Source organism: Oncorhynchus tshawytscha, linkage group LG16 (genome assembly GCF_018296145.1).
Source record: "Oncorhynchus tshawytscha isolate Ot180627B linkage group LG16, Otsh_v2.0, whole genome shotgun sequence".
NCBI classification, from domain to species: domain Eukaryota; kingdom Metazoa; phylum Chordata; class Actinopteri; order Salmoniformes; family Salmonidae; genus Oncorhynchus; species Oncorhynchus tshawytscha.
The window spans coordinates 38,526,190-38,670,368 of record NC_056444.1 but is presented as its reverse complement, the minus strand read 5'-3'; the positions used below and the strand labels follow the sequence as shown (position 1 = coordinate 38,670,368).

Genomic DNA, 144,179 nt, shown 5'->3' with positions numbered 1-144,179 from the left:
GACAGGGTCGTTGTCCTGTTGGAAGGTGGACCTTCAGCCCATTCTGAAGTCCTGAGCACTCTGGAGCAGGCTTTCGTCAAAGATCTCTCTGTACTTTGCTTCGTTCATCTTTCATCGTTCATCTAGTCTCCCAGTCTCTAAAGGTGAAAAACATCCCTATAGCACGATGCTACCACCACCATGCTTCACCGTAGCAATGATGCCAGGTTTCCTCAAGACGTGACGCTTGGTATTCAGGCCAAAGAGTTCAATCTTGGTTTCATCAGACCAGAGAATCTTGTTTCTCATGGTCTGAGAGTCCTTTATGCTGCCTTTTGGCAAACTCCAAGTGGTCGGCCACTGAGGAGTGGCTTCCGTCTGGCCACTCTACCATAAAGGCCTGATTGGTGGAGTGCTGCAGAGACGGTTGTCTTTCTGGAAGGTTCTCCCATCTCCACAGAGGAACTCTGGAGCTCTGTCAGAGGGACTATCGGGTTCTTCTCTCCCAATTGCTCAGTTTGGCCAGATCTAACAAGTCTTGGTGGTTCCAAACATCTTCCATTTAAGAATGATGGAGGGCACTGTGTTCTTGGGGACCTTCAATGCCCCAGAAATGTTTTGGTACCCTTCCCCAGATCTGTGCCTTGACACAATCTTGTCTCGGAGCTCTACTGACAATTCCTTCAACCTCATGGCTTGGTTTTTGATTATATGGACAGGTGTGTGCCTTTCCAAATCCTATCCAATCAATTGAATTTACCACAGGTGGACTCCAATCAAGTTGTAGAAACATCTCAAGAATGATCAATGGAAACAGGATGCACCTGAGCTCAATTTCGAAGTCTCATAGCAAAGGGTCTGAATACTTATGTAAAAAAAGGTATTTCTGTTTTTAATTTGTAAAACAAATTTAAAACCTGTTTTCACTTTGTCATTATGGGGTATTGTGTCTAGATTGATGAGGAATCAAATTAATTGAATACATTTTAGAATAAGGCTTTAATGTAACAAAATGTGGAAAAAGTCAAGCGGTCTGAATAGTTTCCAAATGCACTGTACATTTGGTCATGTAGTGAAGGTGCAGTGAAATGTGTTGTTTTACAGGGTCAAACATAGTAGTACGGCGCACCTGGAGCAAAATAGGGTTAAGTGCCTTGCTCAAGGGCACATTGACAGATGTTTCACCTTGTTGGCTTGAGTAGAGTTAGGCTGATGAGCTATGTCCAGATTTTTTTAGATGAGTTCCACGTTTGGTTACACAGATGGCCGGAGATACTGTATATAATGAAGAGATGCTTGTGTCTCCGCCCGAACAATGGGTGGAACAGACCGGAACAGCGGGCTGTCAATTTGCTCCCGCCTATTCCTCTTTGGATTGGTGGATACCAGTGGAGGCTGCAGAGGGGAGGGTGGCTCATAAAAATGGCTGGAAGAGAGCGAATGGAATGGCATTTGAAACCATGTATTTGAAACCATTCCACTTACCCCACTTCAACCATCACCACCAGCGTCCTCCCATATTAAGGTGCTTATGGTGGAAATATCTTGTAATTTGAATACATTTTTGAATATTCGATGAGGGGTGTTGACATCAACCTTCTGTACTCAATGGAGAGTGAGATGAAATTCTAGCCTCATGAATATGCATAGACCGTCTCCAATTTCAACAGGGACAACTCCAATATAAAAAGAAATGCACAAAGTTTCCAGGATTCATGTACATCACACTTATATCAGTACACTCGTAAAAACCTAAGCATTACAAAACTTCTGTTCGATCAAATAAGCCTCACATATCAAAATAGCAATACATTTTTATCTTGACTAAATTCAACACTCTCTTATTGACCCCCGTACAAACTCTGCACTTTCTTAATAATTCATGATCTGCTTAACATGGACAGATTTTGGGCGGAGTAAACCCTCTCACTTTGCCTCTCCCACTCTGAGTTGGGTCCTGGCAACTGCGTGTCTCTTTAGAATGACGCCATCTGATGCGAGACAACGCACACAACCATAAACAGTTAGCTGTGAAAAGGAAGCTTACGTACTTGGTCTTCTTGAAAGTCACAGTTGTGGTGGTGAGAATAAAATAATTGCCTTGAAATGGCAAGACTTAATCCCAGGGAAACTGACCCGCGCCCTACACACGAAAAGCCTGGGAGAAATGTAGGTCAAAAGCTAATTATGTGGTCTGGCAGTGGGGCTTATATATCAGGATATTTCACAAGGACTACTAAGAGCTCCACGTGCACACTCTCACTCAAAACATCGGTCATGCGATTGGTGGTGTTTATACCTCTTGTTTGGGTATGAAATGTCACACCTGAACCCTGTGAACTAAGTGTGCTACTAAAGAAAAAAAGCCTTCAAGTCTCTTGATTTAAAGACAGCAACAGCATCATATATGTTGATTGGACAGTGAGATAATTGGTCAATTGGTCCTCCGGTCTACTCTTCCTGAACCCTAAAATACTGGTCTCACAATGGGACGACAGGTAGCCTAGTGGTTAGCGTGTTGGGCCAGTAAACGAAAAGTTGCTGGATCAAATTCCTGACAAGGCTGACAAGGTAAAAAATCTGTCATTCCATACATTAAGGGAAAGGGGGATACCTAGTCAGTTGTACAACTTAATGCATTCAACTGAAATGTGTCTTCCACATTTAACCCAACCCCTCTGAATCAGAGAGTTGTGGAGGCGTTGCCATAATCAACATCCATGTCTTCGGCACCCAGGTAACAGTGGGTTAACTGCCTTGTTCAGGGGCAAAATGACAGATATTTACCTTGTCAGCTCGGGGATTCGAGCCAGCAACTTTTCGGTTACTGGCCCAACGCGCTAACCACTAGGCTACCTGCCGCTCCATCGTGAAACCAGTATCTTAGGGTTCAGGAAGAGTTGACCAGAAGACCACTACCCATAATGCTTCTTCAGACTCACGCTACATCCCAATTATCTCTCCTTCCTCAGAAAGTGTAAATTGATTTGAAAGGAAATTACCGATGGAAAGTCCCACTAGCCCATGCCTCCACCAATCCAATGCTTTTAGATGTATAATGTAGTAGGGATGGGGCATTTGAAATATTTTCACTATTTGAATAATATCATGATTTTTGGGGGGAAATCTGGATAGTCGAAGTGTTTTTTTTTTCTCAACAGCACCTGTTTGCTGAGTGACTCAGGAGAGCCACAGCAGGTCGGGGAAGGACAGGGCCTGGTGATGGGAGGTAGAGAGAAAGTAGTCATTCTCGTGCTCATTAGACAAACTTTTTGCTGCCATATGTTATCTGTTGTACCATCTGGTAGTGCCTGTATTGACTGCTTCAAATTGAGGTAAAGACGCTAGCTGCACTAGGTTAGTCAACTAGCTAGCTTTCCAGGCTAATTGTCTACAACAACTCCATTCAGGTTAAACAACAACCTACCTGTTGGTTGCTCATAGTCTACTCCTTCTCATTAAGATAACTTAATTGTGTACTTTTTATTCCATTTTGCATTGACTAGCAATATCCTACTCCGCATGCTAGGCTACATATGGCTGTAGTGCCACTTTGATTGCCCGACAACAACAAGCTACACGTGTGAAACGTGAAACATTTTATTTCATTCAGACAAATGCCTTTTCATGGTTAAAATAGGCCTGTAACTGTCTTCTAAAAGAAGCAAGAAGTCATCGAATACTGACATCCTTTTGGATTTTCCAGTAATCGATTAACCGTGCGCACATCCCTAGAATGTGGTCAGTATAAAAGCTGGCCTTCTCAGAATGTTTATGTCACTGTTATAATGTTTTACCAGACAATTGTTTCTGCCGAAGCTATGCATAAGAGTGTTGGATCTCCTAATCACAGCATAGTATGGCGATAGAGTTCTGTCAAAATTCACATTGTTACTCATTCGTCAAATCAAAATCAAATCAAATGTTAATGGTCACATGCGCACGGTTAGCAGATGTTATTGCAAGTGTAGCGAAATGATTGTGCTTCTAGTTCCGACAGTGCAGTATCTAACATCTAATCTAACAATTCAACAACAAATACCTGATACACACAAATCTAAGTAAAGGAATGGAATAAGAATATATACATATAACTATATGAGGAGCAATAACAGAGCAGCCTAGACAAGATGCAACGGATGGTATAAAATACAGTATATACATATGAGATGAGTGATGCAAGATCGGTAAACATTATTAAAGTGACTATTGATCCATTTATTAAAGTGGCCAATGATTTCAAGCCTGTATGTAGGCAGCAGCCTCTCTGTGTTAGTGATGGCTGTTTAACAGTCTGATGGCCTTGAGATAGAAGCCGTTTTTCAGTCTCTCGGTCCCAGCTTTGATGCACCTGCACTGACCTCGCCTTCTGGATGGTAAGCGGAATGAACAGGCAGTGGCTCGGGTGGTTGTTGTCCTTGATGATCTTTCTGGACTTCCTGTGACATCGGGTGGTGTAGGTGTCCTGGAGGGCAGGTAGTTTGCCCCCGGTGATGCGTTGCGCAGACCGCACCACCCTCTGGAGAGCTTTCCGGTTCCGACAGGATGCTCTCAATTGTGCATCTATAAATGTTTGTGAGGGTTTTACAACATTTTGACAAAAATCTATCTCTATAGCTTTGGAGCAGACTATTGGTTTGTCAGCTGAAAACTACGACAAACATGTATGTAGACTATGTAGTCCTACCTTTTTATTTTAATTTTATATTACCTTTATTAAAGTCAGTTAAGTCAGTTAAGAACAAATTATTTTTGTCAATGACAGCCTAGGAACAGTGGGTTAACTGCCTTGTTCAGGGGCAGAACAGCAGATTTTCACCTTGTCAGCTCAGGGGATTCAATCTAGCAACCTTTCAGTTACTAGTCCAACGCTTTAACCGCGAGGCTACCTGCCGCCCCCAGTCACGTTCCCAGTCACGTTCCTCGGTTAACACCATTCTCCTGAGTGCTCAGCAGATCCATCCAGTCTCAATAACACTGTAACACCAATGGGTTATTATGAGCTCAGTTGAATGCCATTCCCACAGTGAAAAAAAATGTATATTTCATCAGAATGTTAGCTCGGAAAAAAATGCCAAATATCTGTCCTGGCCTAAGACAGTATTGTTCTTGGGCTGTCCCTATCACCAAACCCTTTTAGACTTGCCTACATAACAAAGGATTTTATGGGGTTTTAAAATGATTGATGCATAGGTGTGGGCTTGGTTCCTTAGAACAGCATGTCAGTGGAAAGGTTTTTCTGTGGCACAGTGTAAATGATTAAGCTGTGTTTGTCATGGTAAATATACAAAGAAATGACTGCCAATAGACTCTTTATCATTTTGATTCCTATACCACTATTGACTTTTTTTTCACAAGTTCCTCCTTCAGATAAGACATTTCACACAACAACAGTCAACAGGTTGCTTGTTCAAAACAATGCAGTTGAAAGTTAGTAATTAGAGGTACCAAACGGATGTATTCTCTAACATAGATTTTCATCCTTTGAAGAACTCCAATGACAGAACACTATCCGTTATAGGAGAGCAAATGAGCTCTAACCATGACAGGGAAGTCCACGTGCTCTTCTTGATAAAGTCGAGGCTAGATGTGACACTTTTCCCAAGGGATGAGAGGAATTGATTTATTCACAGTTTGTGTGTGAAGGAACTCCCACATCTAGAGATGAGAAACCATTCATAAAAGGATTGCATGGTTCAGACACTTCCTAAACAACTATTATGTTCGATGAGTGAGCACACCCCAGCCCTTTCTGAGACCAGCGAAGAGCACTTAGCACTCCACGATTTAAGCGCGCTAACTAGATGTCAGTAGCACAATCAAACTATTTCAAAGGAAAGCATGTTCCCCAAGAGAGAACTGATGCATCACCCTCTGACCTCAGAAGTCAAAATAGTACAACATTATCTGGGAAAATAATGTCAAGATTGGTCATGATGATCCCATTTGGCCTGCTCTCAGGCCACCTCATAATTATTTGAAGGGGCTATAACTGAAATAGAAGCGGATCACAAAAATGCAATCTGCGTATTCGGGAAAAACGTACGAGTTAGTCACAATAAGAACACCACCCAAGCAAATATTATTTCTAATGTAGTGTATATTTTATCCATATCCAGCATGGAAATGTGTCAAAACGGACTTCGATTAGATCTGACAGCAAACTGGTGTTTTCAGCAATACAACGTGTTCGCAAAGCGCCCCGAAGAGGAATTCATCTTTTATTTATCAAATCTTATTAACCCATAAAAATACTGACAAATACAGACTGTGTTTCAAAAGTATGTCTCCTTATACAGTGGGTATGCAGACAGTCAAATACATGCGTCTGTGATTCAGTGGTTGTCAAGTGGAAAAAGAAACTTAATCAAAGATGATTTGCCCTTGTGCAACCCTTATCGGTTTTACGTAATCTACTTATGCATCTAATTGGATATTATTATTATTTTTATCACAGTACTTATAGTCAAGCTTTTGAGGTTAATGCCATTAAAAGACCAACTCTACTGAATAATTGAATTCCTTTATTTAACCAAGGTAGCACTCCCAACAGGGAGAGTGTTTCTATAAAAGAACAAGCGAGTAGTGAAGCTGGACTGAACTGAAGCAGGGAATGCAACACAACTTCTTTCAATAGAACATCTGTAGCCAAATATACTTCAAATCTGTCTCTCCAGAGAGGCAAAATACATTGTTAAAGACAATGACCCCTCAACAATTTGTCATAGACTTTTCCTTCTCTTTTAACCAGTTGCTTAAAATACCTACGGACAAACTTTTTTTCCCCATGCTGTAATTGCATAATTGCAGGAAGAATAGCAAAGTATTGTAGGTGAACAAAAAAAAATTCTGAAGGTCAAGCCAATATAATTTCTGCTGACTTTCCATTTCAACTCTCCATTCTACCAAACTGCTCACTTATAGTAATAGGGATGTCAGTTAAGGGGGGGGGGGGAAATCTATGAAGATATTTCTGAGCCACTGCAACCTCTTACAGGCAGAAATTCTCCACAAGGTACCATTTTCTTCAATCAGGAGATTCGCCTGGGCCCTTGTCAAATACGGCTATTGCTATAGCAACCGCTGTCTGAACCTCTGCATTGAGATATGAACAATGCGGCAGGGCAAATGGAAAAGGGCTGGCAGAGGAGTACGGGGAGAGATAGAAAACTTCAGCTATAATGAAGATGCATTGGGCCTGGCTTAAAGGGCAAATCCGCAGTTGGAACAATAACAAAGCCGACATCCCGCCTCTGTTTTGCAACAAAAACAATACAGTGTTGAGACTACACCATGTTATTTTACATTGACAATGTTTAAATTAGGTTTACAAACATTGGAGTAAAACAAACGTATATTTTGGGGTTCTGACTGGGGTCTCACTGGGCACAGACATAAATTCAAAGTCTATTCCATGTTGGTTCAATGCAATTTCATTGAAATGACATGGAAACGACGCCGATTTAACCCGTGCCCAGTGGGGTGTGACAGTTGAACTAAGCTAATGAGACATTTACGGGTCACATAGTATATGTCATTAATGTATGCGTCCAAAAATGGATGTAGCAACTGCAGATTGGCCGTTTAGCGACGCACATCCTTTTGTGTCGTCGTCTGTTGATAGCCTAGAGGGCATGCATGTAGTCTGGAAGCAAAAGGTACCACGGTGGATGATTTCCATAGGCATGTGGTGTTCCTTCATACTTAATATGCATTGGAGTTGGAAAAAAAAGGATAAATGAATTGCATAAGATCTGTGCATGGAGTAATTTGCCCTGTGTGGCACGCTTTAGTTCCGAGGGCACTTGGAATTACGCAATCTGTTATAAACGAGATATATAAATGCCTGGGCAACGGGTCGATAGAAAGGCTGACACGACGAGGAGAATGCTTGCCATACTGCACACTGTACCGGTGCGAGGGACACATGAGTGCCAAACCCAGCCAATGCTGAATATGTAATCCAGATGTGGCATCATTCTCCTAAGGAAACCCCTTTTCCCTCTTGGTGGAATGAGTCAGGAAAATTCCTGAGGATCCGGATGGAACGCTGTGAATATCACAGTGAACACACAAAAAAACAAATACTGTGAATTAGAATCAAAAATATGTACCTTCTGATTGGTTATGTGATATACATGCCCTGTAACAGAGAGGGGTCAATCTACCAGGTTAGGCAGAACTCACCGTTCTCGTAATGCAACAAAGATGATTTTATGCATCTCAAATCTTGTGGATGACGATGCCGAGGATTCAGATATGCTTATAGGAGTAAGAATTATACCGAAATGTCTGCACACCGAAAGCTGAACAATCAAAAGCTTTCAGATCCTAATGCCTCACCTGCAGACATCTAAGTTATAAAAACCAAAGGGGGTCAAATGAAATCTCAGAGAAAACTTCCGTTTCCCAGAGGTGCAGGTGAGAGAGAGAGGATTCACTTTGTACTTTTAATCTGACACAGAATACCCTGAGGCAGTGTATGTCTACTCTGCCACAGATAAATAGCACAGTCAGTCTGATACAATATGTACTGTCTGTATGAGAAGCCAAGAGATTTCATGATGCAGAGGTCAGCAACACACCCTTAGAAGTAATATGGCAGTAGTAATAACAACCCCGAAAAGTTATAGTAAAACTATATTAGCGCAAGGATCATGATAACTGTGCATCCTCTCAAAATATTTAATCAGAACATATTTTTTTCGGGGCGGGAGAATGAAAGGAGAGGAAACACCCTGTAGGTGACAACATAGTTAATTATGGACAGACAGCATAGTATAGTGGTCTAAATCCAATTTAAAAAAGAAGGCCCGGCCGAACAGATCTCGCTCCAACACCACAGCCCTGATTGGATGACCAAGATAAAAAGGGGGCTTTGAGAAGAAAAAAAATATACAACTTTTCAATAACTCAGACTAATGTTGTCGCCTTAGCCCAGACCGGCTGTTGCCCAGGGTGCGTGTGAAATGCTTGGTGTGGACAAAGTAAACCTCTGCCGGTGCCCATACACCATTGTCCCCAAAGCCTCCTAAAGAGCACTCTTCACAGGTCCAGCAAACACACTCTCCAGACTCTTGGCATATCTCTGAAGATCCTCCCTTTGTGTGTGGAAACACATTACTCTCTCAAGGAGAGGAACGGGGGAAACAAGGCAACACTAGTGAAAAGGCTTAAGTAGCCCCCCCACCCCACCCCGGTCAGACCCCCTTTCCTCGTTGCCAGATGATAATTGGTATTGAAACACTTTTTTTGGTTTAGGCCTAATTCAGTGAGTAAATTGCAACATGGGAAAAACATGAATGGGGCCCAATCCTCTGTAGTGACTCAGCCATAGAGATGCAGAGGGCTTCTCTTTGTAGATGGCTACAATAAGATGGGGGAAATGTGTTCTTCTAATCAGCATTTGTTCTATGAGCTGGCCTCTTGCTTTCCCAGATATTAATTAACGGAAATATTTACTGATGGAGAACGATAACAAATAAGATTGGTGAGTGGGATGGAGTCATGAGGGATCTCGGGAAGAGCATAATCAACGGTCAAGGGAAAACCCGGTGTCAAGCCTTGTATGCATCTCTCATTGGAGGGGAACAGACACGCAAGAGTGTGTGTGTGTCTGTGTGTGTGTGTGTGTGTGTGTGTGTGTGTGTGTGTGTGTGTGTGTGTGTGTGTGTGTGTGTGTGTGTGTGCGTGCGCGTGTGTGAGCACACACTAATCTATGTGTGTGAGACAGAGAGCGCAGAGAAGGGGAGAGAGTCTCTTTCTGCACAGTGTGTACAACATGTTGGTCAGTTCGGCTTTAAATCCCAAGAACTGGCATGGAAAACAAACCACAGAGCTGACCTGAACAGCTTATGCTGCATTGTTTCCCTTATGTCCATGAAAAAAAGCAAAGCAGATTCAAATGTTGTAAGGAATGTAAAATATGCCACACTGCAAGGATAAACAGTGGTCCAAAGTATGCAATTGCTTGACGCTTGTTTATCTCACAACATTGGCCATATTGCAGAGGTGAATGTTATTCTCTGCAATTCCAGAGAGAGAAAGTGAGAGAGAGCTCCAGGACAACAACACAATTAGACCCAACCAAATCATGAAAAAACGAAAATATAATTACTTGACACATTGGAAAGAATTCACAAAAAAAAACAGAGCAAACTAGAATGCTATTTGGCCCTAAACAGAGAGTACACAGTGGCAGAATACCTGACCACTGTGACTGACCCAAACTTACGGAAATCGTTGACTACTCAGTGAGCATAGCCTTGCTATTGAGAAAGGCCACCGTAGGCAGACATGGCTCTCAAGAGAAGACAGGCTATGTGCACGCTGCCCACAAAATGAGGTGGAAACTGAGCTGCACTTCCTAACCTCCTGCCAAATATTTGACCATAGAGACACACATTTCCCTCAGATTACACAGACCCACAAAGAATTTGAAAACAAATCCATTTTTGATAAACTCCCCTATCTATTGGGTGAAATACCCCAGTGTCCAATCACAGCAGCAAGCTGTTGCCACAAGAAAAGGGCAACCAGTAAAGAACAAATACCATTGTAAATAAAAACCTATATTTATGTTTATTTATTTTCCCTTTTGTACTATTTGCACATCATTAAAACACTGTATATAGACATAATATAACATTTTAAATGTCTTTATTCTTTTGGAACTTTTGGGAGTGTAATGTTTACTGTTAATTTTTTATTGTTTATTTCACTTTTGTTTATTATCTACTTCACTTGCTTTGACAATGTAAACATATGCCAATAAAGCCCCTTAAATTGAATTGAGAGAAAGAGAGAGAGAGAGAGAGAGAGAGAGAGAGAGAAAACGAGAGAGAAAAAGAGACAGACAGAGAGAGAGAGAGAGAGAGAGAGAGAGAGAGACAGAGAGAGAGGAGAGAGAGAGACAGAGAGAGAGAGAGAGAGAGAGAGAGAGAGAGAGAGAGAGAGAGAGAGAGAGAGAGTGAGGACTCCAAGAATCACTGTAGAAGCATGATGTAAAGTAGATCATCAGAATGATTGTTTGGAAAAGAATAGTCACACACAAGTGAAACAAGCAATTCCAAGTTCAAATCATTTAATGTACTGGGAAGAAAGATAAGAGACTGATTCGCAAATAAGAACAATACTGCAAGGCTAATACTACAATCAGGTAAAACAATGATACATTTTTGTGCAAAGCTGGGCATGAAAAAGCCAATGGTTCAAAAATATCTTTGAACATCTAGAAAACGAATTTGCTCAAACAGTGTGCAAAAGCCTATATGTATTTCTCTATAAATGTTTCATATATAATGTAAAATTCAGAAAGGTCAGCTACCCCGGCACCGATGGAAACTTTCAGAACACACACAGATGGGAGAAATCAAGCACCACAGACACGAGTGCATTTAACTGTATTTTCGAATGAGAATGTATATCTTCAAAGATAGTGGTGTGGTGGAATCGAGACTGTGAAGTAGAAGTGTATCCAGAGCACTAAAGGCCCTGGATACGCAGCTCTAGTTGTAAATATAGTGTCAGCTCAACACTGGCTGGAGGAAGAGAATGACTAACTCCAAGAACCATCATTTTGGAGTCAGATGTTACTGTACGGCAAAAGAAAAGACAGCAAATGGAACTTGTCTGGATTGTGAGAAGGCATCAGAATGACCATGGTACATACAGAAGGGCAACTCTAAATGTAGGGCCCAATGCTATGTGGCGTATGGATTTTTAGCATACTGTATATTTTGATTTTATTGTAAAAAAATATATTTTGTCTTTATTCCAACAAAAAAATGTAGACTTTATTATTTTTTTAAATGTAAAACTTAAATCTAAAAATATTCTTCATTCTCAAAATATTTAGACTTGATTCTGAAATATCGGAACTTTATACCTGAAACATGATTTTGACCTGAATCTTGAAATACTTTTCATGTTTTGAATTATAATGCTTATAATTCTTCCAGAAAATGTATTTTACCTCAAAGTTGCTTTTTGTTTGTGCCTTAGAGAAACAATTTTCTGCTCTGAAATGCAACGATTTAAAATGTCGCCATTTAAAGGAAAGCTATTTCTGTTAAGAATGAACCATGGGAAGCTTCTGTTCAGTTAAATGTCGTGTTTGTTCATTGAGCATCAGAGTACACGGCTGTGAATATTCATGAAAACCAGAAAAAGAGAGACACGTGTGAATTTCCTTCTAGAGCTCCGTTGTCGTAAAATGCCCCCTAAAACAGAGAGAAATACTGCAACTGGCAAAGCAAACATGATTCTTAAAGCTGCGTAACTCACCAACCACGTGGCATTTTTTACTCAGCAATCTGAAGCATGTCTCACCACCACTCTATGTTGAGTCTCGTCAGATGTGTATCAGGAGACAGGAAATGTTTGTTAAGATGACTTATTAAGGAAAGCATCTGGAGATAGGAAGTCATTCATTGGAGAACAGAAAATGGTAAAACCATTCATGGACACCTGTGATACACAGAAGCAATTATGAAAAACTATCATTCCACTATTAATGTAGATATAATAAGGACATTTTCTGAAATGACAACGCAAAACTATTACACATAGCTCTATTGTGTATTAAATATTATACTGTACCAAAACATAACTCTAAGATCCACTAATTAATCATCATTCTCAGGTAGAAACATTTGTCTTCTCAAGTAAAAAAATTTTTTTTTTAAGTAAAAAATTACATTCTTATAGCTACATTCTGCATTACGCATTTATGTTTTTGAGTTTTGAGGTCAGAGTGAATTCCACAGTGACATTATCCTTACCACAGTTTCAGAGGCATGGAAGAAAGGTAAGAAAATAAAACCTAAGATAGAATTAGTCAAAGCCAATTGGCTGGCATTTACTGTAACTCATGGCACCTTGCTAAATGGCCATTATTCAACAGAGAAGATTCAATAGAGAAGACAGGTCTGTCTATACAAAACCACTCATTACATCAAAATAATAATAAGGGATCAACATAACTATTTATAACTATTAATCACTGGATAAGTAAGTGCAGACTCAGACATTGTTTTCGATGACAGCACAGATCTAACTCTCCAGGGTTAGATGTCATCAATGCAGGACATTATCACCTCATCAACGAGTCGTCTTGCATCCATCCCCAAACCCAGAATATCACTGAGTACTCCACGTGAATTCAACACAATAACAGAACTTCAGCAATTTGTACCTGCAATCTACTATTACAAGTCTTTAACTGGAAATTATAATTGCTGCACAATGATTCTTGCTATCATTTCTCATTTCATTTGTTGTGGAGGGCAAAAAAAACACACACGAAGGAGTGCAGAACTAATCAAAATGCACTCTCACCTCATAGTCATAAAGTTACAGGAAACAGGTTGAAGATATGAACAAGAAAGTACAAAACTATAGCTTTGGGCTGTCTAAAGCAATAATTTTCAAAATTGCTAGTCTTTTCTTTCCCTGTCTCACCGTAGAAGTTCAAATCCCTCACCCAGACAGGTCTCTTATTACAACTTACTGAATCTAACTTGAGTGCTAGAATGCTATTTTCAAGTAGAAGCGACTTAATCAAGCCACACTAGCGGTTCACTGAGTGTGCAACTGCGAGATGCTCAGTGACACTGTCATTCTAGGTGAGCGAATTCAATGAAATCTAGAGTGATGGGAATCTTTCACGAGGTATCACACAAATTAATCTAGGCATGTCTGTATTTTTGTTATATTGTTATATTATTGTTATAAAGTATATTTTCTAGTTGTCAAAGACCTGTGAAAGACTATTTAACTCGTGAAAGATTCCCATCACTCCAGATTTAATTGAATTCGCTCACCTATTGACGTTGAAAGCTTCAGTGAAACGTAATTAAAATGAACAGACCGACCGACAGAGACAAAATAGATCATCTCCCTGGAATTCCAAGGGACCTTTTCTTGTTTTCGAGGCAAGGAGCGTCGGACAGTGGGGTTGAGGTCAACGGGACCAGTTTGCTGAGGACCAGCTGTCGGCCTGCTCTGTATATGCACCATCCCTGAAGTGAAAGCAAGCGCCTCAAGAGCTGTCCTGTTCTCATAACACTACACCACATCATAATGGAGGAGGAGAGAGAGTCCTCATGCTCTGATCCCAGCAGCCTACCGACCAGGGCTGCACTCATTCAACACCTAGCAGGGCTATAACAAGGTATGGATTAAAGATAGAAGTCTCAGACGCCATTTCCTTATTCATGCTATGTCTTGCTTTGAATACAGAATTGTGCGTATCTTATTGTTAAAACAATATTTTGAAGGCGAGCTGAAGGCGAGACATCACGATTCTACTATACACGTTCTAACCTGGAGGCTACCAGGCCTAAAATAAGTATTTCCTAAATGGTATTTTGACTCAACAGTGTGTAGTTTCATTCACAAAATCTATGATTACACATTTTAATGATATGATTCCAGGCCATGACAGAAACCATAGCGGGTGTACTTATTTTTTGTATTTTTTTTTAACTGAATATTAAAAGGTAATATTTTAAATGAGATAGTTTTCCTAACGATTTGAAATGTTGATACTGTATTTAAAGCAAATGGTGCCTGCACTTGTGAAAAAATTACAGTGCTCACTATGTATTTAAGTCAAGCTGAATACAGTAAGAGAGCAATATGAGAATCCCCCATGACCACATTAAACAGCAGAATATTGACTGACTTCAAAGGGGCAAAGCCAGGGCACCAGGAGCGAGCACCGAGAGCAAAAACAATAATTTAATACATCATTATAAATATTAGGTGAAATTCTAATTGATCTCATAATCTTTAAAGTGGGATTTTATTATGTTTACTCTGTGTAATAAGAGGTTATAGGATAATTAAGGTGTCAGTTGAGAGAGACCCATCTTGTGGGCTATATTTGATGAAATGACTCACTTTTCACCTGTACACTTAACAGATTTTGAACTCTATGTGGTTACATAAAGTGGCTAGCTTACACTTTTCCCGATTAATGTTGGGGTTGATCGAACTTTGTAACACTACGGTGTTTTGATGTGATTGAATACACCAAATGTTTGTTTAAACAGTTTTGAGTGATTGTTGAGGTTTATATCACACACTGTAAACCCCAGGGCGAGATTAACTAAAATACTTCTAGTAAGTTGAACTGAAAGTCAATGAAAAGTAATTATTTCTTAAAATGTTTACGTGGTACTGACTCAAAACTAATTGAGGAGTCACATCACCTCTATTTTTGTAAATTATGATAACAAATCAACTTTTTCCCCAGCATGCTCTAATGCGAGTTTATTTGTTTTTGATATCTGTATTTTTGCATGTACAGTTGAAGTTGGAAGTTTACATACACTTAGGTTGGAGTCATTAAAACTCGTTTTTCAACCACTCCACAAATTTCTTGTTAACAATCTATAGTTTTGGAAAGTCGGTTATGACATCTACTTTGTGCATGACACAAGTTATTTTTCCAACAATTCTTTACAGACAGATTATTTCACTGTATCACAATTCCAGTGGGTCAGAAGTTTACATACACTAAGTTGACTGTGCCTGTAAACAGATTGGAAAATTAATGGCTTTAGAAGCTTCTGTTAGGCTAATTGACATCATTTGAGTCAATTGGAGTTGTACCTGCGGATGTATTTCAAGGCCTACCTTCAAACTCAGTGCCTCTTTGCTTGACATCATGGGAAAATCAAAAGAAATCAGCCAAGACCTCAGGAAAAAGATTGTAGACCTCCACGAGTCTGGCACTTTCTCAATGCCTGAAGGTACCACGTTCATCTGAACAAACAATAGGACGCACGTATAAACACCATGGGACCATGCAGCCGTCATACCGCACAGGAAGGAGACGCGTTCTGTCTCCTAGAGATGAACGTACTTTGGTGCGAAAAATGGAAATCAATCCCAGAACAACAGCAAATTACCTTCAGAAGATGCTGGAGGAAACAAGTACAAAAATATCTATATCCACGAGTCCTATATCGACATAACCTGAAAGGCCGCTCAGCAAGGAAGAAGCCACTGCTCCAAAACCGAAATAAAATAGCCAGACTACGGTTTGCAACTGCACATGGGGCCAAAGATCGTACTTTTTGGAGAAATGTCCTCTGGTCTGATGAAACAAAAATAGAACTGTTTGGCCATAACGACCATCGTTATGTTTGGAGGAAAAAGGGGGAGGGCCTGCAAGCCGAAGAACACCATCCCAACCATGAAGCACGGGGGTGGCAGCATCATGTTGTGGGGGTGCTTTGCTGCAGGAGGGACTGGTTAACTTCACAAAATAGATGGCATCATGAGGTAGGAAAATTATGTGGATATATTGAAGCAACATCTTAAGACAACAGTCAGGAAGTTTGGTCGCAAATGGATCTTCCAAATGGACAATGACCCCTAGAATACTTCCAAAGTTGAAGCAAAATTGCTTAAGGACAACAAAGTCAAGGTATTGGAGTGGCCATTACAAAGCCCTGACCTCAATCCCATAGAAATGTTGTGGGCAGAACTGAAAAGCGTGTGCGAGCAAGGAGGCCTACAAACCTGACTCAGTTACACCAGCTCTGTCAGAAGGAATGGGCCAAAATTCACCCAACTTATTGTGGGAAGCTTGTAGAAGGCTACGTAAACTTGTACGTAGGTGTACGTAAACTTCCGACTTCAACTGCACATTAAATGATTGATGAATCTCATACTACACAAAGATACATAACATACATTTTTCTAAACTAATCCAATCATTTCGTTTTTTTGTACCCATTACTGAAATGGTTCTTCCAGTTTGTTCCTAAACCCGACAGTCATTATGAATGCAGGTGAATAATAATTTCAACTGTTGAATATCCGAACTCTGGCTGGATTCCAATAGGAATTACACATTACTTTGCAAGCCAGCATAGGATGGCAAAATTATGGTAAATTGCCCAGGATGTCCAGAAATCCTAGTTGGAAGATTCCTGGATATCCTTAAACAAGGATTTTTGATAAATATGGACAATTTTGAAAAGTTACCGGACTTTTGCAGCCCTATTTGTAGGCCTGATGTCACCTGTAAACCCCAAGTTTCAGGCTGCTGTATTAGAGTAAAGCTAGCCCTCAAAATAAGGCCTCATAAGACATTTAATTTATTGTCATATGGTGTTAATTTCTAATAACATTTGCCTAGGAACTCACTTGGTGAAGGCCACAGGACTGAAAAGGAATGAACTCAACAACCATGTCTCTGTCACTAACAAATACAGTCATGGGTGGTTACTCTACATTTCTACCTGAAAAGGCAAGGCACACTGGGAAATTATATTGGAGGCTTGGCTTAGTGGGGGGGTGTTACTCAGAATATGATTATTTGTCAAACGGCAGTCAAGCATCGATCATCATGTCACCAGACTAAGCCCCTCGATATTTTTTGAAAAGGAGCATCAAGCTCATCCCCGTGCACTTTCACCATCCTGTGAAGTACATCATCATTTATTTAATCTGTAGCCTAATGCCATGTTCAAGAAAACTAGGAACTCTCCGACTGAGATTTTCTTTTTTAACAGTCATCCAACTCGGAATTCCAACTCAGACTTTCTGACCTGAAGATCACTGACATCATGATTTGACCTCGTTTCTTTCCGAGGTCCCAGTTGTCTTGAAAGCACCATCATCGCATGGTTTTCTAAATCGTAGTGGGAGGTCCACACACCATATCATCGTGTGACTCTAAGTTTAGTTCGATATGTTGGTTATTATATCAATATTTGTGCATAAAGGCATTTTTCTACCACCAGTTCTTGCATTATTAATTTTACTGACACAAAAAGATCCCACTACGTCGAACAAACAAATGATTTCTCTGCATTTATACAATTCTACAGAAACTTCCTGTTTCCATCACAGCTGTCTTGATTTTTTTATTTATACTATGACTTTACACGCATAAAAACTGTGGATGGAAATGTGGTTAATGAGGCTGAGTCTTCAGAGATAACCTCTCTGGCTGAGTTGTGTAAACCAGGGAAATTCCTATTGTTGGCAGATGTACCAGCAGGCCTCAGACGTCCTTAGGCATTTAATGTGCAAGTCTTGGCTACACAAGACACTGCCTGGGGAGCTCAGACAGAATATACAGACCCCAAATACAAAAAAATAAGGGAAAAAACTTGAAAATATAAACTGTCATTCCATCTGGCTCCAAAAGGGCATAGTAGTGTAAATTGTTAAACGCTGTCACCTCTACCCGTATCATCTATCATGTACTTTTGAAACAGTCACAGACTGTGTGAACGTAAACAATGTAAAAGTAATAAAAGCAAAGGACGTGAAACATCTTCTTAAAAATGAAGACTAGCTTTGTGTACATGGCAGACGAACTGAGCAAGTTCAAGCTTGTGCTCATGAACTGTTTAATAAATCTTACATTTTGAAGGATGAAAACACTTAACAGACTGATTAACCGCTGACAGTTTTATGGCAAAATGACTATTGTTGCACTTTGAGCACTCATCATTAGTTAAATCAATGATAAGGTACAATCATTTATACTTTTACCACACTTCTTGTGTCTGTTGCTTCCTTTTGATTTGCACCCACTCCATCACCATGCCACTGCAGTGCAACAAGCAGAAACTCATAATCGCCCCAAATATCCTATGACAAAAACTATATCATATCTCAGCAATGCACAGTATGGGAAATCTGAAGGTCCCAAACACAAAGGGGGGAAATTACACAATCACAAGGAAGCCTAGGAGCATTGAAAACAATATATTTTGCCAAAATTATTTTAAATCATTTACGTTTTTCGCCAACCAAGTATGATCCAACTCACCTGTGTTGGCCGTGATCTTATCCCAGGCAGCATACAGTACGTCTACTCCAGCTCGGTTGGAACTACAGCATCGTAAACTGGTAAGAAACCGTTTTTTCAGCTATCATTAACATAATAGGCATATTCCAATTGTGTTTTGACCAAGGATATTAGATATTTGGAACACCCTCTCTTTATAAATTGTCGTAATTAACTCTGTGGCGCGATTAAATAATTAGCCTACCTGTAGGAAACAGCCGACATAAAACAGTCTTTTAGGTCGCAAAAGATGAATATGCCCATAGGCTACCTCTAGCCTACACAGTAGTCTACACACTAAAATACGTAGCAAAACAACCTTCAAGGTGAGAACAGTCTTCATTCATTTGTGGTGTCTAATGACAATGACGCCATGTAGAGATTCATTTATTTTCTTTTTTTTTATCCAGTGAAATATCTAAGAAATGCAAGGAATGTCTTTTGTTTGGCTTCCTATATTGATCAGCCTACTCAAGAGGCCACTTGATGTTCTCTCTTTGTGGGTCTTTGGCCGGACACTAAAGCCTGATCCCATAGATGGGTCTCGACCCTCCACTTCTGTTGAGAAAGGGGTGACAGAATACCCCAGCTTGCTCAGATAATCCTCTCTGGACATGCGGCTGCAGAGAGGGGCTTTGACCATTGCAGAGTCTGTATCCAGGCTTGCAAGGTAGATGTTCTATGAGCTGGCAGTGATTACCTCCCTCACTCCCATCCTCCCTCCCTCCCTCCCTCCCTCCCCCCTCCCTCCCTCCCTCCCTCCCTCCCTCCCTCCCTCCCTCCCTCCCTCCCTCCCTCCCTCCCTCCCTCCCTCCCTCCCTCCCATCTTCCCTTCTTCCCTCCCTCCCTCCCTCCCTCCCTCCCTCCTTCCCTCCCTCCCTCCCTCCCATCTTCCCTTCTTCCCTCCCTACCTCCCATCTTCCCATCCCTCCCTCCCTCCCTCCCTCATTCAAACCTTACACAGCAACTCTCCAAGGTTGACAGACATACAGTCATAGAATTAGGAACTTGGAATAACAATAATTTAATAGGATCTACAGTATATGCATACAGTCCACCTATCTCCTTGGAAAATGTATGTCATCAAAGTATCATGTATCCTATCCTTCTAGGAAAGCAAATCAAGCGTATTTATTTTAAATTAGGCAAACTGGTGGATAAAAAGTGGGAAAACAATAGAAAATTGTTGCCTGCATCACACTCGGTTGGCTAAATCAGCTTTAAGCAAGAAACATTCACCACCAACAGTGTAATAACACGCTGACTGGAGAGTGGCTTAAACCATGCCGAAACACTGCAACAACTCAAACAATGGTCGAATGTCCTCATTCTTTGTGTGCCATGGCATGACAGCACAAGCTTTTAGTTCTATCAGGTTTAGACATCTCTTTAGCATTAAGATGTTGAAATAGTTTACTTGAACATTTGTTTTAAATTAATGCCAATAATCTTGATGTAAAGAAAGCAATCTTTCATGGTGAACGTTTTGTGATGTTAAGGTGTCCAGGTTTGTCCAGGTATTTGTAGTTACCGTGGTGATTCCCTCATTGTTTTTGATGCTGATCATTTACTTCAGGTCAGGTGAGAGTGTTTTCAGTGATCAATAACAAAGCCCATTCTCAAACGTCAGGTACAAAGTTGGCACCTCTATGGATGTGTAAGACATGAGAAAGGACACCTTCATTGAGGACAAAGAAGTTCTTATCAGGTGACACAGTCATTATAACCCTGAAGAGAACCTATAGGGAAGTGTGTGTGTGTGTGTGTGTGTGTGTGTGTGTGTGTGTGTGTGTGTGTGTGTGTGTGTGTGTGTGTGTGTGTGTGTGTGTGTGCGTGCGTGCGCAGACCTGGGTTCAGACCTGGGTTTGAGTACCTTTAAAATACTTTTTCTGTGTAATTGAGCATTTTCAAATACACAGCCCAAAACAAGTACTTTTATTTGAGCATTTGAATGGTTATTTGTAAAAACCAAATAGTCTGCCAATTTGTATTTGACAGTATGTTCAAATACTTATTTCAAATGCTATTTTCAAAAACCTGGGTTAAATGCTTGGGAGTGTATTTGAGTCAGTGTATTTGAATTTTTCAAATACTTTCCAAGTGCATTTGCAAAAACATTAACATATTCAACTACTTGTCTTTTCAAATAAAATATATCTGAATACTTACTTTGAATGTATGTGAACGTACATGAGATATTTAAAATAGTATTTGAACCCAGGTCTGGTGTGCACCTTTACTTGTATGTACATGTGCACATGTGCATGTAGAGCTATGCCAGCTGAACCTTCTAAATTCACTCCACACGTTAGCCTTTCAAAGGGCAATCTAATATGACCTCAGCCTCGGGTCACCCACTTCTTCCTTATGTTATTTCAGCAACACAGGCCGATCTAAAGCAGTTAGTAACTTCATCTCTGGACATATTCTTCCACAAAAGGTGTGTTTGTTTACAAAACCCTGCAAACGTGACACCTACCCAGTCGGCGGGTACAAAGCCCCAGTCGTGTGAGTCGAGTGATCGCGGCACAGGGACTGAAAGATGAAAGCTGGACTGAGGCTAGGGCTCTGCGCACATGTCGGGATGATGCTCTCACCGGCCTCATCGGCCTTCAATTAGACAGGTGGAAGAGTCAGCTGTAGAGAGGTCTGGGGAGGGGGGGAGGGGGGGGGGAGGGGGAATAAACCCAGACCGGTGTTGGTCTAAACGTATTTTTAGGGGTTGGATGCACTTTGATATGTACACTCCACATGAGCAGCCCAGACTGTGAGTGGTGCAGGGCGATGAGCAGGGACTTGTCGGAAGCTTTATGGGATGCAGCGTTTGTTTATTAATCACTGGGTTCTGTGATGTGTCTCTCATCACTCCAACAGGTATAATTAAGCTTTAAAGGGCATGGGAGGCTTGATGTGTCTGAGATACATTTTGTTTTATCTCCATGTCTCTTTTGAAGTCAGTGGTGCAGCGTGAGGGCGTTGTGTGTAGTGTGTAGTGTGTGTGTGTGTGTGTGTGTGTGTGTGTGTGTGTGTGTGTGTGTGTGTGTGTGTGTGTGTGTGTGTGTGTGTGTGTGTGTGTGTGTGTGTGTGTGTGTGTGTGTGTGTGTGTGTGGAGGGGAGACTACTCAGCCGGGGTTGCCATGTTACATGTTCTTCAAAATGTATGCATCAAGCTTTTTAAAACAGCTTGTGAAGCCTTACGTAACTTACTTAGCCTCAGTTCATTCATTGACTTGAAAAGATTGACCGTTCAAAACCGTCAGTTCATCCAATGGCCAGAATGGGGAATAATTGTTCCCATGACATCCTTGATTTCCATCAGACAGCTGTGACAGACTGTTTCCCAGGCAAAGCTTCTGACAAACGTTGCCAAACGTTGCACCTCATCATCAGAACCTGTGCAGGTTGACTGTCGTAGCCCAATTGACCCAATCGAAAGGTCAAGTGAATTGGAAGATACATCACAGGACATGTTTGAATTTCATAAGTTCCTCGTCACTTCATCTCATCTAATATTGATTTATGGCGTCAAGCGGGAGATGTTGAGTGGGACATCAGAGAAGAATGTAAACACACTGCACGTCACGGCCTTGATCTTCCATTTCACCTTAAGGACCGGTCCTCTGCCGGACTGAAGGATGACATATCTTTTTCTCTAATATATATTTTTCAGATTTAGGATAGCTTCATAGATAGAGGAGAGAGAGAACGTGAGTGGCGAAGCAGGGGATCAAACCAATGTCTAAAGGGGTTCGAAGGTGGCAGCACTACCATTCGACCAGCCCCCAGCACGATTCTCTTTTTCTTTTTTAGAATACACTTCAAACAGAAGTTATTATCTTTGTCAGAGGACACCAGAAAAAAGTCCAATCTGGTTAAGTGCTAGAGCTACATATAGCCTGGCTAGCTAGTGTTTCAGGACGCAGAACCAATGGGGGAGCGAATGGTGGCTGGCTACGCCAGCTAAAATTAATTCTACAAGTTACTGGGGTACGTTATATAAAATGAGTGAATGTTTCATGTGTGAAACCAGGTAACTTTAAATAGTAAAAAAGGTAAATTTGCTTAATTTTGGTTGTGTTCCATGTGCTTGATCAAGCTGTCATAGAGCTGGAGCTGGGGAGGTGTGAAGAGATGAGAAGCTCACCTGTTTACTTTGGCAAAGGAAGATAGAGCAGGCAAACAGCCAATGAGCTGTCACCTCTCCAATTCGATCACATGGTAATGTCCCTTCACATGTGAGTGAGTGAGCGAACACAAACCTTACAGAAAATGCTATCTGACACTGCACATAATAACAGTATAGTGGGCATTCAGAGTCTGAACGTAGTCTGAACATAGTCTGAACGTTTCAGGAACAATCGAGTTCGAGGATGTCAATGTATCTATGTCAATGAGGCGAAAGGCTAATCCAATTGAACATTTCGTAAGCCTAGAATGGACCCCAGCCATGTTCTCAAACATACAGTTGCTTTATTAATTCATACATTTAGCCTTTAGCGCCATAGTGGCATATTAGCGTGACATCTTCTTGAATTTTTAGTGAGGAAGCTTTGTTGATGCTAGGGGCACATCCTAACACCTGACCAGTAATCAGAATGACATTAAGAAGTCTATTGACTTCTTATTAATACTTATTAATACTGTAGATGGACAGTTACATGACTGAAATACTCACTAAGTTGGAACACAAGTACAGATTGCAACAAGTCCTGCTGAGATTGAAAGAAGTCTGCCCTATTATGAACACCGTTAAGGAGGAACAAATTGCAGAGAGTATACATTGTAGATCAAAGACATATAATGACATACTGTATGTGCAACTGACTGGAGATCGAACTCAAGTTTTGGATTTGACTAATGATCATGTTAGCCTACTGAGCTAAAGCCTAGGCATTAGCTTAGGGAGCTAGCACAAGTTCTCGGGTGTCTTTACTCATTCATGTGACCATAACTGACCAATGAACTTCAACCTTCTTTGACCTCCTAAACATAACACACATGTGACCAAAGAGGTATAAACCAGGTTTGCGAGAATAAAACAAGACTCAATTATCATTATATTGCCAACTCATGTCCTGTTCACAAACTGAATTCAAAGTGGTTCACTACATATTAGAATGAGTGTATTAAGGACACCTTCCAAATATTGAGTTGCACCCCCCAGTCCCTTCCCCTTTTTTTCCTTCAGAAAAAGCCTCAATTCGTCAGGGCCTGGACTCTACAAGGTGCCCAAAGCGTTCCACAGGGATGTGGATCCATGTTAACTCCAATGCTTCCCACAGGTGTGTCAAGTTGGCTGGTGGACCATTCTTGATTGTGTAATGACGGGGAAGGATCTAGACCAGGGTTGTCTAAACCCAGTTCCTGGAGAGCTACCCTCCTGTGGGTTTCCGCTCCAACCCCAGCTGTAACGAACCTGATTCAGCTTATCAACTAATTAGCTAATTATTAGAATCAGGTGCGCTAGATTAGGGTTGGAGCGAAAAGGATGGTAGCTCTGCAAGAACAGGTTTGGAGAGCCCTGCTCTACACATCCTTTTTTGAAAACGTAACTGATCTCTAGACAAGTCATTACATCTCGGCCTCACTACACCACAAACCTAGGTTGAGGTTCATAGATAATCAGTAATCACATGATAGAAGGGAGGGGTGGGGGGGGACGTGTGATCAGACAGATAACGGAAACGCGAAAACAACGCGATGTACCTTTGGCGCATTGAAAAATAAGTAAATAGGTGTTGCTACTTTACCTTTCATCGCTGTTTTAAATTACAACATGAGGCCAAAAGACTGCTTGCATTTGGCACAACCTCGACATGCTTTGAAGTATTAAAGCTGTGGTGAAGGACTTGCCTCATGAATGGTTAAGCAACATGTGTCATTTAGACTTTGGGGGTTTTATGTTGTTGTTTTTTATGATGGGCTTTTGTCAATCAAACCATTTTGATTTTTTGAGTGAGGGAAACGTTTGGGAGAGGTTAATCCTGTGTGCTGTATTGGCACGAAAGTGTAACCAATGCCAAAAGATATTGTCATGTATAATGGGAAATGTGGTAGCATTGAGTTCACTTGTGGTGGCACTGGCAACAAAGGTACACCTGCCACAAAAACACCTTTACCTAAAGACATTTGCGTTTTCCGGAGTAAGCACAGTAACACAGAAGACCAGAAAACACAAAACATTCAAGTCACGTGCCATGATCTGTCAGTCTACTTGAAAATGTACATCTAACGACAAACCTCAAGTACCTTCTTAAAAAGTGCACCATTGTTGTTGTTGTTGTTTTGAGCAGAAACCCTGTGTTTTGTTGTTGAATTATTTTTGACTGGCACAAGAACATCTCTACCATGTTGTAAGCTCTCATCACCTGAACATGTATTCATACAAGCACGGTAGAGGAGACAGTGGGGTCCTGTACTGCAGACGCGGAAAGTCCTCAGTTATGTGGTAATTCTAGAGAGTGGTTGGGATATTTATTCTTATTGCCCAAAGAACTTGGCATTTACGAGACTCACCACAAAACACATTCCACCAAGCACAGCACAGGCAAACTTGAGGCTCCCTCCCTCCCTCACTCACTCACTCACTCACTCAGATGAAATAGCTACTGATTTATGGTGTATTTTGAAGGAAGTCTCCAGGCTTAGTTTTTAATTCTGGAGCTTTTTAAAATTAAATCAGTTAATTACCTTTTCTTTGAGGAGTGGTTGGCAATATTAACGAGTATGCAAATAAACTACAACAAACAACCTGCAGTATTTTCACCTCACACCTCAACCATTCAATATGCCCCCCCCACCCCCCCACCTTAGGTAGGGTGTGAAAACCATAGAAGTACATATAGATAATAGGATCTCTATGGTGAAAACATTGCTGTAAATTACATGATCCCTAAATGGTCATTTACTTTTACGTAAGACATTATATACATATGTCATGTTTATTCCAAATGTTATAACGCTTATTTCCAAAGTCACTCCATAACTAAGAACAGGGGAAGTCCTGTTCACTGTCCTCACAATGTTTTTTTAGGATTGGACCAATGGACCTCAGTGCTAAAGGTATAATTTGAATCATTTCTATGTGCCATGTATGTAATCAGCATGCAGTCAAGGATAAGTACAAAACCCCCGTATGGAAGTTTCAATGCCTTTCAGACACAGCAGGGTTGGTCAGATTTTCTCGAATAATTCCATCCTAAAGCACCATTTAAGGCCATTATGTGAGTCTATTTTTGGCCACAGTGATGGATTCTGCTCAATTATTGTCCATTATGGAGAGAGATGGCCTAACATGCGTGACAGGAATTACTGGTGACGGCTGTGACATCCACTGTGAAATCCACTTTGCACATTTAGCTCAGCTCATCAACAAGTTTGTATTTCGAATTCACTTATTTGTGCAATGGCTGGCGGTTGCTTTCATGTTGTCTTCTTCCATTGTCATATTAGGTATCTTTACAGATGTGGGATCTTAATTTGACCAGTTTCGTCTCAGGATTAAAATAATCCTGCAGCAGGAGGATTGGACTATAAAAAAAGGTGCTCATTTTTAACGGGAAATGTGTTTTGATAGACTAAAGTAGACTATAGTTTTTGGCATGAGATCTAGTGAGAGAAAGAGAGCTGCAGGTTTTCAATTAATTTATGTAAATGTATGTCATTTTTTTTCTGCGACAACAGATACAACACCTGTAGTTTATCAATTCATTGGTAAATGCTCCACATACTCAACATAATTGTACCTATGATAAATAGGTACCCATCACGCATAGCCTACCAACTCTCCATATAGCCCAGGGTTATGTGAAAATAGCATAAAAGCATGAAACTTGGTACAGTTTGGGGCATATATAATGCTATTTGCATAACCTGCAGTGGTAGTTGTCTTATCCAGACTAATAGAACAGAAACAGGCCACAGAGGTTGAGTTAGTTCCTATAACTCTTCTCCTGGCACTAGGGCACTGCAGTGGATGTCGTCTTGCCAGGGGTCAGTCACAGCAGTCAGCACAAACTGAAGCTAATTGAGAAAGAAAAGTGGAAACAAGTTCTACCAGAGGGCCTGAGAACAACCCCGAGAGCCACCAAGGCCCCCGCCAGAGATGAATCAAAATGGTCGATCAATAACTTCTCAAGTGCTAATAAGCGCTGGCACATTTGGTGATATGTGAGCCTGTTCGTCATTTCAACTGCGCAAAGAGTTATGGGAAATCCATTGTTAGGTCCAAAGTATGACGTAATGTAGCACTTAGTAAATGAAGGAAAACCAAAAGCCCTCTGTGATTTGTATTTCATTTACAAAGGACAAGTCTAATCATTAGGAGCTCCATCTCTTCGAAACACATAGGAAATGCTATAATGATGGCCATGTTTTTTTTTTATAGCCAACTTAGTCAGCAATGAGCCAACGACACAGGAGATTACAGCAAATAGTATAGCCTTTCTGTCTTCTATCTTTGATTGGTTCCTTCTCAGATAACCAGGGGATGGATTCCTATTCACCATAAGGTGATTAAAGTCATATTAGGAAACCGTTATAGGGGAGTCGTAAAATGATTTGATTTCTGTCCTCTCCACTGTCCCCTATCAAAGTGATTGGTCTACTAGGTCATCTGCAGTGTTTGACATAATTGTTAATTAGCCATTATGGCCTGGCCTCTCTCCCCCGGAAATGTAATCTCTGACCAATTATTCATTTGAAAACAATGCCTTATATCACAGTGTGATGTATGGATCCAGAACAGTTTTATTACCACAGACTGACACAGTGGCCTGAAATGGTGATATATTACACCAGTCTAGACATTACATTACATATTGATTGCAATATGAACATTAAATCATCATATGGCAAAAACTGCAAGTCATTCTCTGTATTCCTTCACTCATGCTGCCAAACATACCATCGTAAAACTGACCATCCTATCGATCCTTGACTTTGGCGATGTCATTTACAAAATAGCCCCCAACACTCTACTCAGCAAACTGGATGTCGTCTATCACAGTGCCATCCGTTTTGTCACCAAAGCCCCATATACTACCCACCACTGCGACCTGTATGCTCTCGTTGGCTGGCCCTCACTACATATCCGTCGCAAAACCCACTGGCTCCAGGTCCTCTATGAGTCTTTGCTAGGTAAAGCTCCACCTTATCTCAGCTCACTGGTCACCATAGCAAAGCCAATTCCTCCTTTGGCCGCCTTTCCTTCCAGTCCCCTGCTGCCAATGACTCGAACGAATTGCAAAATCTTTGAAGCTGGAGTCTTGTAACTCCCTCTCTAACTTTAAGCATCAGCTGTCAGAGCAGTTTACCGATCACTGTACCTGTACACAGCCAATCTGTAAATAGCACACCCATCTACCACATCCACATATTATTACTTACCCTCTTGCACCCCAGTATCTCTACCTGCACATCATCTGCACATCTATCACTCCAGTATTAATGCTAAATTGTAATTATTTCGCATCTATGGCATATTTATTTCTTACCTCCCTACTTTTCTACATTAGCACACACTGTACATCGATTTTTCTATTGTGTCATTGACTGTACATTTGTTTATGTGTAACTCCGTTTTGTTGTTTTTGTCCCACTGCTTTGCTTTATCTTGGCCAGGTCGCAGTTGTAAATGAGAACTTGTTCTCAACTGGCCTACCTGGTTAAATACAGTATTTTATAAAGAAATATATTTCAACTGTCAACTTTCAATTTCCCTGCTTATCAAATAGTTCGGTCCAGCTATACTCATCAGATATAGTACTATATCACTGTTCAATGCGTTGTCCATCCAAGTAAGCACAAGGCTTATGTTTTATTAAAGAGAGACCCCGTTTATAGAGAGGAAAATGGAGGTTGGTAAAAGGCTGTGTGACCATGTGGATACATACCAGTGAAAGGGGTCAAGTCCAAGGTCAAAATATGTGAAAAGGAGAAGACTGCTTCCTTTAGAGAGGCAATTCGGATTGACAAGACTAAAATGAAAAGTTGATATCAAAATCATGGGTCACCTGACTTTAATCAACAACGATGTAAAACAAATTGTATCAAACTGATTATTTAACAGTGGTATATGAGAGAATAGCTGTGTAAAGCAGATTTTTGTCATCTTTCAGTGAATATTCTTAAATATTATTTTATTTACCCTTATAATTGTATATCAGTGATTGAATAAACATGTGATATCATATCAAGCATTATAACATATTTTGTTTGTGTTCCTGGCATCTGGGCATGTTACTAATCAAATCATGTTGATACCCTGCATGTCTTTTTCAGCATAGATAAATTGTGGGATTATTTCTTTATCATATTCAAGTTGTCGTTGGCTCACACAGTTTGCAAAGGGGTACAGCAAAGGGCTCTCTTTCAACCCTTTACCACTACAGACCACCTTTTTTTCAGTCGTCAGCTTTTTGCACGACAAGGTGAGTTTTTCTTTTCAAAATACCACAGATCAGGTAAAGAGGTTGGGAGGGAAGAAAGTTAAATAAAAGGCTCTTTAACATGGTATTTATAAAGAAAAAGATAAACAGTGTCCCTGTTGAAAATAAAAGTTCTGAAATGTTCGGAAATCCATTCTGATGACAGTTGGAAGAATGCAGAGCTTTATGAAGGGCTTGAGCCCCATCTTCGCCATATCTTTTAACCATGATTATTTACTTAAAAACACAAGCAAGGGCCCTAGTCTGGCATTTTGGACGGCAGTCTTTTGATAGGGGCTCTAGGCTTGAATTCTTAACTAATAATTTGTTCCACGCCTTTGTCTGAGGCATTAACGGCAGTGGTCTGCGTTTTTCTTTCTCTAATCTCAAGAATGTGCCAGCCTCTTGAGAAGCGCAGGGCTTCCCTCCTCTCACTGAGCGGGCTCCTGGTTGTGTTTTCTTAGAGGGCTCCCCAGATTGACAAGCCTCATCGTTGGGCCCTCTCCTCAGCCATCTGTTTTCACTGATTCTGTCCCAGCACATCAAAGTCAATCAGAGTCACAAAGCATTTTAAAAGACACATACCAACCCCACAGTGTGTGAGAAATAAGGCTAACTTTCATCAACCCTACAGAAAAAGATTGTTAGGAACTCATTTATGTTTGTGTGTACAATTTTCCATGTTGGGGGACCTGAGAGGGATTCCTTAGCTCACAGCATAGGTATGAGCAGCTAAGCTTTGTTCATCTCCAGCTCTGACGACAGCTCGGGGAGTAAATCCGTCCCAACATATACCATAGACTTAGATAGACATCGCATCAATATATCTGTCCATTATGCTGTCTTTGAGGCCATTTCCATTTTGAAGTAGTCCATCTTCTTATTCTACTAACTGAAAGGGGGCATACAAACAAACTGAAAAGGTGCATGCTGCCACCTAGAGTGTGTTGTTTGAACAGGTATAAACCCTCCTGGTGACCTGGATGGAATGATGTGATCCTTCCTTAACCCATAGGAGATCCCACCCAGTTGACTACTTAAAAATTGTGAAAATCATCAATGGCGCTGCACATGCTAAAACAGGCTTTTTGGCATTAGAGTCCACTATTTATCTCTATGACATAGACTGATCTTTTTGGTAATGTATTCAGTGACATCTCTTGACAATATTGTCAGACTCGACAGCCTTGGTTTTTCAAATGATTGCCTCGCCTGGTTTACCAACTACTTCTCTGATAGAGTTCAGTGTGTCAAATCGGAAGGCCTGTTATCTGGACCTCTGACAGTCTCTATGGGTGTGCCACAGGGTTCAATTCTCGGGCCGACTCTCTTTTCTGTATACATCAATGATGTTGCTCTTGCTGCTGGTGATTCTCTGATCCACCTCTACGCAGACGACACCATTCTGTATACTTCTGGCCCCTCCTTGGACACTGTGTTAACTAACCTCCAGACGAGCTTCAATGCCACACAACTCTCCATCCGTGGCCTCCAACTGCTCTTAAATGCAAGTAAAACTAAATGCTTTTCAATCAATCGCTGCCCGCACCTGCTCGCCCGTCCAGCATCACTACTCTGGACGGCTCTGACTTAGAATACGTGGACAACTACAAATACCTGGGTGTCTGGTTAGACTGTAAACTCTCCTTCCAGACTCACATTAAGCATCTCCAATCCAAAATTAAATCTAGAATTGGCTTCCTATATCGCAACAAAGCATCCTTCACTCATGCTGCCAAACATACCCTCGGAAAACTGACCATCCTACCGATCCTCGACTTCGGTGATGTCATCTATAAAATAGCCTCCAACACTCTACTCAACAAACTGGATGCAGTCTATCACAGTGCCATCCGTTTTGTCACCAAAGCCTCATACACTACCCACCATTGCGACCTGTACGCTCTCGTTGGTTGGCCCTCGCTTCATACTCGTCGCCAAACCCACTGGCTACAGGTTGTCTACAAGTCTCTGCTAGGTAAAGCCCCGCCTTATCTCAGCTCACTGGTCACCATAGCAGCACCCACTCGTAGCACGCGCTCCAGCAGGTATATCTCACTGGTCACCCCCAAAGCCAATTCCTCCTTTGGTCGTCTTTCCTACCAGTTCTCTGCTGCCCATGACTGGAACGAATTGCAAAAATCTCTGAAGCTGGAGACTCACATCTCCCTCACTAGCTTTAAGCACCAGCTGTCAGAGCAGTTTACAGATCACTGCACCTGTACTTAGCCTATCTGTAAACAGCCCATCTACCTACCTCATCCCCATACTGGTATTTATTTATTTATTTTGCTCCTTTGCACCCCAGTATCTCTACCTGCACATTCATCTTCTGCCGATCTACCATTCCAGTGTTTAATTGCTATATTGTAATTACTTTGCCACCATGGCCTATTTATTTCCTTAATAACTTACCTCATTTGCACTCACTGTATATAGACTTTTTGTTTTCTTTTGTTCTACTGTATTATTGACTATGTTTTGTTTATTCCATGTGTAACTGTGTTGTTGTATGTGTCGAATTGCTACGCTTTATCTTGGCCAGGTCGCAGTTGCAAATGAGAACTTGTTCTCAACCAGCCTACCTGGTTAAATAAAGGTGAAATAAAATTAAAATTAAATAAAATGAAGGAATCACCTGTAGTGAAGACAGAAGTCAGTTCAATTACGTTTTTGTAGGAAAATCATATTTTTATTTAGGTCAAAAGAAAACATGGCTATATATAGTGACATGAAAGATGACTAATGGGACTGGCTGGGGGTATTGTACCACAATACTTTATTATCCCACTGTGCGAAAGCCTAGGAATTAGCACGGGGAGCTAATTCAAGTCTTCAAGTTTCAGACAAGATTGCTCAGGTGAGCGTAGTTCACCGAACCACGTCTGTGTGAACCAGTGTTTTTTACGGTCTCTAGTGTGAACCCATTAAGTATCATAGCAGAAATATTAGATTCGGTTGATACAATACATCAATTGATCTTTCTTCATGGAATAAACAGCATTTTATGATGTGTGAATGTGATGATTGGAAAACAGATGTTCTATTCAAGTTCAAACCCTAAAGGTAGCTAGACAGTTAGGGCTCAACAACAACAAAACCCAAACATTACTATTATTATCATGCTATTACAGCCCTAATATTTTTTTTAAAATTAAAAGCATGAACATTTTAGGTAGTCAAAATCTGGGTAGCCTGGTTCAGACACGTAAAACATCCTCAATTTCCATCCAGTAACCTAGAAGACAGCAGAAATGCCATTAAACCATTACAAAGTATATTCTTGTGTTTTCTAGCAGGTTAACAGCACAAGGCAAATAGACTGATTCTCAGCCCAATCGGGGATTCACTTGGCCAAGGAACTTGTTGGGGGTGGATGGGGAGGAGGATGTGATGGGGGACTATTATTCAATTATTCAAGTATTCTAATTCCTAATTCTACGGGGCAGATCATGATGAAGGTTTGGATTTTACTCTTTGTATCGGTCTTGTTTTCGATTCCTGTCGATCATGAAATCCTTTTTGCAACAATCGTAGCGACTGTTCTTTCCGGACAATCTTTCAGACGCATGCATAGGTAGACAGTCCTTTAGCTAGCTATTTCGACCTGTAAAATGTAACAACGTTACAATGCAGCGAAGCAGCTAGCTTGCTGACTGACAAGTCTCAGTTGGGCATCTTTCAGCTAGCTGAGTGACATGTTCTGACTGAGAAACATATGTTTGAACATAATTAAGTGCATTTGTCATAGGCAATGTTTTAATGTAAGTTTTGGGGTCCAACTATGAGAGGCATTTATTTGTCTATCATAAAGCAACAAACCAGATGCATGTCCCATTTTGCTAAACACCTTTTCTACGTGTGCACATTTCCACATCAAATGTCAGATTTTAAAAGTCTTTATATGAATGCAAAGATAATAAATTAGGCTATGTGAATACAGGTTCTTTAAAAAACAAACTCTGTCCAATTTATTAATTCTAAAATAGATGCATACTTCACTATCACAGTTCAAGAGGGGGTTCTCTCATTAAACAGGGCTTGAACTCAAAAGCAACCAGCGGCAAGTTGGCTATCACCACAGTTGCTCTTCAAGACCATATCATATAAAACTTACCGTTTCGGAATTTGTCACTGTTGTGACCCTGTGAAGGCAAGATGGTGCAGAATAGCCTCCACAGACACCCACTGCAAAAGAAACCATGTGAAAGGAACTGTGAATCAGAAAGGTTCTCGTCGTCCCCAGTCACACAATGGACCAGAGGAGAAACAGTATGTGCTAGGTAGCCCCCCCAAAAAATCTAGCAATCAATTACATTTACTTTACAGTAGTCAGTTGGGAACTGGGGAACTTGTCCAACAACACTTCTGAACTAGGAAGTCTCATTGTGAAATCAAATCTGCATTTCGGTGCTTAGGCTACTACAGAGCTATTTGAATGTTTCACTTGCTGTTTGATATTGTGCCGTTGTCTGCCTCTCCAGACCAGATATTTGTAGTTTGGTGGAATCCCCGGCCAGGAGACTGATGGTGGATGAATGGAGTTGGGTCAAGTCGAGGTCTATTCACAAGGGAGACTCCAAGCAGCCCTGTGTGATCTGCAGGGAGGAGTTTCGCCTATAGACTCAGGGATTCCTCCATACACAATACCTGGTGTTAATTCTCAGTCAGAGTCAGTTAGAGGACCCTTTTTGAACATTTTCAACGTTCCTCACCCTCCCCTAGGGCAGCCCCCCCCCCCCGACTCCCCAACACCCTCTCTACCCCTCCCTCTGGTTCTTGTATTTTCTAATCTGTGTAGACAACTGTACAAATTTCCCATACTGCCTTGGAACTCAACTGTGACACGATGATGTAGCAATCAGTGTGTTACTGTGAGGGGCATTCAGTCTTACATCGTTCTGATCCCCTTTTAAGATGCCAATCTCAAGAATGCGGGCTAGAGTAGACTGCCTCACAAAGCACAGTTGCCATACATGCCTGTGTAAATATTAGTTTGACTGGAGGGAACATTTTTAATTAGAGCCTGGTAAGTGACAAAAGTGAATCTTTGTTGACTTGTTGATGTGTTTGACAAAAACATGTTAAATGGGTTTGTTATTAGTGAAACAGTGCAATTATTTGAAATGGTCTTATTTCCTGTATTCTAAAATGCTTCCTTATTTCATACAATATAAATTATTGCAGATTATGCTTTCAGCTATTTAACACTGTACTAACACCAAATACAGACCATACCATGTATATATAGATATAGACTGAGCACTGCAGTGAGCCCTTTCACTGGTGATATAGTATGTTGGTCAGGCCAAAAACAATGGGAAATCAATATGGCTCCCCTGCCCTCTAGAGCTCGGAGTACACTGTTGTGTGTGTCCCAAGCCCCTTAGCTGGAGCTACTGACTCCTCAATCTCCTTGTGAGAGCAGACGACAAAAGAGTCTGTGGCAGGTGGAGCAGAGGAGAGGAGACTGCAGTCCCAGGTCCCAGCCCTCCCAGCAGGGGCTCGCTGACTCCCACTGCCCCCTGAGAAGTAGCACACACACTCACACACATACACACACACACACACACACACACACACACACACACACACACACACACACACACACACACACACACACACACACACACACACACACACACACACACACACACACACACACACACACACACACACACACACACACACACACACACACACACACACACATGCATACATCTCTCACAGGGCTCACCAGAAACACTTAGAGAGATGTGAAAACTATACATATGCTCCAGCATCCCCAGGAGACTCTGCATGCCACAATTATTTCAAAAGTCATTCAATCGGTAAAATGCAGAGGGTATTTCAGTTGGATAAGACCAAACAAACAAACAAACCAAAAATCTAATCTAATTATAAGGCTGAAGATGATTAATTTAAATATAACTATATATATATATATATATATATATATATATATATATATATATATATATATATATATATATATATATATACACGTGTGTATAATATTCAACAATCAGCACTAATGATATTCATATTGTGTCTAGGTTTGGACGTCCAGTTCCCATGTGTTTCACAGAGCCAGTATGCCAGAATTTGAGAGGTTTTCAGGTAGGACGTTCAGTCCTCTTTACAGGAAGGAGCAGTATGAGACCAGAAATTCACGATGGAGCTCGCCTCTTCAAAGAGAGGTGTGCCATCAGGTTAACTTCTCCAGAGATTGGACTGCATGTTTCCCTCTATTTATTGGGTTGTTACACCAATTTGGTGCCCATTCTTAAGTGTAACTTAATAAAACATTTTTTTAAAGATCACATGTTCAAATTCATTAAAAACACATTTTCCCATCTCAAGAGGTTAAATAAAAAATCTACTATAATAGGTGCCTATTAAGTGTCAAATAAAGTCATTGTTGGGTTGACCTTAACAGGGTTGAAGGTTTTTGTCACATATTACCTGGGTATTTTAACAAAGCAAATTTGAGAACAGTGCTACCTAAATTCTATCAGCATATTGACTGTAGCACTGGCGCTGGTAAAACACTGGATCACTGCTACTCTAACTTCCACAATGTATACAAGGCCCTCCCCCACCCTCCTTTTGGCAAATCTGACCATGACTCCATTTTGCTCCTCCTTCCTATAGGTAGAAACTCAAACAGGATGTACCCGTGCTAAGGACTATTCAACGCTGATCTGACCAATCGGAATCCACGCTTCAAGATTGTTTTTGACACGGACTTGGACATGTTCTGACTAGCCTCAGAGAATAATATTGACGTATACTCTGATTCGGTGAGTGAGTTTATAAGGAAGTGTATAAGAGATGTTGTACCTACTGTGACTATTAGAACCTACCCTAACCAGAAACAGTGGATAGATGGCTGCATTCGCGCAAAACTGAAAGCACGAACCACCGCATTTAACCATGGAAAGGTGACTGGGAATATGGTTGAATACAAGAGTGTGCAAAGGCAAAGGGTGGCTACTTTGAAGAATCTAAAAGATGATGTGTATTTTGATTTGTTTAACACTTTTTTGGTTACTACATGATTCCATATGTGTTATTTCATAGTTTTGATGTCTTCTAAATGATTGGATGTCTTCTAAAATGTAAAAAATAGTACAAATAAAGAAAAACCCTTGAATGAGTAGATGAGTAGAGTTTTGACTGGTACTGTGTATTAAAAAGCAGATTTATTGAGTTCTCCATGAGGTCTTTATTAAAGGGCACTTCATTTAATATAACAGGCTTTTAAAATGCAATACTGGTGCACAATGTCAACTTAAAATTATCAAAGTTACACAAAAGGCAATCATTTCGTTGAACGACCCTACTATATCCTGAACAATGCCATGACGGCTCAAAACACTTATCTGGTGAGTCTGTCAACTGGTGACCACCAGGTCACATTGCTGAGGCTTTTCCCTACTCCTATAAGTATGTGTCGCAAATGGCACCCTATTCCCTATGTAGTGCACTGCTTTTGATCAGAGCTCTATGGGTCCTGGTCAAAAGTAGTGCCCTATAAAGGTAATAGGGTGCCATTTGGGATGCGCCCTAAGTCAGCATTCTTCCTGAAACTCACCCGCCAGACATTCCTCACCTATTTAGCAGTGGTGGACTTTAGGTTGCTGTGATTGATGGACAGACAGCCGATCTGATCACAGGTCAGTGTGGAGTGGACATGGGCCTCAGTGGAGGTGGAGGGCCGAGTAAGGGGGAACTGAACTCTCTAAGCAGCTCCAGAGGGCCTTTGATGCCGTGTGAATCATACACTGTTTGTAAACTGATTATGGAGAGTGTGTGTTTTGGTCAAACAGTCTGGACATTCCAGGGTCAATACAAAAGCAAGTGTTTGTCTGTGTGTTTTGGCCCCAATGCACATCGGGGGCAGGTTCCCTGGTTGTCATTTGCATTGGCTTTTTTCACTGTCCCACTTTAAGAAGGAAAATATTCCATTGGATTTCACTTTGATCTGAGGAAAGAATACACATTTTAAAGGGTTAGTCCTTTCAGCTTTGGCTGGCTGGTTGCGGGATCTAGCAACTGGAAGGGGGCCTACCGACATTAAGGCCACTCTGCCTTCTCTAGTCTGTGGCTCCCTGGAAAAGGGAAGATTGCCACCTAGTGAGACTGAAATCTCTCCTCCATTTTACTTACTTACCTCTGACTGGAGTGCAGCTTTGCAGAGGTTTGCAGAGACAAGGCTGAATAGAAAACACTGACCACGGCTACTTTTGAGCTTTTCACTACATTTGGTTCTACCTTTACCGGTCGGCACAGTTGTTCACTAGCTATGCCATTTCTCCATCAAACAGACAAGTTAAAACTTGAGTAGCACATATACTGAGGTAGGCCGTCATTGTAAAAAATAATTTGTTCTTAATTAACTGACTTGCCTAGTTAAATAAAGGTTAAAAAATATATATAATAAAAATAAAATAGGGCTCTGGTCAAAAGTAGTACACTAAATAGGGAATAGGGTGCCTCTGTGGGATGTAGGATGTCCTACTCTATCCTAGAATCCTCTAGGAGCCACCAATCACTTCTCTCTCTAGGGCTCTATGTAATCAATCAGCGTGCCTCTATGGATTCGGAGAGACCCGTTGATTACGCCCAACTTGTAATGCACTCGGAGAGGTCCATCACCTATAAACCCTGCCTTAGAATGTCACTTAAACACCGAGCAGACATTATATTGGTCTCATTAACTCTGTTGGAACTCATTAGCCCCGTCCAGGGTCCCATCCTGGTGCCAGTGACGGCCACGTCAAGGATGCGGATTGGCGGCTCCTAGAAGATTCTGAGATAGAGTAGGGCATCCTCCATCACACAGTGACAGGTTGAGTCCCAAATGGCACCCTATTCCCTATTTAGTGCACTACTTTTGACCAGAGCCCTATAGGCCCAGTTGCTCCAAGGCAGCAAAGCCGTTAAGACGTTCTACCAGTTTTCACATTCTTATCAGCCGACTGCGATGACCAGCTTTCCATTTGTACATTTTTGACGTCCGACCCTAAGTCAACACATTAAGGAGGATAACTGGAGACATCAAAAATGGATTGCAGTGAGATAACGCGGCATCCTCTAGCCCCTTTCTCTCCCCCCCCCCCCAATCCCTTTTCCTGTCCTCTGTGGTGAGACAAGGCAAAGTTCACCAGGGTCCATGTTTTTTGGATTCGCTGTAGAAAAGTCAGCTCATAAAACCTCATCTGAATGGTTAACAGTTGTTTATCTCGTACTAAAAGCCCAGCAATAAAGCACTTGTGATGTCACTGTGACATGAGCGAGCTCGGTGGGGCAGCCTGAGGGATGGCTTGTGTGTGTGCGCACGCGCGTGTGTGTCCGTTTCCCAACACCAGCTATCCTATTACTGGTTTCCATAAATGTTCCATGTAAGTCTGAGACATGCCGGTGTCAATCTGGCCTGTTTAGCAACTTGACTTTGTCAGCAGGCTTCATGCATTACAATATAGCAGCAATCTGAGATAAAAACAGAACTTTATTTGGTGTCCAATTGAAGGACTCCCCTTGGTTCAACTAAATGGTTTCCAATTAGTTGCAGGAGTTGAATGACAGCTTTGTCCAATACCGCCACACAGATGTGGAGGCTTTCCTGAAGGATATCGACGAGTTGTGTCATCGAGCTGAAGAGTGTTCCATCAGTTTAAGGGAGAGCACATCTCAGAGCCGCAGATGGATGTTTAGAGGAAAATACAGGATAAGATTAGGGCTCTGAATGTGGAAAAGTGTTGCAAAATTCCTGGAACATTCCCAAAATTCCCAGGTTTTCCGGGAAAATCTCCAAGCGGGATTTCTGGAAAACCTGGGAATCTTGGGAAAGTTACAGGGATTGTGCAAACCCTACTGTGGGAAAACTCACCATACAAATACCATAGTGCACCATCAAAGAGAATCTCATAAAGTTCTAAACCTGGTCTAATTCTCCCTGTAGCCATGCCATTCATTCAACATGCTAACGCTTGTCCAGGAGAGGCAGCTGCTACAAAGTCAAATCTCGCATTCATCGCCCCCTCTGTACCATCTGCACTGTGGTTCGAATTGGAAAGAGATCCAGACTTGCTCTTCCATAGGCTCTGTTGTATATAGGTATTTTTAATGCCAGCCAATGTAGTTTCCCACAATCCCCCAGGAGGTGAAAAAGGGTATGTTTCTTTATCTTGTGTTAAAAGGTTGTGCGCAGGGCAACAGGTGTTGCTCAACCTTGACTCGTACAGAGAGAATCAAACGGTGAACTCGGGGTGTTAATCGCACACAGTGCACCTTCCTCATGAAGGTAAACACTATAAATGTCGCAAAGCTCATTATCAAGCGCTTAAGCCTCGGGGGTGTTGACCGTTTCTGAATAAAGGAAGCCGTCTCAGAGTTAATCATTGGTGGAGTTGCAGCAGACACCTGTCCCCCAACGGTATCCCAGAGACACACGGCCAAATAATCAAGCTTGTGTGACGCGCTAAACCAGATAATGTCAACTGAACAGGGGTGTGTAAAGAGGCTTTTGTGAGAGAAGATAACCATTATAAATGTGTGGTAGCAAGGTTGGGGTCAATTCCATTTCAACAGCGGAGGTGCATTAATATGGCGGCCCCCTTGCACTTAACACATAATTCCTCGTTTTGTTAAGTTTGACGTATTGTACATTGCTCTCCGTTACTCTTAATTGAATAATGTGTAAAGTAGCTTGTGCTGATTTATAGGCACATTGAACCATGTAACACAACGTAGTTTAAACAGTCAGTGCAATGACTTGATATCTGAATTCAGCCATTTTTATTCACATTCGCCATTGTCAATTCAGGAAGTAGACTGACATTCTAATTCCCCAAAATGTTCCTAGGCTTTGAGGAAAATGTGAGTTCCCTTCCTTAATCGACATGGAATTGACCCCAACAGTATGCGGTGGTGTGGTAACGTGTTGTGGGAATTTATTGAAGTCTTATTTTGGAATGCTGGTCCGTCCCTTCAGGTAACAGCCCTGTCTGGCACAGGTCATCCAGAGAGTGACACGGGAGGGTCCCATTTGCCTCACCGCATCCCCAGACTAGGGACAGACGCAGGGAGGATAGAACAACATACTGGTTGGATGTAACTTCAACACACACAGTACCAACCAAAAGTTTGGACACACCTACTCATTCAAGGGTTTGTCTTTATTTGGAGTATTTTCTAGAATTGTAGAATAATAGTGAAGACATCAAAACTATGAAATAACACATATGGAATCATGTAGCAACCAAATCAAAATATATTTTATATTTGGGATTCTTCAAAGTAGTCACCCTTTGCCTTGATGACAGCTTTGCATTCTCTTGGCATTCTCGCAAATTACTTCATGACCTGGAATGCATTTCAATTAACAGGTGTGCCTTGTTAAAAGTTCATTTGTGGAATTTCTTTCCTTAATGCATTTGAGCCAATCAGTTGTGTTGTGACAAGGTAGGGGTGGTATACAGAAGATAGCCCTAAACAGCTCAAATAAGCAAAGAGAAACGACAGTCCATCATTACTCTAAGGCATGTAGGTCAGTCAATTCAGAAAATTTCAAGAACTTCTTCAAGTGCAGTCTTAAAAACCATCAAGCACTATAATGAAACTGGCTCTCACGAGGACCACCACAGGAAAGGAAGACCCAGAGTTACCTCTGCTGCAGAGGATCAGTTACCAACCTCAGAAATTGCAGCCCAAATAAATGCTTCACAGAGTTTGAGTAACAGACACATCTCAACGTCAACTGTTCAGAGGAGACTGTATGAATCAGGCTTTCACGGTCGAATTGCTGCAAAGAAATCACTTCTAAAGGACACCAATAATAAGAAGAGAATTGCTTGGGCTAATAATTCTCTGTGTTTACAAAAAACTGAGTGAGTCTTATAATGCATGCTAGGGCTTTCATCACCCTGTCTGACCCACCTGTATTGTGGCACATCTAAACATCAACTGTTCAGATGAGACTGTATGAATCAGGCCTTCACCAATAATAAGAAGAGATTTGCTTGGGCCAAGAAACACGAGCAATCAACATTAGACCAGTGAAAATATGTCCTATGGTCTGATGAGTCCAAATTTGAGATCTTCGGTTCCAACCGCTGCGTCTTTGTAAGACGCAGAGAAGGTGAACGGAGTATCTCTGCATGTGTGGTTGTGTGGTTCCCACCATGAAGCACAAAGGAGGAGGTGTTATGGTGTGGGGGTGCTTTGCTGGTGACACTGTCTGTGATTTATTTAGAATTCAAGGCACACTTAACCCACATAGCTAACACAGCATTCTGGAGCGATATGCCGTTCCCATTGGGCAAATCTGACCATAATTCTATCCTCCTGATTCCTGCTTACAAGCAAAAATGAAAGCAGGAAGCACCAGTGACCCGTTCAATAAAAAAGGGATCAGATGAAGCAGATGCTAAGACAAAATACTGTTTTTCTAGCACAGGCTGGAACATGTTCCAGGATTCGTCTGATGGCATTGAGGAGTACACCACATCAGTCACTGGCTTCATCAATAAGTGCATCGATGACGTCGTCCCCACAGTGACTGTGCATACATACCCCAACCAGAAGCCATGGATTACAGCCAACAACCGCACTGAGCTAAAGGGTAGAGCTGACGCTTTCATGGAGCGGGACTCTAACCCAGAAGCTTATAAGAAATCCTGCTATGCCCTCCGACGAACCATCAAACAGGCAAAGCGTCAATACAGGACTAAGATTGAATCGTACTACACTGGCTCTGACCCTCATCGGATGTGGCAGGGCCTGTAAACTATTACAGACTACAAAGGGAAGCACAGCCGAGAGGTGCCCAGTGACATGAGCCTTTCCAGTGACACTGAAACATGCACCAGCTGTTCCGAATGACTGTGTGATCACGCTGTCCACAGCCGATGTGAGTAAGACCTTTAAACTGGTAAAAATTCACAAGGCCGCAGGGCCAGACGGATTACCAGAATGTGTACTATGAACATGTGCTGACCAACTGGCAAGTGTCTTCGCTGACATTTTCAATCTCTCCCTGTCTGAGTCTGTAATACCAACATGTTTAAAGCAGACTACCATAGTCCCTGTGCCCATGAACATTAAGGTAACCTGCCTAAATGACTACCGACCTGTAGCACTCACGTCTGCAGCCATGAAATTCTTTGAAAGGCTGGTCATGGCTCACATCAACACCATTATCCCAGAAACCCTAGACCCACTCCAATTTGCATACTGCCCCAACAGATCCACAGATGATGCAATCTCTATTGCACTCCACACTGCCCTTTCACACCTGAACAAAAGGAACACCTACAGTTGAAGTTGTAAGTTTACATATACTTAAGTTTGAGACATTCAAACTCGTTTTTCAACCACTCCACAAATGTATTGTTAACAAACTATAGTTTTGGCAAGTCGGTTAGGACATCTACTTTGTGCATGACACAAGTAATTTTTCCAGCAATTTTTACAGACAGATTATTTTACTTATAATTCTCTGTATCACAATTCCAGTGGGTCAGAAGTTTACATACACTAAGTTGACTGTGCCTGTAAACAGCTTGGAAAATTCCAGAAAATGATGTCATGGCTTTAGAAGCTTCTGATAGGCTAATTGACATCATTTGAGTCAATTGGAGGTGTACCTGTGGATGTATTTCAAGGCCTACCTTCAAACTCAGTGCCTCTTTGCTTCACATCATGGAAAAATCAAAAGAAATCAGCCAAGACCTCAGGAACAAAATTGGACACCTCCAAAAGTCTGGTTCATCCTTGGGAGCAATTTCCAAACGTCTGAAGGTACCACGTTCATCTGTACAAACAATAGTACGCAAGTATAAACACAATGGGACCACGCAGCCGTCATACTGCTCAGGAAGGAGACGCGTTCTGTCTCCTAGAGATGAACGTACTTTGGTGCGAAAAGTGCAAATCAATTCCAGAACAACAGCTAAGGACCTTGAGATGCTGGAGGAAACAGGTACAAAAGTATCTATATCCACAGTAAAACCAGTCCTATATCGACATAACCTGAAAGGCCGCTCAGCAAGGAAGAAGCTACTGCTCCAAAACCGCCATAAAAAAAGCAAGACTACGGTTTGAAACTGCATCGGTAGAACTGCAACAGCAGAACTGAAAAGGCGTGTGCAAGCAAGGAGGCCTACAAACCTGAGTCACACCAGCTCTGTCAGGAGGAATGGGCCAAAATTCACCCAAATTATTGTGGGAAGCTTGTAGAAGGCTACCCGAAACGTTTGACCCAAGTTAAACAATTTAAAGGCAATGCTCCCAAATACTTATTGAGTGTATGTAAACTTCTGACCTACTGGGAATGTAATGTAAGAAATAAAAGCTGAAATAAATAATTCTCTCTACTATTTCATGCCCCAAACAATTGGAAAGGGCATTCATCAGAGAAAATGACTTTGCCCCAGTCCTCCGCAGTCCAATCCCTGTACCTTTTGCAGAATATCAGTCTGTCCTTGGTGTTTTTCCTGGAGAGAAGTGGCTTCTTTGCTGCCCTTCTTGACACCAGGCCATCCTCCAAAAGTCTTCGCCTCACTGTGCGTGCAGATGCACTCACACCTGCCTGCTGCCATTCCTGAGCAAGCTCTATACTGGTGGTGCCCTAGATCCCGCAGCTGAATCAACTTTAGGAGACGGTCCTGGCGCTTGCAGGACTTTCTTGGGCGCCCTGAAGCCTTCTTCACAACAATTGAACCGCTCTCCTTGAAGTTCTTGATGATCCGATAAATGGTTGATTTAGTCGCAATCTTACTGGCAGCAATATCCTTGCCTGTGAAGCACTTTTTGTGCAAAGCAATGATGATGGCACGTGTTTCCTTGCAGGTAACCATGATTGACAGAGGAAGAACAATGATTCCAAGCACCACCCTCCTTTTGAAGCTTCCAGTCTGTTATTTGAACTCAGTCAGCATGACAGAGGGATCTCTAGCCTTGTCCTCATCAACACTCACACCTGTGTTAACGAGAGAATCACTGACATGTCAGCTGGTCCTTTTGTGGCAGGGCTGAAATGCAGTGGAAATGTTTTTGAGGGAATCAGTTAATTTGCATGGCAAAGAGGGACTTTGCAATTAATTGCAATTCATCTGATCGATCTTCATAACATTCTGGAGTATATGCAAATTGCCATCATACGAACTGAGGTAGCAGACTTTGTGAAAATGTATATTTCTATTATTTATTTATATATCCTTTGGCCACAACTGTACATACTGAGCGCACAAAAAATTAAGAACACCTTCCTTATATAGAGCTGCACCCTCCCTCAGAACAGGCTCAGTTTGTCAGGGCATGGACTCTACCAGGTGTCGAAAACGTTCCACAGGGATGGTGGCCCATGCTGACTTCAGTTCTGCCCACAGTTGAGTCAAGTTTTCTGGATGTCCTTTGGATGGTGGATCATTCTTGATACACATGGGAAACAGTGAGCTGGAAAAACTAGCTGTGTTGCAGTTCTTGACACAAACTGGTGTGCCTGGCACCTACTACCATACCCCATTCAAAAGGCACTTAAATATTTTGTCTTTCTCATTCACCCTCTGAACAGCACAAATACACAATCGATGTCTCAATTGTCTCAAGACTTAAAAACTCTTCTTTAACCGGTCTTCTCCCCTTCATCTATACTGATTTATTTAACAGGTGACATGAATAAGGGATCATAGCTTTCACCTGTATTCACCTGGTCAGTCATTGAAAGAGCAGGTGGTCTTAATGTTTTGAATACTCAGTGTTTATGTAGTGAAGATGTTTCTACAGCACCTCCAGAATCTAAATTAAAAGCATTTTCACAGAAATCGTATAATTTCTCAAAATGGTTTAGATTGAGCGCTTCCAGCAGGCCTTACATGTTGCGGTTTGTCGACTGTAAAGGACACAAGGAATCAAATGTGCAGTAAAACAGGAAGTTATTCCTGTTGTTTTATTAAAATACTTTAAATGCATCATCAAAAGACAAATGCAAGTATCACTTTCAGGCATCCACACCAATAAAGTGCATTTATTACTCAAGTCCCCATTCCTCTGGCGGCTCAAACCCAGAATACTGTGTTACCAGTGTGACTTGCCAGGAGTTCATACAGCCAGATAGTGCCATGGTAACAGCAAGCTTACTTTTGCCAAGTGTGCCCTTACATCTCAAAAAGAAGCCTGTGACGTACGCCACAAATGTAAATGTGAAATGAAAAAGCAAAAACGTCAACATAAACATGATTTTCATTGTTTTATTTGTAAACAAACCAACATCGTAAAACAACAAGACACACACATATATAGCAACTCAGAAAAGAACAAGGTAAAAAAAATATATACATTCACATAAATGGGCAGGAAATTACATGCAGACACAGAAAATCAAACAGACAGACAAAACTAGCAGCTACTCCACCGACAGTACAGGTCACCCCTCAACATTTCAAACCCTCTGTGAGTGGAAAAAAAAACTGCAAGGCAATCAAAAGTGTTCCCTTAGGTTGGAACGGGCCTCGACTGTGTCCTCCACAGAAACTAAATGGAAAAGTCAGATTGTAATAGATTGTGATCACTGGTGTACTTCTTCAACCAATAATACATGCAGCATAAACATAGTCTGAAATAGCAATAAAAATATATTTATTAAATTAATAAAACTGATAGTTGAGGGTGAGAGGAACAAAGGGGGTCACAGTCATCAAGGAAACACAAACCAGACATTATTAGCCACAGTAGTAATGGGTTTTGGTTAGTGATTTTTTTTTTTCAATTCTGGATTTTCACAGTATCATTTATCATCAGCATTACCAAATCAACCTGAGATGTGAAATTGGATCACTCATAATCTTGCATTTTAATGAGGGGACAGAACACAGTACAAGGCTTGGCACTGCGAACTCCAGAACCTAAGGTGAGCCTTGTGATAGACAATAGCTACTGCTTTCCTTACTTTTAACATTTCCTCCACTGTTACTGTATAATATACATTCCTTTTTAAAAATAAAACAGTCCCTGTAAAAAACAAGTCTCGAATGCATATTTTAATCAAATACGTTAACCGTATCTCCTGCCATTTGCATCATGACAAGTCACAATGAAAACACATCAAACACATCATAAAAACAGTCTATGACACATTCATTATTGGGGCCCATCACCTTCCCTTTTCACAAGTGCTCAGGTTATCTGGTAATTCGTATTTTTGGAAGCCCACTATGGCTATTTGAGTTAAGGGGAGATTATATACTACATTCACCGCAAAGGACAATGAAGAAGTTCAAACTGGTTTGCAATTGATATCCAGAGACAAGGTGTTCACAGTAAAGTTGTCTTTTTTAAAAACAAACATACCTACACGTGAGCACACACACAAATAGGAGCCTCCTATAAATACTGTGGTCAATTCCTCCTCCTAGCTAAGGCATAAAAGGTGCTTCTAGTGACAAGTAGCGTCACAGTCCAAAAAGAGCTTCTGTAGACTTATTTACAACAAATACTTGAGGCTTAACGGCAGCCCACTATTTACATCCAAATAATGCAAGAGAGGTATGAAACATAAATGGTATGTACAAATACAACATTTACCATAGGAAGAAGTTCAACAAAGCTTCATGCCAGGTGAAATAAGATACATTTTAAAATAGCTTAATAGTTATTTGGGGAGATCGAGATCAAGTTAACCAACACACAACCCTTTTAGGACATTCACCCACAGAATCAAACTCTGAAAGCTGCGATCTTTGCTCTTTGGGACCAAAAAAAGACAATTTTTCCCATCTCTAGAGTGATCGAAATCGACAGCACCAAAAACAACATTCATTAAATCAAGACAAAATAATTAACTACATCTTTTATGAAATTAAAAAGCACAGTAGGCCGACAGACTACGAGTAAAGGGAAATAAAAAAAGAGCACATTGTTACACATTCACAACTGGCCTGCGACAACCAGAAAGATGGAAGGCTTGGCTAGTCACGGCTACACAGTGCCTCCCCATTCTTTCTGTGTCAATGGAGCTCCGGTGTGGTCACTGTGGTGAACGGGTACTAAATGTACCGGCAAAGAAGTGGTAATACACAGGCACCTGTGAGGTGCAAGCAAAGCAACTAGGTATGACGTGTAAAATGGCTAAGAGTGATATGTCAAATGGCTAAGAGGCGGGGCGGCAGGGTAGCCTAGTGTTTAGAGCGTTGGACTAGTAACCGGAAGGTTGCAAGTTCAAACCCCCGAGCTGACAAGGTACAAATCTGTCGTTCTGCCCCTGAACAGGCAGTTAACCCACTGTTCCTAGGCCGTCATTGAAAATAAGAATTTGTTCTTAACTGACTTGCCTAGTTAAATAAAGGTTAAAAATATATAAAAAAATAAGTATGATTTATTTTTCATGCAAGGTGCTTTCAAAGCAAGTCTATCATAGAATGGCGTCATCTTTCACACATTACCTTCTGACATTAACAAATAAAAATGTCCACGTATTAAACCAGTAGCCATCCATACTTCACACCATATAACATACATTACATACAAACTGAAATAGATGACTGTTGGAGACCACCACAATACAGGTAATCTATTGTGAATGCCCCCACGGCCACATCACATTTACTTTCTAATTCTGAAATGGAATTGTCTTCTCATTATACTTTGGTGAGGCGGCATTTTTTGTCTCTCTCTCTCCAAATAACCCTGAGCTGCATTTTATAACTAACATGTATTTTAAACTGTGTTGGAAATAGAACAGGGTGTAGACGTAAGTGTAAAAATGGCCACAAGTCGAAAGGTTACATTGCATCTTCCAAGACAATACGGCATAGTGCAATGGTTAGGTTATGGGGGAGAAAATAACAGATAAGAAGTGATTAGGCAAGCGCGAAACACAAGAGGTTAGAATGAGATTGGTTAGAGCAGAGCGCTCCAACCCTGTTCCCGGAGAGCTACCCTTTCGCTCCAACCCCAGTTGTAAATAACCCGATTCAGCTTATCAACCTGCTAATTATTAGAATCAAGTGTGATAGATTAGAGTTGGAGTGAAAACCTACAGGACGGGAGCGCTCCACAAAAACGGTTAGAGGGTAGAATGAGATAAGAATAGACAAAGAGAGAGAAGAAAGTTGGTGCTGAGGGAAAAGAAAGTCCCCCAGACATCGGCTATGGCCCATGGTCACAGTCACTGTTGAGGTCAACATCAAGGTCACTGTTGTGAAGACGGCAGTCTGTCAGAGGGCTCAAATCAGTCCCTGTCCTGCATCCATCCATCCACGAGGAAGGAATGTCACGAAGCTAAATTGCAGTTTCTTCTCAGTTTGCAAAGCCCGTCAGACACTGCGGGAGTATACTAAGTTGCTTCCACAGACTCAATCCCTTTCACCTTCTGCTGTGGAGTTCGGTACTATCAAAATCTCCCTTTGGCTGCCGTTAGGTGTGTGTGTGTGTCGGTTGTCTCTTTTACAGAGTCTTCTGATGCCCGTTGGCCGAGAGCTTCCCAGACTCCGGGTCTGTGGGGCTGTTTGACAGTTGTAATTTATCCAGACCTGGCCAGGAAGAGATAAGGGGCAGAAATGTAATTAAAATAAACACAGTTAACCTTCAAGACGAGGAATGGAAAAAAATAAACTGCCTCCCACTGCCTCCGTCTGACATTTTCTACATCAGACATCCTGGGTCTGTCACAACAAGCTGGAGAGATGTCCCCCCTTCGCCTCATAATATTCACTGTCACATATCAGTCCTAAGGCACATTGGATTTTGCCGTCATTTCCCCACTTTGTCACTCGAGGTGTGTGTGTGACAGGAATCAACACTAGGCTATACATCTCTCTGGCTGCAGCCACAGTAGTCGTACTACTGCCTGAGTTGCAGAGAATGCAGACCCAGCTTGCCCCTGCAGACTTGGAAACGGTTAAGAGTTATAATACTAAGTCATAGGGAGACTGACTTCTTTGTAATTAGTGTTGATTATTACTGAAATGAACAAAAACCTAAACGTTTACTTCTCGTCAGTGCAAATAACTATGGCAAAAATTAGACGATATTCAATCATACAGCATTAATTTGGTTCAATCGGAGCATAAAGCGTAATAATAATGTAATTATTATAATACAACTATTCATTTGGGACAATTCATACAAATACAGTGACTCAATGCGCTGTACATAATAAAATAACACAAAATAGATAAAAAGACAAAGCAATATGCATCCCAAAGGCTGGCAGATCGATGTAATATGCTAGAGCAGCTAAATGCTAATCCCAGATGTTGTGTATCACGTTCAGCCAATCAGGTTGCAGCAGTCTGTTGTTTACCATTGGCTGAACGTGAGGTGCAACATCAGGAAGTAGTATTCCTAGGCATTTGCCACTCTAGCATGGTAGAGGAAAATAAGTGTTTCATTCAGTATGCATATTTTCCCCCTTCTCGTCGTTAAATAAAATTGAGGAAATCGAAGCCTTTGCAGCCTGAATGGAGAATGTTTTCGGCACAAACCGGTCCACGGGGGGGTACGAGTGTATTGCCGGCTGCATACAATGCATTTGGCCGGTAAAATGAACTCAATATCGAGATCAAACATTCGAAGCAGCATAGTGATCTGAATGGTCTGGTTTTATTAGAAGGTCTCATGTCGGCTGCTGAAGATCCCAAGATTCAACATGGTGAAATCTTTGCCAATCAAAAGTATGCAGACGTTCGGTCTTCTGCCAATGGGCTAGCTAGCTATACTGCTGCAGTTAATAGCCAACTTAGCTTGCTGATACAGTACTTCCCTGTTTCTGGTGCATGTATTTCATGATAGCCGTTTACTACAAACCCTTGCTACAACCAGTGGTAACTTTGTTTCAACGTTTTATCACGTCATTGTAAAGAGGCACCTCTACCGCGGGAAACGGTCTCGACCGAGCAGGGCTCCAAAGTAACATTTTTCATTGGTAGCACTGGTGCTCCCAACTAACACAATTTTTTTTTTTAAAGGTAGGAGACATTTTGGAAAATATATATATTTTTTTTAATTGATTGAAATGCAGCCTATATTGGGCCTATATGAATTTGAGCTACCTTTGAAGCACATGTTGTGCGCTAGAAACTATACTGAACAAAAATATAAAAAAACGCAACATGTAAAGTGTTTCATGAGCTGAAATAAAAAGATCCCAGAAAAGTTCCATACATACAAAAAGCGTATAGTGCTCTCTAGTGCACTCGGAAACAACCTTACAGCGAAACCTTTTCATTACAACAATTATTATCTGGGATATATTTTTCATAGTCGCACAGTGGTCCAAAAATAAAATTCCTGGTCACACAGCAAAATATTTTGTTGAACTTTAGAGACCTGCAACCAAGCAGCTTGGCTTTTTGACCTGAATGCCCAGTCTTTAGTCTGCTGTTCTACAAAACGTTTTAAAGCTAATTTCCGGCAATTCTACATATTTCCACATAGCTCACTAATTAGTCTATATATTAGCCCATTATAGGAGATGTGAATTGTTCTAATGATTTACATCAGCTACTGTGAACGACCAAATAAATTACAGTGCCTTGCGAAAGTATTCGGCCCCCTTGAACTTTGCGACCTTTTGCCACATTTCAGGCTTCAAACATAAAGATATAAAACTGTATTTTTTTGTGAAGAATCAACAACAAGTGGGACACAATCATGAAGTGGAACGACATTTATTGGATATTTCAAACTTTTTTAACAAATCAAAAACTGAAAAATTGGGCGTGCAAAATTATTCAGCCCCCTTAAGTTAATACTTTGTAGCGCCACCTTTTGCTGCGATTACAGCTGTAAGTCGCTTGGGGTATGTCTCTATCAGTTTTGCACATCGAGAGACTGAAATTTTTTCCCATTCCTCCTTGCAAAACAGCTCGAGCTCAGTGAGGTTGGATGGAGAGCATTTGTGAACAGCAGTTTTCAGTTCTTTCCACAGCTTCTCGATTGGATTCAGGTCTGGACTTTGGCTTGGCCATTCTAACACCTGGATATGTTTAGTTTTGAACCATTCCATTGTAGATTTTGCTTTATGTTTTGGATCATTGTCTTGTTGGAAGACAAATCTCCGTCCCAGTCTCAGGTCTTTTGCAGACTCCATCAGGTTTTCTTCCAGAATGGTCCTGTATTTGGCTCCATCCATCTTCCCATCAATTTTAACCATCTTCCCTGTCCCTGCTGAAGAAAAGCAGGCCCAAACCATGATGCTGCCACCACCATGTTTGACAGTGGGGATGGTGTGTTCAGGGTGATGAGCTGTGTTGCTTTTACGCCAAACATAACGTTTTGCATTGTTGCCAAAAAGTTCAATTTTGGTTTCATCTGACCAGAGCACCTTCTTCCACATGTTTGGTGTGTCTCCCAGGTGGCTTGTGGCAAACTTTAAACGACACTTTTTATGGATATCTTTAAGAAATGGCTTTCTTCTTGCCACTCTTCCATAAAGGCCAGATTTGTGCAATATACGACTGATTGTTGTCCTATGGACAGAGTCTCCCTACCTCAGCTGTAGATCTCTGCAGTTCATCCAGAGTGATCATGGGCCTCTTGGCTGCATCTCTGATCAGTCTTCTCCTTGTATGAGCTGAAAGTTTAGAGGGACGGCCAGGTCTTGGTAGATTTACAGTGGTCTGATACTCCTTCCATTTCAATATTATCGCTTGCACAGTACTCCTTGGGATGTTTAAAGCTTGGGAAATCTTTTTGTATCCAAATCCGGCTTTAAACTTCTTCACAACAGTATCTCGGACCTGCCTGGTGTGTTCCTTGTTCTTCATGATGCTCTCTGCGCTTTTAACGGACCTCTGAGACTATCACAGTGCAGGTGCATTTATACGGAGACTTGATTACACACAGGTGGATTGTATTTATCATCATTAGTCATTTAGGTCAACATTGGATCATTCAGAGATCCTCACTGAACTTCTGGAGAGAGTTTGCTGCACTGAAAGTAAAGGGGCTGAATAATTTTGCACGCCCAATTTTTCAGTTTTTGATTTGTTAAAAAAGTTTGAAATATCCAATAAATGTCGTTCCACTTCATGATTGTGTCCCACTTGTTGTTGATTCTTCACAAAAAAATACAGTTTTATATCTTATGTTTGAAGCCTGAAATGTGGCAAAAGGTCGCAAAGTTCAAGGGGGCCGAATACTTTCGCAAGGCACTGTAAAACAGAAAATCTCCTGAAGACAAGATGACATCGCTTAAATCTTCCCCTACACCCAACTCAAATTATCTTTCAATCTATTGTCCTCCCACTAGAACCAGTTACACATTTGGGTTCACAAGCTGTTTGGGCAAAATATGGTTCATAATACAGTTGTATCAGGTCACTCCACCAAACTTCCTGCTGAATGCTGCCTTTTCATTGTTACAGCCTAATGAACCTAGTGCTGAATTACCAATGACCAAACAAGGTGAATAACGTAGCCTATAGACCTGGGGCTGCAATTGCTGGATTCAATCACTAGAAGTAGATGACATTATCACATGCTGTCAAAAGGAAGCATTCTGTGAGTGGGACAGGAGTGACAGCAAATTCATTTGTTGACAATTGTGTACAGAATAGCGCTACAAGTTGCAGTTTTGACAATTGAGTTCATGAACTTTGTTAAACGGAGAATGAACGTGCCTGTCCAGTCTGCCAGGGCTGCCTGCTACACTCTAATCTTGAGGGGAGTTTCTTTACAAACACGCATCCAATCTCCTTGGGTCCGGAACGTTACTAAACCAATCACAAGCTTCAATCTGCTACGGTTCACAGTGCGGTGGCAGGAAAATTATGGATCTCCCGAGTGAAGCTGACGTGGTCACAATGCTCATGATATAGAATTGCAGGCGCATATGCTCCGATTTCAAAATGATTTGGAGGCACAGTTGAAAAGAAAACACAATGAATGGAGTGGACTAATTAGAAAATAAAAGCAGTAGTTTTTGTTCAATGTGTGAGAAATAAAAGGTGTGTTGTGTGAAGAGGGTCAAATGTGTGTGTCTCAATGCGTGAGAGTTGGCAGCACTGGGTGAAAAGCCTTGACATGAGATGGCGCCGATAGATAGGGCAGCCGTGCTTCTAGCGCCAAAGCAACTTTGGTGTATTTAGTTTTGTATGTGTTATTTCTTACATTAATAGCCCAGAATTTGTTTTGTGTCATTACATACACCCGTATGTAACTCACCAGCATTACCACCAGGAATACGACATTCCCGAATTGGTCCTTCGTTCCCATACCCCCCAGGGCAATTTATCTGATTCCAGAGGCTGATCGAAAACACCGCAGGCAAAGAAGAAGTATTCGGGATGAACTCCTAGTCCGACTCAGGAGGTGCGCACATCACCCACCGCTTCCGAGTATATTACTCGCTAATGTTCAGTCTCTGTATAATAAAGTAGACGAGCTCAGGGCGAGGATCTCCTTCCAGAGATATATCAGGGATTGTAACATACTCTGTTTCATGGAAACATAGCTCTCTCGGGACATACTGTCTGAGTCCATTCAGCCAGTTGGGTTCTCAGTTCATCGCGCAGACAGAAAAGGAAGGGCGGGTGTGTATGTTTCAAAATTAACTACTCATGGTGTGATTGTGATAACATACAGAAACTCAATTCCTTTTGTTCACCCGACCTAGAACACCTCAATCAAATACCGACAATATTACCCCCCAAGATAATGGTCTTCGGTTAGTGTCACAGCTGTGTATATTCCCCCTCAAGCCGATACCACGACGGCTCTCAAAGAACTACACTGGACTCTATGCCAACTGGAAACCGCTTATCCTGGAGGCCGCATTTATTGTAGCCGGGGATTTTAACAAAACTAATCTGAGAATAACGCTACTGAAGTTTACCAACACACTATATGTAGCACTAACTCAGAGAAAGCATCGGACAACTTTTCGCAATGCCTACAAAGCCCTCCAATGCCCCCCCTTTGGCAAATCTGATCACAACTCCATTTTGCTCCTCCCTTCCTATAGGCAGAATCTCAAACAAGAAGTGCTACGGACTATTCAACGCTGGTCTGACCAATCGGAATCCCATGCTTCAAGATTGTTTTGATCGTGTGGACTGGGAAATGTTCCAGGTGGCCACAGAATAATATCAACGAATACATGGATAAGGTGACTGAGTTTATCAGGAAATGTATAGGAGATGTTGTACCCACTGTGACTATTAAAACCTGCCCAAACCAGAAACCATGGCAGCATTCGCGCAAAACTGAAAGCGCGAACCATCACATTTGACCATGGCAAGGTGTAGTTATTCCCTCAGTAAGGCAATCAAACAGGCAAAACATCAGTACAGAGACAAAGTGGACTCGCAATTCAACAACTCAGACACGAGATGTATGTGGCAGGCTCTACAGACAATTACGGACTACAAAGGGAAAACCAGCCACGTCGCGGACACCCGACGTCTTGCTTCCGGATAAGCTAAACACCTTTTTCAGCTGCTTTCCAGATAACACAGTGCCACCGACGCGGCCACTCCCAAGGATTGTGGGCTCTCCTTTTCCGTGGCCGACTTGAGTAAGACATTGAAGCGTGTTAACCCTCGCAAGTGTAACGATGTACGCTGAGAGTCGGGAAGCAAGTTCAGGGAGTGAATACATTTAATTAATAAATGAACAAAACAAGAAACATGAACAGCGCACAGACAAGAAACAGGAACATTGACGACTGGGGAAGAAACCAAAGGGAGTGACATACAAAGGGCAGGTAATCAAGGAGATGATGGAGTCCAGGTGAGTGTCATTGTGCGCGTAACGCTGGTGACAGGTGTGCAGCCTAACAAGCAGCCTGGTGACCTAGAGGACGGAGAGGGAGCACACGTAACAGAAAGGCTGCCGGCCCAGACGACATTCCTATCCGCGTCCTAAGAGCATGTGCAGACCAGCTGGCTGGAGAGTTTACGGACATATTCAATATCTCCCTATCCCAGTCTGCTGTCCCCACATGCTTCAAGATGGCCACCATTGTTCCTGTACCCAAGAAGGCAAAGGTAACTGAACTAAATGACTATTGCCCTGTAGCACTCACTTCTGTCATCATGAAGTGCTTTGAGAGTCAAGGAACATATCACCTCTACCTTACCTGATACTCTAGACCCACTTCAAATTTGCTTACCGCCCCAATAGATCCACAGACGATGCAATCGCCATCGCACCGCACACTACCCTATCCCATCTGGACAAGAGGAATACCCATGTAAGAATGCTGTTCATTGACTACAGCTCAGCATTCAACACCATAGTACCCTCCAAGCTCATTATTAAGCTGGGTCCTGGACTTCCTGACGGGCCACCCCCAGGTGGTGAAGGTAGGAAACACCACCACTTTGCTGATCCTCAACAGGGGCCCCACAAGGGTGAGTGCTCAGCCCCCTCCTGTAGTCCCTGTTCACCATGACTGCGTGGCCAAGTGTGCTTCCAACTCAATCATCAAGTTTGCAGATGACAACATTAGTAGGCCTGATTACCAACAACGACAAGACAGCCTACAGGGAGGAGGTGAGGGCCCTGGGTGAGTGGTGCCAGGAAAATAACCTCTCGCTCAACGTCAACAAAACAAAGGAGCTGATCATGGGCTTCAGGAAACATTAGAGGGAGCATTGTTGTGAACTTGTTAGATATTACTGCACTGTTGGAGCTAGAAACACAAGCATTTCACTAGACCTGCAATAACATCTACTAAACTTGTGTATGTGACCAATACAATTTAATTTGATTTGATTACCTGGCTTTAAAGGGATAGTTCACCCAAATTACATATTGGGTTTGCTTACAATATATGAGGTATGACTGCAATAGATGCTTTGGTTTAATTTCTCTGGCACTGAAGTTTTAGCATTTGTGGAAGAAATCCCATTCACGTCATGACACCGATATTAGCATTATTATAACATACAGAAATGGTTCGTCGAGATCGGTGTGGAAGAACTTGACTGGCCTGTACAGACCTCTAACCTCAACCCCATCGAACACCTTTGGGATGAATTGAACCGCCGATTGCGAGCCAGGCCTAAACGCCCAACATCAATGCACAACCTTACTAATGCTCGTGGCTGAATGGAAGCAAGTCCCCGCAGCAATGTTCCAACATATTGTGGAAAGCCTTCCCAGAATAGAGGTGGCTGTTATAGCAGCAAAGGGGGGACCAACTCCATATTAAATGCCAGTTTGACCAATATCTTATCGTCAAAGGTATTAAAAGCAGTACTCAAATCTAAAAGACTGTACAGGTGGAGGATTTCAAACGCACAGAGTGTGCTTTCATCAATTGTTGAAAACAATATTCTCTGATTGTCCTCGTTGTCTGTAGTAATCTATGATAAGGCTTTATTATTGTATATAGCAATGCATTCTTTAAGAATGTCGGTAACTCAAGGAACCAGTAATAACGTCATTTCAGCTTTGTTTGACATGAACATAAGTATATGAATATAAAAATGTTACCCAATGCTTTCAAGAGTTCCTCTCGGACCGCTGAGGTAAACTTCCGGACTAGGCAGAGAGTAGTTACCACGGCAAACAGCAAGTTGTACGATAGGACGATATAGAAGTTTCCCAGCCAATTGAATCTCCCGAAGTCTCCGAGAAGGTCAAACCTGGTGATACCTGTGAAGAGTGTGAAGATGTTAAATAAAAGAACAGCAGTTTCAATATTTTGCTATTTGAGTGGATTACAACACAAAACAATGAATATAACTATATCATGATAATTTAGAAATACCGGACCATAGTTTATTATGTTTTTATTTGACTTCAAGCACGGATAATTTCACAACACTGACACCATCTCTAACCCCTGGTTGAATTATCTAAGTCACAGGAGTTTGGTGGCAACTTAATTGGGCAGGACGGCCTCATAGGAATGGCTGGAACGGAATCGATGCAACGATAACGAACTCAAACACATGGTTTCCTTGGGTTTGATACCATTCCATTTACTCCATTCCAGCCATTATTATGAGCCCCTCAGCAGCCCCTGTGGTCTAAGTAATGTAGGCCTATCAATATTCTCTGATTCCCATTGAGGCAGTGACCAGCAGCATTACATGATCTGACACTGTGGACTGAAAACCAAGAGCAATCGATACACACATGGGGCACAAAAATGTTACAAAAAACCTGGAGAGAAAAAGTGAGCTTGGATTATTTCCCAATGACAGGCACTAAGTCTACATGTTCCTTTTTCCAAACACCTTTGGCAAGACAAGAGTTGTGTTAATAATCACAAACCCTTCCCTTTCCACTACTGCTTCAGCGAATTAACTATTTATGAATGTCTGTTCTGTCGGCAGTTGAGGCACTTTGAAAAGCGTCTCTTCAATAGCCTGACTCTTTCAACAGGCAAGAAAGGCCAAATTGAAAGAAGTGCTTATACCCAAAAACCATTTGATGTACACTGTATACTAAGATGCTCAGGCATTGCCGGATCCAGGACGGACGAAAATAAAACCAAAATAGCCGAACCCTTTATATAAATGATTTAGCGGCCAATGCCGCTCTTCCTGAGATAAAGTCATCTCCATTGTCTGACGTTTGGCAGATTACTAATATTCCTTTCATAGGAAAGTGTTTTGTTAGTGGGACTGTATAGACAATTTGTTAGCGTGCAAAAATCGAGTGGAACAAAAAAAATACAGAAATGAGCCACACCCCAGGCAACATGGGTATCAATGGGACACAGTCACCTGCACATACACCTGAGTCAACTGTTGATGTACAAGCAGAATCTTGTAGGTTTCCGATGTTGCCGAGACCGCTTGTACAACTCATGGCGGGCGGGCCTGACCTCCCCCCTGCGAGAGGGAATCCTCAGTTTCAGGCCAGTCAGAGCCATTCACTCCATGTCTTGTCTCAGTGTATGCTTCGTATGAATCACACACACCGTAAACAAAACAATGTCTGAAATTCATCAGAACTTCACAAAAGCTACTTCAATATGGCCCAGTAGCCACCTCATCCTGTCCTCTATTTAGCTACGCACACTTCTGCAGTTACTGAGGAGGAACTAATGTGGAGACGTGCTGCAAACAGTTTCAATGCATTGGGAGGTTGTCTCCACTGCTCCACCCATCCATCTCTCTAACATTGACAGAGACGGAACAGAGTTGCTAATCCCTCGTTTCTCTAGTGGGGCCAGTTGCCTTTTACAGCCACGCTGGGACTCCGCCAGACCTGAGCGGGTTTTCCAATTTCAAACCATCTGTCATGGCAGATCACACGCTGCATGCAGAGGCGTCAACACCCTATTGTTTTCCTATTTATTTATCATGGGCTACTGCTTCTTCTAGAACCTTCCAGAATGTTCCACCAGCCCCGGCCAGTACAATAACATCTCAGTCCCAAATGGCACCTTATTCCCTATATAGTGCACTACTTTTGACTAGAGCCCTGGCCAGAAGAAGTACACTACGCAAGGGAATAGGGTTCCATTTGGGACGCAGCCCCAGACTCATCTCAGTAGTCGAGGGTTTTGCTGCAAAAGAAATGTACTCAAAAAAGTGACAGGATAACCTACCCTGAGGTGGATTAAAACACGTCAGTTGTAAATAGTCTTCACTCTTATCGTCCGAAGCAGTGGAACTCATTCATTCCTGTGCTTTCAATGTTCTCTACCCGTGTGAACTAAATAACAGTGCATGCAGCCCACCTTTCAAAGTAAAACCATGACAAGCCTACCCAATATCAATACATGAACCAACCAGTCACTTCAGCGGTCTTGATCAAGTTTCGCAATTCATAAACTGGCATAGCTCACAGTGTGAGGTAATGTTCTTGGACCCCCCTTCGGTAATGCCTGCGAAACTGCTGCGTGGCAATCAATTTGGTGTCTGGAAAGATGTATTTACAGCCTCTAAGCAGTTGGCAAGCTTCAAGGGCCTTGAAACAAGTTGCTTGTAAAAGAGAGGCAGAGAGGTTGGAGAGATGGCAGTCAATACACCTTGCCACACCGGTCAAGCCTAATTAATTTCTAATGCAAAACATTTTGATCTTGGTTTGGTATTTGGAGCTGTTGGGAAGTAAAGTTTTTGGGGTCCTTTGGAATGGCTCCGTTAGCAGAAGGGGAAACGATGCTTACGTCCCAAGGGCCCATAGGGCTCTGGTCAAAGGAAGTGCACTTTGTAGGGAATACGGTGCCATTTGGGATGCTGCCTATATATTGTGTGTCTAGAGATGACGTAACCTCTCATAGAAGAACCTGTCTTCCTCCGATCACACGATTCACTTCAACCCAGTTTTTTTCATCACCATTTGCAGAATGTATCATTATGTATCACTGTGTGTATGTGGGCCAAGTGATATCCAACATGTCTCACAATCCATTCCAAGTAAGATGGAAGCCGTTGTGGGTGATTACATTTGCTGATTCATTCTGATCATTCATCCACTAATTTGCGAGAATGGTGGCCTATGTATTAATTCGACTTCAGATAAGGAACGATAAATGACTATTTAGAATTGCATCTATGTAATAAATGATCATTTTCTGAGATGGTTTATACTCTGGTAGGGTGCATCCCAAATGGCACCCTATACCCTATATAGAGCACTACATTTGAGCAGAGCCCAGCCACCGTGTATTATCCCAGGAACAGCAGCCAGGCTGACAGTAGTGACCCGAGTCCTCTCTCATCTTACTGTGTTTTTTGGGGACACTGCAGACAAAATTTGCACAAACATGCAGGGAAGAAAAATAACTTCTCGGTGGGAGCGATGGGGGTGGGGTCCCCCAAATGTCCACCATGGTTTAAAGTAGTGCACCATGTAGGGAATACGGTGCCATTTGGGACACATCCTATACCACTCTGATGCTTTCAAAACACACACACTTCGATAACTGGTCCACCTGTAAAGCCTAGCCTCTTTTAGCCCCCCCAAATAAAGTGTGTTCATTGGACTTTTACCCTTGTCTGCACCCTAACTAACCCCGACGTTGCTGCCACTGAGAAACGAGCACTCCCATTTCAGTAGCATTACAGGTCCCATGGCCCTCCTTCAAGAGAAGCTTAAATAAAACATGGCCGACAGGACTACTGTAGCAGCGGGTAACATTAGCCACAGGATCTCCTACAGCCCCTCAACTCTGTGCAGTTTATTTCTCTCAGACATGCGTTCAAATACGTTGAGTGCCAGATGGGCAGGGTTTACAGTTTTGGGACTTTTCTATTGGTTTATTAAGCCAGGCAAGCACAAACAGGTACATATAAAATATTTTAAACAGTTGAAACCCAAGTAATGACTTATTTTGCTACATCAATCATGCTCTCTGGTTTACACACACAATGTTTGCCATGTTAATATCTTCACAAAATAGCAGAACGGTAACACTAAAAGAGTTTACCTCTCCCATAACATTGACACACACATTACACAAGCATACACACTCCCTCTCCCCACGTCTTTCTCCTTTGGCTGAGGGGGGGGGCATTCATTTATTCCTTTTCATCTATTCAGTGTCACAGAGCAGAACCTGTGGTATTTTGTAAAGCTCTCTATGACTCACTGTAAGCCAACACACACACACACACACACACACACACACACACACACACACACACACACACGATGGTGCTATTTGAACAGCTGTGTCTGCTCCCTGCGTGTTTATTAGTGCCATTGTTATGCCGCTGCTATCATGTCATTTTCTCCCACTCTTGCTCCATTCTCTTCTTAAATCGCTATGGCAAACTATGAAGGAATTTAACTTGTTAACCTTAACGGTCTGTGAGTGGGGGGGGGGGGATTCACCTTGCCTCCCTCCATCTCTGCCCTCCAATTAGTTTCTCACAAAAGCACTCCCGAAATGTTCACCTATTCATTCCATCTACTACGTGATCAATCCATGGGTTGAATAGATTGAGTTTGACATCTATGAATTTCACAAAGGTAGCATCTAAAATGGCACCATATTCCCTATGTAGTGCACTACTTTGACCAGGGCTCATAGGGAAGAGAGTGCCATTTGGGACAGAAAATTATAAAATATGGATAAAAGCTAGGAGAGACTCACCAAGTGTTCTGGACATGACTGGCAGGGCTGAACTCAGCACCAGGATGGACACACAGCAACCAATGATCTACATGGAGGGAGTCACAGAGAGTTAGAGTCAGCAGGTATAGAACCTTAACTGATGAAAACCATTAACATATAGATAGGCCATGATGAAACCATTGAGTGTGAGAACTGAGGGCGTGATTACCTTAACAAGACACTGTGTACACGCACACATACACACACACAGATGTGCATGCGCACACACCTCGTCACAGTAAATGGATTCCACACATATTGTGCAATTAGTAGTTCTGAAGATGCTCATTACCAGATTCTGCTCTTTTGTGGCTTTCAAGTCCTTTCACTGAGTCGCCATGGCTCGTTAACAAGCCTCACCGTTCCCCCCGCTCATTACTAAGTGAATGGATGCCACCGTGAGCCAAACAGAGCACACAACCAGCCCCCCACCCACCCCTCACTGATGTACAAGAAAAGAAGCGCTTGTTTACGCAACGTCCATGTTTACGCAACTCACAAACAAATATTGGGTGGGAGATGAACGGAACCATTCAGACGGAGGACTGGAGGGCGGGGGGCTGAAGAGGATGAAACACAAGGTCTCAATATATCATCACCGCTGTGTGTGTGCATTTACCGTTGTCATGGTCGTGTCGTCTTTCCTGGGAGTGAGGCCTTCAAACACTCGCAAGCTGTAGAAGCCGACAACTGAGGACACCATCAAGTAGCTGGTGCGGAATCAAGGACAAGAAATCCAAAGCGTCTTGATTCGGATATTTGTTGACATTTTAAGTGGCCAGGTTGGCACCTTTTCACCAAGGAAGAATGTGACGAAACACAACAGAATGTCCCGGAGGTCTTAAGTAAGTAAACATCACTGACCCTGGGAATGTCACTCGTATCACCATGGAGCAAAGGGCCATATGTATCAAATGTCACAGAGTAGGACTGCTGAAATAGGATCAGTCGTGCATTTTTTTTTTATCCCAATAAAAAATAATACATGGACAGAGGACTTGATCCTAGATCGGTAACTCCTATTCAGACACTTCATATGGCCCCAGAGCAGAGGGATCATTGAAAGGATACAACATGAGGATGATGTCGACGACAGCCTGGACCAGTCCAAACGTGGACAGCGAGGTGTTCCCAAGCCCCCGATCCTGGAATGACAGAGGAAGAGGGGTTTTTGTTGTTGTTGTCTTGTTAAGGAAGGGGGGCAGTCGCACTCCTCTTGATTTATTGTGGATAGAGACCAGGACAGGAAAGGAGACAAGGAGAGGAAATATAGAAGGAGACAGAGTGTGCTGAAATAGCAGTGGGCTCGATTCAACCCCATTCTGCAGTGGTATGTGTTCCAGAGGCCAAAAGGCTAGACCACAAATCAAATCAACATTCAAAAAGAGGATCTCTCATTTGTCTGTGTGTCATCAGAAGAACACCAAAATAGTTTTTAACAGTGCAAATAAATCCTGAATATAATGATTTTATATGACAAAAGTTAAAAACTAAGCTCGGTTCTGTAATCTGTAAGTATGTGATTACAGAAAGAAGGGTTAAAACATTTACATTACAGGTTAGTCATTTAGCTGACGCTCTTATCCAGAATGACTTACAGGAGCAATTAGGGTTAAGTGCCTTGCTCATGGGCACATCAACAGATTCTCACCTAAATCGGCCCTGGGATTCAAACCAGCAACCTTTCAGTTACTTGCCCAACACTCTTCACCACTAGCCTACCTAAAACTCGGCACAAGTCGAAGTTTCCCTTTCAACAGACTCCAACCGGCTCAGTAATGGATGGAAAGAGATGAAAGAGAGAAAAGACTCCCTTTTCAAATCACTGTCCATCACACCATATGCAAACAGGTGTTGAGACAAGCAGCAAGGCACAGAAGTGCTTACGGTAAAAAGTGGAGAACGTGAATGCATGCCAATAACAAATACAAATAAATTAAAAAACGCTTCGGCAAACACGCCAGATGTTTTCTGCCCTGCCCAATTGAAGTTCGTGCGGGGAAAAGAGACATCTATATATTACGCCAATAGTCTCGGCATCTGTGTTTTGTTTGAGTGATAAACATTTGCTTTTGTAAGACTTGGCACCCTAGCTGTTTACATGAACTACTTTTCACTTCAATCCAAAAGAGGATCAGTGACCTGCTTGCTCTGTGTTGGAGCGACTCGCAGCAGAGGAAGACGTCGGCCGCGTCCCAAACGGCACCCTGTATTCCCTATACAGTGCACTACTTTTGAGCCGGGCCCCATTGGCCTCGTTCAAAAGTGGAGCACTAGAAAAGGGAGCAGGATGCCATTTGGGACGCATGCTCTCTGTTGGAGAGATCCATGCTATGGCACAGCAGCACAGGGACACGTTGTACAGAGGGTTGCACTTCTGTCAAGTTAAAAACGGCACCGGTCGTCAATATCTAGGAGCTAGCTCCAGCTGCATTAATACTGACAAAAACACACTTGTACAGGTCACTTTGCACAAACACACACACACGCACACACGGCAAAGAAAGAGAAAATAAAAAGGAAAGTGTAGTTTCACACCTTTTTCTGCAACGGTCTCTGTAGAGCCCTCTCTCTCAGCGAATTAGCACACAGCATCTGATGTCATTTATTAATAGTGGAGTGGGAGGGGTTGTGTAATGCATGTGTCCATGTCATGGGAAAGGTCAACTCTTCAGTGTTACGTTTCTGCCATTTTGGGAAGATATTAACATGTTAAAGTGACAGGTGGGTGGGCGTGTGGCAGCTTTCTCATTAAGCCACCTTTCAATCTGGTCTCCTTTTCATTCCAGTGGCGGGGTGGAGGGCTGCTAGGGTTGGTGTTCCTCGCAGCCTGGCTCATTCAGACACCGTGTCTGTTGCTTCTGGGATTAGCGGGGAGCAACACCTGTGTGCCGGCGAGGTCGTGTGGAGAGCGTCACACCCAGCCAGGCCCTTCAGGCGTGTCCCGTCCTCCTCCCTCACGCTTTGCTGTACCTCACATAGTTTCAGTGACGGATAATAACAGAAGAAAAAATACTCACCGTGGACCCCCCTTATCATTTCTTTGTTTTGCAAAGCCACAGATTGAGAAGGAACCGAATGTCATCAGTCAAAGGTTCAGAGGATCCCCTAGGTACGGATCTAGGATCAGCTTCCCATCCTCCAATTCTAACCTTAACCATTAGTGGGGTAAAATGCCAAATTGACCCAAGATCAGCACCTACAGGGGATGAGCTGGCAATAACACGGTTGTAAGTCCTCTTAACGCCTGTTCATCAAGCTGTAAAAAGCCCTGTCCTCTGACTGGTGCACCTCCTCTCCTCCCCTCCTGTCTGGCTGTGAGTTAGAGAGAGAGAGATGGAGGAGGCTGGAGGTTGGAGCAGCAGTAGCCCTGTAGTACTGAGTATGCTGAGTGCCATGCAGTGTTGTGTAGGAGGGAGGGAGGGATAAACAAACATCTACAGTTCCTCTCCATTGCTCTGTTCTGCTCCCAGCCCTACAGCTCTATCTGGAATGGGCCTCATTTGACTTTCCCCACAGTCTGGAGCCCATTGGCCCTCTCCCTCGCTTTCCCTTCTCTCTCCCTTTCTCACCTACATGGCCCAGTCATCCCTCCCTCCCTTGCTCCCTCTCCCCCTCTCTCTCGGCCCCCTCGCTCCTCTCTTAGAGAGTGCATAGTAGCTGAGAGGGCATTGCGATGCACCAGCCATCCCTGTTAAGTTGGTTAGATGGGTATGATATCCGTAATGATTGACTGTAAGGACACACAAATGCCCCCCCCCCCTGGTCGCCTTAGCAATGTGAGATCAGAGGCGTGGCATCCTTCCAGCTCATCAAACGCGTAAACCATTTAGCTGTGCTGTGGCTGTCAGGGGGAGGCGGGAGGCAGGAATCAAGCTGCATGACAAGCATAATTTGGGGGATTTTCTGCAATGCGTCATGCCAAAGAAAATATCTCCTCAATTGGAATGTCGAGAAGGAGGGCGGACGGTCGCCCGTAAGACGAGCTGAGAAATTAGGCAGAAAGAAGATACCTTTTGTTGCCTTAGTCATACGAAAGGAAAACACACACAAACACACAAGAGACGAGCGAACGCGCGTACACACACACACACACACTTCGGTTGTAGCAGATGAAACGAGATAAAGAGATTAAGGAAGTACATGACATGCAAGAGTATTAGGTTCTCCAGTCAGACGCATAACAGGAGTTCACCTGGTCTGCCTGGTCCACACAGAGCTACTGACTGGAACCCCCCACACACACAGAGGGTAAAGCAGCTTATTTCACCTGCTGCGGACATCACACATTTCATCTGCATGCCGCTGTGAAATGACTTTCAATGAGCAGCAGCACGACAAAAAAGGCATCCAGGCCAGCTCTGCTATGATAAACATCTGGCCCAGAGCTTTCTTTCCAACATGCACCTGAGCATATCCGGAATTTGATTTATATCCCCGACGACTGCCAAGCACCTTCGCAGCGGTCTAGTTCAGTAGCTGCCTCGCTCCGGATTTACCTGTGTGTGCGTGCGTTAGGGCTTGTATAAAAAAGGCCTCTGATGTGAATCTGTTCATAAGGGGAACAGGAAGTAAGTCTCTCTCGCCATTATAGCCTACCTCTGATCCCTTTGGCATGGCAGTCTCATCCACCAGCAGATAGAGGATATTCAGCGCCACCAGTAGGACTGAGATGGTCTAGAGAGGAGGAGGAGGAGAGTTGAGAAACAGAGGGATTTAGCTAAAAAGATCAAATCAAAGACGGAACTAATCATGGGTTTGTTTCTCTGTACTCTGCAAACGTATTCTGTAAGCAGTTCCACACTGCGGCTGTACAACAGGAGCATGTTAAAAGAGGCAGATTACTCTACATGGATGGATTCAATCGAAAGCCCAGCTGCTTCAGCGGTGTGACTATTTAGCGGAGCCTTTTCTTTAACTGTCACGAATCCCGCCGAAGATGGTGCCTCTTCCTGTTCGGGCGGCGCTCGGCGGTCGTCGTCGCGGGCCACCTAGCTGCCATCGATTCCCTTTCCTTTCTGTTAGTTGGGTCTAATTGGTTACACCTGTTTTGAGTTTAGTTTTGTTTGTAGGGTATTTAAGGGCACTAGGCCCGCTGGTTATTGTGCGGGCTTGTTCTCTGTTTTTATGATGTTGGTTGATTATTGTGATCTCTATTTTTCAGGACAGTTTTAGTCCTGTTTGTTTGGACGGGTTGTTTCATGCGCCCTTGTGTTTTGCATGTCCGTTTTTCCGCTGTCATTGGAATAAAAGATCCACGTACGGAACTACCTGCTCTCTGCGCTCGACTCCTCCACCCACCATTCATAGAAGTCTTAACATTAACACGGCCGGACAAACGATAGGGTGCCATAGGGCTCTGGACAAAAGGAGTGCACTACATAGAGAATAGGGTGCTATTTGAGATTGCAAACTAAGCTGACCAGGGAAAACTCCCCAGCAGCCACCAAGGCTTTATGCTTCATATGCCATTGGGAAACAGGGGGCTTTAGTGGAAGTGACTGGCTGCAGTAGTATCAATCTGAATACTCACCGTCCCTGTGAGTAGTATTAACATCACAATGGGGTAGAGCAGGTTCTTTTCCCATGCAGAGGCTTTCTTCCTCCTCTCTAGGGGAGGGAAGAAGGGAAGGTAGGAGAAAGAGAGAGAGAGAGAGAGAGTGGGGGGACAGAGCGAGAAAGAGGGGATGAGAAAGAAAGACAAAGAAAGAGATGGGGAGAGAGGTCTGAGTTGGGAAACCACCACATTCATTGAGTTTGGGATTCTAACCATTTAGGCAAATACGACCAATACCTCAAATCAATAGAGTGAATCACTTACGATATTAAAGACTGTTTTCCTAAACTGTTTCATTAATATATCAAAAGTGAGTCGTGAAACCTCATGGCTTCAGGGTTTATTTCTAGAGTTAGTACAACTTGGTTTGGTAAAACATATCGTGAGTGTGGGCACCAACATTATCTGCTCTCTCATCAGAGGCCATAAATCAGTCTTCCTCTTTAATTAGTCTATCTTCGCTATATAGAAACAATAACGGAGTACAGATGAAACAGAAAACTGAGATTAAAATGAACAACTTGATTTATAGGTCTACCTGTTAAAGGATGACAGACAGCGCCGCTACCGATCTGCCTTCTTGTTCTGACACAATTAGATGGTTGCAGAGAATAGGTCTCTATCGTTTAAATAGTTCTACACATTGAGAATCTGCCTTATAATAGTATTATGTCAGCAGTGATAGCTTCTGAAGACTGACGGAAGAGTACACCACAGCATGGGCCAAGGACAGTAAAGGACATGTGATATAAAGGGATTTCAGAAAGGACATTACAACACTGTGGTCCAGTGTCCTTACGACTAGCTTGACTGACTTGCCCTCCATCCTTCTCTCTCGCCCTCCATCCTTCTCTCTCGCCCTCCATCCTTCTCTCTCGCCCTCCATCCTTCTCTCACCCCCATCTCTCTCCCTCCCCTTGTGCCAGGCTGGGCGGCATGTGACGTTTGCCAAGGCGCACTCTATATGCACCCTCCTGCTAAATTAATGACATCACTAAAAGGCTGGGCACAATATAAAGTTTGCATCTTGTCCAATATCCTAAGTGCCTTTGTGGCCTCATCTCCCTCTCCCAACCCCCAAAAGCCTTGGCGCGCACCCATTGTACCTCATTTATAATATCCTAAAAAGGATGGAAAATAATAATTATCGGGCAGAAATGCTTTGGGACGTGTCCAAATTAAGAAATAAGACCGAGAGGGAAAAGAAAGGCTCGCTGGCTCTCAGCAATATCTGAAAAGCCTACCTCTTTGCATATGTTTCAATGGAAAATTCAAAGTCCCGAAAGACAGCATCTGCCCATACATATTATAATTCGAGAAAGCATAATGCGGCACCAACAACTCACCCAGTTTATTCCTCTGATCTCGGACGATGTCCAATTCTTTGTTGAGTCGATGAGCACTTCCTTGGAAATGAGAGTGAGATGTCGACCCTGCGGACAAGAGGGGGGGGGGGAACATCAAATAAGGGTCTCAGGAATGGCATTTTATCAAGCTTTTAACTTACCTTTACACTTCACTCACTCACGCAGCACGTAGTCATTGTGATTTGACTGCCAAGTATGTGCCAAATAACTGAAAAGGTATATTTGTTAATTCTGTAAAAACAGGGAGGCTAAACAGACAGTTCGATTAGCTACATGTGATTAATGTTCAACAATAATTAATAGTCATGGCAAGGGGTCTCCCTTTAACAGGTAAATAAAGCATTTTCAGTCTCTGCTCACGTAAGTGCAGTTCTTTCTCCAGAAAGGTTGCACTAAGGCCTCTAATAAAAAAGCATGACTACTGTATTTTCAACCCTCAACCTTTATGGCATTTCTCCTATTTTATTAAGAAATCTCATCTGAATGGGTAATCCTGCTTTGTACATAACAATGTGGTCTCTCAAACAAGTAAAAATAATCTCCTGTGTCAATGCTGTCTAGCGAGCGAACGGGTGCATGCTCCAACTGGTTCCCGGGGCTAGGGAGAAGACAGCGAGGGATTCTCCAGGAAAACCACAAGGGCAGCTCATTTAAGGCTAATTGATCTGTTTTACTCTGTTTTCCTTCCAGCCTTGACGTACAGGTTGGAGCCCTCAAAGCCAAGTGGAAGAGTATCCATTTGCATCCCCTGGGGTGATTGGCAGATCAAGACTAATTAGTTCAGTGTCACACTGTTACTAGCGTGCAATAAAAAGATGATCTTTCATCTTTGTTACAGGGGTGAAGAACCAATCACTTTGATCAAATATTCCCCCCCCCCCAACTATTATGACACACCCTGTCTGGATGGGCTTTGGGATACAACGAGAAAGAGAAAAAAAGGATAGAGTAGGTGGAGGGGGAAAAAAAAAAACAGAGTGGATCCTGTCTGTGCCCTGCCTAATACCTGTCCCAGGAACGCAGTTGGGGAAACTTTGAACCCTCAAACCAAATGCAGTCACAATGCAACAGGAAATGTCACAAGCAGTTCAACAGGACGTGATTTGAGAATTGAGTCGGACCCAACATCGAGTCCTGAGGGGCACCGTGACTGTTCAGCCACAAGACATCTCATCTATCTTGAGAACGTATGCAAAACAAAATCCTCAGCCATCACCTTATCACAGTAATCCTATTATTACACCGACTCTAAATCAATTTCAAGCCAGGTCGGAGTTGTAAATGAGAACTTGTTCTCAACTGGCCTACCTGGTCAAATAAAGGTGAAATAAAAATAATATTTACAAAAAGCTCCAACTAGCCATGACTATTATTAGGAACATCAAATTATCTGACCACCAACCAAGAACAAAATCATTACATGATAAAAAAAGAAAAACAATGCAGACGATAAAGGAAAAGTGAATAATAGCATTTGAAGAAGCGACATCCTTCAAGCAAAAGCAAGATATATTAAGGTACTGGCAGCAGAGGAGACAGCAGTCCCCAAAAAAGTTCCCGAGTTCCTGCACGTACCGACGCTGCCGAAAATAATGAAACTTCTCCTCTCCAACCTTCACCATAGTTTAGCGATTACGTCACCTAACATTATGCTAAGCAGCATGCGGAGGCGACGGACGGAGGCGTTGGCAAGGTCATCGTGCCGCATAGCATCTGGACCAGAGCACGCTGCTGCTGCCGCGAAACACAGAGGGAACCAGAGGGGCTAGCGAGCCTCAACTAAGACAGCAGCTTAGCTCATGTCTGAGCTGCATCCCAAATGGCACCCTATTCCCTATATAGTGCACTTTTTTCGTCCAGAGCCCCTGCTTTTGGACACAACCCTGGACTGGAGTTGGAATACTGGACTAGCTCTGGTGCAAGGCCTTTACATTAGCATAGGGCCATTGTTACATTGCCCTCTCACCTAATTAGCTACTGCGTCTGAAGATGTGGCATAAGGTCAAAAATCTAAACCATCCCTGTCACTCACTATAGAACGCCGTGAACTACATAGACCCAGGCATTGACACTTTTCAGAAAAGGCCAGAAGTATAGGGGGGAAAACCGGCAAAAGAGAGATAATTGGATATCTTAATCCATTATGAAGACATTTTGTGACATTGGACAATATCAAATGTAGCCCAACTTTGCATAATCCATTTCCTAAAATGACCAACACACTTAATTTATCTCAATGCACCAAACTGCAGTAACTTAACAAAAGAACACGTCCCAATAATATCTCCTTTTCTCCTGAAGTGTGCATTTGCTCGCTCCTTCCCACAAATCTAAAATCATTGGATTGGTGGAGGCATGGGCTAAATGTTTCGGCCATATTTCTTATACCAGTCATTTCCTTTCAGTCAAGGGATGTGAACAAGTGCATAATTTGGGAGGAAGGAGAGACAACGGGGACATAGCTAGACTCTCAATGAAATAGGCTACAGCATAGCAAACAAACAGGGACACCTGGTGGAGGGGGCTCAGGACACATTCTGTCAGGCCAATGTAAAACTATGCATAATGTCAATTCTCCTGACACGAATTACATATGCAGATGAATCATGCAACACTGTGCATTTTCAAAAGGACAAGCTTGCTCCCCATCACTGGCTAGGGTAGCCAGATCTGATATTGTAATGAGCGTGTCACTGCGTGTCTCCTTGCGGTTCATATGGTCCTATCAAACCTCTCGCAGAGTAAACACACACACACGGCCACTCAGCCGGAATAACCCACCGCTCCTGCTCATCTAAAGCAAACAACCAAATCCTAAATGCTATTTGGGATGTAATTGCACAGAGAAGAGATGCAAACTCAAAACCCTGAAGAGTAAATATACATCAATCCAATCCATTGATCGGTCTCGTTAATCCAAAACAGCAAACATAAACAAAGTGTAATGAGACAGGTCTAATCTACGGCCGGGCAGGCGAGGGATGCAGAGGACACAAGCCAAGCGAGGAGGACATTGGGCGCTTGTGGAGTGTGTCCTGTGAACTATCCCTGAACCTCTTTCTCCTTCTCGAAAAGATCAGAGGGAACCTCACCCTCCACTCATACCCTTCGAGTTACACCCAAGTGTGTGTGTGGTGAAAAAAAATATAAAAAAACATTCCTGGGATTCCCGATAAGGTGACACGGATCTCGCTACTTAGCGTCTGAGCGATAGCTATTCTCCCAGCTGCTTAGCTCTCGCTCTCTCCACCACGGGAGAGCGGTGGAGTTAGGCCGTGCCGCCCCGGTGGACTGGAGAAGTCGTGGAGTGAGGTTATTGTGTTCAACTCACGGCGACATCAAACCCTCGTCCCGGTGATAAGGAACAGATTACACTTATTTTATCAGGTGTTCAAAGCACCAGCATTTGGCATAAGCCCTAGGAAACCAAACAGCTCAATAGCAGACCTATTGAGAGGAGCACCGGCGTAGCGTTTGAAAACAGCGCTATCAGCACAAGCAATCTTCCGTACCTCCCTGGTTTGTAAAGACACTCATCCTCTTTATTTACTTGCATCTGTACACTTTGTTGCGTGCTTCACTTGATATTAAAGTATGTTTGGCGGGCGCCCCAAATACTTCCTGCTTTGTGGGATTCTTCAACACTAAAAGAAGGAATTTGGGAACAGTGGCCGTAGGTAGATAAAAGGCAATGCAGGTTGACAAATAGTGTATTTTGCAAGTAAAACATTTTAGCGGCCCTCTTGACAGCAAATAACATTTATTTTTAGTTTGAGTTAATTTCCTTTTAACCATGGGGAGTAGAGAAGATTTTGCAGTTGTAAAGCAATAATGCTGCACATCTACACGTTTTGACATGGGGTGGAGAGAAAAAATGTGCAATTTTACAGCTTATTTCCTGCAGTTCTACACATTTGGTGGAGAGACATATTTGCAGTCTCTAGCATGATATGAGTGAGACTGACTAACGAAATCAATAATAACCCTGTCGGTAATGTACGTTTAGATAGCTGGCTGCTAGACTAATTTACCAATCTAAAAATGTTTAGCTGACATGGGCTAATTTGAGTGAAAAACTGCTGATGCACAACCAAATTTCGAAATGGCACCTTGAGTATTCTACTATTCTAACATTCAAAAATAAGTTGAGATCCCGACTGAGTGCCAAAATTATTATTTTTTAAAAACCATTTTTTGGAGTCTTGGGAAATTGATCCACGGGCCTACAAAAAAGGGGGGCCGCCGCCAGTTGCCCATCCCTGGCCAAGTTAGTAGTGGTCTATCAACATGTTTCACCAACATCTACTACACCACCATCAGAAATAAATACAGCCTGCGTCCCAAATGGCACCCTGTTCCCTACACAGTGCACTGTTTTTGACCAGAGCCCTATGTGCCATTTGAGACACAGCTACTCTCCAAGACCATTTCAATTCCCTCCTAATGAGGGGCCTGTCATTACTAGTCTGGGGCCAGAGATCAAATGAGGAAATCGCCTGGCCAGTAGTGCCAGTGGAAAGCAGTGTGCCGTGTTCTTAAATTGACTCTAAAACTCTCCACCAATGTAATTTATGGTCTCTGACAATGGCAGCTGCAGCTTGTCCTTTAGAAAAAGTGAAAGAGAGAGCGAGCGAGGGAGGGAAAGAAAGCGAGCGAGGGAAAGAAAGAGAAAAAGAGCGAGAGAGAGAAAAAGCGAGAGAGAAAAAGAGGGGGAGAGAGAGAGGACAGGGAAATAGAGAGAGTTGTTGGGGGAAGAGAGGGAGAGAGGGGACGAGAGAGAGAAGGGAGCAAATGAGAACGAGAAAAAGAGGGGTGGAGTGGGGAGGCTGATTTGTCAATGCTAATTGGTTCCAGTGCAGGAGCGCTCCATCACGACCCAATGGCGAACGTGCATAAAGACGACAGGACATCAGTTTTAGCACTAGCCACTGAGTTTTAAAACTATAGCGTGCGATATGGTTCAATGTACCAATAAATTCCAAATTGCCGGCGTCTTGAAGTTGAGCTTTGCTAACGACCATACAAAAAAAGAGTAATGGAGAGCAACATACAATATGGCGAACTGAGCAAAAACTAGGAATTTCTGGTAAGTGCATGGGGGCCGCCATCTTTATGCACCTCTGCTATTGTGCAGTCATCTCCTTGTAATGTGCCAACACATTTCCTGGTCTGTGTCCGAAATGGCACTCTATTCCCTATAGCCGATAGAGCATTACCATAGAGTTCTGGTTAGGGCTGGCACAATTACCGTATAACAGACGGTCATGGGGGGGACGAACAGCTGACTGAAGGTAGGATGGCCGGGCATTCGTGCGGTTGAGTCCCTTTCTGCGGTAACATGGACTCTTAACAACGTGATGAAACTTTACTGCTCCTTGCTAAAACAAACAAGGCGTTGTAGCAAAACAAGTCTTTGGTTGCCTAGGCAATGCACCCCACCCTATAGTAGTAGCATCCATAGAAATAGAATGAATAGAACAGGCTTGGAACCTCTAACCCTGGTAATTTGACAGGTAAACTCATAGTCCCAGTCGGTACAAAAATAGAACATCTCGGCCCTGCCCGCCTGTGAGGAAACAACTTGTGGTTACCTCGGTTACCCCATTGGCTCACAGCCAAATCTCGACCTTTTTCAAATTTTGATGTCGTCTGCTTGTTTTAGCCAACAGAGAAGGTTTTTCTGGATCAAAAAGAGGGATAGATGATGGTCCTGTTGGGGTCGGGTAATGGGCGTGTATTGCCATTGTGTTCTTATGCTCAAACATTATAACAAAACCCATTTGGCCCCCAATCGGGTCCTCTGGGCATGTGCCCTGCGTGCCACGTCAGTAATCCAGTCATGCCAAAAACACTCCTAAATTCTTATTTTTTTCCTCTCCTTGACTGTCTGGCTTGCATTTATTAGGTTTTGTAGTTCTCAAAGATTATATTCTGAAAAATATATGGGTAAAGGGGCGGCAGGTAGCCTAGTGGTTAGGGCTTTGGGCCAGTAACCGAAAGGTTGCTGGATCAAATCCCCGAGCTGACAAGGTAAAAATCTGTCGTTCTGCCCCTGAACAAGGCAGTTAACCCACTGTTCCCCAATAGGCAGTCATGGTAAGTTAGAATTTTATCTTACATGACTAAAGGTTAAATAAAAATGTTAAAGTATCTGTTTTACATACTTTCAGTATGGTTTTAGTCATTTAAGGTTACACTGAAAGCCTTTTCCAAACCAGAATTATTATTATTATTTTTTTTTAAATGTGGGTGTGCAGCGTCGGTGCGCATTCTAAATGCATATAGGGGAAACGTTGAACTTCTATTCATTCCATTTCTATGCCAGCACATGTAGTCAGGAGCTGATAAGAGAAAATGTGTGTCGTTTTCGCTATTCAAACGGTCATTACAGTGAACGTTGTCATTTGGCTGCCTCACAGCCCTAGCTCTGGTCAAAAGTAGCGCACTAAATATAAATAGGGTGCAATTTTGGGCGAGGATCTACTGACAACGTACCGTTCAATCTCCTCTGAAGGGCTTCCTCTTGCAAAGTAACGCAGTAAATCTGCTCATCCAGGTCCTCCAGGATCTGAGGGGACAAAATGGGTTATAATAAGGTCCGAAGTGGGGCCGGAGAGTAACAGATGGGTGGATGAGTTGGTGACATGTTTGTAGTCCTCGTGTCCACAAGTCGCACATGTTAATAGCAGAAATGACCCATTTCAGAGTCAGACAGAGAAAAGCTAGAAGTCCATGTCAGTCAAACGTATAAAGTCACTAAAATATTTACAGTACACATAAATACATGTAGCAATGCGTTCCCAAAAATCTGAAGTAGCCAGCGTAATAAAAAAAAAAGGAGCCAGGCAGTGGAGGGGCATGCTCCCCCCAAAACATTTGCGCACTTTAAAATTGAATGTGGCATCTGCTGTACTGCAATTTGCTAAAGTCAATTAGGTAGCCAGTCATATGAGGGTTAGTATGCCAGCTATTTGGCTGGCATCTGGCGCTTATAAAACACAATGAAGGCGTTTGAGGTAGAGCATGGAATGGAAGTTAGCACTCACGGTTGGTTTGACTAGTAACTGGCCCATGACTGTGAACATTCTGGACAGGCCCACAGGAGTACACACTGGGGATGAAGAAGTTACAAGTGGCGAGACACAACCAAAACAGTTCCAGCATATTAGGGACCTAGGGATTACAACATAAATTACCTTCTAGTCCAAGCCATATGTGATCCCCCCCACCCCCACCCCATACACTTTTTCTTAAAAGCATGAAACTTGGTACACTTGTACAGTTTAGGCCCCTATCAAAAGTGTTACTGAACCTGCCGCACATCAATCAAGATAATATTCAATTTGCACATATTCCATTGATTATGCTCCTATTGATTCAACAACAATACTCACTCAGGAGGAGCAGTCCCCCCATCAGAGATATACAGGAGTAGAGGTATGGTAAGTAGAACTCCCAGAGATCTGAAGGAAAAGGGATGAAATGTTAGTTAAAGCTGAACAAATACAGTACCAGTCAAAAGTTCGGACACACCTACCCATTCAAGGGTTTTTCTTTATTTTTACTATTTCCGCATTGTAGAATAGTGAAGACATCAACAGTATGAAATAACACATACGGAATCATGTAGGAACCACAAAAAGTGTTAAACAAATCTAAATATATTTTAGCCACCGTTTGCCATGATGACAGCTTTGCACACTCATGGCATTCTCTCAACCACCTTCACCTGGAATGCTTTTCGAACATTCTTGAAGGAGAGCCACATATGCTGAGCACTTGTTGGCTGCTTTTCCTTCACTTTGCAGTCCAACTCATACCAAACGATCTCATTTGGGTTAAGGTTGAGTGGAAGTTCTTGTCATTTTCCAGATTGACTGACCTTCATGTCTTAAAGTAATGATGGACTGTCATTTTTCTTTGCTTATTTGAGCTGTTCTTGTCATTTTACCAAATAGGGCTATCTTCTGTATATCACCAAAGGGTTGTTACTTTGAAGAATCTCAAATATAAAATATATTTTGATTTGTTTAACACTTTTGGTTACTACATAACTCCATGTGTTATTTCACAGTTTTGATGTCTTCACTATTATTCTACAACGTAGAAAATTGTAAAAAAAAAAATAATAAAGAAAAACCCATGAATAATTATCTGTGTCCAAACTTTTGATTGGTACAGTACATCAAACCACACAGCTAGAAAACAGAGGTTGCATCCCAAATGCCACCCTATTCCCTACATAGTCCACTACTTTTGACTAAGGCCCATATAGCTCTGGTCAAATGTAGTGCACTAAATAGGGAATAGTGTGCCATTTGTGACACACAAATCCCCATAGCCTTACCGTAGAGTGACTCCATACTGGCTGCGTCATTGTCGATGAGCGCAGACGCCACCCAGACTATTCCTAAGATGAGCAGTCCGAGGAGGAAGAGCATCACAAAGGTCTCTAGAACCCGTGACTTAATGCCCTGTGAGAAAACACACACAGGTGGAGGAGAGAGAAGTGATGAACAAAAACAGCCATGTTACCATTTTTATTCATACAAAGCTGTTCTCCTAAGGCTATTCACACTACCTAGGAATTGAGTAAGGCTAAGAAGGGTCAGCAAAACAAGCTCATTCTAAAAAATGACATCAGTTGAATGAATCACTTGGGCCCAGTTCCAAATGGCCAAAGCCCATGACCAGAGTCCTATGTTAAACAAGTAGGTAGCCTTGCAAGAGCCAGAAAGGCTCGTCCTGCCCTATGGGCCAATCTCCTGTTTCTGTAGCGTTCGACAGATTGGTACCCCAATCCTTAACCTTAATGCTGAGTGCCAAGCAGAGAGGCATTGGGTCCCATTTTTGGGGTCTGTGGTATGACTTGACTGGGGGTCAAAACCCTAACCCTGCAATCTCAGGTCGGACACTACCCACAAGGCTACTGAGCTGGTATGGGCCCTGGTCAAAAGCGGTGCACTATTGAATAGGGTGCCATTTGGGATGCAATCTTGGTTCATAGAGTGAAACCAGGGCTCATAGGTGCCTGATCAAAAGTAGTGCACCATTTAGGGAATAGGGGGCTGTTTGGGACGCATCCCCAGATCCATATTTACAGCCCCACGCATACTTAACTGATCCCAGAGAAGACCAGCACCTTCTACAACAGTATATTAAAAGGGGCCTATCCAGCCTCAGAGCCAGGTCCGGTTAAATAAAAAAACAAGTTGAAGTGAAGCCTCACTCCTGTGTGTAGATTAAGAGCAGGCCTCCCATTACATCTGGGGACGATTAGGGGGCTCTTAACGCGCCCACGGCCCTGCGGCCCAGCGCAGACAGGAGTTGTGGTAATTTGGGTTTTCCGGGTCACAGACTGCTGAGTGGTTAATAAAAGTCTTCTCTACCTGTTCACACAAGAGTCCATTTACCCCCCGCGCCGCCAGTGGAGGCGGACAGGCTCTACACGAACGCGAAAACAGTGGCTGCCTTCCAAATGGCACCATATTCCTTATCTAGTGCAATACTTTTGACCAGGGCCTATAGGGGTCTGGTCAAAAGTAGTGTAGTTTAAAGGGGATAGGGTGCCATTTGGGACGCAACCTCTGTTTTACAACACTGTAGAGGAGATACTGTCTGGCACTATAGGAATAGCCTTACACAGGGCTTGTGGGTTAGCCTCAAATTGGGCATCTATGATCAATTTGTTACTAGGTAAATGGTGATCCGCTAACTGGTGTGTTGTATTTGTTTATAGCCAGGTGTATATATATATATGGGGCTGCAGGTAGCCTAGTGGTTAGAGCGTTTGGCCAGTAACCAAAAGGTTGCTAGATCAAATCCCTGAGCTGACAAGGTAAAGATCTGTCATTCTGCCCTTGAACAAGGCAGTTAACCCACAGTTCCCCAGTAGGCTGTAATTGTAAGTAAGAAATTGTTCCTAACTGACTAGCCTAGTTAAATAAAGGTTCAATAAAATAAATACATAGTGCAGTGATCCTCTGTTTGAAAGTGATCCTCATGTAATGTAACTGCTTTTTAAAAGTCTGAACTCAACATTGAGCCCACATCTCACACACTGAACACTTAACTTACCAATGATCTCAAACGCCATCGTCACAACCATTTTGATCATCAATCACATTCTGCAAACACACAATCTCTCCACACATACAGTGGAGCTGTTGAATCTAAGCTCGTGTCCCAAATGGCACCGCATTCCCTATATAGTGCACTATGTCAAAAGCACTGCACAATATAGGGAGCCATTTGGGGGACACACAGACTGTCATGTCATATTACTGACGTATCCCCCCCCCACATGTAGGCTAGATAGAAGGTACCAGTGTAGAATTTTCTAGCACAGCAGTGGGAGTAGTCTAGAGCGCCCCATTGTGGCCATGTCTGGTACGATCTGCTGCACCTCAGCAGGCAGGCCTACTGATTCTCTAAAGTGAGGAAAGGAGTTTTGAATATACTGTATGTAGTCTGCATCCCAAATGGCACCCTAATCTCTATATAGCCCTATGGAACTGGCAAAACAGTTGTACACTATTTTGGGAATAGGGTGCCATTTGAGACGAAGACATTCCCGCAGTAGACCTTATAAAACCTCATATCTAGAGAAGCATCTATTGTGGTATACTGAGGGAATATGTCTTCATCTCAAATGGCACCTTATTCCCTAAATAGTGCACGGCTCTAAAATTGTTTAATGACAGGCCCTTTATCCTGACCTGCTTACTGAAACCTCTATCCTCCAATGTGTTCAGTTCATCCTACTGAGTACATAACTACTGTGATGCTGCAGTCTAGCAGCTCACATCAGAGCTGAACTGGCCAATAGGGAGCTCTCAATGCAGAGAGAGATGGAGAGAGGGAGGGGGAGAGATAGATAGATGGTGGAGGAGAAGAGGAGAGCAGTTGAATGTCTGAATGCATCTCGAAAGAGGTGAGAGAGGAATGCTTTCAGGGACTTCTGTCACATCCCCCACACACACACACACACTCTTAAGGAGGCTCTGGGATGGATAGAACCTTGCATGGCCTGCTGCAGGAGGTGGCTCTGCTCGGGTGCCTCGGTCCACCTTAACCAGCAGTCCATGCCATGCTGAAGGTGTATTCCCTCTAGGCCAGGCCTCTCGATCATTTATAAGACTCAAATCATTACCCATTCAGATCATTTAGGGCAAAGGCAATGCCTGTCACCTCCCCTAATATTATTTCTGTGGAGTGTCAGACAAAGGTCGACCAAGTGTTGGGAAGCAGAGGGTCTGAATTGCAAGCTTTCAATTAATCACGTATCACATAACATATTCCATTACTTATACCCTGCATTCTCCTTGTTGCTCTTTCATAACAAATGAGCATAATTATTTTCTTAAGTACTGAAGATGTGTTTTTTCATTAGAATGGTAAGCACTGCAGACAGTCGCCACAATCATCAAAACGTGGAAAACGTAGTTAAAACTCGTTTAAAAATAGGCAAGGGAGAGCGCCATGGCATCCAGAGCAGAGCGCCAGCCCGAGCTGAATGTTTCTATTCTTGCCATTCTAAATATGTAAACCACTATTCAGCTTCCCAGATCCTCACACCGCACCGCTGTCGAGCGTGGTGCTAGCTGCCTGCTCTGCCCAGTGCAGCTCCACTAGAAAACCAGGGAATCAGATACTTCTAAGAAATGTGTGGGTGTGTGTGTGTGTGAGGGACACTGCCCTGTGTGTATGAGATGACTGCATCTAAACAACCACAGCGACACACTCGCAACAACCTACACTTGTGTGTGTTCTCACCCAGACCCATCCACGAGAGCCATTCCAAACCACCAGCAACCCAGGGGACACTGAATTAGAGGTCTAACTACCTTACAGTGGATATACCCTAGTGGACCTGACCACAGCTCTGCATAAAGACTATAGCTTTTAGGTTAGGGGAAGTTGCTGATTATAGCATGCCTAAACCAATACATTAACCAGAGGGAAACTTAGCTGATACATTTTATGGTCTCTTTTTATTTTTTTTTTACCGGGTCTGTTTAGGATTCATGTAGGAAATCCAGGTCAGTTCCTTTCGGATCCAACTTTTTGGACCTGTGAAGACCTCTACACTGAATCACTGGTTGCCCTAATACCAACACTGAATGGCTCAATGCCACCCTCTTACTCTGTAGGATCAGAAACTAAATATCTGGATGGATACATGCATCCCCATGCGTGTCCTTGGGGAAGCAGAGCTAGACAGTGTCAGCATCTTCAATGGCCCCCTATTCCCTACATAGTGCACTACTTTGGCCAGGGCCCAAAATGGGTGCACATGCAGTGTTTCATCAGTGCTGAATGTCATTGTGGCATGGTGTGCTATTCCCTCCGCATCCCCAGGGCAGAGAAAGAGAGAGGGAAAAAGAGAGAGAGAGAGAGAGAGAGTGATGGGAAATGAGATGGGACAGCAAGAGAGAGAAAATTAGGTATGAGCAAACGAGTGAGGAGAGGGAGAAAACAGAGGAAGGTAAAGAAGGGGCGGGGCAGAGTTGCAGAGAGAGAGAGGGGGACAGGAGAGGAATAGAATAAGGAAGGAGGATAGGGACTATAGTGATGGATAGAATACAGTATAGCATGGGATGCATGGGAGAGGTTGAGCGCCACAGAGACCCAGACATGGGGTCTCTGTGGCAGGGGGGAAACACGTCCTTCCCACCAGCCCCATTAATCTGCAGCAGGTCAGCGCACAGTGGCAGAGATAATCCCACTGCCCATCGCTCCCCTCCCTGACAGGAGCGTGTGGGATGGAGGGACAGAGGGATGGAGGGAGGGGGCCGACCCCAATCCACCACTCCCAGCCAGTCCACTTCTCTGCTTGCTAAAGAGACGCCAGATGCAAAGGGCCCTTATTAGCGTACCCTTCAGTCCCGTCCTTCAGCCCCGGCCGTGTCAGAGACAGAAAACAGAGAGGGAGTCGCTGGTCTGGAGGGGACTGGAAAGCTTCCCCTGTAAAGCTGCCGCAAACTAAACTTCTAAAGATTCGCCCCAACGACACAGCAGTGGGCGCATGGGAAACCGTTTGCTTCACGTCATAGCCCGATCATTCGATTCAAGTCCGCCTTGTACGACGAGAGAGGAAAAAAACAATGCCGTGAAACTCATGCTTCACTAGCACTCCCCTTTTTTAGTTTAAATGTAAATCCTTTAAATGAACTTGAGCCATTCGCTCCCAAGCTCCCATGGCCAATACATTAGACGCGAGTCAGAAAAAGGGATTTACAGGGAGGAAGAGGATTCAGTATGCTACTTTTGATGTTTTCCTCGAGTTTATTCAAATAAAAATGTATTTGTCACATGCGCCGAATACAACAGACCATACAGTGAAATGCTTGATTATAAACCCTTAACCAGCAATGCAGTTAAGAAAAACAAGTGTATAGTAAAAAGGAGATAGTAAAAAATACTAATAATTAAAGAGCAGCAGTAAAATAACAGAAGCGATGCTATATACAGGGGGTACCGATACAGAGTCAATATGCGGGGGCACAGGTTGGTTGAGGTAATATGTACATGTAGGTAGAATTAGTGACTATGGATAGATAATAAACAGAGTAGCAGCAGCGTAAAAATAGGGGGGACAATACAAATAGTCTGGGTAGCCATTTGATTACCTGTTCAGGAGTCTTATGGCTTGGGGGTAGAAGCTGTTAAGAAGCATTTTGGACCTAGACTTGGCGCTCCGGTACTGCTAACTGTGCGGTAGCAGAGAGAAAAGGTCTATGACTGGGGTGGCTGGAGCCTTATTATTAGGGCCTTCCTCTGACACCGCCTGGTATAGAGGTCCCCCTGCAAGGACTCCATATTGTTGTCATTACCAAGAGGTGTCAGGCTGATAAGTCCTCAAAGAAGAAATGACCGTCACATGTGTTAATAAAATCACAATTTTTGGATGTCGTACACCACATTCAGCCAATCAGGTTGCAGCAGTCGGTTGTTTCCCCTGACTGAACGCGGTGCGCAAGATCAGAAAGCAGCATTGGCCACTCTAGCATGGTGGTGGAAAATTGTGTTTTATTAAGACACTATGCATATTTTCCCTTTTTTGGAGGCCGGTGGGCCATTAAATCAAGTTAAGGATCCACCCCTTTCAAAAAAAAAAAATTTCACCTAAAATGACATACCCAAATCTAACTGTCTGTAGCTCAGGCCCTGAAGCAAGGATATGCATATTCTTGGTACCATTTGAGAGGAAACATTTTGAAGTTTGTGGAAAGGAATGTAGGAGAATAACACAAGAGATCTGGCAAAAGATAATACAAAGAAGAAAAAAATAACTATTTTGTATTTTTACGGTACCATCTTTGAAATGCAAGAGAAAGGCCATAATGTACTATTCCAGCCCAGGTGCAATTTAGATTTTGGACACTAGATGGCAGCAGTGTACGTGCAACATTTTAGACTGATCCAATGAACCATTGTATTTCTGTTTAACATGTTGCATCAAGACTAACTTCATTTCCTTCCTTTCACTCTGTCATTTAGGCTAGTATTGTGGAGTAACTACAATGTTGTTAGTCCATCCTCAGTTGTTTTCTCCTATCACAACCATTAAACTCTGTAATTGTTTCAAAGTCACCATTGGTCTCATGGTGAAATCCCTGAGCGGTTTCCTTCCTCTCCTGCAACCGAGTTAGGAAGGACACCTGTACCTTTGTAGTGACTAGATGTATTGATACACCATAACTTGCTCAAAGCGATATTCAAAATCTTTTTTCTTTACCAATCTACCACTAGGTGCCCTTCTCTGCGAGGCATTGGAAAACGTCCCTGGTCTTCGTGGTTGAATCTCTGCTTGAAATTCACTGCTCGACTGAGGGACCTTACATATAAATTGTATGTGTGGGGTACAGAGATGCTGGAGTCATTCAAAAATCATATTAAACACTATTATTGCACACAAAGTGAGTCCATGCAACTTATTATGTGACTTGTTAAGCACATTTTTACTCCTGAACTTATTTAGGCTTACCACAACAAAGGGGTTGAATACTTATTGATATTTCAGCTTTTCATTTATAAAAAATATCAATGAAAGTGAATCCACTTTGACATTATGCGGTATTGTGTGTGGGCCAATTGACAAAGAATTTAAATAAAACGCAATATAATCCATTTTTAATTCAGGGTGTAACAACACAATGTGGAATAGGTCCAGGTGTGTGAATACTTTCTGAAGGCAGTGTATAGCCGGCTGGATACATTAAAGTCAGATGCATACGACAAACTAAGTAAAAGTAATATTAGTGTTATCTGGCGGCCGGTTGAGATCCCTTAAAAGGTACAATATGCAGAAATCGCTCCACCATATCCTAGTTGCAATTAGAATATACCGCCTAACTTCAATTTATGTGACAAAACAAGCAATCATTGTGTAGATATTCATTGTAGCATCTAAACTGCTGTGAAATATATTTTCCATAACAGAAAAATATGATATTTTCAGCTGTTTGAAGCTGGTGTACAAAACCAAACTTAAAAGACTCAAAGCGAAACGTAAGAACAGGAAGCGTAAAAGCAGCGCACAAAGAACAGATCTACCGCTTCTTAGACATGCCTTCAATAAGAAAGACAGATCTATAACTCACATTTCTATACGGATTTGGTCAGGTCGCCCAAAAAGTTACACATTGCAGCTTTAAATCTTGAATTAAAAAATGTTTGTGCCAAAATCCAGGATCAAACCAATGAATAAGACTTATCTTGAAACTATTAACATTGGACTTCAATCTCAGGCTTGTATAGCAGGCATAATATATTTTTTTCCAAACCGACAGAAAGAGGTCTAATACCCCAAAAGACAACACAAGCTATAAAATAAACAGTCAATTTCATCCCAAAAAATGTAAACGCAGTCCCTCTAGGAGCTGATCAATTCATTTGAAAGACAGAGGTAAATAAGAAATTCTCAGCTCAAACTAATATGTTACCATGGCGATGGACATTGTAACAGAGGGGCTTTCGTGAGACATTCTGACCTTAAAGGAAGGTATGTAAACATCACTTTATATTCTCCGGCCACCCCTGCCAGAGCAAAGGCCTGGGAAAAATGTCTACATGTGCAGGGAGATTTGAAATAAACATCCAGGCTCCATTGTGGAGCGCAAACAAAGAACAGTATCTTAGTAACACAAGGCGGTTTACTCAGCTCAGACGTTTCCCCTCCACAATAAACACACACACTTTTCTTCATTAAAGGGTTTGGCCTAAGGCGTTAGATTGATGAGGAGCTTCTTTTAGCAACAGATGAAAACTGCTGGCCCATAGCTGGGTCACTTTCTGGGTCAGACAAAGTCTGTGTCCCAAATGGCACCCTTTCCCCTATATAGTGCACTAATTTTGACCAACAAAACAAAACCAGTAGTGCACTTTATGGGAAATAGGATGCTATTTGGAACGTAACCTAGCGAAAGGAGAGGATCCGCAGAGTACTCAATATTGGTTGGAAGACAAAAAAAGGCATGCCACTCTATACTTTATAACAGCTTTGTTGACGTGATGTTTCTATCCCATATGAACTGGAGACTTCTCATGCCTAGGGGATGTATGAGGAATTAGGCCCACAATGGGAGAGGAAGTCCTTTTTTTGGAAGCCTTCGAAATGAGGTTGTCTGGGTGGACTGGGAGAGCTGCGAGGCCAAGGCAGAGGAGAAACCCTAGGCCACTAGTCCATCATACAGATACTGGCCAACCATCATCATAAACATGCGATCTACTGGTGGTGAATACACAACAGGGCCTTCACCCTCCACATCAGAGGGATATGCTAATATACGCTAAAACCAAAATAATTAATAGTTAAAGATAATGAATAGATCATTGATAGTTAATATATAAAAACACATATAAAAAAAATGTAATATCCAAAAAAACACAGCCAAAATGTGAAGAAAAAAAGCCTGGTTTGAATATGAATTATAGCTTAAATCAGCGATGGGTAGCTTTAATGGGGGTGGGGGCCACAAAAAAAAATCTGAACACATCAAGACGCCCCCTTCTTGACAACGGAGAGAATAAAACTTGAATTTGAGTTAATTTCCTGTAATTCGACGCATTTTGGCATGGGGCGTAGAGAAAAAGTTGCAGTTTTAAAGCAAGTTTGCAGCAATTCTACATTTTGCCATGGGACGGAGAGAAAATGGTGCCATTTTACAGCTAATTTCCTGCAATTCCACAATTTTGCCGTAGGGTGGACTGGTGGAGGAAAATGTTTGCAGTTTTTAATATGAACCCGAAGTGAAAGTGACTAACAAAATCAATTGGGGCCCCCCCGTTTGGGTATTAGACTACAAATACTATAAGTATAGATAGCTGGCTGCTAGACTAACTTACCAAACTAAAACATTTTTTGCTGACATGGGCTAATTGAGTGACTGTCAGTGACTGACATAACAAGAGAAAAACCACTGATGCACTACCATATTTAGAAAATTGCACCTTGTGTATTCTACTATTCAAATTCAACAGTATTTCAGTCCCCAAAAAATGTAACCATGGGTCAGGGATAGGCCAGTGGCCCATCTCTAGCCTAAAATCAACCAGCCCTAAAAGGCTCATCACAAAGTAGATCTAGTCTAGTATCTCTGTATAAGCATGAGATGATGACTGGCTGGCACAGTCTGCAGCATAAATGGGTTTCTGGAACAAGACCAGGAGCCAAAACCGTTCAACGTTAAGATGACATTTAAAATCTGCCACTTCTCCGCAATGATTTTAAAAGCATTTTGCAACCATTAGTAATGAATCTTTTTCAGCTAAGAAAGTCAGAGAGAGTAAGGTTATTGTGGGGTGTTTTATGCCGGTGAACAAAGTTAGTTCATACCCACATTTGGGCAGTAATTCCGATTCATCCACAATTTGGACAATTTGAAAGACTGTTAATCATGTGGACAACAGAACGTCTGAGTGAGCTAATAAAAAAATAAAAAAAGCATAGAACATTTCAATCTCGATTCAACTCGGAGAGCTTTAGTGCCCTCGTCAAAAGTAAACAGAGCCACATGAAAAGCCTGACTTAAACCGTTACCAGTTAAATTCATCATTCACTTCATTTCCGCAGTCAAAGGGACTTTTCAGTGGCGTAACATTATGGCCACATAAACCCCTGAAATCTAATACTCAAGTCTCTTAATACTTTTATTGGGCGAGGGATAATATCACATTATAAAAACTTAAATCAAGCTTTTAAATGTCATCCTGTGGTCGGTCTGTTGAGTGACTCGGCAGGGTGCTTTCCTCTGTTCTCCACAAATACACACAACTATACCGGGATGTGTAGCCAACATTAAGCAGTGCTTCCTCTCGGCAAATTTATAGATGATCAGTAGCAAGAAAGGGTACAAAAGCCTAAAGTGATAGAGGCCAGTGTGTTCCACTTCCTAGCCATCCTGGACTTCATTACAAGAAATCCAAACGAAACAAATTAGCAGCCCCCCCACCCCCACCCCGCCAAAAAAAACTGGGCTGTAAACTACAGTAACAGACACATTTTTATGTAAGTTTGCCAGGAGGGACATAAACCAGAGGGGTTTCAAACTGTGACACAGGATAGAGGTGTATTAAAAGTAAATCTTTCCCCGCGCTTTTTCAGCTCCATTGTGCCATCACGTTGTTCTGTCTTTATGGACCCGCGAAACACGGGCCCCGGCCTCTTTTCAGAGGTAATTAATTAAAAGAGGAAGTTTGCAGAGGCTTACAACTCGATTATTAGTTTGTCCGTTTGAAGTTTTATTTTAGGGCAGAGGAGGGGGGGTGTGGGGGATCAGGCCCTAAATCACGCCGGCCGATGCCGTGGTGTTGAACTGTTTGCAGCGTCTGGCTTATTGGAACGGCTTGTCAGGATGTGGCGGATGCCGAAGACCAGATTGTCGTTGTTTCATGGTTAATGAGCTTTTTGCGGTCGCAGTTACGGTCAACTGATGAGAGTCAGAGAGAGGGCAAGGACCAGGCACCTGCTGTTGTCACTAGACTTACTCTCATACAGACAGACAGACAACGTAAACAGGAATTAATAGATATTCTTAGACAACGAAAGGCAGAGAAACAAAAGAGACAAACTATCTACTCTGCAACATGCTCTGCTTATGACAATCGACTCAATAGCCATAATCATTAGGATTAATGATTGATGAAGATGGTGTAGTTCTGCTATGGCACAGTGGACAATTTTAAACAGCTGTGTGAAAACATGGAGATGTAAACCAAGAAAGATCAAGAGTTCATCAATACTACAAGAGCATGTAAAACAAAAATGCACAGGTTTTAGCAAGTTGTTAGCACAAACCCATGCGTTTTGTACCTTTTTTGATCCAGCAAATCCCTCGGACTCCAGGAAGAAATAGGCAAACGGCATCAGGACGAAGAGGCAGAGATTGGAGAAGAGCGATACCAGATTCCACAGGCCTGTAAGGGCAACATTACAGCTAGTCCTGATCAATTAATCAACCAATCAATCTTTCAAGATTGTCACCAAGCAAAATACAACATGACAGAAATCACACCTTACAATAAAACACATTATCCTCAGAGGCATCCTAAATGCCACCCTATTCCCTACGTAAATGCACTACAACCCTAAATAGTGCACTGGGTAGTGTGCTATATAGGGAATAAGGTGCCATTTTGGGACACGTCTAGTCTCACGAGAAAGCGTTGCTTTGGATAAATAGACAGCACAGTTGTTCCCACTGGCCACCATGTATTCCTGCAGTCAACTGCTAAACCATGGACTCTGATGCCCCCTTGTGACAGCAAATGAAGATGTTTGTAATACCCTATCCTCTGCCGAAACCCCAACAACCGGATGTTCCAGGTTTCAGGGAAATGGAAAGAGAGTCTGACACAACGCGACTTCCACTTTTGGACAAGGCGACACGCCAGCTTAACTCCTCCTCCACATTTACTGGATTGGTTGAACAACGCAGAAGAGAACCCCCCTCCCCCGACAGTTTTTATTTCTTCTTGTCAAGACCAGTATTTAGGGGATCTAGTTTCCGGCGTTAGCTTACTGATACCGTTCCTGAAGAGCTATGGGTGTGAAGACTTTTGTCCCAGGCCAGCACGCCACGTCCGTTTCCGCTAATGATAAGTTGATTACATGAGTCAGGTGTGTAGAATCAGGCGCAGTGCTAGAACAAAAGCCTACAACGCCCTGCAGACCTCCGGGACTAGGGTTGGTGGCTACTGCCGTTGGGATGGTTTAGGCATGCTTTGCAGTCATGCTCACAAATAGAAAATCAGGTCTTGACTAATGTAACACTCTCTGACAAACCACCAGGTTGTGTCCTATTCCCTTTACTTCTTTTGACGAGGGCCCATAGGGCTCTGGTTGAAAGTGGTGCAATTTTTAGGGAATAGGGTGCCGTTTGGGAAGCACAGGTCTGATGGAAACAGATCTTTGTGACTGGATGTATAAAAGGAGTGATTCTGTTATGTGTGGTCAGTGGACCAAATCCAAAGAGACCAGGACTTACTTATCTAAAGCTGGAACTACAACATCGAAAGCACTCAAAACAAAAACAAATCCACATACAGTCTGCGTCCCAAATGACACCCTACACAGTGCACTACTTTCAACAAGACCCCTATGGGCCCTGGTCAAAAGTAGGATGCTATATAGGGGAAAGGGTGCCATCTGGGATTCAACCAAACAAACAAGATGTGAAATGTGAATGACACTACTGACCATGGATGAGGGAGCCATTGAGCCACTGAATGTAGTAGTTTTTGGGGAAGGAGAGCAGGATCTCATTGCTAATGATAGAGAAAGGCAGGAGGAGAACAGCCCCACCCGACATGGCCAGGGTGAAGGTGCACAGGTACAGTCTGTGGGGAAGCCACACACGCGTGCAAGAGCGCACGCGCACACACACACACACACACACACACACACACACACACACACACACACACACACACACACACACACACACACACACACACACACACACACACACACACACACACACACACACACACACACACACACACACACACACACACACACAGTGAAAGAGAGGAATTAGTAAGAAAGTCTACAGTTGGCTGTGAAATCACACAGCTTTGTTAAGGAATTGTTAAGAACTTACAAACATACAGTATCTTACAGGTAGTGTCGGCAACAGGTGGCCCGCGGGCCAAAACCAGCACCCGAGTGATTTAAAAATATATATTTTATTTGGGAAAATACAATAAAACATTTTTTTTTTTAAATCACCAGCTAAAATGAGTTTAATTTAGGAAATCTAAAAGTATTCCCACAAAAAAAAAAAAAACACTTGTATGATCGTGTCTCAATGTAATCAAGGCATTAAATTATTGTTCTTTTCAAATACAAAAATCACTTTTTGGGCTTAGTTGTGGTCAATTTGCAGTGATCAAATTGTTATAATTATGTTCCGGCCCCCCGACCCGTCGCTCTGACAAAAATCATCCCGAGGCTGAATCTAGTTGCCTACCCCCGTCTTACAGTATAAATTCATATAAGAATGGCAGTGTCGCAGGTCTACACATCAGCATTCAAATGCATCTACATGAGCTGTGTCCACACATACAATGCCCACATTCATGCAGGCTAGGAATCGTTTGAATACATTTGATTACTCAAGTAGAACTGTATTCCAACGGTCATTAAAGGATTAGTGTTCAAATACAAGTCACATTAATGGAGAATCTTCTTATACAGTGTGACAGGGATTAATAATAAGGGAATTAAGTTGTTTAGTGCAGCAGGCTGCTTCCCAAATGGCACCCCATCTCCTATATAGTGCACTACGGGCCCTGGTCAAAAGGGGCTCTGGTCAAAAGTAGCGCACTACATGGGGAATAGGGTTCCATTTGGGACGCACGACAGTCGACCACTTCACTTAAATACTAGTGGAGCAGATGGCCACTTCAATGTCTATGAGCTGTATGTCAATCTATATCCCTCCCTCCCTCCCCTCCAACCTGGCATCCCAGCAGCGCAGGGGCCTGGGCTTTAGCCTGCATGTGGAGCTTGCCAGATTCTGCTGGCCAGAGGACTACTTCTGTTCCTGTCCCCCGTGGGATGTGGACAAGGTCACCACTTTGATATATAGCTCGAGAATTAAATTCATGTGGAATGCTACACCATTTACTTTGCTGAGCTGTTCCCCCTTGCAATATCACCATTAGCTGGACCCAAGAGGACAAGTGACAAAGTGGGCCACAAACATATGGTCTACTGTTTCTGCTTTACTACCAGAGTTGTGTTGGTTAGGCCCGGTGTGCAGTGGTGTGTGCTATGTGAAAGACAAGCCACATCAGCCATTTGAACCAAGACATAGGCTACACCTGTGTTTCCCAAAGCGGTCCGCGTGACACTCAGCCGTTCCACATATTTGTTCTATTCCAACACAAGCACACCTGATTCACCTAATCAGTACTTGCTGATTAGTTGGCTAGTTGATGCAGGTGTGCTAGTGTTGGAATAGAACAAATATGTGGAATGGCTGAGAGGCATGAGGATCGGTTCGGGAAACACTGAGATACTAGAAGTAGGGCTATTTCTTAACAGCTCTATTGAAAGTAGTTCCACTCACGATATTCTGTTGACGATGGCGTCTTCGTCCTCCTGGTCATCTGAGGGAGAGGAAACCACTTAAGTCACAGCAGGTACAGCAAGTGAACCCTACAGAGACAAGCAAGGGCCTCTTGGGAATACAAACCCCATGTTGCCTGGGTTCAAATCCTGGGTTGGACTACTGTTAATGCATCAATGCACTTGGCTTAGGGGAGTCCCTTTTTCCTATGGGCATGTCCCAAATGGCACATTATTCTCTATACAGTGCACTACTTTTGACCAGGGTCCATAGGGCCTATGTAGGGAATAGGGTGCCATTCGGGAGTGATACATGTACCTACTGTACTGTAGCCACCTGGGTACAGAGAAAAGAACAGCCTAGATTTTCTGGGCACAAAATTTCACAGGAGGATCTTTGACGTGGAGTGGTCTACTTTTAAAAAGGAGCTTCGAGAAACCAGCGTGACCTGGACGTTCTATTCTTGTCCAAGAACAATGGGTGTGGAAGAGAGTTCATCGTAACTACATCTAGTGATTATTTTACTTTGATTCTACATAGTAAAACTTGCAGTTAGGCTGGCTATAGGCCCATTCCTATCCATGGCCATGAACCATCTGTTTATACTATCAACACACTTCATGTGGGGGTGGGGGTCATATTAGTTTCATCGTAGGGAACATTACATAGAAAGCCATATACATTTGATCTTGAGAGAAACCTTTCCCTCAGAATAAATATCAAAATGAGTGATTGCATTTCCAGTGCTGGACAGAAAATGCATCTGAAGTTTATTTAAATGTATAAACTGGGTGGTTCGAGCCCTGAATGATGATTGGCTGACAGTCGTGGTATATCAGACCGTATATCACGAGCATGACGGAACATTTCAATTTCCTGCTGTAATTACGTTGGTAACCAGTTTATAATAGCAATAAGGCACCTTGGGGTTTTGTGGTATATGGCCAATATTCCACGGCTAAGGGCTGAACCCCATGGTATATTGGCCATTTACCACAAATGCCCGAGATGCCTTATTGTATCAGTATACATTTTCACTAGGTAGAGTGCCTTCAAAAAGTATTCACAACCCTTGACTTTTTCCACATTTTGTTGTGTTACAAGTAGGGCTGCCCCAAATTAGTCGACTTGTCGATTGTTTGGTCGCTAAGCTGTCGGTCGACCGAGATTATTTTAGTGCATTCGGAAAGTATTCAGACCCCTTGACTCTTTCCACATTTGTTACGTTACAGCCTTATTCTAAAATCGATAAAACATTTTTTTTTTTAAATACTCCGCAATCTATACACAACACCCTATAATGAAATTTTAGCAGACTTCTAAAAATAAGTCAGAAATACCTTATTTACATAAGTATTCAGACCCTTTGCTATGAGACTAGAAATTGAGCTCAGTTGCATTCTGTTTCCATTGATCATCCTTGAGATGTTTCTACAACTTGATTGGAGTCCACCTGTGGTAAATTCAATTGATTGGAAATGATTTTGAAAGGCACACACCTGTCTATATAAAGGTCCCACAGTTGACAGTGCATGTCAGAGCAAAACCAAGCCACGAGGTCGAAGGAATTGTCCATAGAGCTCCGCGAATGGATTGTGTCGAGGCACAGATCTGGGGAAGGGTACCAAAAAGATGTCCCCAAGAACACAGTGGCCTCAATCATTCTTAAATGGAAGAAGTTAGGAACCACCAAGACTCTTCCTTGAGCTAGCCGCCTGGCCAAACTGAGCAATCGGGGGAGAAGGGCCTTGGTCAGGGAGGTGACTAAGAACCTGACGGTCATAGTGACAGAGCTCCAGAGTTCCTCTGTGGAGAAGGAAGAACCTTCCAGAAGGACAACCATCTCTGCAGCACTCCACCAATCAGGCCTTTATGGTAGAGTGACCAAACGGAAGTCACTCCTCAGTAAAAGGTACATGACAGCCAATGGAGTTTGCCAAAAGTCACCTAAAGACTCTCAGACCATGAGAAACAAGATTCTCTGTTCTGATGAAACCAAGATTAAACTCTTTGGCCTGAATGCCAAGAGTCACGTCTGGAGGAAACCTGGCACCATCCCTACGGTGAAGAATGGTGGTGGCTGCATCATGCTGTGGGGATGTTATTCAGCGTTAGGGACTGGGAGACTAGTCAGGATCAAGGGACAGAGATATCCTTGATGAAAACCTGCTCCAAAGCGCTCAGGACCTCAGGCTGGGGCAAAGGATCACCTTCCAACAGGACAATGTCCCTAAGCACACAGCCAAGACAACGCAGGAGTGGCTTCGGGACAAGTCTCAATGTCCTTGAGTGGCCCAGCCAGAGCCCGAACTTGAACATCTCTGGAGAGACCTGAAAATAGCTGGGCAGCAACACTCATCCATTCAAACTGACAGAGCTTGAGAGGATCCCGCACAGAAGACTGGGAGACACTCCCCAAACACAGGTGTGCCAGGCTTGTAGCGTCATACCCAAGAATATTCGAGGCTCTAATCGCTTCAACAAAGTACTGAGTAAAGGGTCTGAATACTTGTGTAAATGTTATTTCCGTTTTTTATTTTTTTAGACTTTTGCAAACATTTGTAAAAACCTGGTTTTGCTTTATCGTCACAAGGCACTGTGTGTAGATTGATGAGAGAAAAACAAAACAATTTAATCCATTGTAGAATAAAGCTGTAACATAACAAAATTTGGAAAAAGTCAAGGGGTCTGAATACTTCCCAAATGCACTGCAGACAGGTTTGTATTCAATCAATTGAATTTACCATAGGACTCCAATCAAGTTGTAGAAAGATCAAGGATGATCCATGGAAACAGCTCAATTTCAACTCTCATATCAAAGGGTCTGAATTCTTATGTAAATAAAGTATTTCAGTTATAAATTTGCTAAAATTTCTAAAAACATGTTTTCACTTTGAGGTGCCGATACTCAGCTCCTGTGAGCTCCTGCCAAAGTCAAGCACTGCTTCTTATCCCTTGCGCAAATAGCCCAGAGCTGTGTCTGTCTTGAGCTCACTGGCGCTGGAAACTGAGGCCCCAGAATATTTTATACAATGTTGCAAGTTCGCTAGCACAACAAGCTTTGGCTGGACCCAAGTTAATAGTAGATACAATGTTTCAAGTTCGTTGCAGACAGGCCATGTGAAGCCAATGTGATTTATAGGATATTTATATTTATCTGGATATTGTCTACCTGCAGGCTGCAACGTTTTTTTTGTTGGCTTTATGTAGACAATTTTTGGGCAAAAGAGATTACTTTTTAGGTTTGTATCATATAGATTTGGATATAATTTTGATTAACCACATGACAATGATAGAGATATGAAGATGTTATTTTCTGTATTTATTATGGATCCCCATTAGTTGCTGCCAAGGCAGCAGCTACTCTTCCTGGGGTCCAGCTAAATTAAGGCAGTAAAACAATTATAAAAACATTACAATACATTCATAACACACCAAGTGTGTGCTCTCAGGCCCCTAATTCTACTACCACATATCTACTATACAAAATCCATGTGTACGTGTGTGTATAGTGAGTATGTTATTGTGTGTTACTATGCATGTGTCTGTGCCTATGTGTTGCTTCACAGTCCCTGCTGTTCCATAAGGTGCATTTTTATCTGTTTTTTAAATCAAATTTTAGTGCTTGCATGAGTTCTTGAGTTCCATGTCATCATGGCTCTATGTAGTACTGTGCGCCTCCAGTAGTCTGTTCTGGACTTGGGGAATGTGAAGAGACCTCTGGTGGCATGTCTTGTGGGGTATGCATGGGTGTCTGAGCTATGTGCCAGTAGTTCCAACTGACAGCTTGGGGCATTCAACGTGTCAATACCTCTCATAAATACAAGCAGTGATGAAGTCAAGCTCTTCTCCAATTTGAGCCAGGAGAGGCTGACATGCATATTATTAATGTTAGCTCTGTGTACATCTAAGGGCCAGCCATGCTCTGTTCTGAGCCAATTGCAATTTTCCTAAATCCCTCTTTGTGGCACCTGATCCCACAACTGAACAGCAGTCCAGGTGTGACAAAACAAGGGCCTGTAGGACCTGCCTTGTTGATAGTGTTGTTAAGAATGCAGAGCAATGCTTTTATGGACAGACTTCTCCCCATCCTAACTACTGTTGTATCAATATGTTTTGACCATGACAGTTTTCAATCCAAGGTTACTCCAAGCAGTTTAGTCTCCTCAACTTGCTCAATTACCATATTATTCATTACAAGATTTACTTGAGGTTGAGGGTTTAGTGAATGATTTGTCCCATGCTTTTAGTTTTTGAAATAATTAGGACAAATGTATTCCTCGCCACACATTCTGAAACTAACTGCAGCTCTTTGTTAAGGGTTGCAGTCATTTCAGTCGCTGTGCAAGCTGACATGTATAGTGTTGAGTCATCCGCGTACATAGACACACTTGCTTTACTCAACGCCAGCAGCATGATGTTGGTAAAGATTGAAAAAAGTAAGGGGCCTAGACAGCTGCCCTGGGAAATTCCTGATTCTACCTGGATTATGTTGGAGGCTTTCATTAAAGAACACCCTCTGTGTTCTCTTAGACAGGTAACTCTTTACACACAATATAGCAAGGGGTGTAAAGCGATTACACATATGTTTTTCGAACAGCAGACTATGATCAATAATGTCAAAAGATGCAAAGAAGACTAAAACAGTCCCCACTAAATTATAAATTAAATGCAACCATTTCACGAAAATGTGCATATGAAATCCGTAACTGGCATACAGATCGGTAGAAAATATAAATTGGCATTCCACATGAGAAAGGGTTGCCGACTCCTAATTTGCCAGAATTATATGTAATTATGACATAACATTGAAGGTTGTGCAATGTAACAGAAATATTTAGACTTATGGATGCCACCCGTTAGATAAAATACGGAATGGTTCTGCATTTCACTGAAAGAATAAACGTCTTGTTTTCGAGATGATCGTTTCCGGATTCGACCATATTAATGACCAAAGGCTTGTATTTCTGTGTGTTATCACACTCAGGAGTGTTGCTGTTACCAGCAACTCCCGAGATTAGGCTCGTGTAACCGATGTGAAATGGCTAGCTAGTTAGCGAGGTGCGCGCTAATAGCCTTTCAAACATCACTCGCTCTGAGACTTGGAGTGGTTGTTCCCCTTACTCTGCAAGGGCCGCGGCTTTTGTGGAGCGATGGGTAACGCTGCTTTGAGGGTGGCTGTTGTTGTTGTGTTCCTAGTTCGAGCCCAGGTAGGAGCGAGGAGAGGGACGGAAGCTATACTGTTACACTGGCAATACTATAGTGCCTATAAGAACATCCAATAGTCAAAGGTTAATGAAATACAAATGGTAGAGAGAGAAATAGTCCTATAATAACTACAATCCAAAACTTCTTATCTGGGAATATTGAAGACTCATGTTAAAAGGAACCACCAGCTTTCATATGTTCTCATGTTCTGGGCAAGGAACTTAAATGTTAGCTTTCTTACATGGCACATATTTTACATGGAACATATTGCACTTTTACTTTCTTCTCCAACACTTTGTTTTTGCATTATTTACACGTTTCATTATTTATTTGAGGCTAAATTGATATTTATTGATGTATTATATTAAGTTAAAATAAGTGTTCATTCAGCAGTGTTGTAATTGTCACTATTACAAATAAATAAATAAAAATCGTTGATTAATCGGTATCGTCTTGTTTTGGTCCTCCAATAATCGGTATCGGCGTTGAAAAATCATTATCGGTCGACCTCTAGTGGACACCTGCTCGGTGAACATCTCATTCCAAAATCATGGGCAATAATAGGGATTTGGTCCCCCCTTTGCCGCTATAAGAGCCTCCATTCTTCTGAGAAGGCTTTCCACTAGATGCCGGAACATTGCTGCGGGTACTTGCTTCCATTCAGCCACAAGAGCATTAGTGAGGTAAGGCACTGATGTCGGGCAATTAGGCCTGGCTCGATGGGGTTGAGGTCAGGGCTCTGTGCAGGCCAGTCAAGTTCTTCCACACTGATCTCGACAAACCACTTGTGTATGGACGTCGTTTTGTTCAAGGGGGAATTATCATGCTGAAACAGGAAATGTAATTACCCAAAATGTTGCTAAAGTTAGAAACACAGAATCGTCTAGAATGTCACTGTATGCTTTAGTGTTAAGATTTCCCTTCACTGGAACTAAGGGGCCTAGCCCGAACCATGAAAAACAGCCCCAGACCATTATTCCTCCTCCACCAAACTTTACAGTTGGCACTTCGCATTTGGGCAGGGATTTTCACGTGCAACAGGTTCCCACCCAAAGGACATCCAGCCAACTTGACACAACTGTGCAAAGCATTGGAGTCAACATGGGCAAGCATCTCTGTGGAACGCTTTTGACACCTTGTAGAGTCCATGCCCCAACTAATTGAGGTTCTGCTCACATCCTCTGATATGGGCTAATATTTAACTGGAGCGAGATTCCCAATTGCTGTAGCGCAGGCCTCCTCGCCCGCTCCAGTAGCGCTCATTTCACGTACTCAGGGCATACCTGGCCCAGCATGCATTTGTAGTTCACTTGTATGCTACTATCTAAAGCCCCTTGCTTTAGATACTGTCATTTTCATACAGAAACTGATAAAACACACAGGTTCTAAATCAAGGTGACAAACAAAGATGAGGACCAGGAGCAAGACCGGGATAGTGGTGATGTACAGTAGTGTCCACAACTAAAGAATCACTGTGGAATCTGAAAAGACAAGTATCCCGAAAGAAAAGGAACGAGGCGGTAGATAAATACTTTGCTACAATTACACACTTAGTTATAAAACTACAAATAATAATACCTCCTCTTACACGTTACCTTCATTTTTGTTCTATTATCTACACAATAGGCCATAATATATTTCGGACCAATGGGCCTGGCATATTCCCACGTTCAAGGAGCTTTCCGTTTTGCTTGGGTAATTTGACCTACAAACCTTTAGGCCTACCTATAGAATATTATATATATATATATATATTATTTTTTTAATAACTCTGCCCAACCTGGAAATAGTGGCCAAAAGGGTGTTTAGCTTCTCCAGTGGCTCTGCAAGTGTGGAGATGATATTCTCTGTGTTGGCCTGCTCTCCAGGCACCATCGCATGAGCCTGAATCCACAGACTGGCCAAACTTGTGTTTTCAAAAATGAATTCTAAAGGCACTAAGTCCTTTTTCGTTTAATTTGTATTCATTCTAAGTAAATCACTGCCTATATGCACAATTTATAGACCTGAATGATTTAATACAACAAAATGTTGTTTACATGCTCTGCGCTTTATGTCCCTACCAGCCCATTGTGTCGCACTCGCAAATGCTTGTATTTCTTTGTAGGCTATAGCATTGAAATAATTTTTATAATCTAGTCTAAATAATTCATTTCCGTCCCTTCTTAGGTTCCCTTTGACGCCTAAACATATTTAGAGTGTTTATATGCTGTTTAATATGATATGTAGCCTATTTGAAAATGATGTGCGCTTCTTACATTCACCTTTTCATGTTTATTCAAATACTTGTCATTCAAATCCATATGGTTTGGTTTCAATACCAAATGGTAGGTTCATGTAGTCACAAAAATAAATTAGTGTTGGTTAAATTGTGATTTTAATCAATGGAGCGAATTTGAAGTGGCAGTTTTTTTGTGTTAGCGCAGAGCCCTTTTTTAAGCAGAGCGCAAGTACCATGAGAGTGATTTCCAACCGATCAACTCCGCTCACATGCTCTGGCCACTAAACTGTCTTGAAACAATGTGATGGTCCCTCTGTGTGCAAACATACTGGGAACAAAAGGTCGAGCTCGGCAATAATTGCTGTGAAAACTCTGGGACTGTGTGCGCATCTCAGGTGTGCAAGTATTACATAGAAACTGTTTTTGAAGTTGGTAGCACAATATGTGTTGGTAGTTTCAGTACAACCACCATAAAAACAGAACAAGACTCCTTACCTGTTTTCCTCTTGTACCTGGTGATGATGCAGTACGACACAATGTAGAGTGCTGCAAACAGTAGGAAACAAATCTGAAAAGGCAAAAATAATTAAACAATTACAAAGCTGCTGAAGTGTTATGTAAATGATCAATGTTACAATATCTGGCATTATACTGATGTGAACGCATAACACATTTTGATATATATGTATTAGCCTCCCGTAGACATGGTCCGCCTCCCGTAGACATGGTCCGCATCCCAAATGGCACCCTATTCCCTTCTTAGTGCACTACTGTTGACCACGGCATATAGGGCTCAGGTTAAAAGTAGTACACTACATAGGCAATATGGTGGCATTCCGGACACAGATATGGTACTATGACATTACTACAGTAGTTTATAGGGATGACGATATATCGGTGAACATATCGGAACTTTGCGCTACACAGCATTCCTAACCTAGCCCACAATGTCTGCTGTGTGGATCAAGCAGTCAACAAGTCGAGCAGTCACTTGAACAAGTAAGAAAATTTCAGCGAGACAACTCATAGGCGAAATCCATTAACGCCAAGACAATGGAATTCATTGCCCTTGACAATCAACCATTCTCTGTCCTGGGTGATGTTCGCTTTGACCCACTGGTCGGGCACCCGTACACACTATGAAGTGTGCTATTTTTCAGATGTTGCCCTACCAGAGTTACACAGTAATAGCGTCACTGCTACTAGCTTCACGACATACATACTATGGAACGCCATTTAGGTCTTTGCGTCTCAAAAAATATACAGAAGGATTGTCAAAGCTGTACAAAAAAGGTCTGCAAACAAACAAACATGGGCCACAAACGATGTATTTACAATACCCCGTTGGTAATAAAGCATAATTTGTTTGACCGCAACTTCTGGAGTAGCTAGCTAGCTTTAGCTTGGTACCTAGCTAGCACCAATACAACCAGCCTGAAAACAATGACCAGCAGACACTGCAGTCATTTTCATTATTCTTAACAATGATTTAGGAATTCTTGTGAATAAGTATAAGCTAGGTTGCCACTTGTTGTTCGCCTATTGAAATTAAACTTTGGTTCATGAAAATAAATTGCTAGCCAGCTACTTAACCCGGTTACCCAAAACTAACGTTATAAGCAGCCAGCTAGCTCCATCTGGCTAGTGATGCTCGACCAGACCAGGTTATGTGTTGTGAAGCTAGCCACAAGAAGGACTAGCCACAATAGTGGACTTTGCGGTTAGCATTCAAAATAAAAGTATGTCATTGACAGGATGCAAATGAATACAAATAGTAGAATGTCATCCTTTTATTTTGAAGGCTAACCGCAAAGTGCACTATTGTGGCTAATCCTCATTATGGCTTGCTTCACATAGATGGGTCCGACCATCATTAATCAAATAAGAACTGTTGGTCTTGTAAATTAGGGTTATTTTAGATGACACCTCGCTATATAGTTAGCTAGCTAACTATATAACTTCTGAAACAGATGTCGTTTGCTAGGTTTTTGGGGAGAACATTGTATGCATCCATTAGCCAGCTAGCTTTTTTTATGACCAGCACTGTATGTGCGCAAGACAACTTTACCAGCATCATAGCATACGTATCGATGAATCGTTGTGACATATGAAATACGAGTGAAAGTGTAATCAATGTGTAATAACTACATTAAATTTATCAACACGTTAAATTATTACGTGACATGCAGTCATATTCAAGTCCTGATTGGTCAACAAGCTTATTTGACACGTCAAATAGTGTTATTTAACATGTATCTTTTTTGACAGTTCCATAGAAATCCTGGTTGAGAATGAAACGACTTGTAACGGTTTTCTTCCGTTGAAGGAGAATCGGACCAAAATGCAGTGTGGTTGATAATATACATCTTTAATGAAGATGAATACGAACAATTACAAAACAACAAACGGAACGTGAAAACCTATACAGCCTATCTGGTGAATACAAAACACTGAGACAGGAACAATCACCCACCAAACACTCAAAGAATATGGCTGCCTAAATATGGTTCCCAATCAGAGACAACGAGAATCACCTGCCTCTGATTGAGAACCGCCTCAGGCAACCATAGACTACGCTAGAAAACCCCACTAAGCCACAATCCCAAAACCTACGAAAAACCCCCATACATAAACACAACACAAAATAAACCCATGTCACACCCTGGCCTGACCAAATAAAATAAAGAAAACACAAATACTAAGACCAGGGCGGGACATGACTGAACAAATGAAAAACTAAACAGCACATCAAGTAAGTGAAAGAAATAGGTTTTGATGATGTTTTACTGGTAATGGGGACATACGTAAATGCCAACAAAATCATTTTTTGGTGGTCAGTGTGGTGTAGAGGTCGACCGATTATGATTTTTCAACGCTGATACAGATACCGATTATTGGAGGACCAAAAAAGCAGATACCGATTAATCAGCCGATTTAAAAAAATAAATAAAAATGTATTTGTAATAATGACAATTACAACAATACTAAATTAAAACTTATTTTAACTTAATATAATACATCAATAAAATCAATTTAGCCTCAAGTAGATAATGAAACATGTTCAATTTGGTTTAAATAATGCAAAAACAAAGTGTTGGAGAAGAATGTAAAAGTGCAATATGTGCCATGTAAAACGCTAACGTTTCAGTTCCTTGCTCAGAACATGAGAATATATGAAAGCTGGTGGTTCCTTTTAACATGAGTCTTCAATATTCCCAGGTAAGAAATTTTAGGTTGTAGTTATTATAGGACCATTTCCCTCTATACCATTTGTATTTCATTAACCGTTGACTATTGGATGTTCTTATAGGCACTATAGTATTGCCAGTGTAACGTATAGCTTCCATCCCTCTCCTCGCTCCTCTCTGGGCTCGAACCAGCAACACAACGACAACAGCCACCCTCGAAGCAGCAATTACCCATGCAGAGCAAGGGAAATAACCACCCCAAGGCTCAGAGCGAGTGAAGTTTGAAACGCTATTAGCGCGCACTAACTAGCCAGCCATTTCACTTCGGTCACACCAGCCTCATCTCGGGAGTTGATAGGTTTGATTGAAGTCATAAACAGCACAATGCTTGACACACAACGAAGAGCTGCTGACAAAACACACAAAAGTGCTGTTTGAATGAATGTTTACGTGCCTGCTTCTGCCTACCACCGCTCAGTCAGATACTTAGATACTTGTATGCTCAGTCAGATTATATGCAACGCAGGACACGCTAGATAATATCTAGTAATATCATCAACCATGTGTAGTTAACTAGTGATTATGATTGATTGTTTTTTATAAGATAAGTTTAATGCTAGCTAGAAACTTACCTTGGCTTACTGCATTTGCGTAACAGGCAGTCTCCTTGTGGAGTGCAACGAGAGAGAGGCAGGTTGTTATTGCGTTGGACTAGTTAACTGTAAGGTTGCAAGATTGGTTCCCCCGAGCTGACAAGGTAAAAATCTGTCTTTCTGCCCCTGAACGAGGCAGTTAACCCACCATTCCTAGGCCGTCATTGAAAATAAGAATGTGTTCTTAACTGACATGCCTAGTTAAATAAAGATTAAATAAAGGTGTTAAAAATAAATAAATAAAAATCGCCGCCCAAAAATACCGATTTCCGATTGTTATGAAAACTTGAAATCGGCCCTAATTAATCGTCCATTCCGATTAATCGGTCAAACTCTAGTGTGGTGTGTGTAACCTTTATTTAACTAGGCAAGTCAGTTAAGAACAAATTCTTTACAATGACGGCCCGGACGACGCTGGGTCAATTGTGCACCGCACTATCGAACTCCCAATCACGACCGGATGTGATACAGCCTGGATTTGAACCAGGGACTGTAGTGACGCCTCTTGCACTGAGATGCAGTGCCTTAAACCGCTGCGTCCATGTGTGTGTGTTAAGTATTTAACTGTACTAGAATGCTTAAAATCCCACTTTTTTTTTATATCAGTCAAAAATGTCTTATCGGTGCATCACTGGTAATTTATGGACATGCGATACATGGTCTATGACAGCAAGTTTGCTGGGATATGTATCACTGCATATCATGTACTGTATACGTAGAGTTATTTCCATAAGACAGCTATGATTGATGGAAGTTGGGATGGCCTGGCTGGATGGATACCAGTTATGCATGTAGCCTTGATCAGGTTACAGGCAGACCTCCCCCCAAAGGCCTCTCTCAAGTCTAGGTGATTCACTCCTACAGGGAAAGAATAGCCTGGGTGGGTGCCGATACTTTTGCTACGTATATTCAACAACACCTTGCCCTCGCCTTGTAGACTGGGTATGTATTCATAAAACACCTCAGTGTAGTGCTGATCTAGGAACAGGTACCCATGATACAAAAGTTCAAACTGATCCTAGATCAGCACTCCTACTGAGGCACTTTATGAATCACAGCCCTGGCCACACCATATCCAAATCTAAAGAACAGATAGCTTCAAACAGAAAAGTTGCAACTGACTAGTTTAAACCATAATAGTCATTGTTTGTCACGAGATAGCCCCTACATTTCCAATTTGAATTCATTTATCTACATGCAACTTGATCTGGAATTAGACGGCCTAACAACAACTGAATACATTTTTCGCAGTGCCATTGCCAAACCCAGGGCCTCAGAGCCCCACCACTGACAGAAATATTCCACATTCCCCTACGGACGGTGGGACAGACAGAAAATAGGCCTGTGGACCTCCTCCTCCGCAGCAGCACTATCTCTGGTTTCCACATTATACAACACGAGGAGACATGAGTCAGCAGGAGTAACAGGCAGACAAGACACATATCTTTGTCTATCATTATAAAGTATGATAGACAAAGGTTGGCTCTCAAAACCCTTCACAAAGAAAACTCAATTTCGCCACCACATGACAACAGACCAGAAAAACAGCTGAAAGGTCAGTGCTCTGATCAGCAGCAACACAGCTAACCCCCTCAGACAAAACTTCAGATATGAGGTTAGGTGGATGCCTGACTGTGCCCAGGAGTGACAGGACACCGAGGGAGAACCCTGAGCTGGCTGATGGTGATCAACTGACAACAGTATACTCTACTTTGCTTATCGTCAAATTGCTCCACTGTATCTAGGCCCATTTCTTATTTTTCTCCCTTAGAATCCTCACTTATTTAACAGTAGGCTCATAATTTAAACCCAACTATCCTAGCCTACATCCGCTTTCTACACACATTCCCTCGTGACAGGCAGCGCATTGTTGCCCGGCTTCTACCAGGTCGATGTTTTGCATGATTCATGCATCTACTACCATCATACGCATGACTCAGTGGATGTACTGATAAAGCCTAACAGTCAAGGCGTTTTCAATATTCATTCATTTCTGCTTGAGGGTCAATGTTGTTAGACATCGCAGCAGAGACAACCCATGACATAGACTAGTTTAGAGTGAGTGCAGGGCACTGCCGGCACCTCAAATAGCATTGTACACCTCTATGATATTTGACCTCACACAACACAGGGGACACTATAGTGACCACACCTTTTTTTTAAAGAAAAAAAAACCTTCATCCTACTAGCTCTGGTCCAGGGCTAGCTCTGGTCCAGGGTTAATCCACTAAGGAATGCGCAGTGGAGGAACGCAAACTGATGACCTGGACCAGAGCTATGATCCCTCATGTTAAGGTACATATGCTTCTACAGCACTAGCTGTGTAAAGTTTAGGCTATGCTATAACTCCGGTGACAGCAACAAAATGTGGGTCACAAATGGTGGTCACATTCCATAGTAGAATCACTTAGGCACTATGTGCTAGAAGGGAGCATTGGAATGCCAACGTGGATAGTGGCATTTCCATGTAAAAAAGTCCCATGAGCGCCGGCATGGGAAGTTCATAGGAACATGTCAAATTTGGTGTCAAATGAAAGAGTCTATAAAAATAAAAACTACGCAGAAATTTCTCAACCATTTTCCCATCCTAAAAACGTGGAATAAGCAAATGCTTAGCTTTCTGGTCAAACCGATAGAAAAGGGGTGTTCGACATCTACCATAAAGTCTTGAAAGATATTAGAAATAAGTTGAAACATATTCATGTTGAAGTAAAGACACCTGTCAACTAATAAACACATTTAGTTTTGTACATGAAAAATAAAATAAAATAAAAACTATATGGGACTGGTAGTGTGAGAAGATAGGGTATAAGTTAGTACAAATGTATGGGTTATGGGAGCTGTGTAGTTGTGTTACTTTTTTATATCATTTTTTACTTGCTGTTTAATATTCAAACAACTGATATACAGTACCAGTAAAAAGTTTGGACACACCTACTCATTCAAGGGTTTTTCTTTATTTTTACTATTTTCTTTACATTGTAGAATAATAGTAAAGACATCAAAAACTATGAAATAACACAACACACCCCCCACACCTCCTCCTCCATGCTTCACAGTGGGAACTACACATGCGGACACATCCAAAAATCTCAAATTTGGACTCATCAGACCAAAGGACAGATTTCCAACGGCCTAATGTCCATTGCTCGTGTTCCTTGGCCCAAGCAAGTCTCTTCTTATTCTTGGTGTCCTTTAGCAGTGGTTTCTTTGCAGTACTTTGACCATGAAGGCCTGATTCACGGTCTCCTCCGAACAGTTGATGTGTCTGTTACTTGAACTCTGAAGCATTTATTTGGGCTGCAATCTGAGGTGCAGTTAACTCTAATTAACTTATCCTCTGCAGCAGAGGTAACTCTGGGTCTTTCTTTCCTGTGGCGGTCCTCATGAGAGCCAGTTTCATCATAGCGCCTGATGTTTTTTGCGACTGCACTCGAAGAAACTTTCAAAGTTCTTGATATTTTCCGCATTGACTGATCTTCATGTCTTAAAGTAATGATGGACTGTCGTTTCTCTTTGCTTATTTGAGCTGTTCTTGCCATAATAAAATGGCATTTTACCAAATAGGGCTATCTTCTGTATACCACCTCTACCTTGTCACAACAGAACTGATTGGCTTAAACACATTAAGGAAAGAAATTCCACAAATTGACTTTTTAAAAGGCACACGTGTTAATTGAAATGCATTCCAGGTGACTACCTCATGAAGCTGGTTGAGAGAATGCCAAGAGTTTGCAAACCTGTCATCAAGGTAAAGGGTGGCTACTTTGAAGAATATTTTGATTTGTTTAACACTTTTTTGGTTACTACATGACTCCGTATGTGTTATTTCATAGTGTTGATATCTCACTATTATTCTACAATTTAGAAAATATTAAAATTAAGAAAAACCCTGGAATGAGTAGGTTTGTCAAAACTTTTGATTGGTACTGTACAGTTGAAAGATGCTGTCTTGTTGGGTGTTAGGTTTTTGTTTTTATCAGTGTTATGTAATGGTGTAATGTAAAATTGATTAAAAATAATAAATCACACAAAAAGAAACAACCCCTTGTGCCTAGTCATTCTGTTACCAAAAACCCACATATCTTTAAGATATTCTGTCATTTTTCTCTCTCATGATAGAGGGAGGATAATGAAAGTTCATAGAAATAACAAGTAAAGGTTGCCCTATTAATTAGTTAGTGTTTTTACTGATGTCAACTTTAAGCGATCAAAACTCATAATTCTGTTACCAATTTATCAGTCAAGGAATTACTGTAATTTAATTGGCTAGAATGGGAATTCATAGTAGTCACAAACCACAGTTGGGTCACCTGCTACTGTCCTCCCTTCCACTGTCATACTGTTATGTTCAGCTCATAACTGGTGGTCAAAGCAATACTTAAAACAGTCTGGCCACCCCTCCCTCTCACTCCAGTTAATGTCACCTCTCCCGGCTCTTACAGACACCTACCACCTACCCTCTTTCCATTTACTGTCACAAGTATCCTCAACCTCTGGACACCGACCAACACCGGACGTCCATAGACGTTGAAAAGTAGTTGACATTTGGTCAGTCCGCCCTGGCCAGAACAAATCTGAACCAATCATAGGCATCTATGTTTCATACATTTGGACAGCACCGTACAGTAAAGTAAAGAAAATTAGAGTAAAGTACATTACAGTAGAGAACTCTAGAGTACAGTAAAATGTACTGTATTTTACTGAACTCTATTGTGCTGTACTGTGATGTAGATGATTGGTTCAGATTTGGTCTGGTCCGGACCAACCAAATGTAGTCTTGTTTTGGGGAATAAGAATAATAACCCGTGTGTAGAATAATACCCAAATATGCAGAGGAGGATATTGAATATTTCTACCTTTCAGGATACATCACCATGAAGAGAATGATATTCATAATTATGTATTTTTTTGTATGGTACAGATCAGGAGCCCATGATGTAATTCCGTGATGTAAATCCACTTCACTTACTGTAGTTCAATAACCAAAAGTCAAGGTGTCATGTCATAGCTGACACCCCATTCTTTCTGCAGACATCTTTGAATCTTAATTCAGAGCAGATATTTAAACAGAGTGTTTGGAAAACGTGGCCACATAAAAAAAAAAGAGGGAGATTTGACAAAAATTCTGTTATCAAACTGAGCATCTGCCTTTTTCATGCAGTTTTTGTTTTTGTAAAATTATCAGCAGAAATTGTTAAAATTAGGCCTTGTGCATAGAGTTAATATACTTTTTAAATTACATTTTTGTTTGGTAACATTTAGAAGGAAAAAGACTCATTACCATGGAATTGCCTATAGCTAATTGGGTAGCCACTACCAGCATACTGCATCAAATCCTGAGCTGACAAGGCACAAATCTGTCGTTCTGCCCCTGAACAAGGCAGTTAACCCACTGTTCCTAGGCCGTCATTGTAAATAAGAATTCGTTCATAACTGACTTGCCTAGTTAAATAAAGATTAAATAAAATAAAAAATACTTAACAAGGAAGGAAGGAGAAAGATGACAACAACAGAGGCAAGCTAACTTATTTGGAAACATAAAGGCGCAATTTGCCGTTCGAACAATAGCAAGGCAGCTATCCGAACACTGACCTGGTAAATAGATGGATTGGACTGTAGAAATGGAACAACTCAAATTCATATAGATGCAAGGACTGACCGATATATATAGTTTACTTGTAAGCATGTTTTGAGAATACAATGGTAGTGTTTGTTTACAAAACAAATGGGTAAAACAAGCTTATGTTTTGGGTTCTGTTGAGGGTAAGACACATGAACTCATGGAGGTATTCATAAGTTTGACTCTTCAAGAATTTTAAAGACCCAAAATGGATGCAGAAATCGCAGCTTTCCCCCCTTAACGTGGCTATCCCTTGTTGTGGAGCTACAATAAAAGGTGAGCTAATCAGAAAGCTACTATTACAGTTACACGTGGGGAACGTTCGCTAGTTATCATTGGTAGCTAGCTATATGCAACTTGCCTGCTAGCAAAATAACGTTAGCTTTGCGTTTGACTGACCTAATGTAAGCAGCATCGCCACATATCAAATGTTGGCTAGCAAGCTAGCAAGCGAACGTTATAGAGATTAACTTACAATGTACTCTCGAACTTGGCTGTGGAAATTCTGCTCTCTGATAGTAACATCGTCTTCTTCCATTCTTCATATTGCAAATGCAAGTCAATTGCCCCACTGAATACTAGTCGTACAACTGACGTCCATAAAACCTGTCTATGGTCAACAGAAGAAAACGGCTCAGGCTACGTACACTTCTGTGACTAGTATTCTGCCAGCAGCACAAACGATGACGTCACTTTGTATGGTAATAACAAAAACTTCAAAATAAAATCCGGCATTTCAAAACATTGCAATAATATATTTAAGCAATAATGTCCGAGGTGGTGTGGTATATGGCTAAAGGCTGTTCTTAAGCACGACGGAACGTGGAGTGCCTGGATACAGGCCTTAGCCGTGGTATATTGGCCATATACCACAACCCCCCCCCCGAGGTGCCTTATTGCTATTACAAACTAGTTGCCAACGTAATTAGAGCAGTAAAAATACATGTTTTGTCATACGTGTGCTATACGGTCTGATATACCACTGCTGTCAGCCAATCAGCATTCAGGGCTCAAAACACCCAGTTTATAAATGCCATTTAGCAGACGCTTTTATCCAAAGCGACTTACAGTAATGCGTGCATGCATTTTATGTATCGTGGTCCCAGGAATCGAAACCACTGCCCCTGGCGTTACAAGCGCCATGCTCTACCAATTGAGCTACAAAGAACCACAATGTGGATAACTCGTTCAATTCTCGGGCCGACTCTTTCCTCTGTATCTATCAATGATGTTGCTCTTGCTGCGGGCGATTCCCTGATCCACCTCTACGCAGACGACACCATTTTGTATACCTCTGGCCCTTCCTTGGACACTGTGCTATCTAACCTCCAAACGAGCTTCAATGCCATACAACACTCCTTCCGTGGCCTCCAACTGCTCTTAAACGCTAGTAAAACCATATGCATGCTTTTCAAACGTTCACTGCCTGCACCCGCACGCCCGACTAGCATCACCACCCTGGATGGTTCCGACCTAGAATGTGTGGACATCTATAAGTACCTAGGTGTCTGGCTAGACATAAACATAACAAATAAAACACATTTTATAACACCAATAATGAAAAAATACAATGTTGACACTGGTATGTTAGGCTATAGAAAGAACACTAGCTGGACAGGTAGAAAAGTTGTGTGGAAAATACTCAGTAGGGTCTCTCTCTACTAACCAAATATAGTTTGTTTTGGAGGGCCACTGTTTTATAGGCACATGCATTTAGCCCTGCATGTTAATTCCAAAATGATAGGTTAATGTACTGTTGTTGTGTTGAATATCAGTTGTAAAGACAAAACATTTTAACCGTTTTTTGGGGCCCTGTTTGCTTCCTGTGTGAAATAAAATGTAAACAAAGACACAATGTAAACAATGATGGAATGGCATACCTGTTAAAGACCTATATTAACCTAATGGTGCTGATAATGGTTGTACCTTTACATATTTAAATCAGCCTAAGGCCAGCCTTGACATGTGCCATAAAATGCATCAAGTCAATTACTTGGCCTGACAAATTAAATATTTTTGAGAAAATATGCGATCCCGTCGATGTGGATAGGGGCATGCTCCCTCTGCTGTTTCCTGAAATCCACGATCAGCTCCTTCGTTTTGTTGACGTTGAGGGAGAGGTTATTTTCCTGGCACCACTTCGCCAGGGCCCTCACCTCCTCCCTGTAGGCTGTCTAGTCATTGCGGCCACGCAGTCATGGGTGAACAGGGAGTACAGGAGGGGGCTGAGCACGCACCCATGTGGGGCCCCTGTGTTGAGGATCAGCAAAGTGGAGGTGTTGTTTCCTACCTTCACCACCTGGGGGTGGCCCATCAAGAAGTCCAGGACCCAGTTGCATAGGGCGTGGTTCAGATCCAGGGCCCAAGCTTAATGATGAGCTTGGAGGGTACTATGGTGTTGAAGGCTGAGCTATAGTCAATGAAAAGCATTCTTACATAGGAAATCCTCTTGTCCAGATGGGATAGGGCAGTGTGCAGTGCCATGGCGATTGCATCGCCTGTGGATCTATTGGTGCGGTATGCAAATTGAAGGGGGTTTAGGGTGTCAGGTAAGGTAAGGTAGAGGTGCTATGATCCTTAACTAGCCTCTCAAAGCACTCCATGATGACAGAAGTGAGTGCTACAGGGCAGAAATAATTTATTTCAGTTACCTTTGCTGTCTTGGATACAGGAACAATGGTGGGCATCTTGAAGCAGGGACAGCAGACTGAGATAGGGAGAGACTAAATCTGTCCATAAACACTCCAGCCAGCTGGTCTGTGCATGCTCTGAGGACGTGGCTAGGGATGCCGTCTGGGCCAGCAGCCTTGCGAGGGTTAACACGTTTAAATGTATTACGTCGGCCACGGAGAACGAGAGCCCGCAGTTCTTGGGAGCGGCCGCGATGGTGGCATTGTGTTATCCTCAAAGCGGGCGAAGAAGGTGTTTAGCTTGTCCGGGGGAGCAAGACGCCGGTGTCCGTGACATGGCTGGTTTTCCCTTTGTAATCAGTGATTGTCTGTCGACCCTGCCACATACATCTTGTGTCTGAGCCATTGAATTTCGAATCCACTTTGTCTCTGTACTGACGTTTTCCCTGTTTGATTGGTTTACTGAAGGAATGACTACACTGTTTGTACTCAACCATATTACCAGTCACCTTGCCTTCACAGTCTACTGCTATACTGCTAACCTTGATAGAAAAGCAACACATAAAGGCCAATAACTTGTAAATAATGTTCTCCATTGTTGTTCTGTAAGCTTGATTATGCTGTGTATTGTTAGCCTATCAGCCTTGTTGGCTCTTGTAATACATGTTCAACTCTGCAAAATGTGCATTTGCTGACCTTGATCGATAATCATGACAATGTAGCTTGTAAATAATCTTCTCTCTGTTATTATTCTTTTAAACTAGGTAATAGGCCTTTACTGTATACTGAAAACCTTGATAGATAAGAAGCACATATCAGACTACAACTTGTAAATCATTATCTCCATTGCTGTTCAGAAAGTGTGATTATGCTGTGTCATAATAGCCTGGTTAATATGCATTACATTTAACTTGTAAATAAATTAGTTTTCATTTTGATTAAACCGTTTGATAGTTGTGTTTCCTTTTCGTTGTTGAGTGTGTATTGATTTCAGGACCATGGATAGCACCAGGTAATTTAAAGCTGTGTTGCTGGATATGACGCAGTCCCCCTACAAAACGACACATATTTGGTTAGTAGAGACCCTACTGAGTATTTCCCACCCCACTTTAGCTGAGACAGGTAGAACAACTTTATCTCTAAAGTACCAACAAGTATCCCATATACTGTGTATTGCATTGCAGTGATTGGAGTGGATGGAGTAAGGAGTCACAAGTACTCTGTATTAAACCCGTTGCCCAGAACAAGAGACCCATTTCATTTTTGCAGACTATATTGAGTAATTCCAATAACATTTATTTGTATTTTATAAAAAAATGTATTTCTTTAAATATAGCCTACACAACAGCTTTAAACATAGCAGTATTTGTGTAAACTGGTATAAATAATATAAGAAAAAAAAGAAAATACGTCAAATTATCTATTTATTTTTTCGAAGGTGGTTACAATGCGCTGAAAAAACGTTCGATATTTGCATGTCTTTGCAGGGGGCTCTTATTTAAAAAAAATTTAACTCCATGATCGTGCTCCAGCATAATATCCTGCTGCTAGGAGAACTGTAATTCAGCCAAAACCCACTGAATGGGTTGTTACTAGTTGACACAGTTACAAAGTCCTAATTATGGCTAAACCCCGCCGATTTCTACAATTTATCTTGTTAAAAACTGATTTTAAACCTTAACTCTAACTACACGGTTAGCCTATATTGTATATCATACAAATTCATGAAAACACACCCCAAAAAAATCGTATTCATTTAAGGTTAGGTTTGGGCATAAGGTTAGCAGTGTGATTAAGATGAGGGATACGTTTAACATCAGATTTTAAGAAGCTACATTGTAGAATAGTAGATATATTTATGACTGTGGTAACTAGGGAAATTGCAAAAGTATATGGTGACAGTTAACGACTTTGTAAAGAGTAAGGTAGGCTGTGGTGAAACGGAAGATGGCTGTAGTTTGAGATTTGTTAAGAAGAAAAGTAGAAGTGATGCATAAGGAGAAAAGAAAGATAAAAAAGACAAAGTAAGAATCGCTATGAAGGCTAACGTTACAAGGCTCTCAACGCATCCACTGGTGACAGTGAGGAAGTTGCAACCCCATCTGATAAACAACAAACAACAAGGTGAATGGAAAATTGAAGAAAGGATGAGCCAGCAGCTCAACAGTCCAAGTGAACTCCTGTTGAGACTGCAGTTGAGAGAAGGCTGAGAAAACAGGACCTAAGAATCCGTCTAAGAAAGCACAGCAAAGAAACAGACTCGAGGAATCAAGAAAAAAAGCAATTTTGGAAGCAAATGATGCAGAGGACCGAGAAATTACGAGATTGGAGGGATCTCTTGGGTATAACAAGAGGGGAAACAATTTGCTGATGATGGACTTGATTACATTTTGGGTATACTGGAAGCTGGGTCGGCAGCTTCTGGGATGATGTATGACAGTGATGACGACATGGACATTGCCAAAAAGAAATTCAGGAAATTGGAAGACAGTGAATCTGAAATGTCCGGCAAGGAGGAGGAAGAACAAGAACAAGACTCTGAAGAGGAGGGCAGCGAACTAGACAGTGACGTAGATCTGGATGCCAATGCAGCGGAAGGCAAGTATGTGGAGGAAGATGAGATTGATGAGGACGGAGAAGGAATGGATGAGAGTGTTGGAGCAGGTTCGGAAGAAGAAAATTAAGAGGAAGAGGAATGAGTTGAGACTCAAAGCTTGCAGGGCCTAAGGCAGAAACTGTAAGTTGCCCAATTAGAATCTCATTTGTGAATTTCAGCAAAAAATGTATGTTTTGTATTCATGGACACAGATTAAGCCTAGTAGTCCTGGACTAAAAAGGAAGCTCAATGGAGAATCTCCACTGAAAATACTTTTTTTGTCCAGCATCAGGCTTAATCTGTGTCCCGGAAACCGAACATAAATGTATAGACTGAAAATTAAACAATATTCTGTGTATATATAGGCAGCCCTGTCAGCAGGCAAATATGTGCCTCCTCACTTTACAGGACACCGGGGATGATAAGCGCAAAGCTGAGCTAGAGAGACTGAAGACACAAGTCAAAGGACTTGTGAACCGGTAAGGTCGTTCAGATTTGATTTAAAGTAAAGCATTAGAAAAGCAAAATTAATAAAGCATTCATTTTTACTAACCAATGTAACAACACAGTGTGGTCAAAGACTTAACTTAGTTGTAGTCACAATCTGGTTACCTGTAAGTACCAACATAGTAATTTTTTTGTGTTATTACATATTTATGAACTTATTTCCAGATATCTTAAAAAACTATCCACAACCACAATGCACGATTTCTCCATGTCATATGTAGGATCTACTCTGTTTTACCGAGTTAGTATGCTAGCTCAAGCATGTAATTATATTCCAGACCAAGTGTTAGCGGTGGTGAGCTACAATCCACCAATCACAGGAAGTGTGATGTAAACAAGAAGCAGATGGGGCACCTGCTGCCATGCAGAATGCTCTTCATGGACCTTGTGACTGTGTTATCTAGCCAGGGCCCGTAAGCGTGTCACGCTCGAAAGAAAGAGAAAATCATATCAGTTCTGATTTTGTAGTACCTAGTCTGTTCTCCGTTTTGTTTTGTAAACTTTTCGGCATGTTCTCTGTGAAATAGGCTACAGCAGTTTTGTAACTTTTTCCACCTTGGCTTAGTGCTAGCACGCCTGCTGACAGACACAAGTATGGGTAACTGCAGCTCAATATGGCAACCGGAGTATGGGCGAGTGGGTGTGTCGAAAGGAGTGGGTGTATGGAAAGCGAATCAGCTAATTGGGCAGGTTTCTTGCCACTCAAGAACGTTTTGCGTGGCTGATTGAGGTGCAGAGTCGATAAGCTGGCGACCAGTGCAATGGTGTTGTATTGGCCTGCCTGCCGACTTGAAATACTTCTTACTGGCTATCAAGGTCATGTCGCTGCTGTAGCTAAAGTGGCAATTTTTTAAAATGCGTATACTAATGCAAATCCATATGTGACGTGGTTATGTTTATGCTACCTACCCTTAAAAAAATGTGAGGGGAGTGAGCTAAAAAACTAAGTTGGACCCCCTTTAAAAAAAAATACTATCCAACCTAAGTTCAACACCTAGTGACCTCACCAAGCAATTTTTTTGTTGTTGTTGCCTTTTGGTATAATTGTTTTGGAATGACAGTCACAGAAACCAGGGTTTGAGTCTCAGTCAGGGTACTCCCCTAATTAACTATGTTGGTGTCAGGTGTTGGATAGCACCACATGTGGGCCCTATGGGCCCTGGTCAAAAATAGGGCACTATATAGGGAATAAGGTGACATTTGGGATGCAGACATAAAGTAAGGGAGCTAGTTACAGTCAACTAAGAATTACAATTGAATCCTAATGGATATGTAGCAGGTGTAGTTGTCTAGAACTCTGTTCTCTCTTGGTGACCTTTAGTTTACCTTTAGTTCACCCCTGTATGCTCCTCTGATAAGGGCACAGAAAGAAGAAAACAGTATTTTGTAACAACACAGTCTGTGTGAGAAAAGGAGTAACCATTAACCTGTGAATGATCATTAGCTTGTGGTTTGTTTGATTTACGTGCTCAGTGGTGACTTGTCACCAGTTCCTTTATAAGCTCCCTGTTTGATTAATGGGAAAGTGGCAGTTCACACCTTGGCCTTCTATTAGCATTGTCTCTTTCAGTCAGGTTTACTCCCCACCTGTCAGTAAATGACCACACTCAATCAAACTTGAAACACACATGTTCACATACCCTCCAGCAATTCAAGGTTCCAATGACTTGGTTTTTTTTCTGTTCTTTGACACAATGTAGCATTTTGCAGGTGGGGGCTAATTTCTTGGAGAGAGTGGTGTGGAAGTTTGACGGAAGAGCCCGGTGGCCATGGTGGCACATCTCTACAACTTCCAGGTGGTGCACGCCCTCCTCACCTTTGACATCCTGAAGATGCTGGTTGGGGCTTTCACCGAAAAAGGACATTGAGCTGGTTCTGTTCATGCTGAAAAATGTAGGCTTCGCCCTGCGGAAGGATGATGCCCTGGCTCTGAAAGAGCTGGGGTCCAGCGCAAAGGCAGCTGTGTGGGCACCAAGGATGAAAACAGGGTACGGTCTGTCACAGCTACCACACAACACCACTCTCAACATCACCCTCTGTCTATACTCTGAAATGCACCTTATTGGTGGTAATGCTTTCGAACATGGTTGTTTAACATTTTGCTCAATTAGCAGCTCTTATCCAGAGCAACTCGCAATTAGCATTCCTTAGCAGTCAAAAATGAATAACAAGCCAACTCTCTTCTGAATATCATCTCTGTCTTTAGGAGTGCTTCAGCTGCAGACCATGTTGGCTCTGAAGAACAACGATATGAGGAAGGTCCCAGTCCATGACCCAGAGCCTGTTGAGAGACTGCAAAAGCTACAGAGAACTCTGGTGGGATATGGATCTGATTAACTTAATACTTGCTAACAAACTGTCATATCATAACCTCAAAACCATTCTTTGCTCAGCCATGAAATATTCACCCATTGTTGATGTTTCAACCTCAAGTATACATCACTTGCACATTTTAGCTAAAACCACCAGGGGGCGCTGTAATCTCACATAGCAGTTTATGTTTAAGCAATAAGGCATGGGGGTGAGGTAAATGGCCAATATTCCACTGCTAAGGGCTGTTCTTATGCACAACGCAATGCTGAGTGCATAGATACAGCCCTTAGCCGTGGTATATTGGCCATATACCACAAACCCATGAGGTGCCTTATTGCTATTATAAACTGGTTACCAATGTAATTAGAGCAGTAAAAATAAAGGTTTTGTCATACCTGTGGTATACGATCTGATATACCACGGCTGTCAGCCAATCTGCATTCATGGATTGAACCACCCAGTTTATAATATATGTTTTAGCACCCAGATGAGGGGAGTGTGAAGGAGTAAGGTGAGGTTGCCCCTAGACGCTGATCTAGGGTCAGTTTAGCATATACCTCACTTACATTTAAGGTTGGGATTGGGGAAGGGGAAGCTGTGCCTAGATCTGTAATTAGGTGAAACTTCACCCCTGAGCATTATGTGAATAATGTTTTAACTGTTGTGTTCAGAGGTCAGGGGCCAGTGATGTGAAGCTGAGGGTCTCTTTGGAGAACCTCTTGGCTGCAGAGCAGGTGGGCCGCTGGTGGATTGTGGGCTTATTGTGGAGCAGAGCACCCATGATAGGTGACCAGGGCAACATGACATCAAAACAGACAACTGCAGAAGGAAAGGTACTAGAACCATAAAAGATCTTGGGCCATATACTTCCGGTGTCTCAGAATAGTCGTGCTGATTCAAACCATATAATCTTATTTAGACAGGGGGGGAACCTGATCCTAGATTAGCACTCAGAGATGCTTGATACATATGGCCCCTGTTGTTCCACCAAATCATTACTGCAGCTCTTTCATATGAACATTTGAGAAGTGACGTGCGTTGAGGTCGGTGGCTGGCTAGGCACGGGCTATTATCAAAGCCTGATTTACTGACAATTAAACCTTAATGCTCCAACAACCAGTGACATAGGCTATTAACTGAAATTAACAAACCATTTTCACCAGATGTAAAAACCATTGTAGCCAAGATACAAAAGCGATAGCCTCAGATGGCGACATATTTCATATCATCCGACAAAATGGCACACTGCTCAACTCAGCTCGGCCATAGACCAGTGTAGCATCTAATGTTTTAACTGTTGTGTTCAGAGGTCAGGGGCCAGTGATGTGAAGCTGAGGGTCTCTTTGGAGAACCTCTTGGCTGCAGAGCAGGTGGGCCGCTGGTGGATTGTGGGCTTATTGTGGAGCAGAGCACCCATGATAGGTGACCAGGGCAACATGACATCAAAACAGACAACTGCAGAAGGAAAGGTACTAGAACCATAAAAGATCTTGGGCCATATACTTCCGGTGTCTCAGAATAGTCGTGCTGATTCAAACCATATAATCTTATTTAGACAGGGGGGGAACCTGATCCTAGATTAGCACTCAGAGATGCTTGATACATATGGCCCCTGTTGTTCCACCAAATCATTACTGCAGCTCTTTCATATGAACATTTGAGAAGTGACGTGCGTTGAGGTCGGTGGCTGGCTAGGCACGGGCTATTATCAAAGCCTGATTTACTGACAATTAAACCTTGATGCTCCAACAACCAGTGACATAGGCTATTAACTGAAATTAACAAACCATTTTCACCAGATGTAAAAACCATTGTAGCCAAGATACAAAAGCGATAGCTTCAGATGGCGACATATTTCATATCATCCGACAAAATGGCACACTGCTCAACTCAGCTCGGCCATAGACCAGTGTAGCATCTAATGTTTTAACTGTTGTGTTCAGAGGTCAGGGGCCAGTGATGTGAAGCTGAGGGTCTCTTTGGAGAACCTCTTGGCTGCAGAGCAGGTGGGCCGCTGGTGGATTGTGGGCTTATTGTGGAGCAGAGCACCCATGATAGGTGACCAGGGCAACATGACATCAAAACAGACAACTGCAGAAGGAAAGGTACTAGAACCATAAAAGATCTTGGGCCATATACTTCCGGTGTCTCAGAATAGTCGTGCTGATTCAAACCATATAATCTTATTTAGACAGGGGGGGAACCTGATCCTAGATTAGCACTCAGAGATGCTTGATACATATGGCCCCTGTTGTTCCACCAAATCATTACTGCAGCTCTTTCATATGAACATTTGAGAAGTGACGTGCGTTGAGGTCGGTGGCTGGCTAGGCACGGGCTATTATCAAAGCCTGATTTACTGACAATTAAACCTTGATGCTCCAACAACCAGTGACATAGGCTATTAACTGAAATTAACAAACCATTTTCACCAGATGTAAAAACCATTGTAGCCAAGATACAAAAGCGATAGCCTCAGATGGCGACATATTTCATATCATCCGACAAAATGGCACACTGCTCAACTCAGCTCGGCCATAGACCAGTGTAGCATCCACAGTTACATTTCATCCAAATAGTTTGCAACGCAAACTCCCTAGCCTTTCACAATGGATTTACAATTCTTCCAATGCACCGCGAGTGGAATGCGCAAATGCACGCACGCACACAATAATATTATTATGTGAAATATTATTACACGTGATGATTACTGTTCTGAAGGAAATCCCATATCAACAATTGAAATGACTGAAAAGTGTTTCTTCAATACAAAATTCTAGCTTGATAAATGAAATGCATCAAAGGGGTGTTGTCTATTCTCATGTTCATTGAACAGTAGCCTAAACCGCAAATTGCAAAGGAAAATGCATTTACTTGTGATTTTAGTCCATTCATCTGTCCTTTAGGGAGAACCTCTCGGTGACAGTGCTGTAGGGCCAAGGCTGACAAAAGGATCAAACATGGCTTTTATTTTAACACTGATATTGTCCAAAATGTTGTAAAACATTCCTCTCGTCTCTGATCGGTTGTGTGCTCCAGGATGCTGTGTCTGTCAGGCAAGTGTGGTGCATTGGATCGGATGATTTTCTGTCCCTTCCTCTGATGAAGGTTAGGCAGCTCAGCTGTTGGTCTCCCTCTGAATTATACCAAGTTTTCCTTGAAAATCCAACTTGGAAAATTGTTTGAGGTGCATTTAAGGCATGGCCCCCGGGAAGATGTTTTGCGGTGGGGGTGCTGAAATTGTTTGTCTAACGGATTTTGCTCCGCTCGTACAGGAGTAATAAAGGCCTAGTGGCACTATTTTGGTGGGGGGAAGAAATGCTCCCAAAACTCTTTAAAAAATATATATTATTTTTAATTGTGATTTGTTAGGGGGTGCTGCAGGACCCTCAGCACCATTACTTCCCACCGCTATGAGTGATGGAGTTCCATTTACCCAGGTTGTTTTTGCTAGCTAGCTTCATTCAGTTAAAGGGATGAGAGCACCAAATTATGTAGATACGCCCAAATGTGCAGAGCTTACCACACAACATGTTTAGGCAATACGCATGTGCAAAATATGAAATCATCTCAATGCAACAAATGCTTTCTGCCCATATAAGACATGTCAATGTCCTGGAAAGTTGACTGTTACTTACAACTGTCATGTCATCACATTAGCGCACGTTAGCTCAACCATCCCAGTATAGGGACACCCATCAGAAAAAAAACATAAAATATCCAAAAAATAATGACAATTTGTTATTTTCTTTTCTCATAAAAGCGTTTTTAAATGATTATTATTCTTTTTTTATGCACTACCTACCCTGACTGTATATCACTACATTTGAGCTGAACTAGACAACATTTTCAATGTGTTTTACTGATCATAATGCCATTTTTCCTTCACCTGTCTACTCAGTTCAGCTTAAAGATCTTAGACCTGGCCTGGAAACGGAGAATGAACAGACATAAGGAGAAATATCTTCTGCGTCATCATGACCAGCGAGGATTACCTGGATGCCTTTTGAGAAGCTAGTACGGTGTGTTTTGTGTCCCTACCCTTCTGCACTGCTGAAATGCTCTCATACCAAAGCTAGACGTTGCCACAAGTTTCAGTATGTGACACTACATTATTTTCTGTGTACAGGATGGGCCTAACAGCTGGTTGCTACTGGAGTGAAACGTGCTTTTATAAGCCCAGTCATTGCGCAACAATGCTAATGCAATCGTGTGTTTAAAAAAAGTTTTGATCCCAGCTTTCTATTGAGGCTATTTCTCAACTCGTATTGAAGCGTGCCTCCATTCGCCATTCAAGTGCATAGGCAAAGGTAGGCAGGCTATCAGCACGTCACCTTCCACTTTGCAATCTGAGCCGGAGGCAGTAGGCTTATACATTTTGAAAACATATAGCCCTACTTAATTGTTTGAAACCTGAACATTTTACCTCATATTAGCCCCACAGGGAAGGGATGGTATGGGGTGGAAGGGGTGGTATGGGGAGGGTTTCTCTGGTCACCAGGAGGGTGGATGTGGGGTTGGGGGAATAGAATGGGAGATTGGGGGTGGAGGATCACTTATTTTTGTTTCTTTTTCTTGTATATTGTACCTGTAAACCCCCCCCCCAATTAAGATCTTATTGAAAAATGGCCCTTCCTACCGCCTATATAGGTCCTGGATGGCAGGAAGCTTGACCCCAGTGATGTACTGGGCCATTTGCACTACCCTCTGTAGCGCCTTACGGTCAGATGCCGAGCAGTTGCCATACCAGGTGGTGATGCAACCGGTCAGGATACTCTCGATGGTGCAGCTTTAGAACCTTCTGGGGATCTGGGGGCCGATGCCAAATCTTTTCAGTCTCCTGAGTGGTAAAAGGTTTTGTCGTGCCCTCTTCAAGACTGTCTTGGTATGTTTGGACCATGATAGTTCGTTGGTGATGTGGACACCAAGGAACTTGAAACTCTCGACCCGCTCCACTACAGCCTCGTCAATGTTAATGGAAGCCTGTTCGGCCTGCCTTTTCCTGTAGTCCACGATCATCTCCATTGTCTTGCTCACATTGAGGAAGAGGTTGTTGTCCTGGCACCACACATCCAGTTCTCTGACCTCCTCCCTATAGGCCGTCTCATCGTTGTCGGTGATCAGGCCTACCACTGTTGTGTCGTCAGCAAACTTAATGATGGTGTTGGAGTCATGTTTGGCCACACAGTCGTGGGTGAACAGAGAATACAGGAGGGGACTAAGTACAAACCCCTGCGGGGCCCCCAGTGTTGAGGATCAGCGTGGCAGACGTGTTGTTGCCTCTCTTACCACCTGGGGGTGGCCCGTCAGGAAGTTCAGGATCCATTTGCAGAGGGAGGTGTTTAGTCCCAGAATCCTTAGCTTAGTGGTGAGCTTCGTGGGCACTATGGTGTTGAACGCTGAGCTGTAGTCGATGAACAGCATTCTCACATAGGTGTCCAGGTGAGAAAGGGCGGTGTGGAGTGCGATTGAGATTGCATCGTCTGTGGATCTGTTAGGGCAGTATGCAAATTGGAATGGGTCTGGGAGGATGCTGTTGATGTGAGACATGACCAGCCTTTCAAAGCACTTCATGGCTACCGACATGAATGCCACGGGGCAGTAATCATTTAGGCAGGTTACCTTTGCTTCCTTGGGCACAAGGGTCAGTTTTCTTAGCAATGGAGGGAGCAAGGGTATCATTTTTCTTAGCAAGGGAGGAGAATTCTCCACCTGGGTGGACTGTGAGAGGATCAAGTACAAACTCAATGATACCCTTGGGCATGCTGTATTCTTCAAATCTGGTGGAGAAGTTGTCCCTCGGCTGCTTGATGAAATTGTCCATCACCTATGTGACAATGCTGCGGCCTGGTCCCTCTGCCTGTCGTTTCTTCATGTGCTGAGGTGCAGTAGCCTTCCAGGTGACAAGTCCAAATGGAACAACTCAAGCTTCCTAGTAAAGGCCTCAAGTTTTTCCACCATGTCCTCTTTTTTCTCTCTTCCTTGTAACTGCAGATTTAACCCGTTTAAATGACAGAATGTCAGCCAAAAAAAGCTTTGTGTGCAGCTTGCAGTTAACTCTTCAATGTTTCTGCGTCAGGCCTCTGTCTGGGGCGGAAGGCCACTTCGACAGTTCCATGCTTAGATTCATAATGACGTCTGAGATTTAAATGATTTGCACGCAGTGACATTTTCATTGCAAATAAGACACACTGGCTTGGCATTGGGAAAATATGGTAAGATGAACGCATAACGCTCTGCCCATTCTTCCCTGAAATGGATAGAGATATGCGTTCATCTTACCATATCCTCGATTTTTATGATCCACCTTTCTTTTGATACTTTTTGAGAGCGACATTTTCTCTTGCAATGAAGCTACAGTGCCTTGCGAAAGTATTCGGCCCCCTTGAACTTTGCGACCTTTTGCCACATTTCAGGCTTCAAACATAAAGATATAAAACTGTATTTTTTGTGAAGAATCAACAACAAGTGGGACACAATCATGAAGTGGAACGACATTTATTGGATATTTCAAACTTTTTTAACAAATCAAAAACTGAAAAATTGGGCGTGCAAAATTATTCAGCCCCTTTACTTTCAGTGCAGCAAACTCTCTCCAGAAGTTCAGTGAGGATCTCTGAATGATCCAATGTTGACCTAAATGACTAATGATGATAAATACAATCCACCTGTGTGTAATCAAGTCTCCGTATAAATGCACCTGCACTGTGATAGTCTCAGAGGTCCATTAAAAGCGCAGAGAGCATCATGAAGAACAAGGAACACACCAGGCAGGTCCGAGATACTGTTGTGAAGAAGTTTAAAGCCGGATTTGGATACAAAAAGATTTCCCAAGCTTTAAACATCCCAAGGAGCACAATCAGTCGTATATTGCACAAATCTGGCCTTTATGGAAGAGTGGCAAGAAGAAAGCCATTTCTTAAAGATATCCATAAAAAGTGTTGTTTAAAGTTTGCCACAAGCCACCTGGGAGACACACCAAACATGTGGAAGAAGGTGCTCTGGTCAGATGAAACCAAAATTGAACTTTTTGGCAACAATGCAAAACGTTATGTTTGGCGTAAAAGCAACACAGCTCATCACCCTGAACACACCATCTCCACTGTCAAACATGGTGGTGGCAGCATCATGGTTTGGGCCTGCTTTTCTTCAGCAGGGACAGGGAAGATGGTTAAAATTGATGGGAAGATGGATGGAGCCAAATACAGGACCATTCTGGAAGAAAACCTGATGGAGTCTGCAAAAGACCTGAGACTGGGACGGAGATTTGTCTTCCAACAAGACAATGATCCAAAACATAAAGCAAAATCTACAATGGAATGGTTCAAAAATAAACATATCCAGGTGTTAGAATGGCCAAGTCAAAGTCCAGACCTGAATCCAATCGAGAATCTGTGGAAAGAACTGAAAACTGCTGTTCACAAATGCTCTCCATCCAACCTCACTGAGCTCGAGCTGTTTTGCAAGGAGGAATGGGAAAAAATTTCAGTCTCTCGATGTGCAAAACTGATAGAGACATACCCCAAGCGACTTACAGCTGTAATCGCAGCAAAAGGTGGCGCTACAAAGTATTAACTTAAGGGGGCTGAATAATTTTGCACGCCCAATTTTTCAGTTTTTGATTTGTTAAAAAAGTTTGAAATATCCAATAAATGTCGTTCCACTTCATGATTGTGTCCCACTTGTTGTTGATTCTTCACAAAAAAATACAGTTTTATATCTTTATGTTTGAAGCCTGAAATGTGGCAAAACATCGCAAAGTTCAAGGGGGCCGAATACTTTCGCAAGGCACTGTAATTGTTCTTAACGAATGTTGATGTTAAAAAGAGTAGTGTAGCCTAAAGTAGGCTACGTAGACCTGGTTATCCCACCAATCAACGCTCAGAGAAAGAGACTAAAATAATAATTGAATAGAGACATTGGTCATTTTATGAGCATAATCAAATCAAAATTGTTATTTTCACTGAATTTATTATGTGATAATCAGATGTGTTCAATTGTGTTAAATTTGTAATGTAGGCCAATTAGTTGTGGTAATATTATATGCTAATTAAGTTCTGGCCCGCCGACTATTAGCTCAGAAAAATAATTGTTGACGAACCCTGGTTTAGAATACATTTTATCAGGGTCAGATTCCTCCTCCTTTCACCTAGTCATGAAACATCTTTGGCCAGAGTCCTTTGGCTCTCCTGTAAAACTGCACCGCTTAGGGTTGACCATGTGAAAAGTCTGGTATCAATATCTGCCATTGTGTTGTGTCTCGTCAGGATTTCGGGAATTCCCAAGCTAGGAATGCTGTGGGAGGGCTTGAAGCTGTTCATCAGTCACTTCCTACTGAAGAATGCCCAGCCCCAGGGACCAGCTGAGCAAACAGGCCTTCTGTCAGAGCAAGCCGAGGTCGCCCCCGAGGCCAAAGAAACCAAACTCAAACTGTAAAACACACACAGACACGTTCGGACTCTGGGAGAATGCCAGGAGAACAAAAGACACCTGTTTGGAGAAAATGGTCTTTATTACAAAGAACAAACCCATCAATTTAATTTCAAGACTGAAGCAATGCTGTTTTGTTATGGGGTTTTTAAACTGTGATTTTGGATGTTGCCCCAAGGTCAATGGAAATGGCTCCTCTGGGAGGTCTTAGTCATCATATAAGTCATCTTTTTTTTAATGAATTGCAGTATTGACAATGACAGAGATGGTTTTTATGACATTATAAATATCAACATTAAGTAGAGGCTTCATCAAGTGGCAATGATAATGGCCATGCCGTTGTGGACAATTCTATTTTCTATTTCCAGTGTAGTTAACACTGATGCATCAAGTTGAATTCATTGTCATAATGGAAATTGCCTTTGTCTATATATTTGTACAGAATGCCAAGTTATTCTGTTTTTGCCATGTAGCAATGGTATGCAGTCTTCTAAAATGCATGTTTCAGATGAATAGAGGATTAATAATGTGAACATTTGAGATGTGCATAAAGGGGAAATAATAAACATTTGCATACTGAATTCATCTGATTTGATGGGTCTTGATAAATGTGAATGTGTTTCCTGTATGTTATGTCTCTGGAATTCGTGAAAGCTTATTTGCATAATGTCAAACTGAGCTCACTTTCCGGGCGGACGCAATGGTCATATGAAATAATCCTCTCTGGCAGCAGTGTGAAACAATGTCTCAAAGTTCATACAGAATGTACATGACCGTCATCACCGCTGCATATGAAATTTGGATTAAATGTATGTAGTCCTGACCTTGTCTACTAATGCTCTGTATTATGTCACGTTTTGTGTGGACCTGAGGAAGAGTAGCTGCTGCTTTTGCAGCTGCTAATTGGGATCCTAATAAAGTACCAGTTGTGTGTGGTCATACTGATGTTCCATTTTTACCAAAGCAGTCTATTGAAGTTTTTTTACATTTGAATCCCTAGTTGATAAATCAGCTTCCTCTCAATTGCATGGCATTGTGTACTCACTATATTAAATTATAAGTTGTATAAGTCTTCATCTTTTACTTTGTGTACGACCTTAGCTATGAATTGCGTTTGAGGAGGAGGTTGTTGACTGAGTACAAAATTAATAGCTTTGGCTATGCCACTGGCATCTGATTGTCCATAGCTAACTTTATACGTCACTTTCTAATCTGTTGTCAGCGTCCTTAGCATCGGTCTGTGACATTGTTGACCTCTTCCCATGAGCAAGCTTCCATGTTTACGACCTTGTATCAGCAGTGCCAAATGAATCACTATTCAATCTTTTCAAGTTTTTACCCTTGAATGTATCAACAGTGTAAAAGAGACCCAACATCATGTTCATTCACATTCTGTGTAGGCTAACACATCTGAATGAAATGACACTGGGTTTTTATTCAAATCAAGTTTTATTGGTCACATACACACGGTTAGCAGATGTTAATGCGAGTGTAGTGAAATGCTTGTGCTTCTAGTTCCGACAGTGCAGTAATATCTAACAAGTAATCTAACAATTCCCCAACAACTACCTAATACACAATTCTAAAGGGAGGAATAAGAATGTATACATATAAATATATGGATGAGCAGCATAGGCATGGTGTAATAGATGGTATAATGTATAGTATATACGTATGATCTGAGTAATGTAAGATATGTTAATATTACTAAAGTGACATTGTTTAAAGTGACTAGTGATTCATTTATTAAAGTGACCAGTGATATGAGTCTCTATGTAGGCAGCAGCCTCTCTGTGTTGGTGATTGCTGTTTAACAGTCTGATGGCCTTGAGATAGAAGCTGTTTTTCAGTCCCAGCTTTGATGCACCTGTACTGTCCTCACCTTCTGGATGGTAGCGGTGTGAACAGGCAGTGGCTCTGGTGGTTGTTGTCCTTGATTATCTTTTTGGCCTTCCTGTGACATCGGGTGCTGAAGGTGTCTTGGAGGGCAGGTAGTGATGCGTTATGCAGATCGCAACACCCTCTGGAGAGCCTTGCGGTTGAGGGTGGTGCAGTTGCCGTACCAGGCAGTGATACAGCCTGACAGGATGCTCTCGATTGTGCATCTGTAAAAGTTTGTCAGGGTTTTAGGTGACAAGCCAAATTTCTTCAGCCTCCTGTGTTTGAAGAGGAGCTGTTGCGTCTTCTTCACCACACTGTCTGTGTGGGTGGACCATTATGCCGAGGAACTTAATGCAGAGGAACTTAAAACTTTCCACCTTCTCCACTACCGTCCCTTCGATGTGGATAGGGGGGTGCTCCCTCTGCTGTTTTCTGAAGGCCATTATCATCTCCTTTGTTTTGTTGACGTTGAGTGACACCACACTCCGAGTGCCCTCACCTCCTCCCTGTAGGTTGTCTCGTCATTGTTGGTAAACAAGCCCACTACTGTTGTGTCGTCCAAACTTGATGATTGAGTTGGAGGTGTGCATGACCACGCATTCATGGGTGAACAGGGAGTACAGGATGGGGCTGAGCACCCACCCTTGTGGGGCCCCAGCATTGAGGGTCAGCGAAGTGGAGATGTTGTTTCCTATCTTCACCAACTGGGGGCAGCCCGTCAGAAAGTCCAGTACCCAGTTGCCCAGGGCGGGGTTGAGACCCAGGGCCTCCAGCTTAATGAGGAGCTTGGAGGGTACTATGGTGTTGAATGCTGAGCTGTAGTCAATGAACAGCATTCTTACATAGGTATTCCTCTTGTCCAGATGGGATAGGGCAGTGTGCAGTGTGATGGCGATTGCACCATCTGTGGAACTGTTGGGGCGGTATGCAAACTGAAGTTGGTCTAGGGTGGCAGATAAGGTAGAGGTGATATTATCCTTGACTAGTCTCTCAAAGCACTTCATGATGACAGAAGTGAGAGCTACGGGGCGGTAGTAATTTAGTTCAGTTATCTTTGCCTTCTTGGGTACAGGAACAATGGTGGCCATCTTGAAGCATGTGGGGACAGCAGACTGGGAAAGGGAACAATTAAATATGCCTGTAAACACACCAGCCAGCTAGTTTGTCTGGAAGCGAGACGTCTGTGTCCGTAACGTGGTTGGTTTTCTTTTTGTAGATTTCCTGAAGATCCTGCCACATACGTCTTGTGTCTGAGCTGTTGAATTGCGACTCCACTTTGTCCCTATATCGACATTTCGCTTGTTTGATTGCCTTGCGGAGGGAATAACTACACTGTTTATATTCGGCCATATTCCCAGTCCTCTTTCCATGGTTAAATGTGGTGGTTCGCCCTTTCAGTTTTGCGCAAATGCTGACATCCATCCATGGTTTCTGGTTAGGGTAGGTTTTAATAGTCCAGTGGGTACAACATCTCCAAATCACTTCCTTATAAACCCACTCACCGAGGCAGCGTATAGATCGATGTTATTCTCAGAGGCTGCCCTAAACATTTCCAAGTCTGTGTGATCAAAGAAATCTTGAAGTGTGGATTCCGATTTGTCAGACCAGCGTTGAATGGTTCTAGTCATGGGTACATCCTGTTTGAGTGTCTGCCTATAAGATGGCAAGAGCAAGATGGAGTTGTGTTTGGATTTGCCGAAGGGGGGAGGTAAGGGAGGGCCTTGTATGCATTGCGGATGTTAGAGTAGCAGTGATCGAGTGTATTGCCTACGCGAGTGCTGCAACCAATATGCTGATAGAATTTAAGTTGTCTTGTTCTCAAATTTGCTTTGTTAAAATCCCCAGCTACAATAAATGCAGCCTCAGGATATATGGTTTCCAGTTTACATAGTGTTCAGTGAGTTCCTTGAGGGCAGTCATGGTGTCTGCTTGAGGGGGTATATACACAGCTGTGATGATAACTGACGAGAATTCTCTTGGGAGATAATATGGTCTGCATTAGATTGTAATGAATTCTAGGTCGGGTGAGAAGAAGGACTTGAGTTCCGGGATGTTGTTACGATTATACCATGAGTTGTTAATCATGAAGCATACACCCCCACCCTTTTTCTTCCCAGAGAGGTGTTTTTCTCTGTCGGCACGACACATGAAGAAACCCAGTGGCTGAACCGACTCCGACTACGTATCCCAAGAGAGCCATGTTTCCGTGAAACAGAGAATGTTACAATCTTTGATGTCTCTCTGGAAGGCAACCCTTGTTTTAATTTTGTCTAACTTGTTGTCAAGAGGCAGGACAATGGTATACTTGGAAGTGCTGGGCTGTGTGCACACCTACGGAGCCTGACCAGGAGGCCGCTTCGTCTGCCTCTTCTGCGCCTCTTCTGCGGCGATGTTGTTTTGGGTCGGCTTCTGGGATTAGATCCACTGTCCTGGGTGGTCGTCCCAACAAAGGATCCGCTTCGGGAAAGTTGTATTCCTGGTCATAATGTTGGTAAGTTGATGTCGCTCTCAAAGTCTCTGACAACATTGGCTGTGTGCATTGCATAGCAACGTCATTGCATTAAATTTGATGCCTGCTACTATTAATTAGCTCCATTAACAAGGCTGGCATTAATATGTGTGTGGGCCAGAAGGTGAGACAGGGCCGTTGAAAACCCTCCGCCAGACCACCAGACAATGGCTTCTATGGGAAGGTGGCAATGTCTTCACCTTTCATGTTCTTATTTGTTTTGATGAAGGTGAAAGTGCAAATGTAGCTGATCCATGTCAGTCAGTCTCTATCTTAACAAAGAGAAACCCTGTGAGTTAACTAGAGAGGCGAATTGCGACTGAGAGTCAGTGAAGAGCTCACAGGCTATTGTATGCAGGTGAAAGCCATCTTGCATGTGTCATTAGTTTGGTATTGACCCCTGAGTGACCCTCTAATGGTTCTGCTAAGATGTTAAATTCTACTGACAACACTCCAGCTAGCAAACACAACCAGCCAGTTAAGCGTCTGTAATCCCCTAATTAGTATACTACTTAACACTACAGTACTATCACAGGAATAAATCAAATATACCCTATAATTAGCCTCAACATTTTATAATGCTTTACACTGTAGTACAGTGTGTGTGTCCCATTCTTCAGACTGACTCTCGTAAATCCCAAATGGCACCTTATTCCCTATATAGTGCACTACTTGTGACGAGCCCTGTGGGCCCTGGTCAAGAGAAGTGCACTTTAAAGGGAATAGGGTGCCATTTGGGATGCGTACCTACTCTGTCTATTGTTCCCAGCTATATCCTGCCCGCCCAGAGAGTGTTCCCGTCCCGTACCTGACTGAGGGGTGTTGATAAAGCAGCTCTCTCTCTCTTTGTATTCTCACAGCTGGGCAAACTATCCGTTTGCTAAATTACTCCTCAATCAATAATACTAACACAGCTATACACAAACAAGTACATTTTACAAGTGATAATGTGATCGCATGTCAAATCAACAAGTCATAACATGAAACGTAACATTTTAAAACATGATCTCGTGAAATAAACGTGACAACATGGAGATACAAATGTTCAAGATGTGATACTTTGAAACTACAAATTTGATTAGATGATCTCATTAAATAAATGTGACAACATAGGGATACAAAATGTCAACATGTGAAAAAGCAGTTTCACACTTGAGAATTAGATTTTCACAAAAGTTTTTCACATGTGAAAGTGCAAATTCGATTTTCGCATTTGAAACTGAAAATGTCACATCTGAATCTGCAATTCACAAGTGAGATGAAAACATTTGAACTCTAAATGTAATACATGTGAACATATGGTTTCACGTATCTCTTTTTTACATGTGGAAATTTCAGCTCAACATGTGAAAACAGCTATTTTACAAATGAAAATGTAATTTCACATGTGAAACTGCCATTTTCACAATTTAAAATGCAATTTTCAAATGTGTTTTTTTGTTGTAAGGGAAATAAATTACATGGGGGTTTTAAAGACAGTGGTACGCTGTTCAGCTAAAATAGTGTAATTAAAAAGTATGATTCCATTTGACATGATGACTTAGTACTGACATCTCAATATGACCCCACCTGGGATTAGAATTTACAACCTCTGGATTATGGATCTGCTGCTCCACAAAGTCTGTAGCATTCCTCTACACGTTCATTACATATAACACATCTCTGCACTTAGCAAAAAATGCCATCTGCACTGCTATTTTCGGACTATTCTCTCATCATTGATTTAACTGACTTATTTCATCATTTTAAGGAGTTTTCTGTATAGTTGTCTAATGTTGGTGATGCATATTATTCTGTTTTAATGTTACTCCTGAATATAATCGTTTTTCTTTTTAACAAAACTGAGATTTACTTAAGTCGAAAGTGTAGGAATACAGGTGAAATCAATAATTGAGAAAGACATTGTGGCATGGCAGGACAATTGGAATGCTGTGAACCTAGAGGTTGTTCAGATCCAAGGTGAGGACATACACAATGTTATCATGAGTGTCAAATATGTCAATTGAAAACACTGTATGTTAAAAGCACTGTTTGTGTGTGTATCCTAAAGACACATTTTGGTTTGCAGGGCATCACCTGTGAAATCTAATGTAAAAAAATATGCACATGTGAAAATTTGAATCCTCATGTGAGACGTATGTGATTAAATGTGAAACTCTGTGTGAAATATCATTTTTTTTTCAAACATGTGCTACATGAACGAAACACTGATAAGGAATTCACAAAACAGTAATCATGCTATGCACCACATAAAGCATAAGTCCCCCATAAACTCACCAATGTGCTACAGTGACTGATTTCCCACATTTAAGCTGTGCTAGGCTCTGTACATCAGACCAGACCGTGTAGGACAGAAACCTACAATATGTTACAGGGTTGGGGAGTAACTGATTACATGTATTCGGTTATGTAATATGATTACAAAAACCTGTAAATGTAATCAGTTATGTTACCAGTAAAAACTATTGTCAGTGCAGTCAAAAAAAAAAGATTTTTGTGTTTTATATATATTTCCACACTATGAGGTTGGAATAATACGATGAAATTGTGAAAATTATGAAAAGGCTCTTTTAGGCTAAGAGCTGTTGAAATCAGTATGAAAAATATATGCATGCATTACTGTAAGTCTCTCTGGATAAGAGCGTCTGCTAAATGACCTAACTTTAAAATGTTAGACCAATAAGAACGAGAGTTCCAAAAACAAAATTCCCGTCCCGACTCAAACAACTCCCGGACAGTCCAAGCAAAATTCTTGCTTGAGAAATCGCTCTTTGCGAAGAAGTTATTTTTGTTTATTTTTTAGCCTTTTAATTTGAAACAATCACAGTAAAGTATTTCATTGTTAATTGTTACCCAGGAAATATTGAGATAAAAACTGCTGCATTGGACCTTTAAGTTTGTTCTACTTGAGTGAGTCTAGTCTGACCACAATTCAGAGACCACTATGATGACACAACAAATGTGTTTGATGGATCCTTTTTGTCATCTTCTAATACCTCTTAAATGGAAAGTAATCCAAAAGTAACTGAAAGTAATCAGATTACGTTACTGAGTTTGGGTAATCTAAAAAATTGCGTTACTGATTACAATTTTGGACCGGCAACTAGTTCGATAACTGTAAAGGATTACATTTAGAAAATAATCTACCCAACCCTGTTCATAAAGTAGACTGGTAAATATATCACACTTCTTAAACATATAGCTGCAATGAAAGACATATGTATTTCCAAAACAAAAACACACTGCATGTGAGTATGAACAACTATCAAACATTGTCAATCTTAAAAGAGACAATGGAATAGGGGGATATTGGATGAGGCATTATGGCTAAAAGAAAGGGAATATATTGCAAAGGAATTGCTTTGAGCATTCTGTTGATATTTACATGTACTCTAGAAATTTATCTGAGCTTTAACTCATTGGTAGCTATGTACCCTTATAGAAAAACACATGATTTCACATGTGAAATTCTCACATGTTCAGGAAATGCTTTTCATTCACATGGAACCAAATGTATTACTAGAGTGTTTGCTTAGAAAGTAGCTAAGCCCTTGAGGAAAACCCACATGATTTCACAATTTTATTTCACATGTGAAATCATGCAAAACTATGTGTTTTTGGACCACTTCACATGTGGTGATATTTCACGTGGATTTTCATGTTATCACATGCTTCTTTTACATGTTGTCACATCAACTTCACATGTGAAATTCATGTGTTTTTTTCTTAAGGGTGGGCCTAAATATGTATTAGACTTTTACTTTCTATTAAACTGGACTGAATTACATTGCCACAAATGCCATTGCAATTACTAAGAACTCTGTCTTCTTCCAATATTGTATTTCTTCCAGATATATATCTTCAGGCCTAAAGATGATGTAGTGAGCTCAGTAGCCTATAATTTTGATAAGTAAAAGCAATGTTGTTGTGGTGGATGTAACATAGGCTATAGCCTAAATCTCAACAACAACAAAAAACTGCATTATAAGCTGTGGTTCGTAGGCCTATTGAAGATTCTGTCGTAATCGTTGGTCTGACAGGTCAGGTCATGGGAATCGCTGTTTATAGCAGTGTCGGATCTGTGCAAACGTGTCTGGGGTAAGACTGTGGAACCATTTCACACTAAACCAGCAATTGGCTCATATTAAAAAATCTTTGAAACCGAATGTTAATGCGGATAGACAACAAAAGCACTATTTTCAAAGGATTGTCATTCGAACGGCTAAATATAGACATTATGTCATCATTTATTTATGACTTAAAATATTTTCCTACTTCGCACAATAGCCCTCAAGAAAATGTAAAATGCTATGCACTTGCTGACTAAATCAATATATCAATCAAAATTATACTAAGATCATAAGTTCAATTATACAGACCTATGTGTATGCTTATGACCTCTAAACGGAGACCAAATTGTCTCCAACATGGGACCATAATTGGCTAAGTGTGTTTGATAAATTCATATTGGTCAGCATTAAAAAACACAATGTTTTATACAACAAATGTATTTAATGTCGTCTGTAGGCTATCATGGGAGACGGTTTACAATAATTTAGCATGCATCGGTATAGCCATTTTATAAATACAGTATACAAAAATAAACAAAGGACATTTTTCTGCACGTTAACAGTATATGACACAATTACATTAGTGTTATAGGCTATATCCACACAAATTCAAAACCATTAAACAAAATAAAATGCAAAGATGAATATCATGTCTGAATTTACAATTGGTCGCCCTATCAAAATAGTATGACAATAACACCTATAGTGGAGTACCTATGTGATTGTACTGGACATCAGGGTCCTAAACCAACTGGATGAAAACATGACATTGTCACATAAAACCATGCAATATTACAAATAGCAGACTGTACCTCAATACTGCATTCTAAAACGTCAATCTGACCTTATAGGGCCATTCTGCACACTGAATCTCAGTCAGGCATTGATCATTTAGTATTTTCCAAATTATTCTAATTACTTTCGTAATTTCCGGGTAGGTGATTGAAGGTTGTTATTACTGTACATGCAGCTGCAGTTAGGTGGAAAATGTAATTCACATTTAAGGAGTGTAGGACTATGGCTTTTCAAAAATACATGTATCCTTACCCATATCAAGTCTGTGGGCTTATATCACTGGTGTGGTTTCTATCGTCGTCCGATGAGCAATCCGAGGAGTTGTACAGGAAGTTGTCACCTTCATCATCGTCACTGTCCCTGAAGTCTCTTATTCTGTTACTTTTGGCAGAACTAGTCTTTTGATAATCCGTTTGATCCTGTCCGTCCGATTTCTCCTGTCCGTTTTTGTTGCTTTTCTTAGTTTCAGCCTCCTGTGCGGCTTGCTCTTTGGCCTTCTTGCTCCGTTTCCACTTCATTCGCCTGTTCTGAAACCAAATTTTCACCTGAAAATGAAAATAACAAATATAATTGAGACAATGTGTTTTATATGGTCGAACAATAATAGTTCGAGTTAATAGGCCGTTTCTAGATACGAGCCGTTCGTAATGGGCAGCACCTGGCCAGATCATAGAACACACAACTAAAGAACAGTGTTTTCATGTAAAAACGGATTGAATAGCAACATAGTTGTATGTTTCCCAATGGCTCTCAAACAAACATGTATTTGAAGCTCTTATATACCTGCGTTTCCGTCAGCATCAAGGATGTAGCCACCTCAAAGCGCTTCGGTCGCGACAGATACTTATTCAGTTTGAATTGATGCTCGAGCTCCAGTAGCTGCTGACTTGTGAATGCAGTCCTTGGTCTTCTGCACTTTCCAAGCAAGTTTGACTGGGCCTGAGCTGGAAAACAAAATGTAAGTTCATTTCTATACTCATGAGGTCAAGAAAAAAATTATATCAACGTGCGTGCGTGCTTTTACATTAGGCATATGCACGAGTTTGAATACATTATTCGATAGGCAGTAGACTGAGGCTACAATTAAACCGCTATATGCCTGAAAAATCCAATTATTTCTGCAAACAAAATGAATAATATTGAGATAACAATTTCCCTATACGATACATGGCCTATAACAATATGTACTTTTGTAATAAGCAGATTGAAAATGAAAGGATAATCATTTCAGGTTAAAATGGTTAATCAGTTGTTGAATATTAAATGGATAAAAGTTGATATTAAACTGATTTAAATGGAACATATAGAAAACATATATCCTTTGGGATATAAATGTGTTGTTTATTTGCACACTATGCAACCTTCTTAAGAAACGGGTTCAGGTCGAAATTGCCATAATATTGTTAGTATAACATCTAACATTGTCGGAGTATATATTCAGAGAGAGCTAAGCTATTTGCCACCTCATTTTAAACACATCTGTTAAAACGAACAGGAACAAAAAGCGCAGTATCTGGTTAGCAAACAGTGTGCCGGCTGCGAGTTTCACACTGTCACTTTCCCACTGTCCATTATATGTCCATTTTAGTTTCTCTCTGAAAACGTATCACCCATCTCCTCGCACCTTCACCAAGTCTTGAGTAAATACAGGCACCAATGGATGAATAATGTAAAATCCATCAACTTGCTCGCCAAGTGCGTATACAGCAAATATAATGTCAGCAGTTTTTTATTAGCAGTGCAAAAATAATTGTATAATTAAAAGCATAGACGATAAACTATGAAATGGCAGCAGTTATACTCACAATACTCACAATTAAAATCGGGCATTTTGGGTAGCATCATTCCCGCTGTGGAGACTCGCAGCCAGTGGTCGAGTTGAAACGTCCCGGCCGAGAGTTTGAGGGAGTCGCTGCATGGATGGTGGTGATGGGACCCATGCGGATATGAGTAGGACAAGGCAGGGTGCTGCCCGAGGGAGTAGGTATACATGGGGTGGCCGTAGAGAGCCTGGGGAGGGATCCCTGCGCTGCTCTGTGGATGTAATCCAAGCATACTGTGGGGACTGTTCAAGAAGCCTGGTTTAGGAATCAAACCAGAAGGGGAAATCCTAGGTGGAGACGGCGTCTCATTCCGTAAAGAGTCGGCATTCAATTCTGAGTTTGGTACACTTCCGGACGATGAAATGGAAGAGGATGATAGAGAAGTCACAAGCGCAAGCGGAGATGTCTGCACCTTCGGCGGGTCAACAGCCAGAAGCGCATCGATGCGGAAATTTTTGGATTTCTCCATTTGAACCAGTGTCCCCGTCGTTTGCAGACGTTGAACAGTTGTATCAAAACGATATTGAAGTGTCGTCGTCGTTCCACCTCTTACAAAGTTATGATCTCGGTTAAAGTGTGAGCAGTGAAACCAACGTGACACTTAATTCTTATTCGATATGGGATTGGTTCCACCCGTTTGGCATGGGGTTATCCCATTGGTCAATCCAAGCCATGTTTACAATGCGTTTAGTTGGCACATTGCATACCTCTCTAAGAAATGACCCGTCACACTTTGGGTCGATGGGGCACTTTTTTTTAGAAAACATTTTAATGAATGGGTTGGATATATTTGCATTGAACAATAATATGATATACATTTAGCTAAAGATGGATAGACTTGAAAATGTATTGAGAGTTTATTGACCTATTTATAGTCACATAGTTGAATTAAATTCCAAGTTGTGAAGACTTCAACCTATAATGTCGGGTGATTGCAACGGTGGAAATTTGCTCCTCCATCTTAAAGTAACTGTCCAGTGAAAATCTCACGTTTAAAAGTTAATACTATCTAAACTTATAGTCTACCCAAATAATGTTGTTGACTCATCCTCTACTCGCATTTGTAGCCAAAGCAAACTTGTATCTCAAACAGAGATTAGAAAAATGCTTGCTATATCCTCATAGAGGATGATGTCATCCTCCTGAAGAGGATGACCTGGCCAATCAGTGGTCCATGAGCTGGCCAATCAATAGGCTATTTTTAATGATCAGTATAAGCCAACACCATTCTGCTGATGGGGTATGCCCACAACATTCCGACACAGAAAAACTGCTTTTGACATACATAGGTACCATTTTTTGGAAGGAAAACTATTTGACTCATATTGTAATTAATTATAGATCATATTTCATAGAAATTTCAAAACACTGGACAGTTACTTAAAAAAAAAACTATAACCTATACTTTCCTAAGGGAAATTATTCAAATTATTTTGGGGTAGGCCGTTGTGAAGAGAATATGGCTTTCACAATATTGACAGCTAACGGAAGGCTCGTAATTGTACAACATATACACTGAGTGTACAAAACATTAGTAACACCTGCTCTTTCCATGACATAGACTGACCAGGTGAATCCAGATGAAAGCTACGTTCCCTTATTAATTTCACCTGTTAAATCCACTTTGATCAGTGTAGATGAAGGGGAGACTACAGGTTAAAGAAGGATTTCTAAGCCTTGAGACGGATTGTGTGTGTGCCATTCAAAGGATGGGCAAGGCAAAATATTTAAGTGCCTTTGAATGGGGAATGGTAGTAGGTGTTGGCGACCAGTTTGAGTGTGTCAGGAACTGCAACGCTGCTGGGGTTTTCCACGATCAACAGTTACCAGTGTGTATCAAGAATGGTCCACCACCCAAAGGAATTCCAGCCAGCAGCAGGTCAATGGTAAAAAAAAACAGGTTATTGATGAACAAGGACAAAGGAGGCTGACACAAATTGTGCAGAGCAACAGACTATAATGCCTGGTGATTGCAACGATGGAAATTTGCTTCTCCATCTTAAAGTAACTGTCCAGTGAAAATCTCAGTTTTAAAAGTTAATACTCTCTTTTAACTCATAGGCTACCCAAATAATGTTAGTGAACTGACAGTCCAATACAACATGGGTGCCCGAAGACCCAAATAAGAATGCATAACTTGCCGTACCTTGACACAAATGGGGGAAGCTGACGACCTTACAGAGTTCGACTTCTTTCAGCAAAAAACACTGGACACTGGATAATTGGTCTGATGAAATCTGCTGTTTCACACTGATGGGAGGACTACGGTATGGAGAAAACCACATGAGTACATGCATCCATCATGCGGCGTGTCAGGCTGGTGGTGTTACGGTGTGTTTTCATGGCACACATTGAGCCCCTTGATAAAAGTGGAGCAATGTTTGAATGTCACAGGATATATGAAGATTATTTCCAATCAGGTGAATCACCTTCATGGCAGCAGTGTATCCATCTGCAAAGTCATTTTCTCAGCAGGGTAACACCGAATGGCACAAGGCTAGGATTGTCTAGGAATGGTTTCATGAACATGACAGTGAAATCAGCTTACAGCAGTGGCCTGCCCAGTCACTAGATCTCAATCCAATTGAGCATCAGTGGGATGACATGGAACAAGCTATTTGAAGTAGAGATCCACTACCAGCCAACTTGACACAACTATGGGAAGCATTGGAGTCAACATGGGCCAGCATGCCTGTGGAACGCTTGACACCTTGTAGAGTCCATGTCGCGACAAATTGAGGCTGTTCTGAGGGCAACTCAATATTAGGAAGGTGTTTCTTATGTTTTGTACACTCAGTGTATGTGTTTCTTTCTGCAGTATAAGACAATGTGGGGAATCTAGGGGCCAGTGGATTCCTAACTTCAGTTCTGCGCACATACAGTAACTCACATTTGAGTTGGGAGCAAGCATTTATAATACAATTGTGGCCCAAAATCCGTAGGCCTGTTCAATGCATTTGATTTTGATGGCTTGTGTAGCCTACATGTACAGCCTAGTAATGATAGACATATTGCCCAAAATATTTTGGAAGAAGCCTATACAGTCAAATAATAGGCCTATTCATTTTCTATGCTTTGTTATTAATCATAAATTGTTCATGAAGAAAGTCACTTGCTATGGCTTTACATCACCTGCCCTCACATGGTTGGAGAGTTATTTATCCAACAGAACCCAGAGAGTGTTCTTCAATGGAAGCTTCCGAAACATCAAATATGCACAGTTTGGTATCTCTCAGAGCAGTTGCCTTAGGTCGTTGCTCTTCTCTATTTTTACAAATAATTTCCACTGGTCTTACACAAAGCTAGAATGACTATGTAATGCGGATGATTCCACACTCTACATGTCAGCACCCAAAGTCAGTGAGCTCACTAAAATTCTAAATAAGGAGTTAGTCAGTGTCAGAATGGGTGATTAATAATAAACGGGTCTTAATTAAATACATCTAAAACTAAAGGTATTGTATTTGGTTCAAAACATTCTCCAAGACCTAAACCTCAACTGGAGTTGTGTATAAAGGGTGTGATCATTGAACAAGTTGAGGAAGCTAAACTCCTAGGAGTAACATTGGATGGTCAATTATCATGGTCAAGTCATATTGACAAAGTTGGTGTGAAGATAGGGAGGGTTATGTCTGTTTTAAAAATATGTTTGTTTTTGACACAAAAATCAACTGTACTAGTTAGTTGTTAAGGCTCTGGTCTTGTTCCATCTTGATTACGGTCTGTTGATATGGTCAAGTGCAGCCAAGAAAGACCTAGCAAAGCTGCAGCTGGCTCAAAACAGAGCAGGAAGCCTTGCCATTAACTGCACATACAGAAATAACGTCGACAACCTGCATGGCTGAGGGTTGATAAGGTTTGACGAGATATTAACTACTTCTCTGCAGTTGTCACGGGAAATATTACTGTGATGAAAATGCCAGTGCCTGCAGAAAATGGCGTATATTATTATAATCAAATTACATGCAGCTCATGCACCTGTACATACCCCACAAGACATGCCAGCAGGGGTCTCTTCACAGTCCTCAAGTCCAAAATGAATTCACGGCAACGCACGGTATTATTATACAGAGCCATGATCGCATGGAACTCCCATCATCAATTACTCAAGCAAACAGCAAAATTGCCTTTAAAAAACAGATTAAACTTTGTATAATGTTAAAACGGGGACTGTGAAAGGACACACACACAAACACACACACACACACACACAGACACCCTCTAACACACATACTTTTTTGTTGTTGTATTGTTTGTACATCGTTGTATTTTACATTTTGAGACTGTTCTTGTCTAGCAGTGTCACACCCTGACCTGAGAGAGACTTTTTATGTCTCTATTTTGGTTTGGTCAGGGTGTGATTTGGGTGTCATTCTATGTTTTGTTTTCTATGTTTCTTTATTTCTATGTATTGGCCGGGTATGGTTCTCAATCAGGGACAGATGTCTATCGTTGTCTCTGATTGGGAATCCTACTTAGGTAGCCCCTAATCCCTCCTTCAGCGTGGGTAGTTGACTTTTGTTAGTGGCACTATAGCCCTGTGAGCTTCACGGTTGTTGGCGACATTTTAAGCAAAAGGAAAATGTACGCTCACCACGCTGCACTTTGGTCCACTTCTTTCGACGGCCGTGGCAAGCAGTGTCTCAGCATTTTGTTACTTGTCATGTTTTGTGTTATTTTGTGGACCCCAGGAAAAGTAGCTGATGCTTTTGCAAAATCTAATGGGGATCCAAACAAATGAATCACCACACCATGCAGGATATTATATTCCTGCCCCCCCCAAAATGTGATGTCACAAATGAGAAAGGGTCTATGCATGACCCAGAGACCTGAGCCCAACTGGGAAATTTAGCTAAGAGCCTGCCTTATGTCACTACCCAAATCCGAGAGTAGACTGAATACAGTTTGGTCTGCCCTGCACAATATAAATGTTAAATGTAACATCTTGATATGTAGGGCATATAGCCTCCTGGGACCCTGCAAAAAAAGGTCTTTATGTGAATGGACTTCTTTGTGTTTGGGGTGGAAGGAAAATGCAACCAATAATGGATATTTTAACTACATGCAATACATTTACCATAGTATTTTGGAACTCCTTTAATTACTCAAATTACATACTAGACTTTTCAAAGTGTATTCAATTATTAATAATTATAATGAGGGTAATACCATAATTTGAATATCTCTTTTGAACTCACGCGCTGCCCCCTGGATCTCTTCATGTACGCCTCTGCATGAACCTGTATTCACACCGGTACATAGATATTCAACATTCAAAGGAATATTTTGACAGTGTACTAACTGTTATCAAATTAGACGAAAATTGCATCCTTAGTCCTATATGGATCAAATGAGCGCGTAAAATATTAAGCATATAATCATTATTAGGTGTCATAGGTTCCATGTAGGCCTAGATATCTATAGCTCTGGGGGTGGTTGTCTTATGGTCTAATAAGCCACTTAAAGTTAATGGAGGAAGAGGTCGAAATTAGAATTATTGCTGTTGCCCTTAACCTGTCTCCCAATCAAGCTGATTAGTTTTTGTCAATTCATCAGCTAACCGCTATTGGGACCGGCGCAGTCTTTGCAGACTTTATTTGCTCAAGGGAAATCAACAAGTCACCGGGTAGTTCCAAGTAAACGATGACCGTTTAATTGGAAACCTTGATGATATCATGACCGATTACGGAATAATAGCCAAATCTGAGATTGATGTGGCATCCTGCAATAGGAGTCCACGTGCGCCACAAAATCAGAATGCCTAAACCCAAGCCTAAAAGACAATCAAATAATGTCAATGGGGTAATATTGATATTACTTTTTATCTCGCTCAGGTCTCAGATGATGTTCACCTTTTGCATTTCGAACAAGGACTAATTTGTATTTTTTTATGATGGCCTTTGAGATCCATTAAATGTTTTGAAATTAAATTTTTGCGATTTCTTAGAATTTATGAACAGCATCTGAATCTACGATTTGATCATTTCCTTAATATCTTAACAGTGCCACACCGTTTGATCTGTGCTTTGTCGCCTCCCCTGGTTTAATTTCATTAAGGGGCCACATGAATATTTCTATTAAAGCACCGGTGAAATATGAAGCCATTTAGTATTGGCCAACACCAATCACGGAGATGTATTGCCCCTTTTCATCACGTCAACAGGAGGGAAAATGTATATGGGACCCTGAGATGGAAGCAGACCCTAAAACCACAGTCTTTCCTGAAAGCTGTTAATTTGCGCCGTAATTACTTTCACAATTAACTAAAATACAAATCAAAGTGACAAATCGAGATAGTTTATATATTCATTACCCTCGGTAAATGTGTTCATTATAAAAAGGCAATTTAAAGGGACGTGCACTGTCTCTTTTATTGCAATAAATACATTCCATTAAATCGGCACAAATGACCAATGCCTTGAAATGCAGCTGGGACTGCTTTGAAACACATTTGTGACTCATCATTTTATCAATTTAAAATGTTCAGGAAGCCATTCCTTGGATAGTATTTCTCTCCTTAAAAGCCCTTGGACGATAGACTCCATTAACTAGACATCATTAGTGAGGAGATCACATTCCTGCAAGACTTAATTGCATATGATTTTTGTAGACTGCTGGATCAGAGTAGAGAACTAATTTCCCCGCAAAAGACGCAATATGTCTAAATGTCCTAAATTCAATATTGCAGGCTAATTTGTTGGGCACGTGCCATCAATTTTGTTTGGCTGCAGAGCCATATTGATAAGTTCTCTCAATGTCCTTCAGCATGAACCACTCAATAGAATGTAACTTGTGCTATATTAGGCAGATTTTTTCAATGAATGAAAATGATTCAAAACGTAAACGTTGTAGGCCTATTTAAAATGTCTGCTAATTTTATTTGGTAAACGTAATTATTGATATTAATACGTATTTATTGTTAAACTTGTCTTATTATTAGCTATTATTATTGGTGTTATTGTTGTTTAGGCCTATCACATAGTCATAACCAACAAGTAGTAGGCCTATATCATCAGCACCACCATCCACTATATCATCATCAACCTATAGCTCACCTGATGGAATTATACCTTAAGTTTACTTTTCTGTAATTCACGTTTGACGGTGAAACCATTTATTTTACGAACCCAACGAAAAATGTCAATTCCATGGAGTGATGGTCAACTCAGTCTGCTTTTGTGTGGTGAAATTTCCACGAAACGAGATGACAGTCGGATAGGCCGTTCCCCCATCACGTTAGACACAGTGACTGACGATCTGAAATGTTGTCTATGTACTCTTCTAACGTCTGTGTTTCCAATTGACACTGGACATGATTAATTGTGCACCTGTCAACGTGTTAAGTAACCTGTTAATTATTTAGTACAATTCATACAATTTGATCTCAGAACATGGTTATTTTAAGTTGCTAGGCCAACATGTGTTTTTTTTTCTAAGCGAGTGCCGCAAATGATAAATGTCCTATGATATGTTATTTCATTTATGAAATGGATTTTTACGCACAAGCACAGAAAAGCACAACGAATGGATGTGACAAAACAGGACCGTATTTAAACAGAACAAAGAATAAAGGTGGTTGAGATTGTAAGCAAGATACATCTTCGATTGGGCACTTGCGTTAAATTGATGTTGACTGCCTTCTTCTCAAAAACAATGGACATTGATGATGACGCAATTGATGAGTCATTTGTTAAGTTTCATCTCCCTTAATTCAACTATGATTAACACTAGGGCTATCACTACTTATACGTTTACATCAAGTGAATGAAAAATATACTAAAATGCACTTCTTGCTAAAAATGCACCCCCTAACATATATTTTGATCCATTAGGGGAAATGTAGTGAGGTGACATCCCACAGACAGTAAATTATGCTGATTTAATTTCTAAAGACACTTCTAACCTGTGGTCTTAAATTGATTAGATTAGATGTAGCTACAACAAGATACAGTCCAAGCCAGAGGTTTACGATATTTTGAAATGTGTATAGTCCCCATCTTGATTTATTGACTTGGTCCTGAGACAAAAACAAGCAAATATGTACATGCACAAAAGGTCATGGTGAGTCCCCTTATCATTTGTCCATTACTGTGCCAACTCTCAACAGCTACCCCACTGGTGACAGACGTCAATTCAACGTCTATTCCAGATTGGTGAATTCACTCTGGCTATCAACTCCGATTTCTGAGCAAAAAAGGGCCCCAAAAAAGAGTGTCCCAGAGCACAGAATAACTGATTATAACTGATGAATTTACGAACACGCAACACCAGTTGAATTTGACCGGTGACCATAAGGTGGCAGGTAGCCTAGTGGCTAGAGCGTTGGAATAGTAACCGAAAGGTTGTAAAATCGAATCCCCGAGCTGACAAGGTGAAAATCTGTCGTTCTGCCCACTGTTCATAGGCCGTCATTGAGAAGAAGCCGACTTGTCTGGTGAACGACAGCAAAAACATGTCATTCAATTGTTTCCAGCAGCACAGTTACAGTCACCAACGCTAGAAAACAGCCTAACCAACTCTCTTATATATGTTTTTATGTAACCTTATGTAGTCAGGGTGTGTAAAATGGTCAGAGTGAGGTGTTCTTGTGTTGCTCATTTTTGTCTGGAAGTACGCACGGATCAACCCTCGTCCGCAGAATCGTCCAGTCTGCGCTCTGAAAGCTCCGAGAGCGAACCGCTCTGAATTTACAAACGGACAATCTGACAACACTTTGAATTTACGAACGACCCAGAGCGCACTCTGACACAGTGGAGGCAATTTACGAACGCACCCAAGTGCATAGTGGACTCCCGAGTTGCGCAGTGGTCTAAGACACTGCACCTCAGTGCAAGAGGCGTTCGAATCCAGGCTACATCACATCACCGTGATTGGGCAGCCCAGAATCGTCCGGGTTTGGCCGGGGTAGACCGTTTTTGTAAAAAATAATTTATTCTTAACTGACTTGCCTAGTTAAATAAAAAATATAATAAT

The 144,179-nt window shown here is 42.0% G+C and overlaps 3 protein-coding genes and 1 pseudogene across 6 annotated transcripts; 2 read left to right on the top strand and 2 right to left on the bottom strand.

Moving 5' to 3' along the window:
• Positions 1-45,468: 45,468 nt before the first annotated feature.
• Positions 45,469-108,334, bottom strand: LOC112215631 (limb region 1 protein homolog). Of its 4 annotated transcripts, XM_024374817.2 has the most exons (17): positions 108,128-108,332; positions 98,684-98,756; positions 90,760-90,799; positions 88,884-89,023; positions 87,498-87,601; positions 76,530-76,656; positions 75,577-75,645; positions 75,229-75,293; positions 74,678-74,750; positions 68,162-68,248; positions 66,792-66,868; positions 65,858-65,935; positions 62,330-62,403; positions 61,878-61,968; positions 61,238-61,304; positions 56,674-56,835; positions 45,469-48,761 (listed from the first exon to the last, which is right to left on the bottom strand). In XM_024374817.2, the coding sequence occupies exons 1-17, from the start codon at positions 108,188-108,190 to the stop codon at positions 48,676-48,678; spliced, it is 1,476 nt and encodes a 491-aa protein (XP_024230585.1). In that variant the 5' UTR covers positions 108,191-108,332; the 3' UTR covers positions 45,469-48,675. The 4 variants fall into 4 exon arrangements, with proteins under 4 accessions (XP_024230585.1, XP_024230586.1, XP_024230587.1 ...); XM_024374818.2 differs by lacking the exon at positions 65,858-65,935 and having other exon boundaries at positions 108,128-108,333; XM_024374819.2 differs by lacking the exon at positions 88,884-89,023.
• Positions 108,335-112,649: 4,315 nt separating this feature from the next.
• LOC121838714 (prothymosin alpha-like) lies at positions 112,650-113,004 on the top strand. The gene has a single exon (XM_042298603.1). The coding sequence runs from the start codon at positions 112,709-112,711 to the stop codon at positions 112,964-112,966; it is 258 nt and encodes an 85-aa protein (XP_042154537.1). The 5' UTR covers positions 112,650-112,708; the 3' UTR covers positions 112,967-113,004.
• Positions 113,005-113,265: 261 nt separating this feature from the next.
• On the top strand, positions 113,266-124,134 carry LOC112215144 (annotated as a pseudogene).
• An 8,913-nt stretch (positions 124,135-133,047) lies between these two features.
• On the bottom strand, positions 133,048-135,740 carry LOC112216563 (motor neuron and pancreas homeobox protein 1-like). The gene is made up of 3 exons (XM_024376548.1): positions 135,198-135,740; positions 134,167-134,327; positions 133,048-133,928 (listed from the first exon to the last, which is right to left on the bottom strand). Exons 1-3 carry the CDS (start codon positions 135,673-135,675, stop codon positions 133,641-133,643), a joined length of 927 nt encoding a protein of 308 aa, XP_024232316.1. The 5' UTR covers positions 135,676-135,740; the 3' UTR covers positions 133,048-133,640.
• Between the last annotated feature and the right edge of the window lie 8,439 nt (positions 135,741-144,179).

Bases quoted from the DNA above. Each gene is read 5' to 3' on its own strand.
- LOC112215631 (XM_024374817.2), bottom strand. From the start codon at position 108,190: ATGGAAGAAGACGATGTTACTATCAGAGAGCAGAATTTCCACAGCCAA. The intron at 68,249-74,677 runs GTACGTTGTCAG...TCTTGTCCGCAG, and splicing joins CCTTCAGAGGAGATTGAACG to GGTCGACATCTCACTCTCAT. The intron at 65,936-66,791 runs GTGAGTATTCAG...CCTCCTCTCTAG, and splicing joins TAATACTACTCACAGGGACG to ACCATCTCAGTCCTACTGGT.
- LOC121838714 (XM_042298603.1), top strand. From the start codon at position 112,709: ATGATGTATGACAGTGATGACGACATGGACATTGCCAAAAAGAAATTC.
- LOC112216563 (XM_024376548.1), bottom strand. From the start codon at position 135,675: ATGGAGAAATCCAAAAATTTCCGCATCGATGCGCTTCTGGCTGTTGAC. The intron at 134,328-135,197 runs GTGAGTATTGTG...TTTGTTTTCCAG, and splicing joins CAAAATGCCCGATTTTAATT to CTCAGGCCCAGTCAAACTTG. The intron at 133,929-134,166 runs GTATATAAGAGC...TTTCATTTTCAG, and splicing joins TGATGCTGACGGAAACGCAG to GTGAAAATTTGGTTTCAGAA.